Raw genomic sequence first — 113603 nt, forward strand, 5'->3', positions numbered from 1 at the left:
GTCGGTTAAGCGTCTGCCTTCAGCTCAGGTCACGATGCCAGGATCTGGGGGATCGAGTCCTGCATCTCCCACATCGGACTCCCTGCTTCAGTGGGGAGTCTGCTTCTCCTTCTGCCCCTCACCCCACTTGTGCTCTCGCGTGCTCACTTTCTCACAAAATCTTTTAAAAATTAAAAATGAAAAACATCTGTAATTATGAAATATGTAGATACTTAACAAACTTGATTACTTTTAAAAACAACAGAGACTAGGTTATTTCCAAATATATTTATTTACCACATTCTTCATATATGCAGTATTTTGCCATTTTGTACGTAGATTTTATGTTAAGGCCAAGACAATGCATACTGAACAAAGTGACAGTACCAGTGATTAGACAAGCAGGGCAGGGCGCGGGGCGGGGGTGGGGGAATTCCTGAACAGAAATTCAGGAGAAGAGCAAACACTACTGAATTAGAAAAGACATCTTTAATTATAGAAAAACCTTTAAAACCACCTCAGATGTCCATGACCCCCTGCACTCAGAACACGATGGATTTAAAGCGCGAGCTGGACGAGTGTAGGGAAGGAAGCCGCTGCACGGGCCTACACGGCAGAGCTGTGGCTGGAGCTGGAGCACTCCGCTCACCCGAGAATTGGCACATTTGCACATGGGAGTTCAAACCGCATCCCTAACCGACTGCATGCACAAACTGCCTCATGTCTCAGAGTTCATTAGAACCATGACAAAGCACACCTACCACTTCATTAAAACAAACGAACCCCACAGCACGGAGGACTATCTGCTAGCTTAAAGGTTAGCACTCCCTCGGGAAGGGCATATCGACACTAGAAATAAGGAAGAAAGCATTTAGAAAAAAAGGAATACAGAAGAGGCAGTTTAAGTTTTAACTCTATCACTTCTGAGATTAACCCTTTTTCTCAAGTCCAAACTAGCTATTAAAAAGTCTTTATGCTTTACAGAAAAAAAAAAGTGGGGACTTTATTAAAAGGACCCTGTAGATTATATAGCTTGTACAGCTTTCCAGTTTTATCATTATTATGTTTAAGCAGGGCATTAAATTTAGGGTGAGAAAGAGCAAGGACCATTCTCCCCGTTTCAACCAGAGTTGAAGCCGTGTTTCACCTCCTTTATGAACTGGGTTCCAAAATTCTATTACCTGATAGAAACCTTAGTGATGTTAGAAACTACTCAAATGCTTATATAAGCTTTACTGATAATACTCATTTTATTCCTCAGAACCTGTATGTCCCAATTTCTTCAATTTCTGAGCCATAACATAAAGCCTAGAGATAAGATACGTAAAATGGTGTTCAAGACAGATCTTTCTCTAATAGTATATATGCACACATATAGAAACCATATTATAAAAACTACATTAAGTCACATAAAATTTGCACAAGGTTAGTAAGCAAGTCCATTTACACGTTATTAACAAAGTATGAACTATCTTCCATTAAGAATTTTGCCTTCCAAGACTGTAAGCATTCTTTACACTGGCAAAAGTAAGGCCTCATTAGTTTCCTTCCTCTCCAAAATTCTAAAATTTGACTATAACTATACACACTAGTTCTAACACAACTTAAATACCCAGGTAAAAGCAGACAGGCTTTTCTTTTTAGAAGCTTACCCTTATGCTAAACAGATAAATATGGAAATAATTTTGGAGGTGGAAACATGAGTGCCTTTAATAATCCTTTTAAATTCTTGTCAGTTCCGTTATGGGAGTGCTTATTGTATCACAGTCAAGGTGACGACAGGGACTCACATCATCCCAAGTCTATTTAAAAGCACATATTCTCGGGAGCATGCAGCACTTGAAACATTCACATTTTTAAAAGATTCCAACGAGATAGTAAGGATTCAGGTTTAGAATTTATAGAAGGATACTGAGGGCCTTTTTCTGCCAGAGCTAGTGTTTTGCAACAACCCTATGAGGTAGTTATTGCCCCCATTTTACAGATGAGGAAAACTGTGGCTATGATAAACGAGGCAACTGTGCCCACTTGTCACAATGCCAGTAAGGATGGGGCTATCTTAAACATCCGTGCATGCCTTTTTGCTGCACCAATGGTTTTCCAACAGGGTATTTGGGGGTAGGAGAAAATGGGTGTCCCAAACAGACTCCAGCCCTGCATCCCAGTCTCAACCAGAAGCAGCTATATTTTATCGGTTTTGCATGCTGGGCTTAAGTGTAACAATTTTTTTTTTATGGTTTCATAACCCAAACATACTCCATCAGGCTACCCAGTTACTAACTACAGTTGTGTTAGTTTACCTTCATTATTTTTCCCCATACAAAATAATGAACTTTACTCAAAATTACTCATGACCACACAAAACAAACCTCTTCTTGCATAAAAGACCTCAACAATTCATAAATTAGATCTTGTTAAGCTACATAACCCACATGACCAACCTTTTAAATATATAATGTTCTGTTAGGCTTTCTATAAAGACTTCAGGATTCCATTTCTCAGGCCAAGTATAATTTTATTTTATTTATTTATTTTTTTTTTTAGGCCAAGTATAATTTTAAAGTTCAATGAGATCTGCCTACACTAAAGCAATGATTTGTACAACATAATCTGTGTTTGCAATTATAGAATATTTATACACTGTACCTTCTTCACCTGCCACTGTCACCCACGCTTACCCTACAACTAAAAGGAAAAAGCATTTCCCCTACTCCTCATGCTTTCAAGAGCAAAAAGTAGTTACTGAAAGGTTAAAAGCAGCCTGAATTTTCTAATTAAATTCCAACGTAAAGCAAGCACAACTTCACTTAGGCAACTGCAGATTAATCGACCAAAAACGAACAACTCTAGTTTCCTCCACTATCCAGGACTGAGAATGAAAGCATCTAACAGATCAAAACAAAGTTTGAGATGTAACTGTTGTCTTAGAGGAAAGACCCACAATAATGGCTGCTATCAGTAATACTTCTTACAGGAAAGAAGTTTTAAACTCTTCCCTTTTCAGAAGGAAAAAAAGTATCATCTTGTAACTAATTTTCACCCCTATTAGCAAAAGAGGAAAAATCAATAAATCTTCCTGAAACACATGAGTTTTAATTTATTTAAGAGTGAGGAGTAGTAGTTTAAATAAAAAGACTTTTGCTAAGAGCAGCTAGCAGTAAGACCGTGGCTATCAAACTAGTTTCTGTCATAGAAAGCAGCTACTCCTTTAAGCATCTGTGAAAACTTCTTAGGGGAGTCTTCTCAAGAGTCCTTAGTTTAAAAATTTTTTTGTTGTCACCTCAAGGTCTTGGGCAGGGGAAGAAAAACATAATAAAGGAAGATGAGAGCTAAAAACAAACAAAAAACCAGCCTTCATCAATCCAACAAATACAATATTCAGAATCAATACACAGCAATAAAATCAATGAGCAATGAGAGTGTAACATTTACAGCACTTAACAGAAATACAGATCTCCCTTCAGTCGATGACTTATTCATGAACAAGCCTTAGACCAATCTGGTTTTCTTAACTCTTTCATTATATTTAAAATGTAGTCATAAATTCAAGCGATTGACGCACTTTAATTTTTAATAAAAATGCCAGCGATTACAAGGTGTACTGAAGCAGTCTTGTTTGGAGGTTATGACTCCATCACAATTACAACACCACCGTACAGACAATTACTGCTTGGAACATGTGAACTGCTTCTTAAGAAATAACCTCCTGTCACATGCACTTTCGTCTGTAGAAGTTGGATTTGATATTTGAAAACTTCCTAAACTCATCTAGATCGAAGATACTGAAAGAAAACAGGTAATGTGGCTGGGTACTTGTGGTACAAATTAAATTGTGACTACTAAGAAACTCTACTCTCCTTCTTATGACACTCAAACTGACTTTAAAACAATTCCAAAAAGATGTCCCAAAATTTTTTAGCTCAAAGCAGGGCTGTTAGAATACCAACAGAGCTTCTCAAGTTAGCTACTGCAAATAAAAATCACCTTTTGGGTAATTCTTAAAGTCTCACTTCTTTGAGTGGAAAATTCAACTCCATGGTCTCTGATATCCCATTCAATGCTCGGTCTTTACAAACATAATCATGCCTCATACACACAAACAAAATTAACTCCTGCACACCACACTGTATTAGCAATGGGCAGCTTATAACGTGGAAACATCACATAATAGAGTACATTTTCTTGAAAATGATCACATATTAATTTGTTTCACCTAAAGTATACTACCATGAAAAGTGTAATAATTGAGCAGTGCAGAAGCCAGCTTCTGGATCTTTAAAAAATCACTTTAATATTAATGGAGGTGATTAATACTTCTATGTCACAGACTTACTAGTCTGCAAACTACTTCAAGTCAGTATTTATTAAGCAATAAGTATACCAAAGGGTACTTCTAAATAACTTCCCAAAAGTTATTTCCTTAAAGTTTAAACAATAAAAAGAGTTCTCTTCCACATTAAGTTGCACAATAAAATAATTTAAACATGATTGACTCAGCAAGTCTTTTTTAAAAATTACTTGGGAAGTTGTAAACGGAAATGTCTTTTCTTTGTCCTGTACCACTTCTTTCTTTTTCCCTTCCTACTTCTTTCTGTTCCCTCAATATGTAAGATTTCGGATGTAAATTCAAGAAGTCAAGGTGAAAGGTATAATTTTGCTTCACAGAAATCATGACCTACACTTTACAGAGAAAACAAGGTAAAAATTGGGTAGAACTGAACTTTTTCCAAAAAAAAATACAATTAGGATGTATAACGAGATTATCTTTGGAAACGAGAGATTTTCGCTCTACTAGAAATAGCAAAATGTTCCACATTATTTTTTCTTTCCCAAGTATATAGTTAATTAGCATACATTCCAACAGTGTTCCTGAAAAAAATTTCTAAGCCTGAAATATTTAAATGATTTCTTCGTAAGTGTTTTGGCTAAGTCAGTGGCCAAGGAAACACGGTGTTTAGTCACGATGTTTACATGGGAGTCAAAAAACAAAAACCCAGCAAAAATCTGTCATTATGTCAGCTCTAAGCCTCCCTTCTCCCAAAAAGGTAAAAAAAAAAAAAAAAAAAAAAAAAGTACTGCTTTAAGTGCACAAGATTCCAATAAACTTGCAACTTCTCAGCTGACCTAGGAATGGAGCAAGCCATTGGTAAAGCGTGGAGTGATCCAAATACCATAGATAACTTCAGTAACAGCTGGAAACAGATGCTGGCCCCAAATCAGGCAGAATACCCATCTTCAGTGTCAAGGAATGAAACGAAGTCCAAGCTTCTAAAACACGTAACGACAAGTCCAGGAACGTGGCCGGATATAATCCAGAAATGTAGGCTTCAATGGGGAAAGAAAAATGGAATAGTAGTTTATTTGCACGCACGTGTGCACGAGGTGTCAGGGTAGAGAGTGGGCACTAATTTCATACACTGCACACCTCAACAATGCCTCCCAGCATTTCAGTAACCTTGAAGCTATAAGCAGCTTGCTAATTCGTAAGATGTTCATTATTTTTCTCTACAACACAGATTATAGTGATTTACAAGTTTTACACAAAGCTTTCAAAGTCCAGTAAACTCTCTACAATTACATGGACTTCTGACCGAATTCCAAACAGGCACTACCTCTCTTCTGGATCTCACATTTCAGTTTAGCACAGACCTACTGTTGGTGGCCTAACATCTAAACTGTGGTAGGGTAAGGATGATAAAATATATACACAAATTACTATAATACAAGGCTTAGAATTACTAAATTATCTAAATGAGAACAGATGAAGCACTATGTAAGTTCAGCAATAGGAAAAGACTGGAGCAAGAACTGGAAAAAGCTGGACGGTGCTGCCTCCAAAGTGGATTTTGAGAAAACAAAATCTGACAAGTGGAATCACAGTGCAGAGTACCATAACCAGAGAGACCAAAGCAGCTTGTTCAGATGCACAAAGGGGACAAAGAGGAAATAAGGAGGGGGCATTAGGGCAGCATAAGAAAAACAGGATAGAGAGCAGGAGAAGCTTGGGGAGAGAAACATTAATTTGCCTACACGTGTCTTCAGTTATAGGTACCTGTAAGAGATATACTAGGAAGGTAAATATTTGGGAGTTATCCATATACAACTAAAAGGGAAAATTTTTAAATGAGACTTACATAATTACAAACAACCACAACAACAAAGATCAAAAGAAATGAGATCTTAGGTGTATGAGTGTAGATGGACATTTTCACAAAAAGTTTATTACTTTGGGAAGGAAGAGGTAAATATATATGGTGTGTAGGTGGTGGCGGGGGGATATACATGCCACTGAAAAGACCCTGCAGAAAACCTACATTTTCAAGTCACAGGAAGGAAATTAGAAGACGCTTAAAAAAGAGAGAGAGAGAGAGAGAGAAAACGTGAAAAAGAAAAAAAAAGAGAGAAAAAAAACACAAAAAAACCCCAAGAACTAGAGTTATTCAATGTAAAGAAAAGAAAAATTTCAAAGCCAGTGTAGTAAGATCAGATAATAAGATAATCCTTTTACTCCTTATTTCCCTCCCCTTAACATTAATTCATCATCATCTCCACTACTCTTCTTCTCCTCAGTAGTGCCTACACCAAGCCTTACATTCAGGGGACAAAAACATTACTTTTCCACTCCAGCCTGACCGAGGACTCACATTTTTGAGAGGACAGTGCTGACGTGCATACCACTCTTGGGAATAAAAGCACAGGATGACTCCATTGCCCGCGAAAAGCGAAGTCCACACCATAACATTCCAAATTGGCCTTTTCCGACTGTCATTGACAATGAAGTTGAAAGCCACTAAAGTTAGAATGATAAAAAATATATATATTATCAAAACATCATCTATCAGGAAACAAAGGGCCTCAGATATGTGCTGTAATCATGGAATTATCACAATAAGCATCAACTGTGGGTATGTAGGTTTTAGTCTGGCCACTTGTTCTGAAAGTATAAATGAAGCTTCAGGTGTTGAAATTTATTAATCAGTGATTAATTGGAAATCAGAGAATATTCAGAGCAGGTGAAAATATAATATTTCACGGAATCATTCATATTTTAACTTGTCCTTCCCTCCACCCACCCAAACAAGGGTCCGTGTGTTTCAGGGGTGAGCACTGACCGAGTGCGGAAGTTGTTTATAGTCTCCATGACCTCGCAGATCAGTGTTACCATTAGTCTTCAAGAGGCTATTTAAGTTCATTTCTCTACTTCAAAGGGTGAACATCCTGAGACAGAGTGTGGTTAATTACTCAAAATCAATGCTGTGACCATGTGATAAATACGGCCTTGAAATGGTATTGCTATGATCTAGGTGTCCACCCGGCCTTAGACTTTATTGTCAAAATTTCTCTTTTAGCGTGATCCTAAGTACTCACAGCATGTCAAGATACTTACTTCCGAAGAACATGAAGAGCACAAAAAGCACTGGGTAGAAAAAGTTCAAGATAACAGCCAGGGCGTATTCATGCACTACAGCAGACACAGCAAAGACAGCTAACATGGCAGCCGATTTGAACCTCTTAGTGAAAAACTAGGGTAAAAAGAGAATATGAAAAAGTACTTTTTAAAAAGTAATTAAGCCCAAACTAGATACAGCTGACCATTGAACAACACAGGTTTGAACTGCATGGCACCGCTTAATTCAATTAATATAGCACAATACAGTAAATGTATTTCTCCTTATGATAGTCTTATTAATATTTTTTCTCTAGCTTACTTTATTGTAAGAATACAGTATATAATACAAAAAACATACAAAATGCGTGTTAACCAATTATTTATCTTACCAGTAATGTTTCCAGTCAATTGTAGGTAATTAGTAGTTAAGTTTTGGGGGAGTCAAAAAATTAAATGCTGATTTTTGACTGTGCGGGAGGGTCAGCACCCCTACCCCCTTGTTGTTCAAGAGTCAACTGTATGTAAGACTTATAATTATCACATGCTAAAGGTGCCTATTTAATTACGGTTATATTTGATTTTTCCAATCTACTCCTCGGATTAATCCAAATGTAGTAAATAATTACAAAAAAAAATCTATGCTTTAAAATACTTATTTACTAAAATGAGGCATTGTCAAAACCATTAATGTTGAAAGAACGGGGCATATTTTCAAAAACCTATCTGTAACCTCTATTTGTAAGTCACTACAGTAGACAAAACATAGTTTTCATATATAGGGACACATCAAATCTCAACCTTTAGACATATGGTAGATAAGGCAGGCATCCTCTCCATTTTCACTATGATTTAGAAAGAAGCAATAGGCCTTGTCCATAAGTGACACTACATTTATGAATGAAAGAATGTCCGACTACAGCACTATTTGCACCATGTCATGCTATCACTTAGCCAAATAGTGACTTACTTAATAACTAAAACCTGCAATCCAGAGTACCAGGGATAATCAATCATGACGGGCAAGATTACATTTCATCAGTAAATACATTCTGTTCTAAAGAATGTCTCAAAGACATATCACCATTTGGAGAGATAGCAATCCAAACTTAATTCCCTACTTTAGCAAAGAAACAAAAAAAGAACAAAAACAAAAGCTAGAGAGAGATTATTTATTGGCAATGAGATTCATAAGAAATTAACCATTACTGGTCGATCTTTTCACCTTCTCTAAATGCCTCCATGCGTTCTTACTTCGTAATCATATAAAATACAGCCCAGAGCACAACTGCAGCATTAATCTCATCACTGTATATGCTGGTCTCTAAGCAGTACTGTTCAAAGCATAAGCTTTCTTAGACATAAATGGCCCACAGAGAACTGAAGACCACTTCCAGCTGCACAGTAATACTACTTTCTGGAAAAGGATCTCCATTTCTTGAACATCAACTAAATCTTGCCACTTACCCAGAGAAAGTCCTTGTAAGCATAGTAATACAACCAGTCATGAACCACCACGTTCCAGGTCCTGTAATAGTTAGAGTATGATGTAGAGTTCCACCAATCCTGAGGGGAAAAAGCAAAGGTTTAGAACTACACAAATACACATACACACACATATATAAAGAACCAAAGCAAACCCCCTGAATATTCCTAAAGAACATATACACGCAACATAATATCCAGAGTGTGTTATGAAAATTTGTTAGTCCAGACACTGATGTCAGAAAAATCTTATGATGTAGTCCCTAACTTCATTCTGTCTCACTATCAAAAAAGTTATGATGGACGATACAGAACATAATCATTAAATCTAAGATTCATCTAAATAGCAATCAGTAAATCTCCTTATCTTGCTAAAACACAGAGAGAGAATTCTAAGGTCCTATAGGCTTAGCATGCTAAGCCTAAAGAGCTGTCCCGCTGGTACCATAAATGACAAAATTTACATTGTACAAGGAGTGAGACAATGGTTACCTACAGTATATCCCTCCCTACTTTAAGATCAGACCCACGGAATCAGACAGCTGAACTCTGCAACCCACACTCCCTGTTCCTTTGAGAAAGGAGTGGAAGGCTTTAGGTATTGCCAGAAACACCACAAACAAAATTCTAGAGGGCTTTAGGCAGGGTTACAGAACACTATGAACACTATGGCTCTTGTCTAGAACTTAATTCCAACTTTGCCAAGTGTAAGAATGCTATTTTCAGTATAATTAATGCCTTTCAAAATACAGGAGGGAAAGTTCCTTTATGAACTGGTCAACAGTCTTAAATAATTTGCTAAGATCACTCCTACAGCACCAGACAGCCAATTTCAAATGAATGATCAGCAGTCTCATGATGCCCTCTGGAGATAAGCTTTCCCACAAATACAGGATGCAGTAGAAACCATATGCTTTATTAGGGGAGCAGATACTCGAGGTAGAAGGTAAGGGGGTGCAGCTGTGCAAAGTATATCAACCTCAGAATCTCAGACTTAATATTGGTAAAACTTAGGGGAAAAAAACTTCATAATGTTTATGTTAAGAAGCTAGTAGCCAACAATGCTCAAATACTTAACAATGAGGACATAAATGCATAAATAAAATGTGAAAAGAAAGGAGTCCAAGTATACATTACCTTATAAAACATCCTGTCACCAAAGCGTAACATCTCAGCAAAGGCATTGAGCCAGCAGTGCAAAAAGGCAAAAAATATAAGTAACAGCATCAGCACACCTAAAAATAAGATTAACAATAGTAGGAGTCTTTCCAAGTAGCTCATACAAAGCAGTTATTTTATGTCATCATGTGCTTAGCTGGAATTAATCTGTAAAATGAAAGTTACTGTTCCAGCTTACCCATTCAAAAGATGACACCATGTTCTTTTTAAAGTTAATTTTAGAAAGCACTAAATTCCTTCCAAGTGGGTTTTACAGATAACAATGACCCAGCGTGTTTTTAATAGAAATGCCTAGATGTATGGTTTGACTTGGTACCCAAGGCCCTATCTGGCCCTCACGCATTACTCTAAACCAGTTGCTTAAAACTGTGGGAGATTTTGGGGTGCCTGGGTGGCTCAGTTGGTTGGGCACCTGCTTTTGCCTCAGGTCATGATCTCAGGGTCCTGGGATCAAGCTCTGCATCGGGCTCCCTGCTCAGCGGGGAGTCTGCCTCTCCCTCTCCTTATGCCCCAACCCCCCAAGCTTGTTCTCTTTCAAATAAATAAATAAATAATTTTTTTAAAAAACCCAAAAACTGTGGGAGATTTTGCCCTCTGGAGAACATATGACAATTCTAGAGACATTTTTCGTTGTCACAACTCAAGGGGTAAGGGTTGTACTACTGGTATCTAGTTTTTAGAGGCGAGGATATTGCTAAATATCCTATATACACAAGACAACCCCCAAAACACTGAATTTATCCAGCCCAAAATGTCAGATAAGGTGAACTTATCTCTGGCTCATTCCCAGTGTTGTAAACATTATCCATAACTGGACTTCTGCCATTTGAAAATACTCCATGCCTTTGCTTCCATCCCACTACCTAGAAGCATGTTTCCACTACTTCTCTGCCAAACTTCTATTTTTCAATAACCAGTATTAAATGTCATGTCCAATATGATACAAGTTCATCAGCACTTTGTTTATCCTACTTAAGTAGTATATATTACACTACATCGTAAAATATCCATTTCTAGGCCTATCCCTTTCATTCACCTGTTTATTCGAAAAATATTTATAGAGCATCTACTATTATCAGACAATATGGGAAAAACTGTGACTGGCTGACTGGCTGTTAAGACACAATCCTTGATCTCAAGGAATTTTCAGCCTAGTGAGCAAGATACATGTTTAATACATATTCTATTAAAGGGACAGATAAAATCATTTATTGGAGTATATCTTGGTGGGCAATCAGGGAAGGTTACCTAGGAGTCTGGGAGAGAGGTTAAGGAAGAAAGAAGGTAATAGAAAACATGACCAACATTTGACAGAGAAAAAAGAAAAAGTAAGTAAAGGAAACCATAAATATAATTAAACTGCAAGCCTCCAGAGAGTAAAGAGCATATATGTCCTCCTCACTGTTAGGTCCTCAGCACCTGGCACATAACAGGTACTCATGTATCTCTAGAAAGAAGTAAGTGGAATGAATGAAGTTAGGAGACTGAGGTATGGCCAGAAAGACAGGAGAGTAAGAACGAGTAGCAAGAGAGAGATTTCAAACCGTGTTCAACAGCATTCAAACAATGCTTCGTGGAGATGAAACAGAAGAAGGGCTAAACCATCTACCGGATTTAGGATCAGGAGGTTACCAGTGATTTCAATAAAGGCTACATCAGTGGCCTGGTCGGATTAGAAGCAAGATTACAATGAGATGAATACTGAACAGGAAGATTAAGGCATGAATATGGACTACCGACAGTCACAGAAAGGAAAACGTGAGTGAAAGTCAGAAGACAAAGACTGGGCTGAAACCGGAAACATACTCACTTATGAAATAGACGGAAAGAAGTCGAGATGAGTATAGATGTAGAGATGACTTCAGAGCAAAAAGCAGGAAAATCAAAGGTGTGCATGCGTAACAGCTCTTTTTCCTTACAACCTCACGAATGGCCAAATTAACCAGTACCCATGTTACCTGGCAGGATGGAATTAAACACACATAGGACCAGAACACGAGCGCTGAAGGGCTCCTGTTTGATATTCCGAAACAAGGGGGCGCAGAGCCTCTCAAAGATGTAGTACACATAAAAAAAGCAACCAAAAACCTGGAATATAACACAGATATAATTATAATACTGATGGCTTGATATAAGGAAAGATGGTGATTGTTTTTCCTTCAAAAGAAGATAGGTATGTGACCCTTAGACTCATGTTCACATATATATTCCATTTAACACTAGTATATAAGATTGCTAAACTGCAATCCTTCAGAGATATTATACAAGCTAGTTTCTATCATACCTCTTCCCAACACTTTACCAAATGGCATACCAAAAGATCAGACTCTTGGAACCTGCTTTTCCTGCTACATGAAACCCAGCACAAAAGAACTTATTTCATAAATGGGTATTTGATTGAAACAAGAGTTTAAAATGGGATCTTCTGGGATTTAGGATTCTGACGGAATGGGGCAGCAGGTGGGGTGGCAGAAGGGGGAAGATGTCAGACCATACCCACACATATATACCCCAAATAAAAATATATATCCCAAAATAAAAAACCATAAAGGAGAAGGGGAAATTAATGTAGGTGCTTACTAAAGTAACCAAATGGAATGACTTTAATTAAATTCTTTTACTGAAGGAAATTATTTTTGATGTTGGCAAGACAAATACCGTTTATTGTACTGGTGAAGTTTAAAAGACTTCAGAAAGAGGTCTAGAGTTCCCAGCAGACATGCTTTTACCAACACTTAAAATTAATTAATTAATCTGAATCCCCATGTACCACTAATCAACAAACCTCAGGTGATTAAAGAAAAAATTCACCTGTAAAAACTGCATAGCAACATAACCCCATCTTACAGTAGGAGTCCTAAAAAGGAAGAAACAAAATAAGTTTTTTAAATAAAGCAATTGAACTTTATAATAAAGATCCTCACCACATTTTCCCCACACAGAACATATCACTTTTGGCATATGGAATGCCTGTATAATTCTGTCAAGAACTACTGTAATCCAATTGGGATTGCTAGAATCACCATTTGGGGCCTTCCCGTGCCAGCAAGAAAGTTAAAACTTATATTCTTTGTAACCCTACGTGAACTGGCCCCTGCCTACCTATCCCACCTCGCTCATGCTACACTTCTGCTCACCACATTTCTACTTCACGGAACAAATACCTGGGATAGTTGTCACGATAGATGAGTGTAGGAGCAAACAAGAAGTACAAGTACTGGTTGACTGTGGGTATTGGAATCGTCTCTGAAAAAGGAAAACTCTGGTTAGATCACTCTTCAATTTCTCCTGGCAAAACTAAAAGGGAGAAATAAGAAAGCACACAATAGGGAAGAGTAAAATGACTTCTCTTGGCTCATATCATTTTTTCCTGATCTCCTAAAGTGACTTCTTGTTCTTATATTGATTCAATATTACCAATCCCTCTAAACTAAGCTATTCCTGTGACTTAGAAATACCTTCTAGAGTTGGAAGCAGCAATTCAAAGAGTAAGCACACATGGGTGTAATGAGTCTATTAACATTCTATAAACGTAAGACAAAGTGTAAGATTCTGATGATCTATATTTTTAAATTGTAGGTACAAAGGCAAAACAGGAACAATCAGGAAACAGTGAGACAGTCTTCCAAATCAATATGGATCCTACATATTTAAAATCAAACATAACGTCTATAAAATGTAAAACGCCATCCCACTAAATACCAAAGGTTGAAATACTCTACTGAATAATCCTTGACCTAACGAAATTACATACTTGATTTCTCCTTAGCTGAATTTAGTACCCGAGGCACATTCTCTCTGACAAATGAATGGGCCTTCATTATGAAACGAATCTACAAAAGGAGGGGGGGAAAAAAAGATGAATTTTCTACCATTGTCTTGTCTCCTATAAACAACCCCAGAACAGCACTAGATCATATAAAGAACTTCCTACTTTTGCATATACCAACTCGAGTTCACATTTATGGAATAAAGCAAATGAAAACCAAACTGTGAAGAGGGACATGTTTTTACTCAAATTATTTTGCATCTAACAGCATTATCTATTACAGGTATATTACAATAAGAAATTAAAAGCCTGTTCAAAGAGAGTCTCCTGAAACAGTCTTTCAGAGCATTAACAGTCAGCCAACCAAAGTCAGAAAATTCTGAAGGGTGTATAAACAAATCCTTTGTTCAGATGGGAGCAGTTTATATGACAAAACAATCTGATAACTTCAAGGGTGGAGTTTTTAATTACAAAAACATTTTACAATTTAAATGATTTCTACAAGTGCTCAAGAATAAAATTTGAATTCATCTTAAACAGCTCAACATAATTTCATTACCAAGAATCTAATGAACGCTGAAGCTAATATGAATTTTAACACTTGAGATGATCTAATTTAAAACTTAAATTTTATAAATAATAGCACAAAGAACCAGACCAAAAAACTGACCCAACTAATATAACTAAAAATAACAGAGTATCAGTATTATTATTTTAACAAAACATAGCATTGCATCGGGCAGCCCTCAAAACCTTACCTGTTCAAGTATAACAATGCAGCGGGAAGCTGGTGGTAGTGTATATGCTAATACAACATACGTTGGTCCCAACCCTAGAACTGCAATCTGGAAGATCATGAAAAGGAAGCAGTGGAAGAGAGAATGGACCAATGGATGAGAACTCCTGCTGTAGCCTCTGGCCCAACGTTGAAAGAGGAAATAGGGAACTGCAAGTGTACTCAAGAACATGGTCCACCATGTCCACATAGCAACGGGAAGTTTGCCAAAAGCATAAGACATGAGATGGAACTCAAGCACCAGCCTAGGGAGAAAAAGCATAGAGAAAGAGCTCAGAGGTGAATTTTTAATATGCGCTGACTCGCAGAACTCAAAACTTTCACACCTAGAACTCTCAACCTTAGAAAACACAACAACATTAATCCACTGTGGTCATGAGGGTAATAGCTGTGCAAGAGGGAGAGATGCTTCTAAGCCTCTGCGTCACAATATAGACCAACAATAAATCTTCTAAAAGCCCTGCGATAATTTAGTATTTGAACATAAGATACCCAAGATAACCTAAAATAATAAAACTTTAAACTTTGCAGTGATTAGATTTGAACATTAGTAAGTTTTAAACTCTTAAGATATACTAATACATAAAGTATTCAAATCGCAATCACAGTTATGTCTAAAAGATGACTTTTCAGAAATAAGAATAATTCAAAAATCTATTACATTATACCATTATCTCAAAATATAATTTTTTTAAAGATTTTATTTATTTATTTGACAGACAGCCAGTGAGAGAGGGAACACAAGCAGGGGGAGTGGGAGAGAAAGAAGCAGGCTCCCAGCAGAGGAACCTGATGTGGGGCTCGATCCCAGAACGCCGGGATCACGCCCTGAGCCGAAGGCAGACGCTTAACTAGTCGACTAAGCCACCCAGGCGCCCCTCAAAATATAATTTTCTAATAATGCATATAATTTGGTGTGTGATGACTTTTAAAGTTAAATTTCATCTTTATATTAAAAATAAAAGTTTTTCGGGGTGCCTGAGTGGTTCAAAGAGTTGGGTGTCCAACTCTTTCGGCTCAGGTCATGATCTCGGTGTCCTGGGGATCATCCCCCAAGTCAGGCTCCACAGTCAGCAAGGAGTCTGCTTGAGATTCTCTCCCTCCCCCTCCCTCTGCCCCACCCTCCACTCATGCACATATGCTCATGCGCTCTCCCCCTAAAAAATACATCTTTAAAAAAAAAAAGCTTTCCAAGCATTAAATTCTAATAAGCTACTTATTTTCAGTAACAACCTGAAATGCATACGATAGTAAGAAAATTGATAAATTGTATATACAAAATTCTCCCATCTAGGAAAATTACCTAGAAACTACCAATTATGGACTACTAAAACAGACCATTTTAAAAATAAAAGTAATGAAATCTCTAAAATTCCTTTTAGTTGTGCTTTTCGGGAGAGAGTAATCTCACCCTCCAGTCAGTTGCTTTGGGATTTTCTGAAGCAAATTTACCCAAATCACCAAAATTTACCAAAAATTTAAATACAATGAAAACTTCCAACACCCCAAGCTTCAATTATCCCAATGTCCTTTTTTCTTGTCTTACCTTCCTTCATCAATGTAATCTACAACAAGCGTGCTCAGGATAAAGAGAATAAGGAGGGCAATAAACATGTGATATATTGTTCTGATGTGGTCCACCTCAAACAGCTCACTGTAAATACAGTTCAAAGAAAGTTAATTATATTTAATTTCAAAACACCATATATTAAAGCTTTAAGGCAGTTCAGCAGACGCTTAACCCACCCTCCAACAGTAATCATGAGCAAACATCTCCAACAGGAATCACAGATTATAAAACCTGAAGCATGGAGTGTAATGACATGACCAAGGTAAAAACTTAATGTAAAAGCTTGGGATATGGCTCTTTCCAATAAAATGATACTGCCCCCTAGAAAACAGCATCGATATCAAACACTTAAAACAAATGGGGTGCATTCTTGAAAACCTGCCAGAAGTCACTGCTTCTTAGGTAGGCAAAAGGCACTGAAAACAGGAAACACAAAAGTTATTCTAAATGTTAACAAGTTTTTGTCTTTAATCCTATTACATTTCACTCCCTATACTTAACTACCATTAAGTGCTATCTATTTCCAAGATGTTAAGATTCACATGTATGCATTTCTATAATGATATCCAACTACCACCCTACAGGTCTATAAACTTAACCATTTACAAATGTTTTTACTTTCTATCCTCACTGATCTTTTTATCTGATTAAAACAGGGCTACTTCCAAAATATAGCAACGACTTTCCAGATGACATTTTCTTAAAGAGGTTATTTTTTTATATTTGATTAAAGCAAAATTTTTTAGCTTTGTTTTTGCAAAGATGTATGTTCACATCTTCTACATAACTTTTCAAGGATATTTTAGATTGTCCTGGATTAAGGATCTTCAAATAATTCTAATAAAAACTGACCTGAGCCATAACATACATGTTTTATTTCCTTGGTTAAAAAATGTTTTGTGGGGTGCCCAGATGGCCCAGTCCGGTAAGCATCCATCCACCTCTCTTGGTTTTGACTCAGGTCATGATCTCAAGAGTCGTGGGATCTAGCCTCTTTTTAGCCTTTCTTTTCTTTTTTTTTTTAATTTAAATTCAATTAGCCAACATCATTAGTTTTTAAAGTAGTGTTCAATGGTTCATTAGTTGCATATAACACCCAGTACACGTCACATCACGTGCCTTCATTATCGCCCACCACCCAGTTACCCCACATTCCCACGTACCTCCCTTTCCACAAACCTCAGTTTGTTTCCTGGAGTCAAGATCCTGTCATGGCTTGTCTCCCTCTCTGACTTCTTCCCATCCAGTTTTCCCTCCCTTCCCCTATCATCCTCTGCACTATTTCATATATTCCACATATGAGTGAAACCATATGATAATTGTCTTTCTTTGCTTGACTTATTTCACTTAGCATAATACCCTCCCAGTTCCATCCATGTCAATGTAAATGGTAGGTATTCACCCTTTCTGACAGCTGAGTAATATTCCATTGTATGTATGAACCACATCTTCTTTATCCATTCATCTGTCAAAGGACATCCTGGCTCCTACAGTTTGGCTATTGTGGACATTGTTGCTATGAATATTGGGGTGCAGGTGCCCCTTCTTTTCACTACATCTGTGTCTTTGGGGTAAATACCCAGTGGTGCAATTGCTGGGTCGTAAGGTAGCTCTATTTTTAACTTCTTGAGGAACCTCCACACTGTTTTCCAGAGTGGCTGCACCAGCTTGCATTTCCACCAACAGCGTAAGAGGGTTCCCTTTCAGGCAACCCTCTTGGGTCCCCTCCCTCCTCTGGAGCTTTATAGTTTCACTTTGCTATTGCTCAATAAACCTTGCTTTGCTGCCCCTCCCAAAAAAAGAGGGTTCCCTTTCTCCACATCCTTGCCAACATTTGTTGTTCCCTGTCTTATTGATTTTAGCTGTTCTAACTGGTTTAAGGTGGTATCTCATCATTCTTTTTAGCCTTTCTTTTCATCAGGGTGCTGGCAGGGCTCTGTGCTTAGTAGGGAGTCTGCTTCCCCCTCCCTTTGCCCCTCCCCTGACTGGGTGTGTGTGGGGGGGGTTGCGCGCACACATGCACGCACTGTAAAATAAATAAAAGCTTTTTTTAAAAGCTTTGTAATTAAAGTATACTTTAGGGGCACCTGGGTGGCTTAGTCAGTTCAGTGTCTGCCTTCAGCTCAGGTCTCAGTCACAGGGTCCTGGGATAGAGCCCCAGCCATGGGCTCCCTGCTCAGTGGGGATCCTGCTTCTCTCTCCCCTCCCTGCTCCTGCTCTCTCTGGCTGTCTCTTTCTGTCTCTCCAATAAATAAATAAAGTATTTTTTTAAAGTACTCATTAATTTTTTTTCATGTAGTACAATTCTAGCATTAAAATCTTAATTATAATGTTTAAAATAATTTATTTTCCCTTTTATATAAAAAGCCTGTGTTTCCCTCCAGATACACATTTTAAAAGTTAAATTTCTTCAAACAATAGTGTGGCAAGATACTAAAACTGTATTCGACATAATGTAACATGTTCAGAAAACTTTGCCCTTCTCATCAAATACAGATCAAGCTGGCTCACAGAAAGTGAATTTTGGTAAGTAGAAGATGTATTGTTTTAAAAAAGCACATTAAGACACTCAAGATAATTTTTTACCAGCCCAACGATTTCAGATGACCTATCCTAATGCAGGTGAAATTACAGCAGTATTCTGAGGAATGGCTGAGTAAATAAATAAATGATCTACTCAGAGAACATTACAGAAGAAATATTCATTACCTACCCAAAGCACACCTTTTTCAGTTCACAAATGAGGTCACCATAAATAATTTACATTGCCAATTTTCTTCATAAAATTCATACAATCAGGATTCTAAAGTAAGTAATTCTGAGAAAACTATCAAGTTTCTAAGCTGGCTAGCCAGAGAAGAGATGAAAAATATATAATTTTCAAGAAGGCAGCAACACCAAAACACTCGTGAACGGGTTTATCTAATTAGGAAACTTCTGTTCTAGCTTTTTGGGTGACCGATTCTCTGCATCGCCAACTTCAAGACTTTATCAGAGGACAGACAACCATGCTCACCTCTAACTCCTCCTTTGAAACTGGATATAGAACCACAAGGTCACAAAGGAGGAGCAGGAGACAGCAAATGCACGAGAATTATCAAAACTAATGATTTCTATGAATTCAGAGCAAACTCATTAAACATGCATAGATTAAGCAGTGATTTTAATAATCAGAACAGTTTTTAATTCAAACTAATAATTAATAAAAACAACTAAAAATACTCACTCTAAGAGAGATCGCCTTACAACAAAAATCTTTCCGTGTTCTGGAGGTGCTCTCAAATCTCTGGGAAGAGCAAAAAATTAAAATAAAATAGAAATACTTCAAGTATTTTAAGAAATTTAAATCTATGGATAAGAGAAAGAGTATTACCAACTACAGCATATAACATTAATAAGGCAGCTCCTCACTCTGACCCAGGTACTATGTAAAAGGTTTTGTGCATGTTATCTCATTTACTCCTGAACAATGCTATGTGGCAGATCCATGCGTATCTGTGAGGATGGAAGCGATGTTAGGTGCACCTCAGGAGAGTGGCACCCCAAGCCCCAGCCGCTATGGAAACGCATTCCTGGCATCACACACTGACAACCCCTCTTCCTTCTAAACATCACTAAGGTCGTAGACAGGCCTCTAGCCACACTCCAGTTCACGTGCTGTTACCAGTCTATCCTCTGAAGCTGCGTGAGAACTTATGAAACCCTCACCCTCCCAACGTCAAAGGACTTCCAACAATCCCCACCAGCCTCCTAATCTTAAAAGTTGCCTCCAGTTACTAAAATCTTGCATTCTGAACATCTAGCATTATCATCTTTTTTAGGGCTTTCTGCACAACCACCCACACTTCTGTCAACTACTAGTAGTCAAAACTGTCCTCCAGGATAGGAGTGACTGCCAGAGACCACTGAAAAACTGAAGAGGGCACAGAATGGCAAATTAGCGCATATCGGCCTTTGATAGCTTTCCCTCTGCTGCTCTGGATGCCCAACCAATTAGAAACATAGTGTTACACTAACCGCACCGTGCTTTATTACAGGGACTGCACAGGGTACAACAGAGAGGCACTATAATGATGTGGTGAAGGGCACGGACTCCGGAGCGAGGCTCTGGGTTCCAACACCCACTGTGTCATCGTGGACACGTAACTGTCCCATGCTCCAGCATCCTGATCTGTAGCATGCAGACTGTTACAGGATCTACCTCACGGGGTCAGTGGTTTAAATGTAGAGCACTCAACAGGTGCTGGCTCTTGAATTTTATACATCAGCACAGTCTTAAATGAGGTACATGTTTGTTATAATCCTCATATTAAGATGAAGAAACCCACCTTTCAAGTGGCTAATCTGCCCGAGGCAACACAGAGCTAATAAGAGGTGGTGCCCGGGTGTGAATCCAGGCATTTTTACTGCAGTCCACATTCTGACCGGGGGGCATCATCAGAGTACACGTTTGCACTAAACGAAACTAATACTCATACTTACTTAGCTCTGTGGTTGCTCTCTCCTTCCAGAACAGAAAAGCTTGTGATAGAACACCCACCATTGTCTAATGATGCTGATTTTTCAATGAGACTGGTCACAAAATCATCAAAGTGGCTGCCAACTTCCTTCATAAAAAATGGCTTCAATTCCTAGAATTTTAAAACAAACAATAAAAACAAACAAAAAACATTAGGAACTAACACATGCTTTTGGGTTATTAACATTCTTCCAAAGGATTCTCTTAAATGGAGCTGGATCAAAAGAAATCCACATTAAGTCAGTTCACAGAAGTAAAAACAGAAAAATGGTTTCTACAGCTGAGCTGTAGTTTCAGAAATGGCTACTGAAAAAGCAACATGCTGATTTATGTCTTTTCAAAAATTTAGACCCTTTTATAGCATAAATCAAAATATCAAAGTAATCCCCTACTAAATAAACTCCTACGAAAGATATACAAAAACAAAGTAACGGAAATGGTAAAAATGAGTCTTATTTCTCTTCCAATTTTTATCTGGAAAAGAACAAAAAGAAAAAGGTCAGCATTATATCACCATTATATAATTCAAGTGCCTTTCTTTTCTTTTCAAGCCAACCCTGCACCGCTCCCCAAAAAACACTATTTATATTTTAGGTCATGTCATTTCTCTATGATACCAACATTTATACAATGTTTACTGCTACCTCCACAGCTATGTATTTATCTAACTGTAACACACACATAGGCTTTCAAGACATAAAATTGTTATATTTTGGTCCCAAGCTATTTGTAACATCTTAAAACTTTTTTTTTTTTAAAGATTTTATTTATTTATGTGACAGAGAGACAGCCAGCGAGAGAGGGAACACAGCAGGGGGAGTGGGAGAGGAAGAAGCAGGCTCATAGCGGAGGAGCCCGATGTGGGACTCGATCCCGGTACACCAGGATCACGCCCTGAGCCGAAGGCAGACGCTTTAACGACTGCGCTACCCAGGCGCCCCTGTAACATCTTAAAACTTAATACAGCCACCATATTTTAAAAACGAGAGGCTACAGACTCCGGGAAACAATCTGAGGGTTTTAGAGGGGAGGGGGCGCGGAGATGGGCTAGCCCGGTGACGGGTATTAAGGAGGGCACGTATTGCATGGAGCACTGGGTGTTATACGCAAACAATGGATCATGGAGCACTACAGCAAAAACTAATGATGTACTGTATGGTGACTAACATATCATAATAAATAAAATTAAAATTAAAAAAACGTGAAGCAAAAAAAAAAAAATTTCTTCAGTTCTAACAGACCACCTACTATAGATATTCAAATTGTAAAGTATTTTTAAATTGGTAGAACTCATCTACATAAAGGAAAACAAAGTCTTACAAATGTTTCAAGAAATAAATGCTCATTTTCTCTCAATTATTTAGATTGACCCTAACAGAACCTCTAGGTTCTGTTATACCTAAGTATACTTAGGTATGTTATACTAAGTCTTTTAAAGTAAAGCCTAAAAATACCAATGTATCTAATGGAACTACATGAAGGCTTTTCAAACTGAGACAAGGGAACTAAAGGACTCCATGAAAACCTGCTTTTTTGCTCTTTTTCCTGCTTCTGTTCTTGCTAGGACCCACATCCCTGCCTCACACACACCTTATAGAACAGATAATGTCTGTCCTCCTTGTGCAGGTCAAGGAGTTAACGATTTCTTTGGTTTTTCAGCACAACAGATAACACCTAAGGGGTGACCTGGTAGGGTCCTCATGAACCTATAATGGACGTTTTTCCAAGACCCTAGGGCTCCAGGGCATAAGTAACTTAGGACTCCTAAACGTGTGTTCCTGAAAGCCTGAGAAGATATGTCACCAGACCACAATCCTCAATTAAGACTCCGGGGCCCCAAGCAAAGACAAGACAAGACTCCTCTTTCCTTTCAGAGTCTCCCAGACACTGTATCTACACTCTGTGTCTTTTTGTTTGTTTGTTTCTTTTTAAGATTTTATTTATTTACTTGAAAGAGAAAGAGAGCGTGTGCACGCAAGCAGGTGTAACAGCAGGCAGAGGAAGAGGGAGAAGCAGACTCCCCGCTGAGCAGGACATCCAACGTGGGGCTCAATCCCAGGACCTGGGATCATGACCTGAGCCAAATGTAGACGCTTCACCAACTAAGCCACCCAGGCGCCCCTACAATCCGTGTCTTCAATAAACCTCGGCTCTCATTTCCCCTCGGCTGATATTTCATTTCTATTCTGCACAAAGCCAAGCACCCTTCTGGCTGGTCCTGTGGGACTCCCTCTGGGCCTCGGACCCAGTCAGTCTGCATCAGAACTGCTGTGTCTCCCAGAGATCCCAAATGCCTTTTGGGTCCTGGGCAGTGAGATTACACTAAAATCCCAGCTCTCACAAGAGCGTGGACAGAGACAGAGAGTACAAGATGTACACATATGAACAATACACAGTAGACTACCTAGGTGTCACCTGAGCAATACTTAGAGATTTGTGAACAAAACCCACCAGCACCGCGCGGAAAGCACGTCCCGTGATGACTAGCCCTACCTCTTCCTCTCGGTCCCATACTGAACAAGAGTTGGAAGAGGTAAGTCCGGTCTCAAAAGGGAGGTAAAACCGCCGCCGGGTCACCCCCAGCCCGAGGTGGTCGCCCCCAGCCCGACCGCGGGCGTCATCGCCACCGCAGCGGGTGGGGGGCGGGGTAGGAGGGCCATGATCCAAAGGAACCACAGCAGTTGAGAAAACGGTTTATTGGTGGTCTGAGCTTTGACACTACAGATGATAGTTGAAGAGAACATTTTGAAAAATGGGGTACACTTACAGATGGTGCGGTGATGAGAGACCCCCAAACAAAACGTTCCAGGGGTTTTGGTTTTGTGACTTACTCTTGTGTTGAAGAGATGGATGCAGCCTGTGTGCCCGACCACACAAGGTTGTCGGCCGTGTAGTGGAACCAAAGAGAGCTGTTTGCAGACAGGATGCTATAAAGCCTGGTACCCACCTAACAGAAAATTTTTGTTGGTGGTATTAAAGAAGATGCAGAATAATATAATTTGAGGGACTACTTTGAAAACAAGAAGCTCGGGCAGTCCCGATGGTGGTGGTTATAGATCTGGTGGTGCAAGAGGTGGATATGGTAGCAGAAGGCTCTAAAAAAATTTCAGAAGAAAAGGGCTACAGTTCTTCGCAGGAAAAAGAGCAAGGAGTTGTCAGGAAAGCTGCAGGTTACTCTGAGACAGTCGGGAACTATAAAAACCCGCCGCAGTAGGAACGATGATCCATAGTCAGAAAAATTATTGCAGCTTAAACAGGAACCCCTGCTTGTTCAGGACTGTCCAAGCCACAGTTTGCAAAAAGTGCAGCTACTGATCAAGTGTCAATGAGACGTACATTCCTGAGGTCTTTCTTTTATCTGTTGTAGCTTTTTCTTTTTTTCTTTTCATTACATCACGAATATTGCCCTGTAAATTATGGTAGTGGTACCAGGAATAAAAAATTAAGGAATTTTTAACTTCTCAATATTTGTGTAGTTCAGTTTTTCTACATTTTAGTCAGAAACTTTACAAAATGCAGTTCTGAAGGTGTTTCTTTGTGAGTTAACAGGAGATCACTGTTAATGACTATTCTGTACGAATTCTGCTGAAGTTAACTGTGAAGAAACACCTGCTGACTTGCAGTTTAAGGGGAATCTATTCTCTGCATTACCAAACCATTAAATGAATGGGCTCTGACATGTGGAGAGAACAGATATTTGTATGTTTGCAATGTGTGTTTTAGATAAATAGAAGTAGGCATTTAAATTAGCATATTTGTGAATTTACAGCATTAAGATTTACCTTCAAATGAAAAATCTCTCAAAATTCCTTTAAAAAAAAAAAAAGACAACCAGGAGATGACTAGAAGTGTCTTTTTTAAGCTGGGAGTTGAGCTGAAACCTCAAAAACACAGGAAGAATTACGATTAAGTGAAAAGTGGTAGAAAGACGACATAATGAAAAGCAGAGATAGAACTGGCCAAACCAGGAAATGTGAACAACACAGGTTTGTTTTAAGGACAAAATATAGAGGACCTATGTTCCCTAGAAGAAAGAATAGAGCTTTGATAGAATTATTTTTTCATATTAAGGTTACCTAGTAATACTTTTAGTTCTTTTGCCTGTTCCATTTCAATTGTATGTCTATCCTCACATTTTGAAATTTTTCAATAGGATGTTTCCCCCCTCCCAAAAAAAAGTGACAAACAAAAAAGGTTCATTCTTATTTAATCCCTAGAGTTGGACGGATTAATAAAGTTGTTTCCCCAGCTTGTTACGAAAACACTGTCCCACGTAGAAGGAGAAGTGCTAGTTCTGGGCACTGTTGTTCTAGGCACCAAGTCCTTGTCTTCATGGAACTTAAAATTCCAATGACGGTGGACAGGACATACAGAATGCCACATGGTGTTACAGAAAGAAATAATGCAGAGGTATGGGGGGGGGTTTTCACAGAGGTCAAAGGAAAGCCTTAAAGACAGCATGATATTGGAGATTTGAAGAAGGTAAGAGGGCACATTAGTAGGTATCCGCGGGGAAAGTACCAGAAGGAAAAAAAAGCATGAGTGTAAAAAGCCCTGAGGCAGGAACCCTGGACAGGTTTGAGAAATAGTAAGGAAGGAGGCTGTCAAAGCTGAAGAGGAGTGATTTAGAGCTGAGGTCAGAAGAGCAGGAGGGGGTGGGCGCGGGCACCTCTCTGGCTCAGTTGGTAGAGCAAGGGACTTTTGATCTTGGGGTTGTGAGTTCAAGCCCCATGTTAGAAGTAGAGCTTCCTCTAAAAAAATAATTTAAAAATAATAAAAATAAATAAAGAAGGAAGGGGTGGCAGGAGGGGGGCCAAACCATGTAAGGTCTTAAACACTTTGCTCCCTATTCTCATCAGTCCACTGCAATTTTACTCAGCATTAAAAAAGAGGCGTGGAGTCTTGAGCTGTGGCAAAGGAGGTCAAGCTGTTTCTTTTAGCTAGGATTCCTCATACTCTGCAACCAGTCTCCTTCCCAATTAAGTACTGGCTTAAGCAGACCAGCATGAAAAAAAAAAATCATCATAAATGTTACACAAATGTCAGTAAAAGCTGTTAAAAATCAGGTCATAATCCACCCAATTCAAGGTGAACAGAGCACACAGTCATCCTCCGGCCCAAGCTCTTGGCCTTCCACACTACTCACCCGCACACGAGCCTTTGCCTTACGCTCCAGAACTTGCAGCGTCCAGTCCTGCAGTGAGAACACCTACAACAACCTCCCCACTCTCACCCTCTTTATCAATTGAACCCTTTTCTTTTCCCCTTCCTTCTATTCCCTTCCTTTTGCTCCATATTCCAAAACTCCTATCTTTCCTTCTTTTCCAGTCACTCCACAAATAAGAGTATCCCTTGTTATCCCAACCCACTATCCAATACCAGGAAACCCACTATCCAATCCCTGGAACCAAACAGATCTGGACAACAAGGGGTATTTTTATTCAGCACCTAGGGTGGTGAACAAGATACACACAGCCCTGCTCTCGCTGAGCTCACCGACCATCAATGAGGAAAGACATAAATGATTCACGGTGCAGGGAATCCCACAAATGGCATTCAGAGTGACAAAACAGAGAAAGAGAGAAAGTGAAAGAATAAAAATCACAGGCATCTCAATAGCGTGAGAGCCAGTATAAGGTGGTACAGATGTCAAGTCTCCTCGTAACTTCCTTTCACAACTTCCCCCCCACCCCCCACCTATGACCCCAATGTCTCACACCCAGGACAGGACAGTACACTTCTCAGGGATGCTGGGCTAAAAAGGGTCCTATTTTTAATATGATTAATTTGTGTCTCCTTTTCCTGCAGTAAAATTTTATGCAGGAAGGAAAAAGATGTCTTTAGTGTTGAGTAATAAAGTAGTAAAAGAAATACAAGCTTTCAGCCAGGCAGACCTGGGTTCAAATTCTACCTCCAGGCAAATAGGCAAGCTATTTCACTTTTATGAGCAGTTACTCATGTGCAAAGTTGAGACGAATATCACCTAACTTACTAAACTTTTCTGTGAATTTTTTCAAAAGCCCCAAAACAAATCCCCTGCAAAAAATGCCCAGCACAGTACCTGACGTAGTTATCACCTTATAGCTATTGTTGCCCCAACCCAGTCAGAGCTAACCAATGAAGGAAAAAACAACCATGCACAAAAATCGTGCTATAACTATTTTATATATTTTTTAATTTAAATTCTAGTTAGTGGGGGCACCTGAGTGTTTCGCTCGGTTCAGTGTCTGCCTTCGGCTCAGGTCATGGTCCCAGGGTCCTGGAATTGAGGCCCCATCGGGCTCCCTGCTCAGCAGGGAGTCTGCTTCTCCCTCTCCCTCTGCCACCCCGCCCCCGCTTGTACTGTCAAATAAATAAATTTAGATCATTAAAAATAAATAAAAATAAATTCCAGTTAGTTAACATACAGTGTAGTATTAGTTTCAGGTGCACAACATAATGATTCAACATTTCCATACAACACCGGGCGCTCATGATAAGTGTCCTCAATCCCCATCACCTATTTAAACCACCCCCCACCGACATCCCCTCTGGTAACCATCAGTTTGTTCTCTATAGTTAAGAGTCTGTTTCTTGGTTTGCCTGTCTCTCTTTTTCCCCCTATGCTCATTTGTTTTCTTTCTTAAATTCCAGTGCCTTCCTCTGACTGATTTTGCTTAGCGTAATACTCCACGTCACTGCAACAGAACTATTTAAAAGGTAATGATTCAAATCTACCACATTTCCATACACAGCATTATACTAACTAGATGCCTAATATTCATTTCTTAATGCCCAGACTTCTCCTCTTTTTCCAAGGAATTAAAGTGCACAGAAGCTGCTGCTACCAGACACAAGGAAGAATTCTGTTGTGGGCACTGATTTTCCTTAGGCTCTCCTTTCATGTATCTAAATACTGATGAAAATTGAGGCGCCTGGGTGGCTCAGACGTTGGGCGTCTGCCTTCAGCTCAGGTCATGATCCCAGGGTCCTGGGATAGAGCCCTGCACAGGGCTCCCTGCTCAGTGGGAAGCCTGCTTCTCCCTCTCCCACAACCCCTGCTTGTGTTCCCTCTCTCACTGTGTCTCTGTCAAATAAATAAAATCTTAAATAAAATAAAATAAATACCGATGGAAATAAAGAATGACTACTTATTGCTAGCATGCCCCGTATAAGAGGAAATACAGAAAAGCACAGTAAAAACACTGCTCCACTTCTGCCTTCAGAGTTCTTCCATAATATGAAACTGTCATTAATCAAAACTTTACACCATCATCACTATAAATCTGAATAATCTGGTATCAGTAACCTGAAAAGGAGATTGGAATGTTATAGGCTTTCTAATTTGCTTATCTTCTCAACCTTGTCTCTATTAATATTAATTTCATTCAGCCCTTGGATGATGATCGTCCAAGCACGATGACAGATGGACAGAAAGATGACCAAAGGAAGGAGGAAGGCAGTTAGAAACAAGAAAAGCAGGTGCTTAATCACTGTATTTTAGAGCTCAAAAAAATCTCTGACACAGGGCTCGATCACTCACCCATGAAACCATGAGCTGAGCCAAAAGCTGAGCCAAAATCAAGAGTCACACACCCAACTGACTGAGCCACCCAGGGGCCCCAAGAAAACTCTTAAAAAAAAAAAAAAAAGATTTTATTTATTCAACTGAGAGACACAGAGAGAGAGAGAACGAGCAGGGGGGAGGGACACCCCACCGAGCAGGGAGCCAGACGTGGTCCCAGCACTCCAGGATCAGGACCTGAGCTGAAGGCAGATGCTTAACCAACTGAGCCACCCAGGTGCCCCGAGAAACTTCATTTTTAAAACAATTTTTTTATTTCAGTATAGTTCGCACATAATGTTACATTAGTTTCAGGTGTTCAACATAGCAATTCAACAATTCTCTAAGTTATGCTGCCCTCACAAGGGTAGCTACCATCTGTCACCACCAGAAGACGCTTTTACTATATACCACTGACTATATTCCCTACCCTGTGCCTTTTATTCCAGTGACTTACAAATTCCATAAACTGGAAGCCTGTATCTCCCTCTCCCCTTCACCCATTTTGCCCATCCCCCCACCCCTCTCCCCTCTGAAAGAAACCCCATTTTTTAAAAAGCCGCTGAACTGGACAGCTTCTAATATTCTAAGAATGAGGAACCACCTTGGGGCGCCTGGGTGGCACAGCGGTTAAGCGTCTGCCTTCGGCTCAGGGCGTGATCCCGGCGTTATGGGATCGAGCCCCACATCAGGCTCCTCCGCTATGAGCCTGCTTCTTCCTCTCCCACTCCCCCTGCTTGTGTTCCCTCTCTCACTGGCTGTCTCTATCTCTGTTGAATAAATAAATAAAATCTTTAAAAAAAAAAAAAAAAAAGAATGAGGAACCACCACCATGATGCAAAGATCCTATGGTCCAAACACTTCGTGAAAGCACTCACAAGTGATCAGAGATGAGGCTGAAGAAGCAAATGGGCTAGAGCATGACAGACCGTTAGGCCACTTTAAGAATTTTTCATTTTCTTCTCAAGGGCAACCGGAAAACAAGATGTTTTAAACCCAAATTTTATAAACACTCAGATCTGCATTTTACAAAGATAATTCTTCTAAAAAGCCTTCCAAGGTGAACTGAGTCTTAAAATAAGAAAAGAGCAGGGTCATTTATGAACAGAAAAAAAGTCACCCTTTCAAAGGCACAGAGGCATGAAAAAAAAACAAAAAAATAGACTGAGAGAAACACAAAGTAAAAACATATACTGAGTACAGTGTATAAAAAGTTAAACTGACTCCACAAGGTCCTACTACTAGCTAGGCCATGAACTAACTACTTGTTCTCTGACTCACTGCCTGGCTTTGCACAGAGAATCTTTTAACCCCCCAGTGGCATGGAACCAGAAACTGGACCTTTTTGGGCCGAACAGGTAACACAACAGAACAGGTAATACACTGTTTAGGTCTTAAGCTAAATTAATTCAAGAGAGGTTTCCCCTAACAGTTCACTCTAAAGCTACTGCATCTTATTCATTTCTTTCACTGTACTTTTTGGTACATGTCTGCCTCCCCCACCTGACTTTAAACAGCGTGTCTTTTCGTTAAGCACTGTACATCTAGTTCTCAGCAAAGCAACTGGTAAGACTATAGATGTTAAGTGTATTTCAAAACAGCTTTTGAAACACCAACCTCTGGCACTGAAACTCCTACTCATACCACTGCTGACTTTACTCAATGTCTACCATAAAGCGGAAAGTACTTGTCTAGAAGAACTCCCTAGCCCTGATTTCTTTCTAAAAGCTATGAAGGAAAAGGAACTAAAAATCACTACTGTTGCCACTGTTGGTAATGGCTGGGATTTATTCAATGTCTGTGACTGCTACGTGCCAGACACTCTGTTAGGGGCTTTTATATATTAGTTCTAGCACTAAAATAATCTTTGTGAAGAAGGCAACATAATTCCTATTCTACCTAAGACAGATCCAAATTCCAACAAATCAAGTAATGTGACTTGCCCAAGGTCACAGAGCTTGTAAGCTAACTAGGATGAGAACCCCCCTAGATGAGTTCACATAACATTATACTGCTTTCCACTCTACTTGATCTAAAATATCTTCTATGTGATTAGTACCATAAGCCAAAAGTAAAACCTAAAAAAAGTCAACAATGTACGTGTACCCTGAAAATGGTAGGTAATGTAATAAATTAGCCCTATCACAGACATTTCATTTAAATGCATCAATATAAAAGAGGTTGACAGTCATAAACAGTGCGTTGTAATAAATGCCTCCATATTTAAATACACACACACACACACTTGTTTGTTAGTCTTGAGCATAACTATTACATAATCCTTAATACTGGAAGCCAAATGTTCAAGATAACCCAGCAACTAACGAAATTAGAACTCTAAATTATAATCCCTTTTTAAAATAAAATTCATCCTGAGCGGTCTCTCAACTTAAGTTAGACTATGATATTCCTGATATCATATTATTACCAATTCAAACTGAGCCGAAACACATTGATCTTCATCTCAGGGAGCTCCCTCATCTTACCTAATTGATATATTCTGCCATTTCTCATCATCTTTACCAACCTCCTTCATTTAGCCATTGTTAAGTGTTAGAAAACCAGGGAGCAGTAAAAATACATTCCTAGTAATTAACAAATGATACATTCATACAAATGATGACTGTGAGATCATTTTATATCACAATTACAAAAAATATTTTAACACAAAAAACCCACAAAATAATGCCTAAAAATATATAACTGAAAATATATATATATATATATATATATAACTGAACATATAAATTGATGCTGCTTTTGCTGATATACTATGATGTACAAGCCTACATGTGTCTACACTGTCCACATGGATCTGTATGATGGAAGAAGGAAAACAAAATACTGGGGGGTGGGGCAGAACCAAAATGTCCCTCAATCAGTGATATGCAGAGTATTTCCATCTGACTAGTTTTGATGTTTTGGATTCTCATTAATGTAAAATAGAGACTAATTACCACCTCTAAGGTCCTTAATAAAGCTCTAAAATTATGTAATTTCTTATCACAAATACCAACCTACACTGACATCACGTTTTAGCTTTCAAAGAACATTTTTAAAATATCTAATTCAGTTGTTGTTCCTCCTGTCTATCCATTTTATATATGGTGTTCTCAGCTAGCATAAGGACAAAAACCATGACTCCTCAGAATCCCAGCACCTAACACAGTGCCTGACAAAGGAACCAAGCAGGTAATTCACGGAGCTAGATTACTGAACATTCCTAAGAGGGCAATATAACAGGCACCGTTCTGCATTTTTAAGTGATGAAATCATAAAGAACAATAAACTGATTTTCCCAAGGTTCATCAAAGGAGACTAGGGACTGATACATCTATGTATTTAGGTAAAATGAGAAAAGGCAGAAAGGGAAATATCAGAAGGATGCAATCACACAGACACAGCCAAAAGAAGACTTGACCAGAAGATAAAGGGCAGGAAAGTAGAATTGGACAGTTGTAATAGAGGTTGTTAGTTGTCAACCCACTTCTTTTCCTAACTCAATCCTGTTCCCTGAAACTCATGTGAAATGGCTGGAGTTGGGGCGCCTGGGTGGCTCAGTCAGTTAAGCCTCTGTCTTTGGCTCAAGTCATGATCCCAGGGTCCTGGGATCCAGTCCCACATGGGGCTCCCTGCTCAACGGGGAGCCTGCTTCTCCCTCTCCCTCTGCCTGCCACTCCCCCTGCTTGTGCTCTCGCTCTCACGGGCGCACGCTCTCCAGCTCTCTCTTGTGCTCTCTCTCTCTCTCGCTCCATCAAATAAATAAATAAAATCTTTTTTAAGAAATGGCTGGAGTCATCTGGATAATGCAAAGGAGGATCACAGCCTATAAAATGTAAAGCACAGAGGTAGAAGGGACCAGGGTCCTGGGAGGACCACAGAGTAACCATATAACCATTGCAGACTTCCCACTTCTAGATCATTTACATGGGAGGGCAATACACATCTATTGTTTAAGTCACAATTATTTGTACTCATCTTTTATCTACTACAACACAACCTGACCTCAACGTATACAATAACCAAAGAATTTCTGGGCAGAAAAGACTTAGACTTATCTCTCCAGCAGTCTGCCAGTAAATCAAGTAATAGATTGGCACTATCCAAACACTTTTTCAGAAGAGGTTACTTGGATGAGTAATACACCGTAAAGAGAAGTCCTCATTTGCAGACATGCCATCTGAGCCTTAGTCATTACAGCTTGCTCATTTAATAGTTAGGCAATAGCACAAGGTACTGATGTATCAAACAGGATTTTAAATCCTACACCAGAAGGAAATGAAATATGTTGCAATAAATACGTGTTTTTAAGAAATAGAAATAGGAAGTAATTTTTCATCCCCTCACATTAGACCTAGCATTCCCTCTATAAAGTTGTATGCATTAATAAAAGCTCTACAAATATTCATAGTATCAAGACACTCCCTTTTTAACTCTTCTCATACTTACTTTTCTCTGGAAAAGTGTCCTCAAAGGTAAGGACAGGAACCCAGTGTTTAGACCAGGGCTGTACTATATGGCCCTGCTCTTCTGGCCAATTCTCAATCTCATAAATCTGAAACTCTGAGCTTAAAACAAGGGACTGAAAATCTGATTAACTGAAAAATTCAAAAATACCTGACCTCTTGCTATGATTATTATGTTTTAAAGATTTTATTTATTTATTTGACAGAGATAAAGACAGCCAGCGAGAGAGGGAACACAAGCAGGGGGAGTGGGAGAGGAAGAAGCAGGCTCATAGCAGAGGAGCCTGATGTGGGGCTCGATCCCAGAATGCTGGGATCACGCCCTGAGCCGAAGGCAAATGCTTAACAGCTGTGCCACCCAGGCGCCCCGAACTCTTGCTATTATACCCTTTCCATTTCCAAAGCTTAAGTGTTCAACTTCTTGGATTCTATGAGATACATTAATATCTTTCAAATATGTTTCCTTTTATACTTAAATAAGCTGAAGTAGGTTTCTTTTATTTGCAACCAAAGAAATTGTTTCAGATACTTTCATTAACACAATGTTAAAACAAAGTTAATTTATCTATTAACAGTAAATTGGTGGGGATTTAATCACTTGAATCTCTCTTGGACTGTTCTAAGAGCTTTTTTTTTTTTTTTTTTAAAGATTTTATTTATTTATTCAACAGAGATAGAGACAGCCAGCGAGAGAGGGAACACAAGCAGGGGGAGTGGGAGAGGAAGAAGCAGGCTCCCAGCGGAGGAGCCTGATGTGGGGCCCGATCCCATAACGCCAGGATCACGCCCTGAGCCGAAGGCAGACGCTTTAACCGATGTGCCACCCAGGCGCCCCTCTAAGAGCTTTTAAGTCCTGTTACAACACAATTCTAAGAATTTCAAAAGGTCATGACTAAGGGTTACACAATGTTGCATGATCCCACTAGCACTGGATTTTTTTTTTAATTCAGAATTTAAAACTTTTTTATGATAGACAGCATTTGGACCTAGAAGTGACCTTAACAGATTCAATCAGTTCAACTCACTAATTTCATCATCCTCTCTTCTCATTTGTCTTCCCTTTAGACTAGAGAGCTTGCTCAATACTTGACAACCTTTTCACACCTTTCTTCAATAGGAGGTTTTTTATCTATGTATCTCAACTTTATGAGCTCTTTGTTGGTTACCAAATTTTGCAAATTAAGCATATAGAACACCCAGTTTAGGGGCGCCTGGGTGGCTCAGTCGTTAAGCGTCTGCCTTCAGCTCAGGGCGTGATCCCAGCGTTCTGGGATCGAGCCCCACATCAGGCTCCTCCGCTGGGAGCCTGCTTCTTCCTCTCCCACTCCCCCTACTTGTGTTCCCTCTCTCGCTGTCTGTCTCTCTGTCAAATAAATAAATAAAATCTTTTAAAAAAAGAAAGAAAGAAAGAAAAAAGAACACCCAGTTTAACATGAATTTGATAAACAAACGACTTTTTTAGTCTAATTATGTCTCAAATATTGCAACGATGACTAAAAAATTATTTGTTGTTCACCTGAAATTCAAATTTAACTAAGCATACTGTATTTTACCTGACAACTCCAGTTCTGTGGAGCTGAAAGAGATGCCCAATAAAATCTATAGATTACCCATTTCCTTTACACCAGGAAAACAGTGAATTAGGAGCAAAAGTTTAGGTTAGTTATGCAATGACATAGACTACTGGAGCTGAACAGAACCCTGGAGATAGCTAGTTCCATGTTCTCACCTTAAAGATTAGGGGAAGACGGTCCAATGTAGTTGAGTGAACTTCGTCACGGCATGACTCCAAATTACAAATGATTAGAAAGAGTTTTGATTTTCATCTGTTTTAAAAATTACTTCTAGGAGCAGCTGGAGGGCTTTGTCAGTTAAGCAACCAACTCTTGATCTCAGCTCAAGTCATAATCTTAGGGTGTTAAGATCAAGCCCCGCCTTGGGTCTTCGCCAGCACAGAGCCTGCTTAAGATTCTCTCTCTCTCTCTCTCCCTCCCTCCCCCTCTGCCCCTACCCATCCCTCTCCGTCTCTAAAAAACAAACAGATTATTTCTAAAAACACACAAAAGAACAAGTAAATTTCATGGCTCCAAACAATATTCACATACCTGTCAACCTCAGTGGTCATTTCACATTAGTAAATATCAACCCATAAAACAAAAACGGAATATAACCACTTAGAGATCACTCTTGTAAACGGGATAATTTAATAGAATTATGTATGTAAAGCACCTAGTACACGGCCTACCTAGCCCATAATAGGACTTCCACATATAGTTTCCTTCTCTTTCCCTGACCATTCGCTCTGTCTAGAATACTAAAATATTACAACAGCTTCCTATCTTGACTCATCTCCAAACTCTATACATTATCTTCAACTATGCTATCAAAATAGCATTCCTAATATATCTCCCTCAAAAACATTCCAATTAATGAACAATGGCAAGATGTTCAATCTCATTAGATATCAAAGTACCAATAAAACATTCCTAAATCAAATCACCTGTAAGTTCACCAAAAGAATTTTGGTGATTCATTCAGAACAAAGCACTGTGTAATAAATATAGAGTATATACTAAGAGTATACACTAAGTTCTTAGAAGTATAAAGGAGGAAGGAAGGACATCATTTCAAGCTGATATTTAGCAAACTGTAGAAGCAGTAGCATTTGAGCTAGAATTTGATGGATATGCAGTATTTTGACTGGTGAAACAGGAAGTTAAAGTTTCAAGGAGAAAGAGCTTTATGAACAGGGCATGAAGGCAGAGAAAAAAATGCTTAACCATCTAGCCCATTTTCCAACTGTATTTTTCTTTCTGTCATGCCCCAAAAGGAACACAGATGTCCATCAAGTGAAGTGGCATTTCCAAGAGAGAGTCTAAGTTTCCTGCCTCCACACTTCTGCTCAAGCCCTGCCCTCCCCAACAACAGGAATCTACTTTTAGATTTACTGCTGAGCCATTATGCACTATGAACCATGACAAGTGGAGATGGAACCTTTCATAAAGCACTTGCACAGACATTCAACTGTATCACAGTTCACTAAAATCAAGTTCTGCTGGTAAAAAGCCAGAAAATGAGGGACATCTGGGTGCCGCATCAGTTAAGTGCCTGGAATCGGGCCCCGCATCGGGCTCCCTGGTTGGTGGGGAGTCTGCTTCTCCCTCTCCATCTGCCTTTTCCCCCTATTCATGTTCTCTCTCACTCTCAAATAGATAAAATCTTTAAAAAAATAAAAACAAATAAAAGCCAGAAAATGAGAAAGTGATGGACAGGATGGGAAGAGAAAAAAGCAATCTGGTTCTTAACATGTAGGACGACAAAGTGGCAGGATAGTGTCAACTGATAAGAAAGGTAAATTATTCTTTAAGCAATTGAGCATTAAAAATTTTACTAAACAAAATTCCTTACCCTAACTCTACATTCTTGTTTCTAGAACAGGAGGCAACTTACCTCTGCCTCTGCTGTCAACTGTATCTTCTTTGCCATCAACTGTTTTAGGTTAATCCTACCTACGGAAAAAAAAACAAGGTACTTTTAAGCTGATGGATATAGCTACTAACCAGCACTATTTAAATCATAAAGTTGAAAAACAAGCAAGAGGATGACTATGTGAATTATAATACAAACCACAAAACATGACACAACTCTTAAAAAGTGAAGCATAGGCAGTACCAACAGAAGGAAATGTATACATAAAAATGTTAAGAAGAAAAAAACAAAACTACTATACGTACACACAGTAATCACAACTATATTAATCATATGATGCTCTAAGATCCAATTCTGACTGTATGAGAAAGTACTCTCTCTGAATGGACCTTGCAACTGTGACTACAAAAAAGCACAAGCAACAACAGAAAAACTGGGACTTCATCAAAATTTATTTTTAAACTTTTTTTGCTACAAAGGACAACATGAGAAAACTAAAAAGACAACTCACAGAACAAGAAAAAAAAATCACAAATCTGATCAGGGACTTGTACATATGAAGAATTCTTTCGACTCAATAATAAAAAGACAAGTGTTCCAATTTAAACACAGGCAAAGTATCTGAACAGACACTGCTCCCCAAAATACATCCAAATAGCCAATACCACATGGAAAGATGCTCCACATCACTGGCCACCAGCGAAATACAAATCGTAACCATGATGAAACAGCACTTCACACCCACTAGATGACTGTAATCAAAAATAACAAGTGTTGGCCACCATAAACTTATACAATGTTAATGTGTCAATTTGATCTCAATAAAGCTGGGGGGAGGGGACAAAAAGTATGTGCAGGAAACTTGCAGAAGAGTTATTTCAGGGACTGGATGTGATAGCTCTTTTGCAATACAATTAGAGAAGTGTTTATAAACACCCGTAACAAGAATATTTAGAAGAATGGTATCCACTTGGTATGAATAAAACAGAGGTTTTTTTTTTGTTGTTGTTGTTGTTGGGGGGGGCCAGGGAGTAAAAAAAAAGTGTTAGCCAGAACATGAAGAAATTAAAACCCTCCTACATTGCTAGTGGGAATGTAAAATGATGCACTGAAAAAAGTCCTTCAAATGGTTTAACACAGAGCTACCACATGACCAAATCCCACTCTTAGGTATACACACAAGGGAAATGAAACATGTCCAGCCAAAAACCTATATATGAATGTTTATAGCTGCAATATCCATAATAACAAAAAGTGAAAATGACTCCAATGTGCATTAACTGACAGATTAATAGAATGCTGTCGATCCATATAATGAAATATTATCCAGCAGTAACAGGAGAGAAACACTGAGACACACTTTAATATGGATGGAACTTGAAAACTTCTAATTGAAAGTCACAAAAGACAATATATTGTAGGATTCTATGTACACAAAATCCAGAATAAACGATTCTACAGAGACAGACAGAAGGTTGGTGGCTGCCCAGGGATCAGGGTAGGAGTGTGAGGAATGGGGAATGACTGCTAACTGTACAGACTTGTTTTCTGCTTTTTTTTTTTCTTGCAGGGGGGTGATGAAAATATTCTAAAATTCATTTCGTTCTGGGATGCCTGGGTGGCTCAGTCTATTAAGCGTCTGCCTTTGGGCTCAGGTGATGATCCCAGGGTCCTGGAATCGAGCCCACATCGGGCTCTCTGCTCAGCGGGGATCCAGCTACTCCCGTTTGTGCCCTCTCTCAGACAAATAAATAAAATCTTTAAAAATAAATAAATAAAATAAAATTAATTTCATTCTCATTTCCTTATTCTGAAGATTCCTTTCTGTACACTAAGTCACATTAACATAGCTTTCTAATGTTTGAGGTTCAGAGTCAATTATTAACATGAGCATCTTATTTTAAAGAAAAACTGATTTTCAAGGTATTAAAATGTCTTTAATTAGAATTTGTTGCTCTGTATGACTCCCAGATATATTGTATATTTTGACCTATTACGGTCACATATTTTCAGATAGTTCCTTATTTTCATACTGAATCATAGTACTATTTTAATTTAAGCAAGCAGCTGATTGCCCTTTTAATAAGGGTAGAGTTCATTTTGAATGAAATTTGCCTTCATTCATCAGTTTGTCTTCACACATAATATCTTGCATAACAGCCCAGCTAGATTTTAGCTCTTGATGTATTTATTAAAAAATTTTAGGAATGCCTGCATGGCTCAGTCGGTTAGGTGTCTGCCTTCAGCTCAGGTCATGATCCCAGAGTCCTGCGATCGAGTCTCCCATCGGGCTCCATGCTCAGCAGGAAACCTGTCTCTCCCTCTGCTTAGTGCTCACGCTCTAACGAATAAGTAAAATCTTCAAAAAAAATTTTTTTTTAAGTTTTTTTGGTAAAATTTCTAACTTGTATCCTTCCTACCTGGAGAAAGAAAATAAAATTCTTTAAAAAAAATTTTTTTTAAGTTCTTCTTTGGCACAACATTCACAGCTTAAAGCAACACTTTTAACATAATTGAACAATTAAATAGTAATGCAAAAGCTAATGTCCATTCTATTAAACGTGGTGCCCGTTAACAGTCGCATACTGCTCATTTTGCTTGCTAAAATCATCTGTTATTGTAACTTTTTGTTAAGGTTAGATTTTTCTTTGAGTTAGAGTTTTACTGGAATTCATTTAAGTTTGACATAGACTTAACTGATCTTGAAATGGTGTATTTCATTTTGTATTTTTTCATTTTGTATTTTTTTCAAAGCATATCTTCAAATATTATAGTATCTTCTTCCAGAAAAGGAATTTTATAATCTGATAGCAAATGTTGTTTTATCTTTTTAAGTGAAATGTCAAATTACCTGTTATACTATGGGAACCAAGAATATCAGCCACCATCATGTGTAAAGACCTTCCACATGAATGAATAAAACAGAACAGACTGAGTGCTGAAACATGTGAAGTGGAAGACAATTTCTAGTTCCCAGTCTTTATAAAAAACTGTAAGGTAACTTCATGTCATTTTAGTAATAATTTTTTAATGAGAATTTATATTTTCTTGTCTATTCTCCTTGGCAAAATTTACTTGAGTACTTTTGTTTCAGTATCAACAACCGTTACTGAATATTATACTTACAAGAAGGGTGAAGGGCACTCAAAGTTTTAAGTAATTTCCCAGAAATATTTACTTTGCCAGTGCTAAAAAGAAAACCACAGGCCCAAAATGGAGTTGCATATGCTAGGACAAGTCACCAAAACAAGGAACCTAACCTAATTAAAGTTGCAACCACTTCCAGAAATGTAGTTTTAACCAATCAAGAATTTTCTGGTCAGCATCAATGAGGTAATCTGTCACATGGCCCTCTCCATCTCCCCACCACCACCAAAGGAAATTAAGGTAATCCACCCTAAAAAGACCTTTTGCTTAAGGGAAGGTGGCCTTGCCTGAAACTATCCTTTCTCTTCTTCTGCAAATTGTCCTGCCCTGTTTCTGCCTATAAAATCCTTCCATTCTGTACAGCTCCTCTGAACTCCCCTCTACTCGGTAGATGGGATGATGTCCAATTCATGAATTAATAAAGCCAATTAGATCTTCAAGTTCTCCCAGTTGAATTTTTTTAAGCATTTATTATTTATTTGAGAGAGAGAGAGAGAGAGAGAGAGAGAGAGAGAGAGAATGAGCAGGGGGGAGGGGCAGAGGGAGAGAGTCCCAAGCAGACTCCACCTTAAGTGCAGAGCCTGACATGAGGCTCAATCTCATGACCCCGAGATTAAGACCTGAGCTGAAACCAAGAGTTAACAGTTTTTGTTCTTTAACACCAGAATGAACTACGGGGGCATCTTTGGGCCAATTAATATTTAGTAACTCCCTCCCCCTATTCTAAAAGCAATCTTTACAGAAAATTAATATCCCGAATACCTTCCCTCAAAAGAACTCTAACAAAACCACCCATTATCCTATTGTATCCAAGTAATTAACATTAATATTTTGGTAAATATCATGTGTCCTTCTACTTTGGCAAATATACATATTATAAATATACACATTACAAAAATGGATTCATACATACAGTTTTGGAACTTATTTCTACAATATATTGTGAATATCTTTCCATGTTATTACATACTCCTCTACACCATTTTATTGGTTTGTTAATCTGTTTTTATAGCAGAAGTATAATTTATTTACTCCCCTACTGGACATTTAGACTATTTATATCTTTTCACAGTACTGTACTCTGGGGGGGGAAAAAAAAGCACAGAGAATGAGAAGGTCCAAAATGCATCCTATAATGAGAAACAAAAATAAGTGATAATGGCTGAGAAGTTTCCATAACTGTTGAAAGATATCAATCCTCAAAGTTAAGGCCAAGCAGGGTAAATAAAAATCTACACTAGATATATCACAGTGAAACTTTAACACACAGGTTTATTTAAAACACACACACACACACACACACCCTCTTAAAAGTAGCCAGAAAGCAAGTATCACCTATTAGAAAAGTGCAATTATTCTGGGTACCTGACCCACCAACCCAACAACAGAGGCCAGCAGACAGTGGAACAGTATCTTCAACTGTTGACAGCGGTGGAGTTTGTAACTGGGAAGGAGACTAGAGGTCGTATCATGAAGAGCCTGTGTATATTCTAACAAGGGCTCTGAGGAAACTAAGAATTTTAAGCAGGAAAATAACTGATTTGATACTGGAAAGCCCATTCTGGCAGGATGAGAAGGACCATGTATGAGAGAATGCAATAAATCCAGATAAGAAATGAGGTCATAAAACCAAACCAAACAGCAGTGAGGATGAGTAGGAGAAGATAAATTTTGAAGATATTCACAAACTGTTAACTACATAGGTAAGAAATATGAGAGTAAGACAAATATTAATTTGATAATTCTATAAACTGTAAGAACATTTTTTATTTCTCTATTATCTACAGTAAGACGATGGTTTCATAAATAAGCTATTTATTTCAGAAATAAATGAACACTGAAGCTTCTTCCGTTCAACTAATTTAATTACCAAAGGGGATGGGAAAAGGAGGATTGTAAAAGAGTAATTCTCACTACTAGTGCATCACTTCCAAAAGGAATCTGTCTACCAAAAATGACATAACAACTGTTACAAACGGCTTTAATGAGCTCACGACTGGAAAACGGAGAATTTTTGCTCACAGTGCGACTCGTCTCTGAAGGCCTCACTCAAATGATACCAAAGCTATACAGCGGAATGGGGCACCTGCCTGGCTAAGCTGGTGGAGCGGGTGCCTCTTGATTGATCTCGGGCTTCTGAGTTCTAGCCCCATGCTGGGTGTAGAGATTACTTAAAAAAAAAAAAAAAAATTAAGAGGTACCTGGGTGGCTCAGTTGGTTAGGCATCCATCCTGCTCTTGGTTTCCGCTGGAGTCATGATCTCATGGGTTATAGGATCAAGCCCTGCATGAGGGCTCCTCGCTCAACAGGGAGTCTGCTTGAAAGATTCTCCCCCTCCGCCCTCCCCCACCCCCCGCACACACACGCTCACTCTGTCTCTCTAAAGATAAATATCTCAATCTTAAAATAATTTTTTTTAAAAAGCAGCACTACAAAGCTATATAGTGGAAGAAAAACATATTAAAAAGCCAATTCTACTCATTTTCCTTCACCTTAAAATTAATTTCATGTAATATTCAAAAGAAAATTTCTTCACTTTCTTACTACCCCCAAAATTTAAAAATTAAATGTCATAAAAGCCAAAAGAATAATGCCCTAAAAGCTAACATCCGATGATTTTTATAAAGAACAGACATCCAACCACATAAGTCAACTCAAGGTTTCTAAGTTTCTAAAACACTGACCCTGAAACAGTGATAAGCCAGGACTGAAAATCATGCAATTTCTGAAAGATCTGCCTAGGTCTACTAATATCACTAACTGATAATATCTAACTAGTAGATCCAAGGATAAATCCATAAAAAAAGCTAACATATTTTGTTTTCTCCTATCTCCAAGAAATCAGGCGTGCAACATTGATCTTTGTGAACATTACCTCTTAGAAAATCTACTATATTTAATTGGAATATTTAAAATTTATTCCCTAAGGGGCGCCTGGGTGGCACAGCGGTTAAGCGTCTGCCTTCGGCTCAGGGCGTGATCCCGGCATTCTGGGATCGAGCCCCACGTCAGGCTCCTCCGCTATGAGCCTGCTTCTTTCTCTCCCTCTCCCCCTGCTTGTGTTCCCTCTCTCGATGGCTGTCTCTATCTCTGTCAAATAAATAAATAAAATCTTTAAAAAAAAATAAATAAATAAATAAAATAAAATTTATTCCCTGAAGTATCAAAAATCTTATTTTAACCAATTTTTTAAAAGATTTATTTATTTTAGAGAGAGAACACATGCATACATGCAGGAGGTGGGCGGGGGGGGGGACAGAGGCAGAGCGAGAGAATCCCAATCAGACGTCCCCCCTCCCCAAGCACGGAGGTGGATTTGGGGCTCCCATCTCTCGGCCCTGAGATCGTGACGTGAGGTGAAATTAAGAGTCGGAGGCTTAACCGACTGGGCCAGCCAGGTGCCCCATTTTAACCTGTTTTGATGAAGAACTCTCTAAAATTATTACATGCTGTACCTTCTACCTTAAAATAACAACAACAACAATAAAACAAACAACAACAACAACAAACAGACTGGGGATGCCTGGGTGGCCCAGTCAGTTAAGTGTCTGCGTTCGGCTCAGGTCATGATCTCAGAGTCCAGGGATCCAGTCCCACATTGGGCTCCCTGCTCAGCGGGGAGCCTGCTTCTCCCTCTCCCTCTGTCCTTCTGCGTTCTCTCTCTGAAATAAATTTAAAAAAAAAAAAAAAAGACTGTATCTTACATAATTTTTATGTGGAATAAAAGTGGTCATTTACTGTACTGTGCTATCATAGCAGTATCTTCAGTAAAACTGAAACGGAAGCAATCAGGACTAAAATGAACAACTCCAAGGAGCTGTCCCTTTCAAGCTGGGCTACCTCTTCACAGCTTTGCACCAAATCTGCTTCCTATAACAATCCCATATTTATACTACTCTGCCAAAGTCATCCAGAAGGAAAAGACAAGTAACCAAGCTCATTAAGGTAGTAACTCATTTATTCGTGCTATTATATATTCGACTCATTAAATAAAAACCCACTGAGTACTCAATATATAGAGAGAGTAGTACACATGTATTCTAAACCCTCCTTTAGGATCTCAGGAAAAACGTGCAAACATAGATAATTACAACACACAGAGGACTATGGGGTGAAGGGAGCTCTTGCAGAATAAGTCAATATTTGAGCTCAGTCCCAGATGGTAAAGGAAAATCATGGTGAACAGGTGCTAGAAAGATTATTTCAGGCAGAGGAAAGAACATGAATACTTGTAAAAACCTGGGTCAAATAGGTCTCTAGGTGCCACGCTTGCTTTGCTTTACAAAACTAATTTTAACAGGCTTTTGCCTAAAGTTAGCTTTTATTTACTCTTTTTTTTTTTTTTTAAGATTTATTTGTCAGAGAGTGAGAGCATGAGCACACACAAGCAGGGAGAGCAGCAGGCAGAGGGAAAGGCAGGCTCCCCGCTGAACAAGGAGCCCAATGAAGGAGATGCCGGAGATGCAGGCCTTGACCTGAGCCGAAGGCAGACGCTTAACCAAACGAGTCACCCAGGCACTCCTATCTACTTACTTTCTAAGTGACCAGTCACTTTCCAGATCAGTGCTGTCCCACAGAGATAGAATGTGAACCATATATGTAATTTTGAAGTTTCTAGAAGCCACACTGAAAAGTAAAAAGAGGGGTGCCTGGATAGCTCAATGGATTAAGCATCCGACTCTTGATTTCAGCTCAGATCATGATCTCAGGGTCATGAGACTGAGCCCTGCGCTGAGCGTCAGGCCTGCCTGATAATTCTCTCTCTCCTTCTCCCTCTGCCCCTCCCAGCTCTCTTGTGCGCAGGCACACTCTCTATCGCTCTCAAAAGAAATAAATAAAATAAAAATTAAAAAATTTAAATAAAGAAACTGGTACAAGTGAGTCCTTGAAATGGGATATGTATTTTATAATTAGACTGTCATCTCAATTCGGACTAGCCATATTTCAAGCACTTAACTGGACCATACTGAAGTGTAGGTCTCCTGACTCCCACACTGAACATGATAGTTCTAAAATCACGGGTCAGCAAATTTTCCCTAGAATGGGCCAGAGAGCCAGTATTGTAGGTTTTGTGGGCCATATGGTCCATTCACTACAAACACAAACAAATGAACATGGCTGTAGTTGCCAACTCCTGTTCTAGATGGCGAACTGACTGTAAATTTGGCTGACAAAGCCTCCAGGTAAGTACGCATGACTTTGTGTATGCTAATACAACGATGGTCAACGCTGTTGGCTGCTTCCCCAGTAAGGGCATGTGTTTCACTCCCCTTGCCAGAGACTGATTTAAGAATGGGCACAAGTATCTCCCAGAGTGAGGGCTGCGTGAAGATGACCCAGGTGAGTTAGTTTACTGAGAAGAGTCTAAAGAGGGCCCTTTTATACATATGTGGGCAGAATTTAAGAAAAGCAACGAACGATGGTGTGGAATTCTAGGGCTAGTAACAAGTACCAGGAAAACCATTTCCATCCCTAGGCCTCAAAGGACAAAAGAGGGAAATGGTTACTGAAACCCAAAGAGAATCCCTTGGAGAACTGTTAGACAGGAGTGATGGTCACCCAGCACGGAGGAAACCAACCATATAAACACACTCCCCTTACTCTCTCTGCCAGTCCCCTCTGCACCCTGCCCCAGTTCACTCCCCATGACCACACTTTATTTATACAGTCCATTACCGTCAGCCTCCTGGGGCACAAAATAGGGGAGAAGGGTAGAAAGACAAAAGGAAAATAGCTAGCTAGCATAACCTGTAATCCAATTATGGCCAAAGAGACATAAAAAGTCTGCTGGGGGGAATTTCTAGTTAAAATTTCATTGCTCTAAAGAGAAACAGAGGGAAACAGTTTCTCTTCTTCTGATGAAAACTGTTTTGTTTATTTAGATTGTTTGCCTTACCAGTTTTCTTTCCCAGCCTAGAGTTACTAACTCCCATCATGGTATCACCACCACCAATTTCCTGGACCCACCATGCCACAGCCCAATCCCAGATATCACCTGCTATTTGCTTTCTTGGATTTCAAACTGTCACGCATTACAGAGATAATTACTACAGAGATATTTAAGGAAATGGGCCCACTCTAAACTGATGCTGTCAAGCCTTAACCAGTCCTGCAATAAAAAATGAAATCTTCATCTTGGCCTCTTGATGAATTTAACAATCCTCACAATTGTAGCTCCATACATTTTTCCACCTTCTGGAAGTCCCAGCCCTACCAAGCAACCTTCAGTTGATCGCTTTGGGTACTAACTCCTTCAATGTTGTCTTTCTTAATTCTCAGTATCTCCATTGTTCTTATGTCGGAGGAAGGCAGAGGCCATCTCATTTTCAATACTAACTCTTCAAACCACTGCCTTGATCCTTCCACATCCTTAGAGAAATTGTTCTAATTGGGGCGCCTGGGTGGCTCAGTCAGTTGAGCCTCTGCCTTCAGCTCAGGTAATGATCCCAGGGTCCTGGGATCGAATCCCACATCGGGCTCCTTGTTCAGGGGGGAGCCTGCTTCTCCTTCTGCCTGCTGCTCTCTCTCTCACAAATAAATGGATAAAATCTTCAAAAAAAAAAAAAGTAATAATAGTAAGATTCAAAGACATTAAACACATCTGGCCCACGGTCACATGGCCAATAAGTAACTGAGCCTGAATACCCATCTTCTAACCCCTGGTCATTCAACAAGCAGCACAAAAATAAAATAAAACAAAACAAAACAAAACAAAAAATCAAGGCCTACTTACAGTGACTACATTCCTAAAGACAACTATGTTCTAAGCAGTGACTAATAACCATGTTTTCAAGTTTCAGTTCTTCTAACATTTTCTTTGTCTCTTTGTGGCAAGTACAGAATTAGCTAATGTGTAGGCACCGACTAGCAGGTTTTTATTGCCTAGAGAAACTCAAACTCATCTTCGAGCTCTCGTTGACTATGCTTTAGATCTTCATCCCAGCTGCACTTTGCTCTCCACAGAGAAGTAATCTGAAAGAGTGAAAGTCACTACAAGTCCATGGGATGGTTATGGTTACAAGTATTCCTTGAAAGAATCAATCATTTATCAATCTTTTTTTTAAGATTATATATTTATTATTTGAGAGATTGCTTGAGGGGAAGGGGCAGAGGGAGAAGGAGAGACAGAATCTCAAGCAGACTCTTCACTGAGCATAGAGCCCGACACGAGGCTCAATCTCACCATCGTGACACCACAATCCAAGATGAAATCAAGAGCCTCAAGAGTCGGAGGCTTCACTGACTGAGCCACCCAGGAGCCCCAATCATTTATCAATCTTAAAGCAAAAGGGGAGATAAGATAGTATAATCTACTTATCACCTTCTACTGCTCCACTGACCTCAAAAACCTTTTAAAATTCTCAATTATTCAAAATAAATTTCATATGGATCAAATATTTAAGTATAAAAACCAAAAAAAATAAGTTAAAAAAAATCATGTTTTCCTTCTTCATAATCTTGGATGATTTCTAAGCATGACAAGAAATCTAAAAGCAATAAAAGAATATTTAATAACATAAAAATTAAACATGGCAAGGTACACCATAAGCAAAGCCAAAAAACAAGTAGCTAGTTTTAAAAATATTCACAGTACATGCTAGTCAAAGGATTTATTTCCTTTAAATGTAAGTTATTTATAAAAGAAGAAAAATGGGGCACCTGCGTAACACAGTTGGTTAAGCGTCTGCCTTCAGCTCAGGTAATGATCCCAGGGTCCTAGGATCAGCCAGCATGGTCTCCCTGCTCAGCAGGGAGTCTGTTTCTCCCTCTGCCCCTCCCCCCCAACTCATGCTCTCTCTCTCAAATAAATAAATAAAATATTTTAATAAATGAATGAATGAAGAAAAATAATAGCTACCAGGTAAAGAACAAAAATGGACAGAATAAGGTTTTTAAAGAAAAAATAAACAGTCAATAAATGCATCAAAGAAGTTCTCTACCTCACTTATTATTTATGAGAACAAATTTATGCTATATGCTATACTGTTTGTCACCCATCAAAGTAGCAAAGTCTAAAAAAAGATTGGTAAAGACATATTGGTAACTGTATGGGAAAACCATATACATGTGAACTGATACAACATTTTTGAAAGAAATTTAGTAATCTAAATTTTGAATAAAAAAACTCTCCGATCCAGAAATTTCACTTTTAAGTGTCCTACACACACACTAGCACAAGTAAGCAATGATACTGTTTCAAGAATGCTTCCTGCAGGGCAGCTGGGTGGCTCAGTGAGTTAAGCGTTTGTCTTTGGCTCAGGTCGCGATCCTGGGGTCCTGGGATCAAGTCCCACATTAAGCTCCTTGCTCAGTGGGAGCCTGCCTCTCCCTTTGCCTTTCTCTTCCTCTCATGAATAAATAAATAAAATCTTAAAAAAAAAAAAATGAATGCTTCCTACAGCACCGTTTATGATACTGAAATGCCAATGCAACTGAAATGTCCACCAATGAAAGATAAGTTAAGGGGCGCCTGGGTGGCACAGCGGTTAAGCATCTGCCTTCGGCTCAGGGCATGATCCGGGCGTTATGAGATCGAGCCCCACGTCAGGCTCCTCTGCTATGAGCCTGCTTCTTCCTCTCCCACTCCCCCTGCTTGTGTTCCCTCTCTCGCTGGCTGTCTCTATCTCTGTCAAATAAATAAATAAAATCTTTTAAAAAATAAATAAATAAATAGATAGATAGATATATAAATAAATAAATAAATAAATAAAATAAAATAAAAGATAAGTTAAATAAATTACCAAAGTGGGGCGCCTGGGTGGCTTAGTCCTTAAGCATCTGCCTTTGGCTCAGGTCAGGATCCCAGGATCCTAGGACCGAGCCCCATATCGGGCTCCCTGCTCAGTGGGAAGTCTGCTTCTCCCTCTTCCACTCCCCCTGCTTGTATTCCCTCTCTCACTGCGTGTCTCTGTCAGATAAATAAATAAAATCTTTAAAAATAAATAAATAAATTACCAAGCATTTGTGCAACAGAAATACCCACATACATACTTTCAAAAACTTACATACACTGAATAAAAAAGACATCTAAGATTTACTAAGTTTAGAAAATGCAAATTGCAGGAGAGATCCCAAATATGATCCTACACACAGGAAAAAGAAAATGACTACTTAAAGGAAAGAGAGCTGTTACTTTATAACAGTCTCCAATGTTTGAATTTTTTCACATATTACTTTAAATTTAAAACTTTATAAGCATATTCCAGCAATTTTTTTTTTTAAGATTTTTTTAATTTATTTATTTGACAGAGAGAGACAGCCAGCGAGAGAGGGAACACAAGCAGGGGGAGTGGGAGAGGAAGAAGCAGGCTCCCAACAGAGGAGCCTGATGTGGGGCTCGATCCCAGAACGCCGGGATCACGCCCTGAGCTGAAGGCAGACACTTAACGACTGAGCCACCCAGGCGCCCCTGGTCTATAATTTTTTTAAAGCTATAAACAGGTTTCTGTTCTATAATCCAAATAATCTAGGAACCCTATTCCTCAACTAGAGTTAACTTTGGTTTATTTTTCCTTTATCACCATACCTGTTATCAACTGTGTGGGTGGGTTGCCACACACAATAAGAGAATTAGCCTGCCTATCATTAAACTTTTACAATGCCGTATCTTATTTTAAAATCAGGAGATAATTTGTGGTAAAAAAAAAAAAAAAAAGATTTCATGTAGATTACAATTCTCAGCTGATGTAATGAAGAATTACAAAGCTTCCTAAAAATACAAGATTTCATGTAGATTACAATTCTCAGCTGATGTATTATATAATGAGGAATTATAAAGCTTCCTTAGGGCCTGCGACAGAAGAGTCCGCAGCATCACTAATGAGAAGATAAGATACCTTAATGAACCTAATCTATTTGCTCTCCATGGTTTTGCATGAGGGACAAGCTAAGCACTGACAGGCAGGTAGTCCATCAATGACTAAATACACAGTAAGACGTTAAGCCCCATTTTCTGACTTCCTCCTGCCTTTCCAACTGTCTTCATATCCATGAAAACAAACCACAAATCTGTCAATACTACCTCCACCCTCACCCCACCAATCCTCTCTAAAAGCAAACAACACCAAGCCCTTCAGTTTATGGTCTTCAACTCTATGCCTTCACAAACTCACTCCCTTCTTCTGGCTTGAAGCCCTTCCCCGCCTCTTCTTCAAAGGCCAAATACAAATTCTACTTCTGTGAGACACTTCCCTCCATTTTAGAGGAAGCCTCGTCCCCAACCACATTTAGTGTCCTATACCATTTAGTTACTATTACTTAACTACCATTTGTAACATGGGACTTTCTGTTTTAGCATCTTATTCACCCAAATCCCCCTACTAACAAACCTAGGACAATGCCTTATTTATACATCAAAGGTACTTAACCCACATTTGATTAACCTGTTGGCTAGAAGGCAGTAAATCAGACTTTAATCTCAGATATATGTGTGGATAGGAGGGCATAATTAAATGACTGCTAAGAGCAATTCTTTGAGAGAGAGAGAACAGGGGAAGGAGCAGAAGGTGAGGGAGAGAGAGAATCTTCAGCAGACTTCACCCTGAGTACAAAACCCCACACGGGGCTTGATCCCATGACCCTCAGAACACGACCTAAGCCGAAACCATGAGTCAGGTGCTTAACTGACTGAGCCAACCAGGCACCCCTTGCTGATACCAATTCTTATTCTAAGAACTTAGAATTCCGAGATTGAAACTTTTGATAAAATTATTAGAACTATTTAGATTCCAGAAAGTTTGTGATAGAACAAAGATTTAAAAATGCAAGCTTTGGGTGCCTGGCTGTCTCAGTCAGTAGTAGAGCATGTGACTTGATCTCAGGATTGTTAAGTTCAAGCCCCACGTTGGGTGTAGCAATTACTTAAAAGTAAAATCTTAGGGGGAAAAAAAAAGCTCTTCCTTCAAACATTTCATCTCTACATATTTCTAAAAAAACCATCAAAGTTAATTGTATATTTTCCCCATCAGTACATTGTTACAATATGCAGTTCTAGTCCAGTTCCAGGACTTGGCAACATATTTAAAAGCAAAAGACAATTATTGACCTTTCTTTCAAAATACTCAGGCTGTACTTCATATCCCATTATTTAAAACTGAGTGTACCTGGGGCGCCTGGGTGTCTCAGTCAGCTGAGCACCCAACTCCGGATTTTGGCTCCCATCGTGATCTCTGGGTAGTGGGATCAGCCCCACATCCCACTTCGCACTCAGCGCTCAGAGTCTGCTTGCGCCTCTCCCTCCACTCCCGCAACCCTCACGCTGTTTTTTCTCTCAAATAAATGAATAAAATCTTTTTAAAAAATAAAAACAGGGGCCCCCTAGTTGGGTCAGTTGGTTAAGCACCTGCCTTTGGCTCAGGTCGTGATCTCAGGGTCCTGGGACCCAGCCCTGCGTGGGGCTCCCTGCTCAGTGGGAAGCCTACTTCTCCCTCTCCCTCTGCTCCACCCTGCAGCTTCTGCTCTCTCTCTTGCTCTATCTCAAGTACATAAATAAAATCTTTTTAAAAATAAATAAATAAAAATGAATGTACCTGTTATGTCCAGGCAAAACTATATTCAAATGATTTTTAGCCAATTCTTCTCAAACACAAATTTGCCTCAGATATATTACAACTCAGAAAAAAATAATCATTAACAATATTTTGTTTGCTCTCTCAGAATCTGAAACCTTTTCAGGATTATTTTTAGCATGACTTTTTTTTTTTTAAGTTAAAAAGCTGTCAAAGTCTCAGCTAGTATTTTCCATTTCTTCTATCTTCATGTAATGAACTAAGATATTCAAACTTACTCTTTTGACCTTAAAGGCTATTTTAAAAGTACTAATTAATATTCAATAAATTTATTGCTGCTGGCAATTGTTATGTCTCACCGTACAAAACATTTTTCAAGTAAGTGGAATTTTTCATCTCTCAAAATGCCATATAATTTATTCAAAAGTTCATATCATCTATTCATATTGCTACTAGGAGTGCATTATTTCCAGAGAGCAATTTGGCAATACCTACCCCAAAAACCCTCAAAAATATGTATTCCTTTGACCTAAAACAATTTCTAGGAATGTACCCAAAGAAAAACTGTAAACACTTGAACTTTTGCTTATCTGCATTTTCTAAAATAAACATGTTTTCCTCTTACCTTAATGAAAAAAAAATGTGAAAAAAATGTGCTCTCAACCTCCTGAGTTGTTCAATGCTCTATGTGGACTGGCCAGTTTTAGGATTAGATGAGTATACTGAACAAAGGGGAATGATTATAGAATAATACTACTTAAAACTTTTTTTCATATATTTTTGCCAAAGAATTCTCAAAATTTGTTACAAAAGGAATGTTCTCCGGATATTCAGATAGATACATGTATCAAAAATGCTGAAACTGAATAGAACTAAAATATATCAACTGAGCTGTTATTTGTAAAACACTTAAAACAGTGCCTGGCACATGACAGAACTGATGTGTAGTAGTAGTATACTGATTAGTTATGAAAGTGAACAAAACAGCAAAATGAAAGACAGTCAAGAATAAGCACTACCTGTAAATCAGAAGAAAGGCAGAGAACTTCCTTACCTGATTAAAAAAAAAACCCACAGCTATCATAATTCACAGAAAGACTAAAAGCTTACCCCCTAAGATCAACAGGACAAATTTGTTTACTGTTGCTGATTCTAGTCAATATTGTACTGGAATTCTAGCAAGTGCAAATAGGCAACAAAATGAAAAGGCATGCAGACCGGAAATGAAGAACTCTTTGTTGCAGACGGCATGATCTTGTACATAATAAATACGACAAAAACCACACACGCAAAAAACTATTAGAGCTAACAAATGAATTCAACAAGGCTGCAAGATACAGTATCAATATACAAAACCAGCTGCATTTCCACAGTAGCAACAATCAGAAAATGAAACTAAGAAAAAGAATTCCATTTACTTTCAGAAAAGAAAAAAAAAAAAGAAACAAAAACAACTCCACTTACAATAGCATCAAAAAGAACAATATACTCAGGAATAAATTTAACCAAAAAAAGTGCAAAACTTATATTCTGAAAATCACCATAAAATACTGTTTTAAGAAATTAAAGACAACCTAAATAAATGGAAAGACACTTACTAGTCAGATTCACAAAAACAGAAAATATAGAACGATGGTTACTAGAGACTGAGGGAAATGAGTTACTTAATGAATATGATTTCAGTTTTATAAGATGAAAAAGCTCTGGAGCTCTGCTGCCTAACAACGTGAATACACTTAATGCTACTGAACTGTACACTTAAAAATGGTTAAGATGGGAAATACTGTTAGGTATATTCTTACCACAATTAGAAATTTAAAAGAGAATAAATTTTTAAATAGGCAAAGGACTTAATAGACATTTCTCCAAATCAGATATATAAATGCCCAATAGCACATGAAAAGATGCATTACATATCACTCATCATTAGGGAAATGCAAATCAAAACCACAGTGAGAAATCACTTCACACCTGTTATTACGGTTACTATCAAATAAACAAACAGAAAATAACAAGGGTGGTGAGGATGTGAAGAGACAGAACCCTTGTGAGAACCCTACTGGTGAAAATGTAAAATGTGGCTGCTGTGAAAAACACTATGGCTGTTCCTCAGAAAATTAAGAACAGAATTACCATATGGTCTCACAACTCCACTTCTGGATATATATCCATAAAAAATGAAAGCAGGGGCTCAAATAAATTTTTGTACACATGTTCCCAACAGCCAAAAAGTTAGAAGCAACCTAGCTGCCCATCAATGGACAAAGAAAATGTGGTATATACATGCAAGAGAATATTCTTCAGCCTTCAAATGGGAATTTTTATTTTCTGTATTGTGATAAAAACACTTTACATGAGGGTAATGAGAGTTACCCTCTTAAATTTTTAAGTATAACAGTACTGTTAACTATGTAAGCACACAGGGTGCCTGGGTGGCTCAGGGGGTTAAGTGTCTGCCTTTGGCTCAGGTCATGACCCCAGGATCCTGGGATCAAGTCCTGCATCCAGCTCCCTGCTCAGCATTGAGTCTGGTTATCTCTCTACCTCTCCCCCCTGCCCACGTACATGCACATGCTCTTTCTCTCTCTCAAATAAATAAATCTTTAAAAAAAAAAAAAAACTATGTAAGCGTAGTGCTATATGTCAGATCTCTACAGCTTATTCATTTTTCGTAACCGTAATTTCATAAGCTTTAAACAAGAACTCCCCATTTCCTCTAGATTCAACCAAACATCATGCCTACTATTTCCATGAGTCTGACTACTTTAGATACTTCATGTAAGTGGAATCATATGTTTACTTGTCTTTCTGTAACTGGCTTATTGCACTTAGTACAATGTCCTCTAGGTTCATCCATGTTGTCCTAGATGGCAGGATTCCCTTCTTTTTAAACGCTGAATAATACTCTGCTGTATATACATGCCACACTTTCTTTATCCATTCACCTATCAATGGATACCTATCTTGGCAATTGTAGATAATGCTGCAATAAACACATAAGTGCAGATATCTCAGAGTTCCCAATTCCAATTCTTTTGGATATATACCCAGAAGTAAGAGAACTGAATCATACAGTAATTCTATGTTTAAATTTTAGAGGAACCACCATACCATTTTCCAGAGCAGATGCATCATTTTATAGTCCCATCAACAGGATATAAGGGTTCCAAATTCTCCACATTCTGGCTAACACTTTCTATCTTCTGTTTGTTCTAACAGTATAAGTGGTATCACTGTGGTTTGATTTGCACTGCCCTGATGATTAGTGATGTTGAGCGCCTTCCATACACCCACATTGGCCATTTGTAGCTCTTCTTTGAAGAAATGTCTATTCAAGTCCTTTGCCAGTTTTTAAAATCTGGTTGTTATTCTGCAATTGAATTATAGGAGTTGCTCATATATTGTATCAATTCTTCATCAGATACATAGCTTGCAAATACTTTCTCCCATTCTACAGGTTGCCTTTTCACTCTGCTAATTGTTGTGTTTGCTGTGCAGAAACTTTTCAATTTGATGTGGTCCCACTTGTGTAAATTGGCTTTTGTTGCATGTTTTTGATGTCACATTCAAGAAATCATTGTCAAACCCAATGTCCTAAAGCTTCTCTTCTATGTTTTCTTCTAGGAGTGTTACAGTTTCAAGTCTTATATTTAAATCTGCAACCCTACGGGGCGCCTGGGTGGCTCAGTCCTTAAGCGTCTGCCTTTGGCCCAGGACATGATCCCAGGGTCCTGGGATCGAGCCCCGCATCAGGCTCCCTGCTCTGCTAGGAGCCTGCGTCTTCCTCTCCCACTCCCCTGCTTGTGTTTCCTCTCTCGCTGTGTCTCTCTCTTTCAAATAAATAAATAAAACCCTTTAAAAAAATTAAAAAATAAATAAATCTGCAACCCTTTCTGAATAGACTCTTCTGTGTAGTATAAGGGTCAGGAAATTCTGATATATTTATTCAACACAGGCAAACCTGGAGGACAATAGGCTAAATAAACTGAGCCAGTCACAAAAAGCCAAATTCTTTCTCCAAGTGATTCCATTTATGTGAGAAACTTAGAACACTCAAAAATCACAGAGACAGAAAGTAGAATGGTCGCCAGGGATTGGGAATGAAGAGTTTTAGAGATGGATGGTGGTGACAGCTGCACAACAACATCAATGCAGGAAATACTACTGAACTGTGGATTTAAAAATGGTTAAGCTGCTAAGTTTTACGTTACGTGTCTTGTGCCACAATGAAAAATAAAGTCATTTTTAAGTATCCGTATGACCTTGGATTAGGCAATGATTTTCTTAGGACATCTACAAGTAACCAAAGAAAAAAATAAGTTGGATTCATAACCATTTTAAAAGATTTTATTTATTTATATTTATTTAGAGATGGAATGTGCAGAAGGGGGGGAGTGGGAGAGGGAGAGAGAAAATCTCAAGGGGACTCCACACCGAGCACCGAGCCTGATATGCAGTCCCATCTCACAACACTGAGATCATGACCTGAGCTGAAATCAAGAGTTGGATGCCCAACTGACTGAGCCACCCAGGTGCCCAAGATTCACTGTACTGGGAGGGATATCGTCAAGAAAGTGAGAAGACAACCCCCAAAATGGGAGAAATTATTTGCAAATTATTTATCTGTTAAGGGTCTGGTATCCAGAATAAAATACTCTTGGAACTCTATAAAAGGCCAAGTTAAAAAATGAGCAAGGGATACGAACAGACATTTCTCAAAAAAAAAAAAAAAAAAAAAAAAGTACAAATACCAATAAGCACATGAAAAGGCATTCGATATCATTAGCCATCAGGTAAATGCAATTCAAAACCACAAGAGATACCACTTCACACCCACTAGGATGTTATCATCAAAAGACACATAATAACAAGTATTGGTGAGGATGTGGAGAAACAAACCCTAACACATTGCTGGTAGGAATATAAAATGGTGTAGCTGCTTTGGAAGAGTTTGGCAATTCTTCAAAAAGTTAAACATTAGAGAGTGCCTGGGTGGTACAGTCAGTAAGTTAAGTGTCCAACCCTTGGTTTTGGCTCAGGTCATGATCTCAGGGTCTTCAGATCCAGCTCCACTTCAGGCTCTTGCTCAGCACAGAGTCTGCTTGAGATTCTCTCTCCCTCTCCCCCTCCCTACCCACACCCGTGCACATGCGCGTGCTCCCTCTCTCTCTCTCTCTCAAATAAATCTTTTTAAAAAGTCAAACGCTGGGGCGCCTGGGTGGCTCAGTCAGTTGAGTGTCTGCCTTCAGCTTGGGTCATGATCCTGGAGTTCCAGGATCGAGCCCCACGTCAGGCTCCTTGCTCAGCAGAGAGTCTGCTTCTCCCTCTCTCTCTGCTCCTCACCCTGCTCGAGTCAGCTTCTCCCTCTGTGCCTTACCCTGCTTGTGATCTCTCTCAAATAAATAAATAAAATCTTCAAAAAAAAAAAAAGTTAAACATTAATATACCATATGATTCAACAACCCCATTTCTAGGTATATACCCAAGAGAAGTAAAAACTTTAGTTCACACAAAGCTTATACATGAATAGTCATAGCAATATTATTCCTAAGAGCCAAAAACTATAAACAACCCAAACAATCAAATGTTTATCAGCTAATAAACAGATAAACAAAGGTTTATCCATACAACGGAATACTGTTTAGCCTTCAAAAAGAATGAAGTAATGAAACATGCTAAAACATGGAAAGCATCATGCTAAGTGAGAAGCCAGACATAAAACATCACATATTCTGTAATTCCTTTTATATGAAATGCCCAGAATAGGCAAATCCAAAATGACAGGAGTAGATTAGAAGTTGCCAGAGCTGAGAGAAGGGGAATATGGAGAGTGACTATTATATCCACGGAGTTCCATTCTGGGGTGATACAAATGTTCTAGAAGCAAGCAGTGATGATGGCTATACAACCTTGTAAATATACTTGCAACCACTGAATTGTGTACTTTAAAATATTAGTGAATTTTATGGTATATGAATGGAAAGGAAAAGAGAAAGGAAGAGGAAAAAGGGCTATGAGGAGGAGGAAGGAGTAGGGAAAAAAAGAGAAGAGAAGAAAATGAGGAGAAAAAGAGAAAGAACCTAGACCAAACTCGATTCAAATCATTTTCCACATTCAGCATAAAGACAGAACTGCTGGGCGCATGGGTGGCTCAGTCAGTTGAGGTCCGACTCTTGGTTTCAGCTCAGGTCACGATCTTGGGGTCATGGAATCAAACCCCAAGCCAGGCTCCACGCTCAGCAGTAAGTCTGAGATTCTCTCTCCCTCCCCCTCCGCCCTCCCCCTACTCATGTGCACATGCTCACTCTTTCTCTCTCTCTCTCCCCCTCTGCCCTCCCCCTACTCATGTGCACATGCTCACTCTCTTTCTTTCTCTCTCTCTCCCCCTCCCTCTTGCTCAAATAAATCTAACAACAACAAATAGGAAATGGCAAAGCTAATACTGGGTCTAGTTACGATTCTAAATGTTATTAGCTTTTTCTCTTAAGTTACACAGGGCCATCATTTCTATGTACTCCTAGAACTGAACCATTCCACAGCAAATTACAAGAAATGCAAATCAGAAGGTAAAAGCAGGAAAAAAACAGCTAGGCATACAGTCATGAAAAGAGTTAGTAAGGGAGAAATAAGATTTTTAAAATTTTAACATAGTAACACCAAAAACAGGGAAGGACAAATTTACAGAGTATAAGGTAAATGCCGCAACCCAGTACAATATATATCAAAATATTTATTTTAAAATAACAACTCTGACCCTGCAATTCTACCTTAGGCATCTGAGGAATATGTAAAAATGTTCATTAACATTTATTTATAGCAGAAAAAAATATTCATCAGGGAAACAAGTAAACATGACACATATAAAATACTTTGTAGCCACTCATCTACTACTTGACAATGGAAAGATGTCTATCATGGGGTTCTTGGAATCCCTGTTACTAAACAACTTCTAAACTATTCTATTTATGTAAGAAGTTAAAAATTTATGGAAATGAAATGTCTGGACAACACATACTCATTTTTCCATGACAGAATTTGAGTCACTTCTGCTTTCTTATTTATCCTTTTCTGTATATTTTGAACTAACTGAACACTTTAACTGCAGGTACATAACGGCACAATAACAACTTTTTTTAGATAAGCAGGCATTACTTTTAAAATCGCGTAATGATAACATTTTTTCCAATTTAGACAAAAAGTTGTTATCTTCAGAACTGGTATTTCAAACAAGTATTTCAAACAAATGCTACAAAATACAACAAAGCTAATTAATCGTAATTTCACCTAATAGGCACTGGATAAACTAAAGATAATTTTGTGAAAATGTCAATACCATGAAATCACAGTAATGGCCACTATTAACTCAATAACCCAAAAGTTGGGTGACACTTTATCAAATAAACTGGTCCACCTCTGAGAATGCAAGGGGCCACCATAAAGAATTAGGCTGGACACAGGAAACCTATGAGACTAAACTGAGCAAATTAGGACATAAACTCATCACATCCATAGCTTACTAGAATTCTGAACCACAGAATAAGATTTCAAGAATTACGCCAAGTAGAGTGTAATGAATAAATCCTTAGAGCAATGTCAAAATGATGTATCGCAAGACAGTTAAGTGTGAGCTCTTGATAACAGTGGGTCTCAAGTCAGTATTATCCAGCAAACTTTCAAACTTAACATTCCTGGGACCCTTATCCTGAGATTCTGATTGAGTACATCTACAGTGGGCTCTAATAAACTGTTTTTGTTCTGAATGATTTCTTTTCATTCTACAGATTAATTTTACGTGTCAACTTGACTGGGCTAAGGAATGCCCAGAGAGCTGATAGAATATAGTTTCTAGGTATAAGGGCGTTTCCAGAAGAGATAAGCATTTGAACCAGACTAAGTAAAGAAGATCGCCCTCCCCAGTGCTGGAGCGCCTGAGTAGGACGAAGGGCAGAGGAAGGGCAAATGTGTGCTCTGGATTAAACTGGGACATCCGCCTTCTTCCCCGGTTCTCAGGCCTCAGAGGGAGACTTGCGCTATTAGCCTCTGGTTTGTCAGGCCTCTGAAGGCTTTCGATTTGGGTTGGAATTACATACTGGCTTCCCTGGGACTCCCGCCTATAGACGAAGACCGTGGGACTGACTTCTCAGCCTCCACCTGGGCCAATACCTCATAATAAATCTTTCTATGTATCTATCTATATCCTAATAGTTCCATTCTTCTGGAGGCTTCCAAAGCACACACCACCTGAGAACCGGCCCTTTAAGAACTATGCCTCATATATGAACCTACAGATAACCTGCAAAGCTTATTAAAGTAAAACCTTATTCAGTAAAGGTGAGGTGAGGCATTTCTAACAGGTTCCCAGGTGGTGCAGATGACCCTAGTCGTGGTTAGTGGGCCACACTGACTGGCAGGGCTTGCTCTCAAGGCCCCATTTTACCCATCCGCTTCTTCCCCAAAGTGAACAAATGTTAAAGCAAGTGGAGAAACACATTCTATTTTCAGTTCAGCATTACAACCAAGGAGGTCATGCTTTTCATTTCAAGCTAAGCAATTCAATTTTTAATATCTGTATTAGAAGAACTTGGAATGTCTAAAACTTAAATTAACTAAGACAATAAGCAGTACTAAAAATATGCAGAAATTAAGAGTAATTTTAAAGCTTTTTACAAATTGGGGCGCCTGGGTGGCTCAGTCGTTGAGCGTCTGCCTTCGGCTCAGGGCGTGATTCCAGCGTTCTGGGATCGAGCCCCACATCAGGCTCCTCCACTGGGAGCCTGCTTCTCCCTCTCCCACTCCCCCTGCTTGTGTTCCCTCTCTTGCTGGCTATCTCTCCCTCTGTCAAAGAAATAAATAAAATCTTCAAAAAAAAAAGCTTTTTACAAATTGGAACGAAAAGAGAAAATCGCATCTGGTGACAGAAAGTTTCAATAAAGAAGTGATTTTTCTGTCTCTAAGACAGACAACATGGATTATTACCCAGTCCTAGAATCAATCACAGAAGGGGAAGGTTTCTACTCAATGCTGACTCATCCTTGTGTACAAATTTCACATTTTATATCATATTAAAACTAACAATACACAAAATAAGTATTTCATAAATAGCAAATGAAGAGCCTAACAATCAATAAACTTCATCATGCAAACATAAGCAGCAACATTTATATTCCAGGTGGGATCCAGCTGAATTTACAATTAGATTTAAGTAGGAAAAGCAAAAGACTGTTTATGAAAGAAGTCTCACGAAGCCAAAAACAACCTGTCTCAGAAAGGTCCATCCCTATTTGTTAACCAAACAAGGCTCAAATTTCAAATCCTTCTTGAAATCAGACCTATACAAATGTCATTGCAAAAATAAATAGGCTGATGCAACAGATGACATCAGCTGGAGTTGTGCTCACAGGTCTATCAATCTTAAGCATTAAGCCTTGACCTTAACAACAAGCACTGTGTCCTACTCTTTGTATTTGTGTGTTAAGCAAACTTGGATAGGAGAACTAGCAAAACTCCTTAATCTCTCCCTCCCCCAAGATGTACAGCCCTGTACTAAACTAAGTTAGGTACCCTGCTAATTAGTCTCACTATGCTCATTACATCTACCAGGAATAATTAGTAGCACTTATTTTAATAATCTAATTATATCACCTGAGGGAGGGATTCTCATTCACTTAACTGGAACTCCATGAAGGCAAACACACAGGTAATGGCCACCGCGGTAGGCCCAGCGCCTAGCAGGGCACCAGTAATTACTGATAGGTTAGGTGACTGAAGGAATAAATAACTGGATGGTGTCTAAAACACAGTACATACCCCCAAAAAATGTTCATTGAATTCATCAACAAGAAAGGGCTTATTTTCTAATCTCTTTGTTACCAGATACAGGAAACTCTATGTAATATAAATCCTAAAGTAGACACTGCAAATTCCACTTACATCACTAAAGCTCACCTCTGCCATGCGCAGCGATTTACACACCAGTGTCACCAATACAATGCGGCTGTGATCGGCACTTAAATCAAAATGTTCCTTTCCATTCTCTTTATCAATTTATCTTTCACCCCTGTGCCTTCACACTACCTGCATACCCCCTTATAATTAAGAGAGCTCAAGAGATGTCAGTCCCTGACCTAAAGCACTGAATTTACTCTTATTCACTCACTGCCAAAAATTACAAGTCTCTCCCAGCTGCTGTAGCTCTTGCTGATCTCTGAATCGAGTTTGCTTCCTTTTCTTTAGAGCAGTGACTAACGAACCTATCGCCATGGGCAAAGACACTATCAACGTCCTCATCCTTAGCCACGTGGACTCGGGCAAGTCCACCCCCGCCAGGCATCGCGCTCATCTACAAGCATGTGAGCACTGGTAAAAGAACCACGGACACAGTCGAGGAGGAGGCAGCAGTGATGAGCAAGCGCTCCTCAAATATGTCCAGGTGCTGGACAAGCTGAAGGCGGGGGTGGAGTGTGGCATCATCACTCCCACCTCCCTATGGAAGTCAGACTAGCCACCATGACATCAGCATCATCAATGCTCCAGGCTCCGGGGACTTCATCAAGAATGTGACCACTGGACACCCGAGGCCAACACTGCTGTGCTCGTCATGGTGGCAGCACGCTCAAGTTCGAAGCAGGCATCTCCAAAGAGCCAGACCTGCGAACACGCACTGGGGCCTACACACTGGGCCTGAAGCAGCTGGCAGCTCACGGTGGCCGTCAACGACAGGGACATTGCCGAGCCTATCTCCAGCGCCATGCATTTCCAGATCACTAGGAAGTGAGCACCTGCCTCAAGAAGATCGGCTACGACCTGACCGCCGTGGCCTTTGTGCCCATCTCCGGCTGGCACAGCAACAATGTACCCTGGCTGGACAGTCAAGAGGACAAATGAAACGTCACTGGGGTGACTCTGCTGGAAGTCTCTGGACTCTACCCTCCCACCCAGTCAACAAAGCCCCTAAGGCTGCCTCTACACGATGTGTACAAGATCGGAGGCACTGGCACTGTGCCTGTGAAACCTGGAATGGTGGTCACCTTTGTCCCCACCAATGTCACCCGAGCTCAAGTCTGTGGAGATGCCCCACGATAGGCTGGCCTGTCAGAGGCCCTGCCTGGTGACAACGTGGGCTTCGACATGAAGCATGTGTCCAATAAGTGGCCGGAGACAGCAGGAACGACTGCTCCGTGGAGGCTGGCCACGATGTGGCACAGGTGATGGTCCCCACCCCAGGCAGATCCAGGCTGGCTACAGATCCCCAGTGCTGGACTGCCACACGGCTCACATCTCCTGAACACAGGGAAAACACTGACCAGCACTCGGCTGAGAGGCTGGAGGGCAACTCAAAGCCCTAAGGCCTGGTGAGGCGGCCACTGTGCAGATAGCCCCCAGCAAGGCCATGTGTGTGGAGACCTTCTCGGAGTACCCACATGTAGGCCAGTTTGCTGTGCAGGACATGACACAAACAGCGGTCCTTGGAGATATCAAGGCAGCAGATAAGAAGTCATCCCCTGCCAGCAAGGTCCCCGAGTCAACAGTAGTGAAGCGTGCCCTCTGCAATCTTCGCTATAAAAATTACTTCACATACTACGTATTTACTGAGAAAGGTTAATAAAACTTAACAGCTGAAAGAAAAAAACAAAAAAAAACTAAAAGCCTCACCATTACTAGGTGTCTCTAGGGACTCCTTTGAAGGGCTTCTCTGGTATTCCTTTTCCTCAGAATTTTCCCTGGACTTTGACAGCCGTTTTCTTAGAGATGTCTTCTCTTCACCCACCATTGTATTATCTAGGAAGGAAGACATAAAAAGCTTTTGTTGGAGAAGAAAACTTTCCCTTTCTTCTCTTCTGGTTTCTGGGCTGGTCTGATAATCATATCGACCTAAAACAAATTAACAGGAGAAAAACATTTAATTTCATATGTAGGGGAGACCATAAAAATATGGGACCAAAGCAGGCAATGCCACATCTTTTCAAAGAAACAATAAATGTGTGAAGAACTGCTAAGACAAAGGGATTTGGACTTGGGTAGTAAGTCACTGAAGAAGTAACAAGGTTCGATGAACAGCCTTCTCAGCCCTAAATGCCTCATGTCTGCTGACAGGGAGGTCTTCTACGCTCCTGGTACAGGGGGGGTACGCTCCACATGGGAGATTTACTTCCTATTTCAGGAAGACAAAGAAAGCTCAGAGGGTCCTCCTTGCACCGGATGTTAAGTAATTTTGACTCAAAATAATCAATATGCCGAAGTGGCACATTTTGGGGTGGCATATTTTGCTCCCCTTTACTTTGAAGTATCTGACTTAGGCAAATGTCACAGTATCACCATATTTAGGGGAGGTGAACAACGACATATTCTCTCCCTTTTGTTTTACTTTCATCATGCTTAAGCATTTTCTGAGTACGACATACTATAACAAATTCAAATAAACTAGTCCTTATAAAATAATTGGTTTCAAAGTTCCTTACTTAACAAAGCCCCCATCCTTAAAGAACAACGTAGTTGAACAAGGCGTAATAGGGAGCGCCTGGCTGCTGCAGCTGGTTGAGCGTCCAGCTCTTGGTTTTGGCTCAGGTCACGAATCGGGAGTAGTGAGACTGAGCCCCAGATCAGGCTTCACGCTCAGCAGGGAGTCTGCTTGACACACTCTTTCTCTCTCAAATAAATAAATCTTTTTTTAAAAAATCAGATAACAGAAGGTAAGTACAAAGATGCCACAAAGTAGAATAGAACTAAGAGCCGAATCAATGGTAAAAACAATACCTGAAGTTCAGAGACAAAAGAGCTCATGGAGAAATGCAAAGGTTTCACAGAAAAGAAGGTATTTGAACTGAGTCCTGAAGGATGAGAACAGAGCACTCCATGGATGAGAAAGGGTTAAAACAAGGTCCTTCCAAGCCCTGTCTGGGGATCATGACTAATCAGACTCCTAGAAGACAGAAAACAAGCTTTGTTGAGTAGCTAAAAGTTCAAGGACTCCACTGGGTGCTTTACATTTTCTCATTTAATCTTCGTAACTCTGCAATAAAGAGGTTATTAATCGCAGTTCACATATAAAAAAAAAAAAGTAAGGCTCAAACTAGTTACTGTCAACGCCCTCTTCCCCCACACCAGGAACACACCTATAGCTGACCAAGCTGAATATATTAGGAACACATGCCAAGGGAAATTATGGGGAATCTCAGAATATCAAAAATGACTTACTTAGGATTTGGGAATTGGCTAGGTGATATTTTAGAAGAGTCCAAAGAAGCAGGGGTTCACTCTCGTTGGGTATTGCCAGAAAGTGGGAACAATTCTATGACTGGGTATATCAACAAATCTCTATACGGAGGCTAAAGCTGTAACCAGTAGAACAGCAATAATCATTCACATTATAGCCTGGAGAGAGGGGTGTTGGATATTTTGTGACTTGGAGAATGTTCATGTTTTGTCTGGGTCAAGACATGATTATGGCATGTTCTTGTTTTTGACGTGATCCATCACGGTCACAGAGTAGCCTTGTCTGATGCTGATACTCAGTGAAAGTGTTTGTGTTCAACATAAGAACACCACGAAGACCCAGATGTTAAGTGTCAGGCTAGCTCACAACAGCATCAAAGGCAGCTGATAGTACCAGTACAACTCTGGGGTGCCAAGGGCTGCTTTTCTTCTCTTGACAGTAACTTGCCAAAGACCACACAGGGCCAGATTTGAACCTGGGTCAGATCCAAACCACAAATACCATTCACTTTCCGCATTTTTTTTAAGTTGGTAACAGAGAAATGTGATAGGGGAAAAGACCAGAAAGGAGAGCTAGAGTTAAACTGTAAAGGCCTAAGAAAGGAGGATTTTTTTTTTTCAGTTAGGCAGTGGTGAGCCATACCAAGCACTGAAAAATATGATCACAGTCAAATTTTAGGCAGATTGCTATCAACACAGTACAAGGTTGACTCCAAACAGTGTTTTACTATGTTTTCATTAGTCCGAAGCAAAAAGAAAAATAATGAAGTACTCCCTACATTATTTTTAAAGCTACATATTTTTAAATTCTAAAATCATGGGCTTTCTAAACGTTAAAATGTCCTTTCCAGTATGAAATGTAGTACATGTTGAGTTTGACTGTTTCAAGTATCACTCCTTAGCAATGTAAACATCTGACTCATCTAGATCATTTCCCTTCTCATTTTTTCAGAAATTAAACAAATGAAACAGAATTATGGAACAGTGAGATGAACACATCAGGTCAAAATTTTAGGAGACCAGTAAGATCCAATTCAGAGGAACCTAGGAAAGAGGTCAGGGCAACTGATGAAATTAAAAGTGCTTTTTGTAACAGTGCTAGAGGAAGCCAGAAGAGCATCTTACTCTCCAACAGAAAAGATGAGAGAAGTGACACAGACAACTAAAGTCTGTAGAAGACCCTCCAAGTAAGATATCAAGAAGCAGAGAAGAAATCAGGGAAGAAAACAATGGAGATACAAAGATGTAAGAAAGAACCAAGATGTTTCAAAAAGGAAGGAATTATAGAGGGGGTAACGTGAAATTAAAAAATAAGGACAGGGGCGCCTGGGTGGCTCAGGAGGGTAAGCCTCTGCCTTTGGCTCAGGTCATGATCCCAGGGTCCTGGGACTGAGCCCAGAGTTGGGCTCTCTGCTCAGCGGGGAGCCTGCTTCTCCCTCTTCCTCTGCCTGCCGCTCTCCCTGCTTGCGCACGCGCGCTCTGTCAAACAAATAAACAAATTCTTCTAAAAATAAATAAATAATAAGGACTATTCTTTTTTTTGCATCTAAACAGGGACGTGAAGGGGACTGTACTTTTGCACATTTATGTGCTTCACATGTATTTTAATCTCAATATAATCTGTAAGGCAGATATGTTATTTTATTCCCCAAATACTGTCTTTGGTCACCATGTCTCCCCATATACTCTTCTCCTGTCTCTAGAAAGCTGTTTCTCCTCTGCCCTTTATCTAGCTAACCCCACCTACCGACCAAAGGGTCACAGCAGCAGCAGCAGGAACAACAGCAGTATTAACAACAGCTTTGATTTAATGAGCCCCTACTATGTACCTACCAGACATCGTACTGCCAGGTCCTTTACGTCTTCAATCTTTACAACCTTAGAGGGCAGGTATTAGCCTCATTTTACAGGTGAGAGAAATATAGCTTAGAGGGAATTTAACTTGCCCGAATCATATAATTCTCCAACAGCAGCACTGAGATCCAAAATCAGACCCCGGGATTCTACAGCCTAGCCTGTAATCACCAGATGACCTCCAATGACCTCCCGTGCTGAGGTTTCTTTGAGCACCATCTCTCATGTCACCCCTCCTCTGTGGTCCCACTGCACTCTGTGCATCCTATCACACCACTCCCCTCAGACAGCGACACCGTCTGCCTCTTACACTAAGCATACACTTCTTTCTCCAAGACAGGGACGATATGGCATTTCCTCTTTGAAACCCTCAAACCTAGTAGGGGAGTATCTGAAGCATGACAGGCATCCAGCAGTACAGAGCTATCGGCTAATACAACCAGTTCTTCCAACAGGATACATGCTCCTCATAAAGAGAATCAGGAGGAAAACATGCTGAGAGGATGAGATCGAGCATCATCTTGGCTGTGAACAGCTTTCTATAGCCTACTCATCAAGCTCTATGACAGCTGTTCTTAATTGGGGTGGGGAGGGTTCCCCTAGACTTCTAAGGGTATGCAAAAACTTCAAATATTTTAATAATTGAAATACACAATTATACATTTTATCACATAAAGCAAGTTGTAAGGCTGACTAAAACAATATCACTTTGCTTTTGGCTAATACTATATCATGTTGATTATCCCACACTGATTAAAAGCACTAATTAATGGGGTACCTGGGTGGCTCAGTCAGTTGAGTGTCCAACTCTTCCTCTCAGCTCAGGTCTTGATCTCCAAGTCTTGAGTTCAGGCCCCACCTGGGGCTTCACGCTAGCTGTGGAGCCTACTTAAAAAAGGTGAAAAAAATACTTAATAAAAGGGGCACCTGGGTGGCTCAGTCTGTTAAGCATTTGCCTTTGGCTCAGGTCATGATCCCAGGGTCCTGGGATGAGCCCCACATCGGGCTTCCTGCTCAGCGGGAAGTCTGCTTCTCCCTCTCCCTCTGCTCCTCCCTCTGCTCGTGCTCTCACTCAAATAAAATCTTTAAAAAAAATACTTCATAAAACAAATTTGACAAATTTTTTTTTTTTTAAGATTTTATTTATTCATTTGAGAGAGAGACAGAGACAGCCAGTGAGAGACGGAACACAAGCAGGGGGAGTGGAGAGAAAGAAGCAGGCCCCCAGCAGAGGAGCCTGATGCGGGGCTCGATCTGGGACGCCAGGATCACGCCCTGAGCCGAAGGCAGGCACTTAACGACTGAGCCACCCACGCGCCCCCAAATTTGACAAATAAATGCTGTTTAACAGGCCAAAAAAAAATAAATTTAAGCCTAAGTACCCTACAGAATAATGAAAATATCAAGAGAGTTTTTGGTGATGAGACCAGGAGTCAACAACCCAGTCTAGAGAAGCCAGCCTTCCTTCAAAAGCTAAACACATGTACTGAGTCTGCACAATTACACCACCGTAGTTTAAATCTACTTATTTTAGAAATGAATACTAACTTCTTTGGCCTCAATACGTTCTACTTTGCAGGAAGTGAGAATTTCAAAAGGCACAGAATTTGGTATCCCAACACTAAGAGGTAGTTCACACCCCTGCTCGTCATAGCACCATGTCCTCGGTAAATCCTCCAACCTCTCTGTTTCCTCACCTAGAACATAAAGATAAATACTACTGCACCGAGCTATAACAGAAGAAGACAATATACACTGAAGTGCCATCCTTATTAACAACCAAGTCGGCAAAATTAACCAAGTAATCTGACACCTGCGTATCTCCCTCCTGTATGCTAAATGGCAGTCAAACATTAAGCCATATCATCGCTCAAATTCTACTGTTTGCTTTTATGATGAGGGTAAATAAAGGGCCATATTTATATACTTTCTCAAATGCAGCTCAAACACCATGTGGCTTCCAAGAAAATATTAAAAAATTTTATTATTGCCATACATATAGATGTTAGGAAGGACAAATTACCTAAAATGGTTCGCCCAGGCACCTGAGCGGCACAGCTGGTTAGGCATCTGACTCTTGATTTCAGCTTAGGTTATGATCTCAGGGTCGTGAAATCAAGTCCTTCATCGGGCTCCTCACTCAGTGCAGAAATTACTTGGGATTTTCTCTCCCTCTCCCTGCCCCTCCACCCCGTGCTCTCACATTTGCTATCTCTCTCCCCCTCTCTCTCTCCCATCCCCCTTCCTCTCTCTCTCTCTTTGGAGTAAATAAATCTTAAAAAAAAAAAAATAGCTTGCCTCAATTTTGATCAAATCCTCAGATCACGTGAATCATAAGATTATGAGGGTACCTCTGAACATCACTCACTACCCCCCTCTCTCCCTACCACTGACTTTTCTACACTTCTCTAACTTCAACATCCATGTACAAAGATCCATCCAATACCCTGGCCTCCCAGCACCTTGACTTCCTGTCTCCGACAAGCTGTTCTTATGTTCCAGTCATACCTTTCCCTAGAACTTACTGTTAACCAACAACTGTACCATGTCCATAATTCTGATTCCCAGCAACTGAACTACTGATGTTCCCTCCAATTCCATTCTCGCAGTCTTCCCCATCTCAGTTAATGGGACTAGCAGTCACTCTGCCCAGATTTTAGAAAAAAAACCTAGGAGTTATCCTTAATTCTTTCCTTCCCCTTATCCAATCCAAAAGCAAGTCCATTTTACTCTGCCTTCAAAATAAATCCCCAATTGTGATGTCTTCTCACCACATCCACCACCATCAAAGAGTTGAAGCCACACCAAAAGCCCCCTCTCACTGTAGTAGCCTCCTAACTGGTCTGTCTTCATTCTCTCCCTTCTGCTCTATTTGTTAACACAGCACCCAGACTAATCCTTCTAAGATAAGTCAGAGCAAGTCACTGCCCTGATCAAAACCCTCCAAACACTGGGTTTTGTTCTAAGTCCTCACCACTGTCTAGCAACTCTTCCATCATCTGTCACTCACATCCCTGCCCCTCCCCCAGCACCCTCCACTTCCCACAACTCTCTCACTTGATCTGCTCTAGTCGCTTTGGCCTTCTGCTGGTTTCTTGGACGAGCCAAGCTCATTCCTACCCACAGGTCTTGCCTCAGTCTGGAGTATCCCCCAGATAAGAATGTACTGCATTAAAAAACTTTCTTAAGTTCTGACACTTAAAAGGTATATGCCAATATCTGAAAATTCATGTAGATTAAGCACCTCTTTCCACAATGCTATTAGATAAATGTGTTGCAATAATACAGAGGTCTACCCCATTACACTGTTCACATGCACATGTGCAGACACACGCACACACACACCCAGTGTCAAGAGAAGGTATAATAAACCATTCAGGGAAGTCAAACCAGTCCTCAGGAAGGAGGTGATATCAGAGCCAGAGCTCAAAGAACAAACCTAAGTTTCTAGGTATCAAAACAGGATGGGAAGAAGAGAGCACTCTACAAAAAACTTAAGTACAGACCTTGGTGATGGATTCACTATTTCAAATATTTTATTGAGGTCTACTACAGTACCAAGCCCTGGGATACAAAAATGACTACATAACAGCCTGTGTCCTCAAAGAGTAGAAAATCTAGTGAGCAAAAGACATAAAAACATAATTATAACACCTAGCAGTATTACAGAACGGTAACTGAGATGTACAGAGTATTAAAGAAATACAGGCCTGGCGCCAACAGAACGTAGGGGCAATTAGGGAAGGTTTCCTGAAGAAAGTAAAATCTAGGTTAAATCTTCAAGGAAGAGAAGGAATAAGGAACACGGGGTAAAATGAAGGGCATGAACAAAAGGCCAAGGACCCTCAGGGCTGATTAGAAGGAGTTTGCAAATTTAACACACACACACACACACAAGGCGCTACAGAGGTGTTTTGTTTTTTTTTTTAAAGATTTATTTATTTATTTATTTGACAGAGATAGACAGCCAGCGAGGGAGGGAACACAAGCAGGGGGAGTGGGAGAGGAAGAAGCAGGCTCCCAGCAGAGGAGCCCGATGTGGGACTCGATCCCGGAATGTGGGGATCATGCCCTGAGCCGAAGGCAGACGCCTAATGACTGCGCTACCCAGGCGCCCCATGCTACAGAGGTTTTTAAACAAGAAGGTGGGAGCGCCTGGCTGGCTCAGCTGGTGCAGCAACTATTAATCTTGGGGTTGTGAGTTCGAGCTCCACGTTGTGTGTTGAGATTACTTTAAAAAAAAATCTTTAAAAAAATACATAAAAAATAAACAAGAGGGTGACTTGACATTTGTCTTTTAGTAAGATAACTGAGGCAACATGTGGAGGATGAGAGACTGGCAAGGACAATTAGCACACAAACAAAAAAGATAAGGGCCTGAAATAAGGCTCAAACGGCACGTGATTAATAAATGAACAAATGATTTCATGAACAAATTAGAGATAAGGGAGATAAATTTAAAAGCATTAGGCTCAGGCATCTAGCATATCTAGGTGGCTATATCCAGAAGGCATCCGGAAATAACAGATCCAGAGTTTTCTAACTCAGCTGACTAAGGTTATGGGTGTGCCATTAAGCTACGTAACTACAGGTGGAAAAAGGAGTAGCTAAGTTCAGTATGATGTGCCTGCGGGGCAGCCAAACGATGATGAAAAAGCAGACAGGTGAACGTACAAGTCTGGACTACAGACAAAGATTTGGATTCATCAGTGGCAGCAGCTAAGGCCAAGGCACAGGAAGGAAATCTCCCAGGCAGAGACCATAAATCAAGAAATAACCTAGGAAATAATAAAGCTAACATTTCCCTAGTACTGACTATCGCTCATTCAATCCTCACAACAACCTATATATTATCCCATATTACAGGTTAAGTAATTTTCCCCATATTACAAGACACTTAAAGAACAGTGAAAAAGCAAGGCCTAGGAGAGATAGAGAACTGGGAGCAAGCAATGTCAGAAATCCAGTTAAAAGATTCAAGAAGTAATCTGATCATTATCATGGAAAATAAAAGACAAAAATTTTTAAAAGATAAGAAAATAAAAAAGGAGGGTGGGACCTAGGATATTTCACAATTTGGGGACATTAATAGCTACAATTTACTTTACTTGTATAATTTATTTCAGGAAGAAGGACAAAGATTGGACTGGGTTGCAAAATGAGTTGAGGAAGTAAAAATAGTGATCATAAGACTAGTCTCTCAAAAGGTCCAGCAATAAAGGAAGCAGGAACTAGTGTTTACTAAGCCAGTAAGATTTACTGTGCTGGGCAGCAGGGCAGGTACACCACGTATCTCATTTAATATTTGCATTTTAAAAAATGCAAAAGACTCGAAACACTATGAAGCCTGTTCAAAGTCACATAGCCAGTAAGTGGCAATGGAAACATTTACTCAAGGTGACATAAAGCTGACTAGAGAGCTATTTTAAAATACAACATACAGACTGGACAATTATTTCTTGAGATTCCAATCTGTGCATTGGTTTTTGTAATGTGCGGTGTGACAGTACCTAATTTGCCTTAAGAAAGCAACACAAGGGGCACCTGGGTGGCTCAGTCCGTTAAGCGTCTGCCAGTGTCCCGGGATCGAGCCCCTTGGGGGCTCCTTGCTCAGTGGGGAGCCCGCTTCTCCCTCTCCTCTGTCCCTCCCCACTGCTGGTGCAGGCACACTCTCTCTCAAATAAGTACAACTTTTAAAAAAAGAAAAGAAAAGAAAGCAACACAAAATTGACTTGAGAAACAAATGAACCACGTTGGGAAGAATGTCAACTTTAGCCTGCCTGCAGTGTACCAAAAGGTTTCAAAAGAACTACAAATCTACAAATCTAGAGAACAAACAGAGGAACCAACTTACTCTCACCTTCAGTGAAGGAAAAGAGAACAATTGCAGATAAATTTACAATTCAAAAGATAGTTTCTCCCGTTCCCTTTCAAGCAAAGATTTATCCAAGTACAACCCTACAACACTTAGATTATCATTAAATCATTAAGTCAAGTAGCTCAACTGAAGAACCCAAAATCTCGTTCACGTCTGTGTGGTCAACATATTTACCCTATGTGATAAATTAAAAAAAAAAAAGATATCATTAACTGGCTTTTGTTAAAAACTTTTTCCATTTCCTTCTCAAAAGGAAAGGCACTCTTTCCTAGTTAACCTTTTCCATTCAAACAAGTTCCTTCCGGTGTTCTCCAACTCATTCATTCTTTCATTGTGCCAGGTACTAGGCCAGACTCTGGTAATTAAGACATAAATAAGATGCACTAGCCCAGCCTTCATGAAATGTACATACTAGAAGAAACAATTAAATCATCTAAGCGACAAACATTACAATTGATGATTAACTGCTGCTAAGGAAAAGAGAGTACTAGGAGGGTGTAACAGAGATAGACTGGGTTTCCTAAAGTGGTATTTGAGGAATGTATTGGATTTGGGTAAAGAAGAGAATGGTGCATTAGAGGTCGAGGAAACCCCCAAAGACCACGAGATAGTAAAGAAGCTTTCTTAGAACAAAAATAAAATCAATGTGGCTTGAGCTTAGAGAGCCAGGACAAAAGTGGCCCAAAATGAAATGGAGAAGAGTGGCAGCAGTATTTTGGTCTCTATTCCAGGGTATGTGAAATGTTCTGAGCGTTCTAAGCATGTGAAGCATTGAAACACGTGCATTTTTAAATGATTACTCTTGAATATATCAGAGCTCCTCCCAAAAGCCATTCTCACGCCTAGACAACACACTAACTTCCCCAACGAATCACTGATGGATATTACCCACATAAAGGGAGGGGCGAAAAAACCTCTTCAAGTTGAATTCTATGTCAAAGGCAGGTACCCTGAAAAGAGTAGTTTAAACGATGGCAGAGACTTAGAAAGTGACCAGTGAACTTAAGCTACATATAAATACGAAAAATAGCGTTTACAGTTGTTTCTCGGTTACAAGTAACTTCTAAATAGAAGTACCAGAGAAACTGAATGGCTATTAACATTTAACAGTGATAGAAAATTACACTTTAATATTTAAAAATAAAATATGAGCTTGATTAAAGCCTTTGGTGCCCAGACAGCTTTCGATGTCTTGAACTGCCATCTATCCCTTCACACACTTTTTTCCTAAATCAATTCCTGACTTCCTGAGCGCATTTTTTGTTTCCCTTTTTAAAGAATAAAATGTCTTCTAATTCATAACTTTCTTTACTACCAGCCTGAGAGATGCCACGGGATCTGGGGCGGAGGGGGGGGGGGAACGTAACAAACCTCTAAGGTTTAAAGGGCTGCCAGCCATGCGGGCGCCCCACGGTAACTTTCCCGCCCTCCCCATCCCCCAAACTCCCCAGGACTCGCGGAGCCTCCTCCTCCCCCGGCTCCCGGCCGCCTCCTCCGCCCCCTGGCCCAGGGCAAGGCCAGGCCTGCCGAGCCGGAGGTGCAGCCGCCACTTCTTTCCCCTTCCTCTCCGGCTGTGGCGGGTGGACCCAGGCGGGAAGTGAGAAGCGGATCCGGGAGCATGAGCATTACCTGGGGCCAGAGCCCGACAGCGGAGACCTCGTCAAGAATGGCAAAGTCGGGAAGCCCTCACGGCGCGGCTGGTAGAAAGGTGGGCGTCCGGGAGCTGTCCCGGTGCCCAAAGCCAGCAGCGCAGCCAGCCCCGCCGCGAGCGAAGATAAAGCGCCCCACTCCCTGGCCCCTCCGCCCCCAGCCTCGCAGCCCGCTACGCAGCGTCACGCGCACGGCCAGCGCCGGCTCGGGATTTCATTGGCTGCCCCGTCGCCCCCAGGCTCCGCCCACCGCCCACGGCCGCCACGCCCCTTCCCGGACCCGCGCGTACCCGGGACCCGAGCGGCCACCTGGCCCTGCGCCCTCAGCGGGGAGGTGCGCGGGAGCGGGTTTTGACGTCCGCGACAGCAGCTTGCTTTTCGTTCTGCGCCAGCGAGCCAATGTGCGGCAGAGATGAGCCTGAGATAACTTCCTTCAAGTCCGAAACGGCACCCGGCGTGCTAGCTCCGGACCGGCGAGTCTGGTGCCTCTTCCAGAGACTCGCAGAAGCCGTCCCTAGAACCGTGATCTTTGAAGTTGGAACTGACCCTCTAGGAACAAAATTGAAGCACTAGCCAGCAGCGTTCATCATAGGATGCTTTAATGCTTTGTACTCTATACTTGACTGTGTCCTTCAGCACAGGCCAACTAGATAAGGAAACAATGAAATGATGGGGCAATTAAAAAATTAAAAAGGAGACTTCATAACCAAAGGAAAAATAATGATGCAGAGAGATTTAGGACGTAGACTAGATGCAACAGTTAATCAGATTTTGCGAAGGCAAAGATGTACGTGAATTTAGAGTAAAAGTAGGTGCAAAGGGACTGATGAGAGCAGCAGAGACTGAGGGGTCACACTCAGAGCCTGCAAACCAATACGAGCTAACCTAGCCTGCCTTATGACTGCGACCCTACTCCAAACCAACTGAGATGGCCACCCATGACCCTGTCAAGCCACCCTGAACAAATGGATCAGCTTTACTTGAACTGATTACTCTGTGAACCTTTTTTTTTTAAGATTTTATTTATTTATTTGACAGAGAAGACAGCGAGATAGGGAACACAAGCAGGGGGAGTGTGAGGGAGAAGCAGGCTTCTGCCGGAGCAGGGAGCCCGATGCAGGGCTTGATCCCAAAACCCTGGGATCATGACCTGAGCCGAAGGCAGACGCTTAACGACTGAGCCGCTCAGGTGCCCCTACTCTGTGAACCTTTAAACAAAGAGGATTTGTACAGGTTACCTTTGCAGCACTGTTCACCCCGAAGCGGAACTGGCCTCAGCAGTCAGTCAAATTCAGAACTGGCGATCATTGGAGGACTTACCTGATTTGCCTCCTCTACAGCTGTGACTGCTGCTTCTACCAACTAGATGGCAAAAGGAGCTGGTAGATCCCGTAGCCTTGTGCTTCACCTCTTGCCTCCCACCCATTAAAGAGCAGTAGGAACAGAGGATTCAATTCTGTTCAGGCTGCTGGCCACTTCATATATGTATGCCAAGAAGACCGTTGTCTTTTCCTTTGTTTCATGTATTTATTTTAAAAATGCTTTTTTTTTAATTCCAGCATAGTTAACATACAGTGTTCTATTCGTTTCAGGTGTACAATATAGTGATTCAACAATTTTATACCTTGCTCATCATAATAAGTGTACTCTTAATACCCTTCACCTATTTCACCCATACCTTCCACCCGCCTCCCCTCTGATAACCATCAGTTTGTTCTCTATAGTTAAAATGAGTAAAAATATTGTGTTCTGTTCTTGATGCTAGGAATACAACAGCAAATAACACAGAAGAAGTCCCTGTACTTAGACGTATATGTTTCCAGTGGAGAAGATAAGTAGTAGGACAAGTAAATATGATAATTGCAGGTAGTGAAGAGAACAAAACAGAGTAGTCAGGGAAGGACTTTTTGAGGAAGTGATCTGAGCTAAAGCTTAAGGAAGGTGAAGGAGCCGGGCACCTGGGTGGCTCAGTCAATTAAGCGTCTGCCTTCCACTCAGGTCATGATTCCAGGGTCCTGGGCTCAGGTCCTGATGGAGCCCCAGGGACTCTCTCCTCAGCAGGGAGCCTGATTCTCCCTCTGCCTCTGCCTGCCACTCCTCCCCCTGTTTGTCCTCTCTCTCTCTCTCTCTGTCAAATAAACAAATAAAATATTTTAATAAATAAATAAATAAAATCTTAAAAAAAAAAAAGGAGATAAAGGAGCCAGCTATGCCAAACATGGGGAAGTAGAGCATTCTAGACAGAGGACAATGGGTATGAGGGTGCTGATGCTGATGTAGTTTTGCTTATGTGAGAAGCAGGCCAGGAGGCTTAAAGCACAGTTGTGGATGATATGAGACTGGGGTTGGAGAGTTAAGTAGGAGCGTTAACTCTTTTGTTCCGACTTTTTATTGTTAAGTTTTGTCTTGTTTTTTAATTTTTATTTATTTATTTTTTAGAGAGAGAGTGCACATGCATTGGGGGTGGCAGGGGAGAGGGAGAGAGAGAATCTTAAGCAGGCTCCGTGCCCAGGGTGGAGCCCAACAAAGGCTTAATCTCGTGACCAGGAGATCATGACCTGAGCCAAAATCAAGAGTCAAACGCTTAACCGACTGAGCCACCCAGGTCCCCATCTTGCTGGGTTTTTTTGTTGTCTTTTAAGATTTATTTATTTATTTTAGAGGGAGAGAGAGAGCATGAACAGGGGAGGGGCAGAGGGAAAGAGAGAATCTTAAGCAAACTCCTCTCTGAACATGGAACCCATCTTCTGGCTCAGTCTCACAACCCTGATCATAACCTGAGCCAAAACCAAGAGTCAGACACTCAACCTACTAAACCACCGGGTACCCTGTTGTTTTTTAAATCAACCTATCTTGTAGAGAATATCTTGAAAGGGAGCAGAAACGGAACAAGGGAAAGGCAGAGAATGATAGGAAGCTACTGCACAAACCCATGGGACAGATGATGGTGATCTGGATTAGGGTAGTTGCTATGGAAATAGAAGTGGAAAAATTTCAAGATACTTTCCCAAGGTGCAGGTGTAAAGAAATACAGTAAACAAGGTGGCTCCCAAGTTGTTTTCTTAAGCAAGTGGAAAGATGGAATGCCATTTAGTTCAAGGGGGAGGACCATTTCATTTGATTGAAAGGACCATGAAAGCCTATGCCCAAACTCCAATCCTCTTCCACCACTGGCCTGAAAATCTCACATCACTCAATCCTTCATATTAAAGCTTGGTTACATGTGAATGTGGCTTTCACCATATTCTGAATAACATGTACAGAACTTGTTCTTCGTTGCTAAGGATATAAAGATGAATAAGAACAACTGTCTTTTAGGGAGATAAATAATAAGTAAGCCATTTCAAAATAATGGGACAAGCATTGAGGCGCCTGGGTGGCTTAGTCAGCTAAAGCCAATGGCTCTTGGTTTCAGCTCAGGTCATGGTCTCAGGATCCTGGGATCCAGCCCCACATTGGGCTCCACACTCAGCGCAGGGTCGTCTTGTCCCTCTTCCTCCCCCTCTGTCCTCTCCCCAACTCGCGCTCTCTCTCAAATTAATAAATAAAAAAAGACAGACAATGGGCCAAGTGTTGTAATAAAAAGAGGTAATAAAAAGCCTTACCTAACAGGGTCATTGTGAGGATTAAATGAGTTGTTAATAACTAAGAAGCTCCAAGCACAGACAGTGGCATACAGAAGTGCTCAATAAATATTAACAGTTATTTTACACTTTCTACCCCAAGATTTATCATTACTGTTGGTGTTGCTATCCAGTGGGAGCAGTTGGAACAGGTGTCACAGGCAGCCGCTCTCGGCGAGGGAAGGCTGAAGGGAGGAGGGCTGACTCCAGCTTTCAAACCAGTAGGGGGAGGAGTTTAGTTGGCAGGCAAGGGAAGAGGGACATTCCAACCAAAGGAAAAACAAAATCAAAGGCCAACAGATAAGAGGGAGCCAGAACCATGCAGGAAAGAGGAAGGCAGTTTGAGTGTTGTTGCATGAGAAGCAGCGGGAGATAAAGTTGGTGTCAGGGCTTCAGAAGTTCGTTGGCCATGCTGGGACAATCTGACTTAGACTCCCACAGACAGTGGGGAGCCAGTGAATGATGCTCCGTAGGGAAGAGTCACTATTTAGGAGACTGAACTCGAGGAAAATGCAACTGGATGTGAAGAACTCAATTAGAAGGGCATTACAGTAACATAGGTGAGGGGCGATAAATGCCTAAACTAAGGCAGCAGCAAGTGGGATGGGAAGAAGGGGGCATATTTGAGAGATATTTCAAAAGACGATTGACAGAATTAGTAAGTATTTCGATGTGGGGGTTAAGGATGTGTCTTGGATATCTAGCTTAGCAAACTGAATGGCTGTGGGTTTTTTTTTTTTTTTAAGATTTTATTTATTTATTTGTCAGAGAGAAAGAGAGCACAAGCAGGGGTAGTGGCAGGCTCCCTGCTGAGCAAGGAGAACCATGTGGGACTCAATCCCAGGACCCTGGGATCGTGACTTAAGCCGAAGGCAGATGCTTAACCAACTGAGCCACCTAGACGCCCCTGAATGGCTAGGTTAATGAGTTAACCAAGTTAATGCTAACTGAGATAAGAAAATATATCCTGGACAAAGAGCAAGAATAGCTTTACTTGCCGTATTAGCTGAACTAGTCCATCTCCTATTGAGACCTAAAGGAACTGAACAAGAAGCAATCGAGTTTTGTTTTGGTTCAGAATAAAATCACTTTAACATTTTTTTCTGGTTGTGTCAATAATACATACTTATTGCAGGAAATAAAATCAAAGATAGGAAAGGACACAGGTAAAAGCCATCTAATGTCCTACCACCCAGAGATGTACCTGAATTTTGATGTGGGGAAGAAAAAGAACAATGGCCTGGGCCTGGGACTGAGCCCTATCACAAGAAGACACGGGGTTCTAGGGGGGAACCAGAAAGGGACACTGAGAAGGAACCAAACCAGGGTTTAAAATACAAACATCTCGGGGCACCTGGATGGTACAGTCAGTTGAGCAACCAACTCTTGGTTTCAGCTGGGGTTGTGATCTCAGGGTTGTGGGATCGAGCCCCGCATTGGGCTCCACACTCAGCGGAGTCTGCTTGAGATTCTCTCTCTCCCTCTCCCTCTGGCCCTCCCACTCATGCTGTCTCACTTGCTCTCTCTCTGTAAACAGATAAATAAAAATAAAATAAGATACAAACATCTCAATTCTTCAAAGGCTAACATCTCCCTTACTGATACCAAACAATCAATAAATATCCCATCCCAAGTTTGTGTAATTTCTTCATTGGCACTTAGGCATAGCAAAACATAGTGAGACTCAACTGGAGTTGAAGTTTTGTGACTAAGCTAAGGACAGTGAGTCAAGAGTGTAAATCGGAATGACCCGGATTGCTATATCCCTGAAAACTCTGGGAGAGCTGGGATCCTGCTTTGGTTATGTATTCCAGAAGCACCCAGCACAGTATGCAAGAGCCCCTGATAAATATGTTAAATGGATTAATGAAGCCAACTGAAGCCATAAGTCCCTAGATTGTGGGCAGATCCCAAACAAAATTGATGTCAGGCACAATTTCATTCCTTCCCTTAGTGTTTCAGTCATCTTGCATGCTGTGCCATCATCACGTGTTTGTCTACAAACAGAAGTGTTTATGTATAAAAGGTGAGCACCATCTGTCCCAGTTAAGTAGTCAGCCACCTTGATTCCATTGGTTCTGTCTCAATCAAAATGGCAAAGAACATTTTAGGTGCTACCATAAATATAATAATAGTTCAAGGGATATACACATACAAGGAAATACCCTCAAGAGTTCATGAATCACCCAGATTATTTTTTTTATCTCTCTGAAATTAAGTGGGTATAAATCTAAAGAAGATTATGATCATTTAGGGTAATATGTTAAGCCCTAGAGGAATCACTAAGAAAATAACTCTAAAAAAAGTGGAGAAAAAATACAGGAATTTAAATGTTACAGTAGAAAATATTCACTTAATGAAAACAAAAAAAATAAAGAAGGAAGAGAAGAAAAAGGACGTGAGATATAGAAAGGAAAAATTTAAATGGCAGACTTAATTTAAATTCAGCTGCATCTAGAGTAGTAACATTAAATGTGAACGAACTGAACAATCCAATCAAAAGGTACATTGTCAGGTTACATTAATAAACAAGACCCAACTGGATACTATCTTTAGGAGACACTGTTTGTTTGTTTTTTTAAAGATTTTATTTGTCTATTTGAGAGAGAGCGAGAGAATGAGGGGCAGTGGGAAAAGTAGACTCCCTGCGGAATAGGGAGTCCCATGCGGGACTCGATCCCAGGACTCTGGGACCACGACCTGAGCCAAAGGCAGACACTTAACCGACTGAGTCACCCACACACCCAAGGAGACACTGTTTAGATTAAAAGATAGACATATGGGATGCCTGGGTGGCTCAGTTGATTAAGCGTCTGCCTTCTGCTCAAGTCATATCTCAGCGTCCTGGGATGGAGTCCCTGCATCCAGCTCCTTGCTCAGCGGGGAGTCTGCTTCTCCCTCTGCTGCCCTTCCCCCTGCTTGTGTGCTCGCGCGTTCGCTCTCTCTCTCTCTCTCTCTGACAAATAAATAAATAAAATCTTTAAAAAAAATACACATAGGTCGAATTTAAAAAACAGAAAAGATGTATCATGCAAAAAGCAACCATAAGCAAGCTGGAGTGTCTGTGTTAATATCAAACAAAATAGACTTCAAGGCAAAATAGACTGCAAAACAGTCTGAAAGTTAAACATAGAGTTGATGAAGAGCGGTTGGAAGGCAGGGAGGCAGGGACAAGGGGCCCATGCCTAAGACGAAACCACCCTTAAGAGGATTTTACACCCACTCCGGAATGAGACCTCCACCCTTTCCCACATGATAGATGACAAACAACTGAATGGATGACAGGTGCAGGGAGGGTTAATTAGATTAAAACAGCCCTCCAACAAGCCCATAAAACCCCCTAGACTTAGAAACTCCAGTGGCAACCCTCTCGGGTCCCTTCCCTCTTCAGGGTCTTTACTATGGCTCAATAAACTTTGCTTTGCGGCCCACCGCTCTTTGTTTGGTCTACCTCTTAATTCTTCGAAGTGGCACGATCAAGAAACGTGGGCACCAAGGGAGAAGGAAATCCTGTAACAGAGTTACCATATGACCCAATTCTACTCCTAGGTGTATACCCAAGAGAAATGAAAACCTATGTCTATAAAAAACTTGCCCAAAAATGTTCATAGCAGCATTATTCATGATGGCTAAAAAGTGAAAACAACCTAAATGTTCACCAACTAATGAACGGATAAATAAAACGTGATATATCCATATAATGGAATATTATTGAGCCATAAAAAGAAATGAAGTACAGGGCACCTGGGTGGCTCAGTTGGTTAAGCGTCTGCCTTCGGCTCTGGTCATGATGTCAGGGTCCTAGGATCGAGCCCCACATCGGGTTTCCTGCTCAGCAGGGAGCCTGCTTCTCCTTCTCCCTCTGCCCCTTCCTCCCTGCTTGTGCTCACTCTCTCTGAGTCTCTCTCTGTGTCAAGTAAATAAATAAAAACTTAAAAAAAGGGGCACCTGGGTGGCACAGTGGTTGAGCGTCTGCCTTCGGCTCAGGGCGTGATCCCGGCGTTATGGGATCGAGCCCCACATCAGGCTCCTCCGCTATGAGCCTGCTTCTTCCTCTCCCACTCCCCCTGCTTGTGTTTCCTCTCTCGCTGGCTGTCTCTATCTCGGTCGAATAAATAAATAAAATCTTTAAAAAAAAAAAACTTAAAAAAAATGAAGTAGTGATAATACTATGACATGGATTAAACTGGAAACGTTCTACTAAGGAAAAAAGGCTGTCACAAAGGACCACGTATTATATGATTCCATTCATATGAAATGTCCAGAACAGGTAAATGCATAGAGACAAAAGGTAGTCTGGTTGTTACATACAGCTGGAAGAATTGGAGGGAAATTAAGAGTGACACTAATAGGGACTAATAGGGCACCTGGCTGGCCCAATCTGTGGAACATGAAACTCTTGATCTCTCAGTTGTGAGTTCAAGCCCCATGTTAGGGGTAGAGTTTACTTTGAAAAAAAAAAAAGAGTAACCACTAATAGAGACACAGTTTCTTTGGGGGATGATAAAAATATATTAAAATTAATTGTGGTGATGGGTGCACAATTGTATGAGTATACTCAAAAACACTGAATTGTATACTGTAACTGGCTGTATTGTAAGGTATGTGAGTTATATCTCAGAAAAACTTATTTTTAAAGACAGGTCAAACTAATACAGAGGTCTGAATGGTGGTTACCTTTTGCTGTGCTATCAATTGAAAGAAGGCATGAGGGAGGCTTAATATCGGGGTGCCTGAGTGGCTCAGTCAGTTACACATCTGCCTTCCGCTCAGGTCATGATCCCGGAGTCCTGGGATGGAGCTCCTTGTCAGGCTCCCTGCTCAGTGGGGAGTCTGCTTCTCCTTCTCTCTCTGCTGCTCCCCCTGCTTGTGCTCTCTCTCACTCTCTTTCTCTAATAAATAAATAAAATCTTAAAAAAAAAAAAAAAGAAATGTGTAATATCTTAATCTGGGTGATGATTACATGGTGTACACAACTATGAAAGATTTTCAAACTGTATACTTAAGATTTGTGTACTTTACCATATATAATACCTCAGATAAAAAGAAAAACATTTTTAAAACTCATCTTTATAAAATTTTGACTTAAAATATTAATAGTCATTAATTACATTTTTCTGTATAACTTAAAAACCTATATTAATTTTTATTTTACGTTTGCTTTCTAGTTTTTTTTAAGTAGGCTCCACACCCAGTGTGGAGCCCAATGCAGGGCTTGAACTCATGACCCTGGGATCAAGACCTGAGCTGAGATCAAGAGTCTGGACTTAACTGACTGAGCCACCCAGGTGCCCCTACATTTACTTTCTTAGTGAAACTGTATTCAACACAATGAATTTGCATACACTTTTAAATACTGCTACATTTTATTTTATTTTATTTTATTTTTTATTTTTTTTAAGATTTTATTTATTCGACAGAGATAGAGACAGCCAGCGAGAGAGGGAACACAAGCAGGGGGAGTGGGAGAGGAAGAAGCAGGCTCATAGCGGAGGAGCCTGATGCGGGGCTCGATCCCATAACGCCGGGATCACGCCCTGAGCCGAAGGAAGACGCTTAACCGCTGTGCCACCCAGGCGCCCCTACTGCTACATTTTATGTACTAATACTTTAGATCATTACTGTAGATAGAACACAAATAAATAAAAATCTTAAATGATGATTATTTCTAATAATTAATGATTTTGTTCAAATAATAGCAAGATAAAAGTTATGGAATAAATACATGATGATATGTAAATAGCATATGTTTTAGTTTTATCCCTCATCCAAACATCATTAGATCATCAGCCAAAAATCTAGACAAATGCAATAATATTTAAATTGTCATTTTTGACTTTCGCTTCTCCTTCATTCACATAAACAGCCACAGCATTACATGTTTTCTCTTATTTGATTCTTATAAAAGTAGGAGGATATATTTTGATAGTCTGTGTAAACTTGATTTATAACTTTTAAAGGATTAAACTTAAGGCATATGGGCTTCAATTTGTTCTTTTATCCTCAATCCTACAAATGTTACTGGTGGGCCTGCATAAAGCTGCCTTGTTTACAGATATCTATATACTTTTTAACCAGCTTCTCCAGCTTCCCACATACACCACACACACAGACACACAGACACACACACACACAGACACACACACACACACACACACACACACACACACACACAATTCTGTATTGCTTCTGAAAAACAGAGATGGTCTTACCAATTCTTGATTCCCCTGTATAGTGTCTATCAAGTGATTGTAGGCACCAATAAGTAGGTGTTTAATTTAACTGAATCACATGTACAGGAAGTAGGAGGGACACTTCAAGAGATTTCTCTAGGTATAGTGGATTTAAGAAATCCAAAAACAGGAGGGAGTGATAGGTATGAAGAGTCAAGTCTTTTGCCCTTAGGACATGTAAAGCATAAGCAACAGAGAGCAAATTTACCCAACCTGCGTCACTACCGTGCATCCTTTGGCACAATGAATAATTTCTATAGGTGTAAAGTTCACTAACGCAGAGCTGGGCTGGCCAATGAGTAGGAATGAGACATAGTCTTCTTGGCACGTTGTTTTAGAAGGAGAGGCAGGAAAACAATAACCTCATGCTCAGGGATTAAAAAAAAAAACAAACCACTCTCTCTACAACTATGTAAGATCCTGTATGCCATATTCTAACTGTCCAGCTTTTATTTTCACTGGAATCTAACTCTGTAGAAATTACCAGTAAAAAGTCAAGAAATAATTGTGGTGGCTTTAGCAATATAGTGAGTGAATAGCCATCTACTATGAATTTGACTAAGATTTCCTAATAGGTTGTTGGAGCTGAATTAATTTTATTGGGTTTTTTTTTGGGGGGGGGTGGTACCTGGGCGGCTCAGTCGGTTAAGTGTCTACCTTTGGCTCAGGTCATGATCTCAAGGTCCTGGGATCAAGCCCCATGTTGGTCTCCCAGCTCAGTGGAGAGCCTGCTTCTCCCTCTCCCTCTGCAGCTCCCCCTGCTTGTGCACACACTTTCTCTGGGTCAAATAAATAAATAAAATCATAAATATATATATATATATATATATTTTTTTAAGGATTTTATTTATTTATGTGACAGGGAGACAGCCAGCGAGAGAGGGAGCACAGCAGGGGAGTGAGAGAGGAAGAAGCAGGCTCCCAGCAGAGGAGCCCGAGTCCCCCGGAACACCGGGATCACGCCCTGAGCCAAAGGCAGACGCTTAACGACTGCGCTACCCAGGCGCCCCTATATATATTTTTTTTTAAAGTAATCTCTACACCTAATGTGGAGCTTGAACTCACAATCCCAAGATCAAGAACCACAAGCTCTCAGGACTAAGCCAGCCAGGCAGCCTGGGGCGGAATTTGTTTTAAATAACAAAAGTAAGATGAAGCAACAGTTAACCTCCCGGAACAGCTCAGTTCGTGCTGTTGCAGGATTAGTATGAAACAATGGAGGCATGGCTTTACATTTCAGGTCAGAAGGCAGACTTGCACAAACATTAGAGGATTGCCTCCCGTCTGTGGGAACATAGAATGTAAATTTAAGTTGTGCTGGGTCTGGGCAAGAACAAATTGCTTGTCATCTCCTCCATCTCACCAATAAATTTTGTGGCTTGAAAGGTTTATATTGGAGACAATGGCAGGAGCAAAAGTATAGAAGTCAGAAGATACAGTATGTGTTGAAATAATGAGTAATCAGGTTGGCCAGGAGACCCAGTGCTTCTCAAACTTTTCTGTCAAAATATCTCCCTACAGAGAAAGAATAAACTTGAATGCCCCACTCGCCAAGAAATCTAAGCATTTGTCCCCATATCGCCATCCAATGTCTTTGACGTCTTATGTTTTATCTTTAAAATGCATGCAGGACCCCTGGGTGGCTCAGTCGAATGAGCATCTGTCTTCAGCTCAGGTCATGGGAATCAGACTCCCTGCTGGGTGGGGAGCCTGCTTCCCCCTCTGCTGCTCCCCCTGCTGTGCTCTCTCTCTGCCAAATAAATAAATAAATAAATAAATAAATAAATAAAATCCTAAACAACAACAACAAATAAACAAAGGGGGAAAAAAACGAGACAAACCAAGAAATAGACTCTTAGCTATAGAGAACAAATTGATGGTTACCCGAGGGGAGGTGGATGGGGTGATGGGTGAAATAGGTGATGGGAATTAAAGAGTCCACTTACCATGGTGGGCACTAAGTAATGTATGGAATTATGGAATCATTATATCGTACACCTAAAACTAATAGAACATCTGACGTTAAGTATATTAGAATTAAAATTAAAAGCTTAATAAAAAATTTATGAGTACTAACACTTTGTCAGTCATATACATTACAAATATCAGTTCTGGTTGTTTCTTGTCCTTTTCACTTTTTTTATATTGTATTTTGATGAACAGGAGCTAGTAATGTTTTCCTTAATGCTTTGAGCATTTTGTCTTAAACGCTTCCATCATGAAATCGCAGAGAAGTTCTGTAATTTATCTAAGAAGTTTTACAAGTTTCGTTTTTCACATTTAAGTCTTTAATCATCCACTTGGAATTTAATCTTATTTGATATGAGGTAAATTTTTAATTTTTTTTTTAAGTAAACTCTACACCACACACCACAACCCCGAGATCAAGAGTCACGTGCTCTACTGACTTAGCCAGCCAGGCACCCTGAATGAGGTAAGTTTGTAAAAATAAGTCCATTGAGCATCTTTCCTCAACTGAAAGCCCTATGGTATATCAAGTTGCCATAGCATGGTCTGTTTCTGTGCTTTCTTTTATTTATATATATATATATATATATATATATATATATATATATATATATATATATATATATACACCTCTTTCTTTTCTTTCTTTCTTTCTTTTCTTTCTTTCTTTCTTTCTTTCTTTCAGACTTTATTTATTTGAGAGGAAGAGAGAGAGAGAGCAAGTGAGAGCATGAGAGCAAGGGGAGGGAGAAGCAGACTCCCTGATGGCAGGGAGCAAGACACAGGGCTTGATCCCAGGACCCTGGGATCATGACCTTAGCCGAAGGCAGCCGCTTAACCGCTTAACCGAATGAGCCACCCAGGTGCCCCTATATTTACCTTTTACTTGTAATTTTTAAATTTTTTTTAGGTAATCTCTACACCCAATGTGGGGCTTGAGCTCACAACCCGAGGTCAAGAGTCACAGACTCCACGGACTGAGCCAGGCAGGTGCCCCTGTTTCTGTGCTTTCATGTCAGTTCCATTAGTTTATTTGTTAATCCTTTTGTCAGTACCACATTGTTTCGGTTATTACAAATGAATAGTATTTATTTATTTATTTATTTATTTATTTATTTATTTATTTATCTATCTAGCAGGGCATGACTCTATTGTTTGATTTTTCTTATTCATGATAGGCTATATCTTCCTATTTATTTTGTCTATAAATTGCTCTACAAAGATCTTGTACCTTTTTGCCAGATTTATTCCCAAATATTTTACACTTTTTTGTTGCTACGATGACAATAGAGTCATGAGTCCTGCCCTACTAGAGAGAGAATCCCGAGCAGACTTCCTGCTGAGACTGGGGCCCAACCCAGGGCTCAATCCCATGACCCCAAGATCACAACCTGAGCCAAAATCAAGAGTCAGACGCTTAACTGACTGAGCCACCCAGGTGCCCTGAGAGAGAATCTCAAGCAGTCTCCATGCCCACTACAGACCCTAATGGGAGCTCAGTCTCACCACCCTGAGATCATAATCTGAGCAGAAATCAAGAGTCAGTTGCTTAACTGACTGAGCCACCTAGGCGCACCGCCCCTCTTTTCTGCTACAGTGAGGCTATCATTTTAAAATAAATGTTCTTATTTGCTGCTGGCATAATCTTAGATCCAGAAATCTTACTAATTACTTATTAACTTGTCCATGGATTCTTTTCCAGTTTTTCACGTAAACAATATATATTTTTAAATTTTTTTTAAAGATTTTATTTATTCATTAGAGAGAGGGAGAGTGAGAGGGAGAAGCAGGCTCCCGGCTGAGCAAGGAGCAGGATGGAACTCAATCCCAGGACCCGGGATCATGATCTGAGCTGAAGGCAGATACTCAACCAACTGAGCCACCCAGGCGTCCCTCATGTAGAAAATATATTATCTCCAAAGAATTATAATCATATCTTCCTTTCAAATTCTTACATATTCTATTTCTTGCCTTGCCTTATTACACTGGCTAAAGCCTATAATACAACAGTGAGTAAGAATGGGCAAAGTAGACATTTCTGCTTTATTCCTGGTTTTAAAGGGAACACTGTTATTTTTATTTTTTTTTTAAGAGTTTATTTATTTGTCAGAGAAAGAGAGAGAAAGCACAAGCAGGGGGAGCAGCAGGCCAAGGGAGAAGCAGACTCCCTGCTGAGGAGACAGCCTGATATGGGACCCAGAACTCTGGGATCATGACCTGAGCTGAAGGCAGATGCTTAACCAACTGAGCCATCCAGGTGCCCCTTATAATTTTTTTTATTAAGTAATCTCTACACCCAATGTGGAGCTTGAACTCCTGACCTCAAGATCGAGAGTTGGATGCGGCCCAGCCAGGCCCCCCAAGGGTGCCTTTTCAACAAACGATGCTAAGACGACTGGACATCCACATGCAAAAGAATGAAGTTGAACGCCTACCTCATATCATGTACGAAAACACAACTCAGAATGGATCCAAACCTAAATGTAAGAGCTAAACCTATAAAACGCCTAGAAATAAACAGGGGCCGAAATCTCTGTGACCTTACATTCTGCAGTGCTTTCTTCAATAGGGCACGAGAAGCACAAGCAGCAGTAGAAAAAAATAGATAAATTGTACTTTATCAGAAAGTAATAGTTTTTAGAATATCTAAAGAACTTTTAAAGCAACAATAACAAGAAAAATAACCCAATTAAAAAAAATGGGCCACGGATTTGAATAGCCACTTCCCCAGAGCCAAATGAACAAACAACACAGGAAAAGACGCTCAGCATCATTAGTCATTACGGAAATGCAAACCAAAACCACAATGCGATACTCTTTCACACTGACTAAGGTGTCTGTAATTAATAATAATAATAATAATAACAACAACAACAGGGGTTTGCAAAGATGCAGAGAACCTGGCATCCTGCCACATTGTTGGAAGGAATGTAAAATGGTGTAGACCCTTTGGAAAACAGTTTGGCAGTTCCCCAAAAAGTTAAACATAGAGTTACCACATGTACAATTCATACTCTTTGGGAAGTCTCTGAGGCCCCTGTGCATTTTGTTGTTGTTGTTTGGTTTTTTGGTTTTGAGACCCCGGTTTATTTATTATTATTTTTTTTTTAAATGACTTTTCTTTTTTTTTTTTTTTTTAAGATTTTATTTATTTATTCGACAGAGATAGAGACAGCCAGCGAGAGAGGGAACACAAGCAGGGGGAGTGGGAGAGGAAGAAGCAGGCTCCTAGCGGAGGAGCCTGATGTGGGGCTCGATCCCAGAACGCCGGGATCACGCCCTGAGCCGAAGGCAGACGCTTAACCGCTGTGCCACCCAGGCGCCCCGAGACCCCGGTTTAAAGGGCATCCCTCCTGAGAGTATTTAAATTTGCTCTGCCAAGCGCTCCTGCCAAATGGAGCAGTAACGATCGGACACCAGTTTGAATTACGTATTTTGCTAGACTCTTGTTTATTTTGTTTTCTGAATGGTTGGGAAATTCTCAAGAGTCATGTTTTTCCTCCAACAACGTTTAGGTGGGGACCGACAAGAGTCACTGACAAATCCTCTGAGGTATTTTTTTTTCCTGGTTTATATGCTGAAGAAAAGTAGCTTTGGGGGAATTTCCAGCTTCATGTAGGGGTTTCTAACCAACGGTCCATTGTAACAGGACTAGTCTTAATTTTTTCCCCTGCTCACTACAACTTTCAGAACTCAAACATTAGGCCAACTGTGTAGGCAGGTGCCCCTAGAAAAAACACCAATATCTGACTGCATTGATGATGTCAAGGTTTCCAACCCATTCAGCCATACATTTTAGTTATACATACACACAGACACACATATACACAAATGTGTGTGTAAAGAAATGTGTGTTGTAGTGTTTTTAGGTATGCCATACAGGATTTCTCTATAGACTATTAATCTGCCATAAGACCTAAAATGAAAAATCTGACAAAATATATGTGTGCAGTTCACACTCCCCATTCTACCCCCCTTCCAAAAAAAAAAAAAAAAAAAGCTTTAACACTAGTTAAACTAGTGTTTAGTATCTGGAAAAATGTACCATGTTCATTCTGTGATTTCTTTTACCCCGGACATTCTTGCATCAATCATGGCTGAAGTAACATGGAAGTGTGAAAGATTAGATTTGAAAGGTAATTTGAGGTCACACTTAAAGCCGTCTTCAATGCAAACATAAGAAACATTGCATTTCCAAATTGTCACTTTTCTTTTTTTTTTTTTTTTTAAGATTTTATTTATTTATTTGACAGAGATAGAGACAGCCAGCGAGAGAGGGAACACAAGCAGGGGGAGTGGGAGAGGAAGAAACAGGCTCATAGTGGAGGAGCCTGATGTGGGGCTCGATCCCACAACGCCGGGATCACGCCCTGAGCCAAAGGCAGACGCTTAACCGCTGTGCCACCCAGGTGCCCCAAACTGTCACTTTTCTGATTCAACAGAATGAAATTCCAAGTGGCAACAGCTGTTTGGGTGTTGTTTTGTTTTTTTTTTTCTTTCCAAATAGTCTCTTTCCTTCAAACCCTTAAGTGGTTCCTGTGTGCCTGACACGTGTTTCTTGCTGTGTGGAGTAAAAGAAATCATGAAAGACAATTTCTGCTCTTAGGTAATTTATAAGCAAATCTGGGAAACACTTCTTGTATACAAATGATTACCATGCAAAGCAAAACATGGCAAGTGCCAAATAAACCATGAGAGCTGGGAGAGTTAAAGAAGTTCAAGGTAAGGAACAGTACTTCTAGCTTGGAGTGTGGGTAGCTTGAGCAACTGTCCTGGTTTGCTGGAAACTGAGGGGCTTCCTGGGACACAGAAACTTCAGAGAGAAAACCAGGATAGTCCTGGGCAAACAGAGCAATTGGTCACCTTAACAAAGGCAATGTTGTAGGAGGAGTCAGAATAGGCCTCATAGAAGACAGGAGATGAAAGTTGAAGAGTACCCTATAAAAATTAGTTGGGGGGCGCGCCTGGGTGGCTCAGTTGGTCAAGTGACTCCCTTCGGCTCAGATCGTGCTCTCCATGTCCTGGGATGGAGCCCCACATCGGGCTCCCTGCTCAGTGGGAGGTCTCCTTTCCCTCTCCCTCTGCCTCCCCCACTCATGCTCGTTCTCTCTCTCCCTCTTTCTCTCTCAAATGAATAAATAAAATCTTTTTTTTTTTTTGAGATTTTATTTATTGGGACACCTTCATCTCAGGTCATATCCTGGGGTCCTGGGATCGAGTCTCACATCAGGCTCCTTGCTCTGCAGGGAGCCTGCTTCTCCCTCTGCCTGCCTCTGTCTCTTTCTCTCTGACAAATAAACATAATCTTTAAAAAAATATTTATTTATTTATTTGAGAGAGCACGAGCAGGAGGGAGGGAGAGAGAGAGAGGGAGAAGCAGGCTCCCTACTGAGCAGAGAGCCCTAAGAGAGACTCGATCCCAGGACTCTGAGACCATGACCACAGCCAAAGGCAGATGCTTAACTGACTGAGCCACCCAGGTGTCCCTAAATAGAATCTTTATTTATTTTTTTTTTAAAGATTTTATTTATTTATGTGACAGAGAGACAGCCAGCGAGAGAGGGAACACAGCAGGGGGAGTGGGAGAGGAAGAAGCAGGCTCATAGCAGATGAGCCCGATGTGGGACTCGATCCCGGTACGCCGGGATCACGCCCTGAGCCGAAGGCAGACGCTTTAACGACTGCGCTACCCAGGCGCCCCACTAAATAGAATCTTTAAAAAATATTAGTTGGATTGGATTCGCTGCCTTCACCAATTGATACTTGTAACCTACGTTAATAGCCAACCCTCTTTGCCACTCCAGCCAATAGTAGTCCTAGCAACTGTCATGATTGTGTTCCTGGGAATACTTTGTTTTCGTATTTTTTAAAGATTTTATTTATTTATTTGACAGAGAGAGAGGCAGCGAGAGAGGGAACACAAACAGGAGGAGTGGGAGAGGGAGAAGCAGGCTTCCCGCTGAGCGGGGAGCCCAACTCGGGGCTCCACCCCAGAACGCTGGGCTCATGACCTGAGCCGAAGGCAGACGCTTAACGACTGAGCCACCCAGGCACCCCTGGGAATACTTTGTTTTCATTGCCATATGGATCCAGATCTTTTAGTCAAAACTTGGCTTCCACTTTCACTACTCCAACTTGAATATCCTCCTTAGTTTCCTAATTTCTGGTTTCTACACTTCCTTCCAATGCTGTGTTAAATGAGAGCTTTTTGTCATGCCTACTCCTCTCCAAATGTATTAAATTATGATGGAATCTATATCTGTGGCAATAATGTCTTTGGGTCAATAATCAGACGGAAGTTTGCTTAAAAACATAAAACGGATCTCCATTTGAATGAAGCAACAGTTGGCCGGCTTTAAAGGAGAGAGGGGAGAGGGTGTTCACCTGTGTGGACTACTGTACACCAGTGTTCCTCAAACCGTACTGTGCCTATGACCTACTACCACCTCTCCCTCTCTTGTTAAAAAGGCAGATTCTGACTAGTAGGGCTGAGAGGGCCTGAGATTCTGCAAGTCTAACTAGCTCACAGTGGATTCTATTGCTATTGCTCCTAGGACCATACTTCAAGTAAGAAGGCCCTTCCTGCCCCTTGTACGTTCCCAAATTTCGCTCCATTCCCTAAAATTCTTTCATTTTGCTGCTGAATCTGAAATTCCACCAACTATACACTTCCGAAACAAGTTGCAGATTTATGTATAACTTAATATTGACTGTTTTTAAGATTTGATTTATTTCAGAGAGAGAGCATGAGCTGGGGGAGGGGCAGAGGGAGAGGGAGAAGCAGACTCCCCACTGAGCAGAGAGTCCGACGTGGGGCTTGATCCCAGGACCCTGGGATCATAACCTGAGCTGAAGGCAGATGCTTAGCCAACTGAGCCCCCCAGGTGCCCCTTGACTCTTTCTTTCATTCATTTAGTTCTCTTCAACGTACCCACTAAATTAGAAACTTTACGAATGGACATTGGTTTTTGTGGGTAAGTATGACAAAATTTTCCTAATGAGGTATGGTAGTAAAGGATAAACTCAAAGGTAAGGCGTGAGGAGGTGAGGAAGAGGAGGTGAGGTGGGGTTGGCAGCTGCAGAGTAATTGTGAAAACAGGAACAGCTGGGGTCAGGCCAACGGCAACACTAGGAGTAGGAGGAGGTGAAGAAAGGGAGGTAAGAGGCTACCTGTGACAAACCTCATGGTTTTAAAAGCCACACTTCAGGCCAGTCTGAGGAAACGTGATCCTATTGAAGATAGTTAAGCTATCATAGAAAGATAACATGACACCTGTATAGGTCAGTATGATTCACTGTTATTTCTTAATTTGTGTCTGTGGTTATGAAATGCAAGGAGTCCTTCTGCTAACTGCCCATATCGGTCAAGATGATTGGAAATGTCTTTAATCAATATCAAAGATTCCAAGACAGAATTTAGAGCTAAACATATGACCCATAACTGACAACACAGAACGATAGCACTTAAATGAGTTAGAGATCCCTCAGTCTTTTTTACTCTATGAGGAAAGATAAAACAGGTTTAGTTAGCTTGCTCAATTTCATTCAGGTTGTTAATGAAAGAGCCTGGTTTTGAATACCGGGACTCTCTTGATTCTTAAGCGCTTTCTATAACACTATTTATTAGTTGAAAACCCAGGTGAACATTTTCCTAAAGGTTTTGCATTTTCATTTCAGTAAATTCTTTTTTTTTTTTTTTTAATCCGAGAGAGACAGAGACAGAGTGTGCAAGCAGGAGGATACAGCGAGAGAGGGAGAGTGAGATTCTCAAGCAGACTCCACGCTGAGTGCGGACCCCATCTCAGGGCTCCATCTCATGACCTTGAGATCATGACCTGAGCCGAAATCAAGAGTCAGATGACAAACTGAACCACCCAGGTGCCCCAGAAAGTTCTTTTTTTTTAATGTAAAGGTGAATTTTGGGGATGCCTGAGTGTCTCAGTTGGTTAAGCGTCTACCTTCAGCTCAGGTCATGATCCTGGGGTCCTGGGATCAAGTCCAACCTCCGGCTCCTTGCTCAGCAGGGAGCCTGCTTCTCCCTCTGCCTGCCGCTCCCCCTGCTTGTGCTCTCTCTGACAAATAAATAAGTAAAATCTTTAAAAAAATAATAAAGATGCATTTTTGTGCTTACTGATCTTGTATTTAATGCTTCAACGAATTTTGACTAACTTCCTTTTTTCTTTCTCTACTTTTTAATTTGTCCTCTCTATATATTTCTCTTCCTTTCCTTCTTGTTTACAAATCTTTGTGTCAAGGGCTCCATTCTTTTTTAGTGTGGTCTGTTTTCATTTCTAGGGGACCCATACAATCTATTCTTTTTTTTTTTTTAAGACTTTATTTATTTGAGAAAGAGAGAGAGCATGAGCAGGAGAGGAGCAGTGGGAGAGAGATAAGCAGACTCCGCGCTGAGCACAGAGCCTGTCACAGGGCTCAATCACACCACCCTGAGACCACGACCAGAACAGAAATCAAGGTTTGAATTCTTAATCAACTGAGCCCCCAGGCACCCCTACAATCTATTCTTTATATAAGGCTCAAAATAAATCCATTTATTTTCTGAACATATTCCAGGTGTCACCAAGAGCCCTCCATCTGATAAAACAATGAAACCTATTTTCCTATCCTGAAAATAAGCCTGATTTTCTTCTGAAATTTCTCCACCTGCTATCCACATACTCCACGACTGGATTGGGATGGCCGAAGATAGATGTGAAATAGAAGTTAGAGCCAAATGCGATATGATTTTGAGTCCTGATCTCTGACATTACTGCACCTACCAGTTTGGCCTACTTGGCCAGGACACACCTTGAAGCCTTTGAAAGGTAAATATTTAAACAAATGAAAGGTAAGACTATTTCACCATGAAGGTTATAAAACAGTGAAATTTACGACCAGAAATGACACAAACTAATATGTTACTTTCCCAGGCTCCAAATTCCCCCTTATCAAAAAGGCATGATGATATCAGACTTTTATACCCCCATGTGAATTTTAACTCAACTTATTGCACTTTCTAAAACAATCTGGGGGGCACCTGGGTGTCTCAGTTAGTTAAGTGTCTGCCTTCAGCTCAGGTCATGATCCCAGTGTCCTGGGATGGAGCCCTGTGTTAGGCTCCCTGCTTGGCAGGGAGTCTGCTTCTCCCTCTCCCTCCCCGCTCCCTCTGCTTGAGCTCTCTCTTGCTATCTCTGTGTCTTTCTCTCTCTTAAATAAATAGATGAAAAATCATAAAAAAGTAAAATAAAATAAAACAGTGTGGATCTTTTACCTCACTGCTACTCTAAGTAAGAGTGGCAAAAAGGTGAGCTCTCCAATTTTATCTCTTACTGGCATTGGTCAAGGGCAAGAGAGCATGTTTCAACAGAAAAGCTTTCTACAGTCCCTGCAATCACACTGCGTAGAGAACGGACTACTCCGGCGTTAACAGTTACAGTGTAGAACTCTTAGGAAGATTTATCACTTCATGGAAGATTTGTCACTACATATCACTTAGGACAATGTGTTACTTCTTTTCTCTTTGATTAGCGTTCTCCCTTTAATTAGCTTTCAAATAGTGCTTATAGTTCAGAGAACCCAATCCCCGGGAATCCTACACTTCAGACACAGAGCTCAGATGGAAAACAAAAAGAACACAGAGTTCTTGCCAATTTCTAGGTGAACTTTCAGTTTTGCTTTCTAGGTACAATGAAAATGGTTCAAGTTAGCTTAGGGATGTGGTTTATGCTGATGAAGGAAATTGAATTTTTTAAATTATTTATTTAGTTAGTTTTAAAGATTTTATTTATTTTTTTGACAGAGAGAGAGAGCACAAGCCAGGGGAAAGGCAGGCAGAGGGAGAGGGAGAAGCAGGCTCCCAGCTGAGCAGGGAGCCCAACGCAGAGCTTGATTCCAGGACCCTGCGATCATGACCTGAGCTGAAGGCAGTCGCTTAACCAACTGAGCCACCCAGGTGCCCCAGAAATTGGATTTATTATAAAGAGTTTTTTAGGGGGTGCCTGGGTGACTCAGTCCATTAAGGATCTGCCTTTGGCTCAGGTCATGATCCCAGGTCCTGGGATCGGGCCCACATTGGGCTCCTTGCTCAGTAGAGAGCATGCTTCTTCCTCTGCCTGCCACTCCCCCTGCTTGTGCTCTCTTTCTCTGTCAAATAAATTAATAAAATTTAAAAAAAATAATAAAGATATGGGGCGCCCAGGTGGCTCAGTCGTTAAGCGTCTGCCTTCAGCTCAGGGCGTGATCCCAGGGTCCTGGGATTGAGCCCCGCATCGGGCTCCCTGCTCTGCTGGGAGCCTGCTTCTTCCTCTCCCACTCCCCCTGCTTGTGTTCCCTCTCTCGCTGGCTGTCTCTCTCTCTGTCAAATAAATAAATAAAATATTTAAAATAATAATAATAAAGATAAAAAAGTTTTCTTGAATAACTTAGAAGAAAATTTACTTCATGATATTTTAAAGACTTATCAAGAGAATTAGAATCTCATAATTAGAATCCTATTACCTTCTTATAGTTGAAGTTAGGAAAGAAATCTCACAAAATATCCTTTGGTGTCAATATTAGAATCAAAGCCAGCCTGAATGAGTCACAGATGTTTCCCATGATGGCAAATAAAATCATAGAATTATAGAGATTACCTAGTATAAACTTAAATTTTATAGATGATGAAAATTAATCCTTATGTTCTCTTTTACGTAATGTCCTACCATTAATGTGATAAAGAGGGGAAAAAGTAAAATCTACAGAAACCAGAAGAGAGAAGAAAAGTGACAACCCAAAGAAATATTTCAGTTATTGTATTCCATGTTTACTTCCCTATAATCCTTTTCCATATCCTTGTCTATAATCCTATGTGTACCATGTTACTTCCCCATAATCCTTTTCACCCTATACATTTCCAGATAATTTTATAACCATTTAATTGCAAAGGCCATTTTCAGTCTTTTTTCCTAAAAATTTTTAAAAAATTTATTTGAGAGAGAGAGCACACGAGTAGGGGGTGGGAGGCAGAGGGAGAGGGAGAAGCAGACTCCCCACTGAGCAGGGAGCCCGACGTGGGACTCGATCCCAGGACCCCGAGATCATGACCTGAGCCAAAGGCAGATGCTGAACCGACTGAGCCGCCCAGGCGCCCCCATTTTCAGTCTTTTTTGGAATTTAGCTTCAGCTGAGTTAATACACCTTAAAACCGAGTTTGCTACACAGGACTCAATGGTGCCTCGCTGTGGCTTCAGTGGAGCATAAATGAAGTAAATAATCATATGCTCGTGCAGGTGCTGGGCCAGTAAGACGAGAAGCTCTAAGTACTGTTCACGTTGAAATCCATCATCTCAGTACAGATAAATGTTTTGTTTCCTAAGAAATCACAAAGCGTAGGATGAGCCTAAGTGTTCAGTAAAAAGTAAAAAAGAACAGATTTGAGGAAAATATAATCGTGTTTAGAAACCCATGCTATTTTTGCCTTATAAAGAATAACAATCACTTCTTTCCTCTCTTTGGTAAGTGCTCCCTTTAATCAGGGTTTAAGTAGTGCTTGTAGTTCAGAGAGTCCAAACCCCAGGAATCCTATACTTCAGACACAGAGTTCAAATGGAAAAGAAAAATGCAGAGTTCTTGCCAGTTTCTAGGTGAACTTTCTGTATTGCTTTCCAGGTACATTGAAAATGGTTCAGGTTGGCTCAGGGATATATTTTATGCGGATTGAATACATGGGATTTATTATAAAGATTTTTCCTGAATAACCCCAAAGGAAAAAAGAGTTGCTAATTTCTAGAGATGATTTTCTCTTTATTTGATCGAATCCCTATGTAGCAAAATAATTTGCCCTCCCCAACTGTGTAGAGCATTATAATAACGGCTCCCACAGTATCATGAGTCCCTGTCTTCCTAGTCCTTTGCAAGTGGTGCTGCTTCTCCCTCCATCGAAAAGTAGAGTCTATCCTTGTACCCTCTAGAATCCGAGCAGGACTGTGACCTGCCTTGACCAATAGAACATGGTGGAAATGACATGTGAGTTCTGGAACCTAGGCCTTTAGAAGCTTGCTGCTTCTGCCTTCATTCTTCTGGAACAAGGCTGCCGTGTAAAGAAGCTTAAGCTGGCTATTGAATGATAAGAAGCGACTGGAAGAGAAAGGGTCCAGCCTTCCTGCTAACCCATCAAGATCAAGGAACAGGGGCGCCTGGGTGGCGCAGTCGTTAAGCGTCTGCCTTCGGCTCAGGGCGTGATCCCGGCGTTCTGGGATCGAGCCCCACATCAGGCTCCTCTGCTGGGAGCCTGCTTCTTCCTCTCCCACTCCCCCTGCTTGTGTTCCCTCTCTCGCTGGCTGTCTATCTCTGTCAAATAAATAAATAAAATCTTAAAAAAAAAAAAAAAGATCAAGGAACAAATCCTGTAATGAGCCGTGATCATGTGTGATCTTTATGTTATATTTCTTGCCAAATGTGAAGTAAATATATTGTAGAATATATATGTAAATAGAGAACAGATTTTTTTTTCAATTCTCTTCTGGAGAATGTCCATAGTATGTTAATAAGCCTGAAGATTTTACTGTGAAATGAACAGAGAGTAAAAGTCAACACTGTAACATCATCACTTAAAATGGGCTAATTTAATACAGATAAGGTATAGCCAGGCATAAAAGAGCTACTGACCTTTGACAACTCCAGAAAGAAACCAGAAAAACCAATTAGATAGCTGGGGTTACAATCGTGCATGTAAGTGTTGTAAGAAACTAGTTTGGAAATAGCTTCTAAATGTAGGAGTCCCAGTGAAGAGAAAACAGATAATAGATCTTTTAAAAGTTATGGTGCTTATGCAGGGCATTTGGAGCAATGGGCACTGGGTGTTACGTGCAACTGATGAATCACTAAATTCTACCTCTGAAACCAATAATACAGTGTATGTTAATTAAATTGAATTTAAATAAAAAATGTTAAAAAGTTATGGTATTTGTTTTCTGGCTACACTGAATTATTTTGTTGTGGAACCAATTATTTTGTTTATGACGTCCGTTGAGAATAAGAAGATAAATACTGGAAAATCAGATCATATGGATAAAGCCATAGCCAAGTGAAAATTAAAGAATAGAGTCATTCGATGTTGGTGATGTTCTTATCTACCTAGTTCTTGCAAGGTCTGGGTATAAACCAAGTGCCTATGCCCGAAGGTTCGTTCTTGGGTAATCGAGCAGAGTTCACTACAGTTCACCTATGAGGTGAATGCATATATTTTTACAGAAGTTCCTCAAATATAATAGTGAGGCTTAGGTTATACCAGCAGGACTTTCTTTTTAGTACCCTACTCAATGGAATTTTATTTGGAAGACTTCTGGTTGGTGCTTTGTAATGCCTTCAGGATTCATGTTTATACTGCATAATTTAATTTTAAACAGAGTACCTTAGAGGCCGATGAGTCAGGATAATAGAAATATGTACATTCATTTCTCAGAGGAAAGGCATTAGATAAACCCAAAGTAATGTTGTTCTTGTGTTGTTTTTTTTTTTTGGTGGGGATGGGGAAGAGGGAGAGGAAGAGCAAGAATCTTAAGCAGACCATAACATGTTGAAATCTGTGGGGTTTTCCTTTTTTTAAATAACCGGCAGATATTTTTGGCAGAATATCTTCAAATACAATCGTTTGGTAAATGAACGAATATTTACTGAGTACTTACTATGTGTCAAACACTGTGTTATATAGTTTCAAATGGGCATGAGCATATTTCCTTATTCTTACTGTATTCATTTCTCCCTCCAGTGTATACAGCATTCATAATCAAAACTCTAAATTTCATATATGTAAATATGGATAAAATGGTTACACCATTAGACTGTATTCCTTGAGGCAAAGACTACCTGTTCACTTTTCCATCCTCTGAGCCTCTGTCCTGCTCCAATGCCGGGCACTTAGTGCATAGGATCTTGTTAAATCTTTTTTGAATAATTTTTTAAAATTTTATTTATTTAAGTAATCTCTACACCCAATGTGGGCCTTGAACTTCCCACCTGAGACCGAGAGTTGCATGCTCTTCCAATTGAGATGCCCCATCTTTTTGAATAATTCTTAAAGAAATTATGGAATGGTTTGTTGGGCAGACCATTGTGATTAGTACTTCATTAAGTGTACCTACTGATAGTATCAGTGTTTCAAGTTACCAAGGCAAAGGGGGTTAATATGTGAACTCGACCTCCACCAACAGAGCTTTGTACATGAATAACAGGCACTCAGTAAAGATTTAAGAAATTTTAGTTAAAATTTAATAAAATGTTAGGAAGCATTGAGAGGGATACAGAGCTATATATGACAACGTTAAGAAAGTATACGTAACCTGGGATGCCTGGGTGGCTCAGTCAGTTGAGCATCTGACTCTTGGTTTTAGCTTAGGTTATGATCTCAGGGTCATGGGATCGAGTCCGAGAGCCCCCTGTCAGGCTCCATGCTCAGCAGGGAATCTGCTGGAGATTCTCTCCCTCTCCCCCTCCCCCCCAAAAGAAATAAATATATCATAAAACAAAACAAAACAAAACAAAACAAAACAGTATATGTAACCAGAGACTCCATTCTCTAGTCTCCAAGATTGGGGTTTACTCATGCCCTAGTTTTTCCTCATAGTGTGCACACTGGGTCCCTGTAGTCTAGCACTCTTGGAGAATCCAGGGTCATCAGTACACAGAATTTCTTGCCACTATCGTAGGATACTGACAACAAAAAGGCAGCTGGCCTACACAGAGTGCTGGACTTTGTTCTGGCTTCTGCCAGGATGCGGGGAGGATGCCTGTTTATAAAAATCTCCCCCATCCATCTGCACTGCTACCTTGTGGACCATAATTTGGCCCTGGACCCAGAATTGGGATGTGTTCAGGTATCTGCCACCTCATAAACCCAAAGCTCTGGCTAATTATTCTCTTTTCCTCTTTGAGAACCTGGCACATTACTTTCAAATTCAACTCTAAACAGAAAGATATGCTGATTTTCTAGCCTGAATACCCAGGCAAGCCTTCTTCATCCTCAGAGTTATGACCACCCCCTAAGTCTCTGGGCCCCACAGAAGAGAAGAAACCTCCATCTTTATATTTATGGGCACTCTTATCCAGACTTTTCTTGGTTCCTACCACGGGATTCAAAGAATGGATGGTAACTACCATTTAGGCAGCCAAATAGGAGGGGATCTAACTTGGATGTGGCTAGCCCCCATATTTTCTATTATTCTGTGAATATTCGAGCCTCTGTCTTCTCTCTGTCTTGGATCCTTTGCTACCTGAGAAGGAAGGGAGAGCTGGTATCAGCTTTGGGATCCTCCTTTCTCTGGGTTCACCTTTGTTTTCTAAAAACTTCCAAACATGCATTAGCTTTCATGGTTCACCTTTGAGCAGTCCTCTATAAATACCCACCTTGGGACACCTGGGTGGCTCAGTTGGTTAAGCATCTGCCTTCCGCTCAAGTCATGATCCTAGGAGTCCCGGGATCAATCCGCATGACACATGCCTGGCTCCCTGCTCAGCGGGGAGTCTGCTTCTTCCTTTCCCTCTCTCCCTCCTCCCGCTTGTGTGCACGTGCGCTCTCTTTCTCTTAAATAAATAAATGAAATCTTTTTAAAAAAATACCCATCTTTTCCAGAGTGCATAAAAACATGGACAGAGCTGGAAAGTTCCTTCTAGTTTTAAGAGTCTTTGATTAGTCCCAAAGTTCTAAGTTGTACTTAACATTTCCAATAGGCTGCTAAGACCCTAGGGTGGGTCTCGATGGCTCTTTCCAAAGGATTAGGTCTTTTTTTTTTTTTTTTTTTTAAAGATTTTATTTATTTATTTATTTGACAGAGAGAGACAGCCAGCGAGAAAGGGAACACAAGCAGGGGGAGTGGGAGAGGAAGAAGCAGGCTCCCAGCGGAAGAGCCTGATGTGGGACTCGATCCCAGAATGCTGGGATCACGCCCTGAACCTAAGGCAGACGCTTAACGACTGCGCTACCCAGGCGCCCCCCAAAGGATTAGGTCTTGCTTTTCTCTTTCAGGATTAGCCTCCTTAATTCCAGAAATCTCGGAGGCAGTTTTCACAGCTTTAGCTTTCATCTCTGCTCTTCACTGAGAACACTGTCTGTGATGACGATTTTTCTATAGCAACCATTGAGGATAAATTTTTGGAGCAAAGCCTCTATATGTGTATGATGCCTTGATTTTTTTTTTTAATTTAGGGATTCTCCTTTCTCTGGAGTCTAGTCTTAAAATTTTTGACTAAAGGTCTGATGATTCATTGGGGTGCCTGGGTGGCTCAGTTGGTTAAGCGTCTGCCTTCGGCTCAGGTCATGATCCCAGGGTCGTAGGATCGAGTCCTGCATAGGGCTCCTTACTCAGCGGGGAGTCTGCTTCTCTCTCCCCCTACTCTTGTGTGCCCTCTCTCTCTCAAATAAATAAATAAAATATTTAAAAAAATAAATAAATGTCTGATGATTCTTTGTATTCTAAAAAAAAATTGTTTTTAAGTTTTAAGGTCCCAAATCCTAATACATGCAACAACATGAATGAATCTCAAAAGCATTCTCCTAAGTGAAACAAGTCAGACTGGCAAAGTCACATACTGTATGATTCCATTAATGTGACATCCTGAAAAAGGCAAAACCAGAGCGACAGAAAAGAGATCGGTGGATGCCAGAGACTGGGGTAGGGGGGAGAAGGTAATTACAAAGGGCAGTGTTTTGGGGAGATGGAACTGTTACACATCTTGATTTTGGTGGAAATTAATTGACTCAAAACTCACAGAACTATTTCGTGTACAGTTTAATAAAGCATGAGTGTTACTATATATAAAATCATAATTTTTAAAAACTGAAAAAACTACTTTGCCCAATTATGTTTAAGGACCTACAAATACTTCACCACAGCCATAAAGGTATTTTCTATCAAAAGGTCATCAATAACTTTTAGGGCACCAGCACTAAAGCACTGCATTGATATCAGTCTCTTTCATAGGACTTCTGCAATTTGTTCTACCTTCTAATATCTTCTATTATCTGCCTCTTTTATAGGACTTCAACAATATGTCCTAATTAAAAGTTCATTTGTTTCTTTCCTGGGAATGGAAAGGTCATTCCAAATAATACGCTCAGATCCTGGGAGGCTGCATGGCCTTTTCCCCAGACTACCACAATGTAACAGGTTGGGCATGTCTTTGATTGACTTGTTCAGGCCGGCCTGGGGTAATCGTGTACACCAGGACTTGCCACAGTCCATGCTTTAAGAAGAGTGCTGCTATTTTTAGAGCTTTCTAGAGTCTGAGTCAGGAATTTTGGAAACTACCTTCTCTATATCTGCCTTACACAAAATTCTCCAGGGATAGGGATTACAAACAAGAAATTACTATCATCATGTCTTCTCTCCTGCATAGTCTGCCAACTGATGAGGGAGCAGAAGGCAAGCTGAGGGCAGAGCACAAGCTGACACCCCACAGTTCCCCGCACACCCTCCCCCCCGCCCCTATCATCATGTCTTCTCTCCTGCATAGTCTGCCAACTGATGAGGGAGCAGAAGGCAAGCTGAGGGCAGAGCACAAGCTGACACCCCACAGTTCCCCGCACACCCTCCCCCCCGCCCCTATCATCATGTCTTCTCTCCTGCATAGTCTGCCAACTGATGAGGGAGCAGAAGGCAAGCTGAGGGCAGAGCACAAGCTGACACCCCACAGTTCCCCGCACACCCTCCCCCCCCCCCGCCCCACACCCACTCCCAGGTGGGATGTGTGTGACATTCCTCAGGCACACCTGGCTGCCCTAAAGCTAAGGGAAGGAAAAACAAATGGTTAACTTATAGAGATTACAGTCCTACAGGACACGAGCCTCCCTCAGTTTACAAATGTCTTAGTGATTTATAAGAAAAAAGCATTCTTATCAATAATCTAACTTCCAGAAGGAAACTCCCAACTGTCTTAATGTTAACTCTTTGCTAGAGGGAAAAACAACCTTAACTTGACAATGGCAAGGCCTCCAGGTCCTCTTTAGCATATGAAAGTTCTTTCGAAAACCTCCCATTTTCCCTACCCTTAGAAGGCACGTATAAAATCAGTCATCCTCACCCCATTGCAGCAGCTCATTTTCCCACGGGTGCTGTCCCCTTGCTTTAATAAAACCACCTTTTCACCCCAAAGACATCTCAGAAATTTCTGCTTGGCCGTCAGCTCCGGACCTCACCTACGTTCAAAAACTACATCACCAAGCACTCTCTAGTCGCCTGGTTTGAAAGCGTAGTGTAGAATCCTTCCAGCTCAGGCTCCCCAACGACCACTAGTGTGTCTATCCCTTACATAAGCAGAGACTGTTAAGTATCTCCACCCACCAATGTGTTCTAGCCTGTTTGCAGCAGCCTAGCCACTGTCTAAAAACTATCAAATTCTTCCCATTTGGGGAGTTTCAGTAGTCCTTGATACAAGAATGTGCTGTATGGAAATTCATAGATCCCCCGGAATAAGACCCTCGGTAACGTAACTTATTCCCTCCGTCAACACACGATACAAATATTGTCCCATCTCTTTATCTTCCCTAGTAAATTGCATTAGTCCCAATCTCACTAATCAGGACGTCTAGAATCTCCCCCTACAGGCTTCCTTCTCCCCTGAACTTACAATTAACTCAAAGCCTCAAACAGTTCAACAGTCTGTGACAGAGACTGTTAGCTGATACCAGAGTAGAATTGCTAGACTCGGCATATAAAGATACAGGATGTCCAAATATTACACGGGACATACTTATACTAAAAAATATGTGTTATTTATCTGAAATTTAAATTTAACTGGAGTCCTCTATTTTATCTGGCAACTCCCACATCAAACTAATTTCTTCTCTCTGAGCTGTACTGTATTTCCCAGGTCCTCTTGCGGTGGGGTGGGGTCATGTGACCGAGTTCTAGCCGTAACAACCTCTCAGGCATCTTCCTCCTTGCTCTCTTCCTTTGTAGCTGGCGAGGGAATCCATGTGGTGAGGGTGATGGAGCCACAGGTGGAAGGAACCTGAGTACCTAGATCCCCACCTGCATGGGAACTGCCCAGGAGAATCGCCCGGGAGAGTCACGTACCAAGAACCCTACATGAACGGTTATTTGAGTAAGAAATAAATTGTTAGTGTGGCAAGTCACTAGGTTAGGGGTTTATTATAGCAGATAGCTTCACCTTAACTGACATAGAACACCAGTATCTTGAAGTAGAATACTACTGCCCTGGTCCATTCGGGCTGCTGTAACAGAATACCATAGCCTGGGTGGCTTTTAACGCGAATTTATTTCTCATAGTTCTGGTGTCCGGGAAGCCCAGCATCAAGGCTCTGGCAGATACAGTGTCTGGTGAGAGCCTGCTTTCTGGTCCATAGATGGCCATCTTTTTGCTGCGTCCTCAAACAGCCGAAGGGACAAGGGATTTCTCTGGGGACTCTTTAGAAGGGGATGAATCACTGCCAAGAGGGCTCCACTCTCATGACCTGATCACCTCTCAGGGACCCCATCTCCAAATACCACCACAGTGGAGATTAGGTTTCAACATATGAATGGGGGACCGGGACACAAACATTTAGTTTACAGCAGCTGCCTGACAAAAACCTAATATTTGTGACAGCAGCAGCAGCAGGAGATAAGAAAACAGATATCCGAACCTAGAGAAATGGGAACACATATTATGCAATGACAAAACATTTGATGTCACTTGACATAGCTTAGAAGGATGATGGTGGGCCTAAATGAATTTATAGCTCTAGGGTAGAGTGGTTGAAACTTTTCTTTATCCCTTCCTTTCTTTTTTTCTCGATGCCATGTAGTCTTTTCGTGAAGCTTATAGACTCCATTCGAGAGTATTGTTTTTAAATGTATAAAATAAAAACCATGAGACGACAGGAGAAGTAACTGTATGGACAAATGCTTAGCAAAATACTCTTAAAAAGCAAATACGTGATACAGGAATGTATTTGCATCTTTATTAATTCATTAAATAATCTAGGACTGTGTGATAGTTAATTTTATTTGTTAACTTGACCAAGTAACCAGTTGCCCAGATATTTGGTTAAACATTATTCTGGGTGCGTCTGTGAGGGTGATTCTGGATGTAGCATTTGAACTGATAGACCAAATGAAGCAGACTGCCTTCTGCAAAAGGGGTGGGCCTTACTTGATCTGTTGAAGGCCTGAATAGAACAAAAATGCTGAGCAAGGGCGAGTTTGTTCATTCTCTGCCTGTCTTCCAGCTGGAGCGTCGATTTTCTCCTGACCTGAAACTTAGACCAAGACTGGAACCTTATGTCATCAGCTCTCCTGGGTCTCGGGCTGAGGGAGCAGAAGGCAAGTTGAGGACAAAGCACAAGCTGACACCCGGCCAGCCCCCCACCCCCGCCTCGTGGGTGGGATGTGTGTGCTATTCCTCCCGGAAACTTCCAACTACCTTAAAAGTTCATGCTTTGCTAGAGAGAAAAACCACCTCAGTTTGAGAATAGCCAGGCCTCCAGTACCCTGAGGGTCTTCTTTAGCATATGAAAGTCCTTTTGGACATTCTCCTTTGTCCTTACCTCCCCCAACTCCCAAGTACATAATCAGCCATTCCTCACAACTGCAGGGCAGCAGCTCTTTTGCCCACGGTCGGTCCTCAGGCTTTAGTAAAATCACTTTTTTGCACCAAGGATGTCTCAAGAACTCTTTCTTGGCTGTCGGCTGACTTCGAACCTTACCAACATTCCAAAACCACATCAAGACCATCAGGCTGAGAACGACACTATCAGGCCCCCAGTTTGCTGACTACAGATCTTGGGACTAACACAATTTCAAAGTAGTGATGAGGGATGAGTGTGAACACTATCTTGAGATATCTCATGTGGCAACATGTGTGCAACTATAATATGATGAAAATACCTGTGACGTGTAATTCTCAGGAACGGCTAATACTGTGACTTGTTGCCTACATTCAAAACTGAGTGAAGTGAATGCTGCATTTCAGTTGGGGGTTGGAAAACACAAGTCGTTTATCCCCCCTACTGGTGAACACTGTTGGTAGTCGGCCTGACCCCCTCAGATCCTTTTTAGGGGTTTCATGTGATGTGGTTGTGGAATACAGGTGAGGTTCAGTGGGGTGGAGTCCGGAGCCGATGACCGAGAAAGAATTCTTGAGACATCTTTGGTGCAAAAATGGTGGTTTACTGAAGCACGGGGACAGGACCACGGGCAGAAAGAGCTGCTGCCCCGGGTTGTGAGGGGCGGCTGATTATAACTATGTGGTTGAGGGCGGTAAGGAAAAAGGGAGGTTGAGAAAGTACTTTCATATGCTAAAAATACAGGAGGCCTTGCCATGTCCGGTTAAGGTTGTTTTCCCCTCTAGCAAGGCATTAGCATTAAGATGGTTGGGGGCTTCCTGGAAGAATGTCACACATGTCCCACCCAGGAGTGGGGGTGGGGGGAGGTCGTAGGGTGTCAGCTTATGCTTTGTCTTCAGCCAGTCTTCTGCTCCCTTATCACATGTGTTAATCCTACAGCTCTATTACCTTTTCTTTACTAACTCTCTCCTGAGCCTTAATCCTACAGCTTTATTACCTTTTCTTTATTAACTCTCTTCTGAGCCTTGCTTCAGAGGCCTACCCTTAGGCTACAGCAGCCCTTTGACCAGAAAGTTGGAAATGCTTGGGTGTTTGTGTCCCAAAGGGCAAGGCACAGCCGATGACTGACTGGGGAGCAGATATGAAAACCCAGCTTCTTTGCCTTGGGATGAGGCTGAGCTTGGGAATTTGCCTAAAACTGCATCCTATCATCATTCTGCTTTTCCCTCCTTCCTGGTTGAGTAATAAATCACTTGCACATGAACCCTCATTTCAAGGTCTGCTTCCAGAGAACTTGACCTAATCTACCATGCAAATTATAGAACCCTTTCTTCAAGAATCCCTGTTCTGGGGGAAGTGGTTGGAAAGACTTTGAGGGCTAGCGTGCTTGAAGTTTAACTTTCTGCTCTCCAGCAAGTTATTACTGAGAGAGAGAAATGCAGGCTACAGTTCAGGTGGACTCAATTTAAGCAGAGATTAGAGAGGATGAAGAAAACCCATAGATCATGAGCTTTAGTGGGCTGGAAAATCCTACCGCTTCTAGAATCCAAAATCAAGAGATTAGATAAAGCTCAGTAAGATTACTCAGTAAACAAAGTAACAGCTGTGTGGCAATTAGATTAAGGATATTCCCTTGTCTGCCAAGACTTCAGGTAACCAACCATCTTTTAGGTGAAAGAGTAAATCATGGGGTAAAGAAGCAAAGAAATAAGACAGCCTTTAGAACTGGGCCTAGATATGATTGTCAAATGTAGCCAATAAGGGATGCCTGGGTGGCACAATTGGTTAGGCGTCTGCTTTTGGCTCCGATCACCATCCCAGGGTGGGGGGATCGAGTCCTGCATCGGGCTCCTTGCTCGGCAGGAAGCCTCTTTCTCCCTCTGCCTGCCACTCCGCCTGCTTGTGCTTTCTCTCTCTCTGACAAATAAATAAAATCTTTTTGGGGGCGCCTGGGTGGCTCAGTCATTAAGCATCTGCCTTTGGCTCAGGGCGTGATCCCAGAGTCCTGGGAACGAGCCCCACATCAGGCTCCTCCGCTGGGAGCCTGCTTCTTCCCTCTCTCGTTGGCTGTCTCTCTCTCTGTCAAATAAATAAATAAAATCTTTTTAAAAAACCAAACAAACAAGAAAACAAAGAGCATGTGCTAATAAATAAATAAATAAAATCTTTTAAAAAAATTTAACCAATAAAAATATGGAATGCCCAATATTTTTTCTGGTAATCCTACAACTAGAAAATAACTTTGGGAGTAGTTACTAGCACTTGAGTCTTTCTGAAAGCAAAGAGGTCAGAAACGTCCAGGTTTTTTTGAGGGAGTGGCATTGGCAAGAAAACCAGGAGCTTAGTCTATAAAAGCTTTTGCATATCCCGGAAACCTTGTAAAACAGCCATCAAGCTATGATGAGCACTAGGTGATGTATGGAAGTGTTGAATCACTACATTGTTCACCTAAAACTAATATTGCACTGTATGTTAACTAACTGGAATTTAAACAAAAACTTTAAAAAATGAATAAAACCAAGCCTTCAAATTTTCATGGGCAGGAAGCACACTATGAAAAGTCCTCGAGGATGACATGCTCTGCAATGCCGACTTCGCATGCGGCCATGAAGGATAATGAAAAAGAAGAGCCTCTGAGAAGATGGAGCCAGGGACTCCAGACGATAATGGTAACAGGGATTCTTCCCAAAGGGCAGGACATGATCTAATGAAGGAGATTCTTCCATCCCAAGTCAGAGGTCTTCGCAATGCCTGCCCAGCTGTTTTTCACAGTTGCTAAGGACTAGCAACTGTGTCTATCTCCTGTTCTTCCTTCTCCTAACTGGGAGTGTTTGTTTCATTGTGGAGAGAATGTCCTAGCTCTACCATTGTACCTACGAGAGGAGAGATGGACAATTTACAGAAAACATTCTTCCTAATTCAAAAGTGATAAGATCATGAGGAGCCATACCCAGACCTAATGGAGAAGACTGTCTCCCAGAGATCCTAGATTTCCAGCTTGGTGTGACGACTAAAAAAGACTTCAGGTTGGGGCGCCTGGGTGGCTCAGTCATTAAGCGTCTGCCTTCAGCTCAGGGCGTAATCCTGGAGTTCTGAGGTCGAGCCCCATGTCAGGCTCCTCCTCTGGGAGCCTGCTTCTTCCTCTCCCACTCCCTCTGCTTGTGTTCCCTCTCTTGCTGGCTGTCTCTCTCTCTGTTGAATGAATAAATAAATCTTAAAAAAAAAAAGACTTCAGGTTGTTTCTCTTGGTAGAGAAAGAGGATTGTGTTCTCTGTATGGTGAAAAGGATGAAATGGATATTTAATGACAAGAAGAGTGGACTACGGCAGAGAACAAATCCATATTCTCCTCCTCCTGGGCACATGGCTGGACAACATTTCTTAGTCTCCTTCACAGTTAGGGTGGCCATATGTCTGAGCAATATAGTGACTTCTAGGCCTAGTCCATAAAGACTTCCCAAGAGTGACCCTTTATGCTTCTCCCCTTTTCAGATGAGTAGAAGGTGACGATTCCCATGTGAGACCTTGGGGACACATTGAAGATGGCAGAACCAACATGAAGGAAGCTGGGGGCCTGAATCACCATTCAGACGAGAGCTGCCTAAGACAGTCACCTAACCACAAACACACACTTTGGACTGTTGGGGTGAATGACAATTATATCAAGATTTTGAGGACTCATTTAAGACTGTGGCTCTCTGGGGCGCCTGGGTGGCACAGCGGTTAGGCGTCTGCCTTCGGCTCAGGGCGTGATCCCGGCGTTATGGGATCGATCCCGGCGTTATGGGATTGAGCCCCGCATCAGGCTCCTCTGCTGTGAGCCTGCTTCTTCCTCTCCCACTCCCTCTGCTTGTGTTCCCTCTCTCGCTGGCTGTCTCTATCTCTGTCGAATAAATAAATAAAATCTTTTAAAAAAAAAAAAGACTGTGGCTCTCAAAGTGTGACCCAGATTATCAGCATCAATATCCCCCGGCACTTTGTTAGAAATTCAACTTTTCGAAAGGAAGAAAGAAAGGAAAGAAAGAAAGAAAGAAAGAACAAAAGAAAGAAAGAAAGAAAATCCAAATTTTCAGTTTCCACCCTAGAGTTCTGGGGGTGGGGCCCAGGGAGGCTTTCAGGTGATCCTGATACAAATTGAAGTTTGATAACCATTGATCTAGGGAAACAGCTAGCGTTAACTGAACAAATACAACAGTTGAGTGGGGAGCCCCCAAACTGGACCAGTCTGTGGTTCCTATTGTCTCTCACTGAACAAGGTGATGCTCTTAAGCTCCCGCCTAACTCTACCAAGAGAAGATACTGGTAGATTCCCGACCCCGATCTCAGCACAGGCCTCGGTAGAAACTTAAGGGAGGGTGATCCTTTTCACTTAACAATAAGCTCATCTGCGGTTGTTTCTCTTGGGTTTTTTAATTTGTTTCTGTTTTTTGTTTTTTTAAAGATTTTATTTATTTATTTGACAGAGAGGGGGAGAGGGAGGGAGACAGAGCACAAGAGGGGGGAGGGGCAGAGGGAGAGGGAGAGGGAGAAGCAGGCTCCCTGCTGTTGGGAGCCTGATGTGGGGCTCAATCCCAGGACCCTGGAATCATAACCTGAGCAGAAGGCAGACGCCCAACCGACTGAGCCACCCAGGCGCCCCTGAGATTGTTTTTTAAAGGGGTTCTATTGGTGCCTGGTGCTTTCAGATCTATCATCTTATGGGCCAGACACCACAAGAGCACTGTGTCATTTGGGAGTTGGGATCATCGACCTGTCTTGATCTGCCTGGGACTTTCCTAGTTTGAGCACTGAAAGTCCCTCTTCTAGTCCCAGGCAAACTGGGATGTTTGGTCGCCTTAGTCAGTGTGGGTTGAAATGTTCATCCCTTGTGACCCAGAGCCTTTTCTCTCGCAAGGGTGATCCCCTGCTCAACAGGTTAAGCAACATTTTATTTTCAACTCCCAAACACGAAAGTCCTGATTCCACTATCTTTCCCAGATAATTGACCTACTCACCTTTGAAGCCAGATGCCCTGATTGCCTCCTGGTGTACCCACACACCACCTTTTATGCATGTGTGTTGAGGGGAGGGGGAGTCACTTCCAGGATCAATGGATGAAGGTGACCAAGGTAACTTTCTAGCACCTATTTCAGTAAAGGGAAAGAGGAGGGTCAGGGACTCACATTTTCCAGTTAAACATTTCCTACTTATTTAAGGCTAGTAGAGGATATGATAGGTACCCCAACTTTATAATGCCAAGTAAAATGTTACCTTTGCTATGAACAATATGCAGTGACAGTTCAAGAAAAGGAAAGAAAAGTTTTTCTGCTTTCCTTAATTTCCTTAGGACTCATTCAGAACACTGGTTTTCAAAGGGGGGCCTGGGGTGCATCTCTAACGTGGGGGAAATGTTTTGTTTTTTGAAGTACACACCTCTCACTGATATACCCTGGGTGGGGGAGGGGTAGTGATGTACATTCTGAAACAACTTCTCCACTGGTTTTGAGCTGTCCCTTCTCTTTTGGACACCATCGTTTTAGAGCACGGTGTCTCAACCGTAGCCATCCTGACATTTCAGGCCCGATAATTCCTCATTGTGGGGGTTCCCCGTGTGCTGCAGGGCGAGTAGCAACATCTCTACCCACTAGATGCCAAGAGCACCAGACCCCAGTTATGACAACCACAAATGTCTCCAGGCATTTGGAGGTAGGGTTGCCAGCAAAACTACAGTATGTAGGATGTGTGCAATATGTGAGACACACTTATACTAAAAAAAATCCATTATTTATCTGAAATCCAAATTTAACTGGACGCCCTGTATTTTTATTTGCTAAATCTGGCAACCCCACCTGGAGTTCAACAGTGCTCCCCGCTAAGGATCAGTACTTTAGAACAAGGCTAGAAATGGTTATGAAAGCCATAAATAAAAATAAAACCAAGTACAATTTAGCATCGCCTCACCAGAGACACATTTTATTTTATTTTATTAATTTATTATTTATTTATTTATTTTTATTTGAGGAGATAGAGACAGCCAGCGAGAGAGGGAGCACAAGCAGAGGGAGTGGGAGAGGAAGAAGCAGACTCATAGCGGAGGAGCCTGATGTGGGGCGCGATCCCATAACACCGGGATCACGCCCTGAGCCGAAGGCAGACGCTTAATGACTGCTCCACCCAGGCGCCCCTATTTTACTTTACTTTTAAGAGAGGGAGCGGGGGAGAGGGAAAGAGAGAATCTTCTTCTTTTTTGTTTTTTATATTTTATTCATTTATTTAAGAGAGAGAAAGAGCATGAGTGGGGTGAGGGGCAGAGGGAGAAGCAGACTCCCCACTGAGCAGGGAACCAGATGCAGGACTGCGGGATCATGACCTGATCTGAAGGCAGATGCTTAACTGACTAAGGCCCCCAGATGCCTGTATCAACTGTACTTTAAACAAGAATCTTAACGCTCAGGCTCATAGACAGTGACATGACATTTTACCAGTTTTGGAAAGAACATTCTAAAAGGCATGCAAATGGATTGGATTTATCCAGAACTTGATGATTAAGTGACCTCCCACACTGTCTTATTCCTCTGTTATGACTTTGTTATTCTAAGCATCCCTTTGCGGGAAAAAAAAAAATAATGCCATTTGAAGATGAGCTCTGCACTTTGTAATGGCCTGGTAAGTATCATTACAAGCTGGGCAAGTGCATGGACTCTGGAGCCAAAGTAGCTGTGTTCAAAGCCCAGCTCTGCTACTTGCTAGGTATATGACCTTAGGGTAAGTAGTTTAATCTCTCTGTGACTCCATTTCTTTTTTCTTTTTTTTTTTTTTTTTGAAAATTTTATTTATTTATTTGACAGAGAGACAGCCAGTGAGAGACGGAACACAAGCAGGGGGAGGGGGAGAGGAAGAAGCAGGCTCCCAACAGAGAAGCCTGATGTGGGGCTCGATCCCAGCACCCTGGGATCACGCCCTGAGCCGAAGGCAGACGCTTAACGACTGAGTCACTGTGCCTCGATTTCTTTATCTGTAAAATGGGGATAATAATTGTACATACCCTGCAGGGTTGTTACAAGGATTAAACAAATTAACATTTGTAAAATACTTTGAACACTGCCTGGCACTAATAAGCCCTAGGTAAATGCTTATTACATTACAAAGCTAAAAATTAAAATCACTAAAGTGGATTAAATACCCTTTTGTGGGCATTTTTAGAAGCAAAATAGAAAACTTTACGTTCCTAATAATTTAGATGTGTGAGAGTCCGAGGAAGGGACTGGTAGAGGAAGGTCAGGTCGGGAGCCACATTTGCACCTCAGGACTTCTCTCACACCTTGTGATTACGTTTCATGACCATCCCACACTTGTAAAGGCATTTATAGCTAAAGAACTCAAAACATTGTTTATGCAGAACAATTAAGTAGAAGGAGATTGTTAATAAAAATCATTCTAAAAAACTTGTAATACTGGGACGTCTGGGTGGCTCCGTTGGTTAAGCGTCTGCCATTGGCTCAGGTCATGATCCCAGGGTCCTGGGATCCAGTCCCACATTGGGTCCCCTGCTCAGCTGGGAGCCTGCTTCTTCCTCTCCCTCTGCCTGCCACACCCCTGCTTGTGCCCTCTCTCCCATAAATAAATAAAATCTTAAAAAAAAAACCAAAACCCAAAACTTATAATACTTCCAATTACTGACTATGGGCACATAATTAACATAAAAGAAAAACCTGTGGGGCACCTGGGTGGCTCAATCGGTTGAGCCTTCGACTCTGGGTTTCAGCTCAGATCATGATCTCGGGGTTGTGGGATTGGACCCTGTGTCAGGCTCTGGGGACTCTGTCAGCATGGAGTCTGCTTGAGACCCTCTCTCCATCTCCCTCTGCCCCTCCCCACCACTCTCTCTCTTTCTAA

At 40.8% G+C, this 113603-nt stretch overlaps 1 protein-coding gene across 3 annotated transcripts; it reads right to left on the reverse strand.

Moving 5' to 3' along the window:
* Window positions 1-252: 252 nt before the first annotated feature.
* SOAT1 (sterol O-acyltransferase 1) lies at window positions 253-73530 on the reverse strand. Of its 3 annotated transcripts, none has more exons than XM_045811343.2 (17): window positions 73350-73530; window positions 66621-66727; window positions 62429-62554; window positions 36144-36202; window positions 20648-20796; window positions 19392-19451; window positions 16142-16249; window positions 14558-14840; window positions 13785-13863; window positions 13195-13276; window positions 12842-12887; window positions 11989-12118; window positions 9989-10086; window positions 8834-8932; window positions 7367-7502; window positions 6624-6769; window positions 253-5304 (listed from the first exon to the last, which is right to left on the reverse strand). In XM_045811343.2, the coding sequence occupies exons 3-17, from the start codon at window positions 62544-62546 to the stop codon at window positions 5248-5250; spliced, it is 1650 nt and encodes a 549-aa protein (XP_045667299.1). In that variant the 5' UTR covers window positions 62547-62554; window positions 66621-66727; window positions 73350-73530; the 3' UTR covers window positions 253-5247. The 3 variants fall into 3 exon arrangements, with proteins under 3 accessions (XP_045667299.1, XP_045667297.1, XP_045667300.1); XM_045811341.2 differs by having other exon boundaries at window positions 66621-66730; XM_045811344.2 differs by lacking the exon at window positions 66621-66727.
* Between the last annotated feature and the right edge of the window lie 40073 nt (window positions 73531-113603).

The sequence above is a fragment of the Ursus americanus genome, chromosome 2, assembly GCF_024610735.1.
Source record: "Ursus americanus isolate L20-20 chromosome 2, mUrsAme1.1.p, whole genome shotgun sequence".
Lineage (NCBI taxonomy): Eukaryota > Metazoa > Chordata > Mammalia > Carnivora > Ursidae > Ursus > Ursus americanus.

Coding starts and splice junctions, on each gene's coding strand:
- SOAT1 (XM_045811344.2), bottom strand. CDS start 62,546: ATGGTGGGTGAAGAGAAGACATCTCTAAGAAAACGGCTGTCAAAGTCC. Junction 10,087..11,988: donor GTTTAATTCCATCCTGCCAG/GTAACATGGGTA, acceptor TCTTATTTTTAG/GTGTGCTGATGCTGTTACTT. Junction 8,933..9,988: donor GTGACAGGATGTTTTATAAG/GTAATGTATACT, acceptor TTTTCCCCTCAG/GATTGGTGGAACTCTACATC.